Source organism: Channa argus, chromosome 9, assembly GCF_033026475.1.
Source record: "Channa argus isolate prfri chromosome 9, Channa argus male v1.0, whole genome shotgun sequence".
NCBI lineage: Eukaryota > Metazoa > Chordata > Actinopteri > Anabantiformes > Channidae > Channa > Channa argus.
In genome coordinates, this window is record NC_090205.1 from 2309149 (window position 1) to 2453327 (window position 144179).

Here is a 144179-nt window from a genome sequence, read left to right on the forward strand (position 1 = left end):
AGATTAGTGAGAGTGAAGTGAGGAGGAGGTTTAAGAGGATGAAGAGTGGAAAGGCAGTTGGTCCTAATGACTAATTTGTTACTAGTGTGCATTGGTTTAGTTTAACGGGCTTGTCGGTTTTAATGCTTTGGTTTTTCTATTGTGATTCTACTTTTTCTATTCATCTCTAGTTAAATTCCTAGTCTGAGTTTATTCCTTCTTACATAGTAGTCCCTTCGAGTTTGTGCCTGTTTTGTCCTCCGTTGTAGGAGCGAGGTTTTGTTAGTGGTTTTTCCCTGTTTTGTTTGATAATCTTAAATAAAGCTTATACCTTTCACCCAACCCATCTCGCCTTAATGCCCTTGGGTCCTCCTTAAAAAACTAATCCTGACAGAATGATCCGACCAAACTCGGACCCAGCAACAATCAAATGGAGGAGATAATAAGGTGTAGATCTTGGCTACTGGAACGGGAGGGTATACCCCAAGTACTGGCCTCCTTAGGGGCCTTTAGAGCAAAGAATGGACGGGCACAACCTCCCCTAGACCAGGACTACTCATCTGTTCACGTTGTGGACACCCCTGAGCCTGCCTTTGGTCCTGGGTGGAGATATAGCCCAGCTTTTACCACTTCTGTCTCTGAGCGGGCAAACGCAACCTCCGGTTCTGTTCCCGGCTCTCCTCCAGTTCCATCTCCTGCTCCTCCAGTTCCATCTCTTGCTCATCCAGCTCCAGCTCCTGCTCCTGTACCTGTTCGCCCAGTTCCTGCATCTGCTCACTCAGTTCCTGTCTTCGAGTCGGCCGATGCCTCGGGTTCTGCTTCTGATCCTTTTCCTGTCACAGAGCGGGTCGACGCTGCCTCCGCTGCATCCTGTTCCTGCCTATGGGCTGGGGGACGCCCCCACCAGTTCCGATCCTCCTGTTCCTAATTCCGGGCTGACCGGCACCACCAGTGGTTCAGTTCCTGTTCCTGTTCACGTCTCCAGTTTGGCCGAGGTCCGGCCTGGTTCTGATTCGGTTCCTGCCTCCGAGCCAGCTTACATGTCACCTGTTGCTGGCCCCATGCTGGTTGCTGCCCCTCTCCTGGAGGTGGTCATCACATCTCCTGGTTTCCAGCTGACCAGTACAGCGGCTGTTCCTGTTTGGGGGTCGGCAAAAGTTCCTTCGGGTCCAGCTCCTGGTCCTCCATTACTCGGTTCCAGCCGTCGTCGCCGGACTCCTGCCCAAACCAAAACCAAAAGGTTCTTTCAATGTCGTGAGATCCAAAGCTGTCAGGAAAAACAAGTGGTAGAACGTCCTTACAAACATAATTGGACTCAGTCTATGCAAGGACATGTTTTTAAATATAGTAAAATCTAATTAAAAGCTATGGATATGATCAGGAACAGTCTCAAATAGTTTCCTGATAACAGCAAAACAAAGACAAGAACAAGGAGTTGCCAATGTTTTCATAAAAAATAATTCATCATGTGTAATGTAATATATAAAAAAGCAGATACTAAATTGCGCATTTGTATGTTTTTGGAATATCAAAAGTTATTACGAATAACCAAATACAATGGAGGTTATTGCCCTAGACATTTTTAAACAAATTGGGCTCTATTTTCGTGATGAGGCTATCCCAACACTTGGTCAAATGAATTTTTCTTTTATACAATTTTCTTTGTAAATGTATAGCTCGCTTAGCTTACTTCAATTATTACCTCATCTAAAGCAACAACCTGTCTGCTAGACCCTATTCCAACTAGACTGTTCAAGGAAGCTTTACCCTCAATAGATACGTTCATATTAGATATCATCAATCTATCCTTAGAAACAGGCTATGTACCACAGGCCTATAAGGTAGCTGTAATTAAACCACTACTTAAAAAACCCTGTCTTGATCCAGGTGTTTTAGCCAATTACAGACCAATATTTAATCTCCCCTTTATTACTAAAATCCTTGACAAAGTCGTTGTGATCACCTGTACAGGAATAATTTGTATGAAGACTTTCAGTCAGGATTTAGAGTTCATCATAGTACAGAAACAGCACTGGTAAAAGTCACCAACGATCTTCTCATGGACTCAGATAATGGACTCATCTCTATACTTGTTCTGTTAGATCTTAGTGCTGCATTTGACACCATTGATCATAACATTTTATTACAGAGACTGGAACATGAAATTGGGATTAAAGCAACTGCACTAGGTTGGTTTAAATCTTATCTATCTGATAGATTTCAATTTGTTCATGTTAATGATGAATCTTCCATGCACACAAAGGTTAGCTATGGAGTTCCACAAGGCTCTGTGTTAGGACCAATACTTTTTACTCTCTCCACCTACAGAACATTTCGAAAATAGGAGCATCCTGTCTCAAAGTGATGCCGAAAAACTATTCCATGCATTTGTTACCTCTAGGTTGGACTACTGTAATTCCCTACTTTCAGGATGCCCCAGTAACTCCCTAAAGAGCCTGCAATTAATCCAAAATGCTGCAGCAAGAGTGCTGACTGGAACTAGCAAGAGAGATCATATTTTACCTTCACTAGATTCTTTTCAATGGACCCACCTCCCGATGCACTTAGCTCCTGTCCTCCTCTTGTCCCTCTCTCCTCTCACCCCACAATTGTCACCACTATATGTCATTAACTCAGTCTGTTTTCTCCTGTAGTTGTCTTTGTCCTTCTCTGTCCCCCTCTCTCTGTCCCTTTCTGCAGGTGTCCCCCGGCTTTGAAGCTGTGTGTCCTCCAGCGTGCAGCTACTGGTCCAACCAACCTGCCCAATGTTTTGTTCTTCTTTTCTTTTCTCTCTCCACTTTATACTCACTCCAAATGGTCAAGGCAGATGGCCGTCCACCCTGAGCCTGGTTCTGCTGGAGGTTTCTTCCGTTAACGGGAGTTTTTCCTCTCTACTGTTGCCTAGGGCTGGTTCAAAGGGGAATTGTTGGGTTCACTCTATACGTCTGTATAGTGCTCACTTTATTCTGTAAAGTGCCTTGAGATGATTTAGTTGTGCACTGGCAGTATGTAAGTAAAGTTGAATTGAATTGAATTATTCTATTGCATTTAAAGCTGTTTGGCAATTTCCAAATGCGTAAGTAAAGGCAGCTGTTGTCACTATGACCCTTCACGACTTTCCTGACATCATTATTAAAAACTAAAAATGAAAGACTAAAGACAAAACTTTATTGTAGTTACAGGAAATAAGATTCTAATTTTTATCCTCCTACCAACGTTTAACAATGTTTGCACTTAGAGAAAACATCCTTTAATTAAGTACTGAGCAGAATCCATGTCCAATTTGTAAACCTACGTATACCTGCTAAAGCTCAATCTGCTGATGGAAGAAGTAGGTCGATCATCCCTCAACATCTTAATAATGTCATGTAGGACAAGGGTCAAGCATAATCTCTCTGAGGTGTCTGCAGTTACACAGCCCCATACACAGCAACATGTGATGCACTGGCCTAAAAAAATGTCCCCTACAAGTAGAAAACCTCAAACATCAACAGGGACTAATTGGATACCGACAATCAATAAATCAATCCAGGATCAGACAAAGTACAGTAAAAAGATTTCTCTAACTACACTGTTGCCCAAACAGTTGGAACAATTTCCTTTTCAGACAAATAGGTGGTTAATTGTGATTTAATTTTCACAGTGACATGTTTGGAAGAGATTGATCAATAATGTTTTGAGAAGATATAGACTTTATCTATCAAGAATGAATCACATTGTCACAAATATTTCATGAGAAGAGGCAAAAAATGTCGACAGAACAACCTTTTAAGATGTTGTTTAAGATGTTTAAGATGTTTAAAAAAACATTTTAAACATTTTAACCCATGAATTTAACATTTTACATCAGAAACATTTTACAACAAAGAATAAATAATTTGAGCCGGTTTTACCTTTTTATCTGTGCATTTGTACATATTTATTTACTTATCTAACAAACCTTGTTTAAATAAATCACTTAATATATTAAAATGTTTTACTTTGTTACATTAAGTTGGCATGTTGACTGTCAAATACTTTGCACAGAAATGAAAAATCACATGATTCCTATTACAGATGAGATTATCCATTTGAATAACATTAGTTCATTTTCTGTCGACAGAACAACCTTTTAAGATGTTTAAAAATTTCTCTCATTTTTAATCCATATACAATTGGATTCAAAAGGGGATTATAAACAACTAATGGTAAAGTCATTATTAAACGTGCAGTTTTTGGGAAATCATATTCCAGTCGAACTACAATAACATCATATGTTAGCAATATAAAATGATTGATTAAAAGCAGCAGAGGAGGTAAACAGGTCTGTGCAGCTTTCTTTCGGACGTCTCCACTGCTGCGATAACAGATCTTGAGTATTCTGGTGTAAGTATAAATGATGAAGAACACGGGAAAACCCACATTATTTAACAATGTGATCACACCAAAAATAGTTATTGCTTTTGGAGTCACACAGAAAAGTTTTAAAAATGTGTTATTACAAAAAATGACTTTCAGAGTGAAGCTACAGAGTTTTTGATTAGCACACATGGTTGCTAATGCAACAAAGTGACAAAGAGGAAAAAGCCAAGACAAAACCAGAAATATACTGATGGTTTTTTTCCTCATAATAGTTGGATATTGCAGAGGTTTACATATAGACACATATCTGTCATAGGCCATGGCTGTCAAAAGTAAGAGTTCTGAATCAACTAAAACATAAAAGTTAAAATATTGAACAAGACAGGCCTGATATGATATGATCTGCTTTTCGGATAAAAAGTCGATTAAAAGCTTTGGGTAGATGTTGGTGCTGAAAAGAACAGAGTTCAGCAACAAAGCAGCAATGAAAATGTACATAGGCTCATGGAGGCTTTGGTGTTTCCAGATCAAGTACACAATAGTACAATTACTGCAGATTATGAGAAGATAAAGTATAAAAACTATCATAAAATAAAGGTATCTGTATTTGTTAATTTCTACATGCCCACCAAAAATTAAATATGTTACATTTACTTCTTCCTCCATTAAAAAATCAGTAATTGCTTATTGTACATGACAAAGAAAATAAAATAAAGTTCATAGATTTTTAAAAAGATGTTTTACTATGAAGGTTGCAACATTTCTCTGAACTTACAGTTAACAGATCTTGTAATTCACTTCTGTATGTGTTAATCTTCAATCCTGCAAAGAGATCAGTCTGAGCCTGTTGAATGGTTTTATAACTCTGTTTCTCCCTCAGTGGATCTCATTAAACTTTTCCTGACTACGTAAACGTAAATACCTGGAGGCCTGAAGGTGTTTTTATCTCGACATTCATAAAATGTTTTAATTGACTTATTGAAAATATGGGAAAAGTTTTTCGCAATATTTCTTCCACTGTGCAATGGTCAGTAAGGAACTTCAATCTGCTGCCAACTCCCTTCATTCGGTTGCTCTGGTCTGTAAATTTACCCTGAAGTTCCTGAGGCCAATGTTTCAGTTTGAAACTTGTGAGAACAGCAAGCAGCCAGCAGGAAGTAACCCACCACACTGATCAAGTTCTTATAAGAGATCAGAAAGCAGGATAAGCACTGGTTTGGAATATTTACAATGGAGATCTTCTTTGTAAGCACCTACTGTGAATCTAGAGGTGGATGTTTTGGTAACATTACAAAGAAAGCCCATTAAATGACCATGATATAAAAAAGAATCACCATGTTTCCGAACAAAATAATTTCTGATTCTTATTCCAACAAAGGGTTTGTGCCCTGGCTGGACGGGGCCCTGCATGTTCTTCCTGTGCTTGCATTGGTTTCCACCAACAATCCAAAAACATGCATGTTAGGTGAATCTTAAACTTCCTGTAGGTGTGAGTTACTGTCTGTCTTTGTATGTCTCTTTGTCCACAGGGTACCACTGTGGACCCTGTCCAGGATGTCCTCCAGCCCCTCCTGCAACCAAAATAGGAGAAGGGGTGACAGATAATGGAGGGATGATTCTGATTAAAACTCAAAAATCATCCTTTTCCCAGCTTGATTTAGTCAGTGCAGGTTACATTTTGCTTTGATTACAGCTTTGATGGTTACATCCATACCCTACCAACTTTGCGCACCAACACTTTATTGGGTACCCCTGTTCAACTCCTTGGTAAGACAGTTATCTAATCAGCCGGTCAGATGGCAGCAACGTCATAGATTTAGGCATGTGGGTTAGGGTTAGAAAAAAATAGCCAGTAAGTGGACGTCCTCTGGGCAAAAAGGTCTTGTTGGTGGCACAGGTCAGAGTAGAATGGCAAGACTGATTTGACCTAATAGGAAGCGAGCACTAACTCAAATGACCAAGTATGTAGAAAGCATCTTTGAATGTACAATATGTAGAACTTTGAAGCAGATGGTCTGCAGCAGCTGAAGACCACACTGGTTGCCACACCTGTCAGCTTAGACCTGGAAACTGAGCCTGCAATTAACAAGGGCTCACTAGAATTGGACAAAAAAAACCAAAAAAAAAACGTTGCCTGACCTGATCTAAAACTGGTTTCTTGAACATGAGTTCACTGTAATCAAATGGCATCATGTCTTCAGGTCTTTCTACAGATGTTAAAGTCTGGGCTTTAAATAAACCATACAAGGACATTCACCTTTTTCTTCAGACACTGTTTAGCTGTGAGATTTGGGTCATTGTCATGTTGAGAGGTGAACCTCCTTTACGTCTCACCTTTCTGTCAGAAAGCAGCAGTTCTTCTTCAGGAGTTTGGTGGAACTTTGCCCCATCCTTCCTTTTTATCCTACAATTACCCCAGTCCCTGCTTAAAGAAACATCCCTATAACAGGATGTTACCAGCTCCAAGCTTAAATGTAGATATGGTGTTTTTTTACATGATAACTTGTAATTTCTTTCTACCAAATGTGCCGTATTGAGGCCAAGTTCAATTTTGGTCACATCAGGTCAAAACCGCTTTTCCCATTTGGGCTCAGAAGCAACCTTGGCAAATATGAATAAAGACTTACAACCCCACCAATTCAAGATAGAATTGTTTACTTGTGATGTTATTTACACATGAATACAATGAGTCACAATACACTAAGTCCTATGTCTCCTCTGACAACTTCCTTCTTGCTTTGTCTTCCAGTTTGGAGGGACAGCCTGACTTTGGCAGAATTGTGGTAGTAGCAAAGACCCACTTCTTACTGTGCTCCTAAAAATGGACAAATCCTTTAGAACATGAACTGGATAAGCAGGAACAGGACAAGCAGGAACCGGACGAGCGGGATCTTATGTCGGTGTCGGGACAGGAACAGGGTGAACGTCAGCCAACCTCGGTACCGGGACTTTAGCTGGACGAGCTGGAGCTGGACGAGCTGGAGCTGGACGAGCGGTAGCCGACCTTGGCGCTAGGACAAGAGCAGGACAGACAGGAGCAGGATCTCCAGAGGCTGCTTCGACCTGTTCCGGACGCTGACCCGAAGTCACAGCATAGACCTGGGTGAACCCCCTAGGACCGCCAGCGGCACCAATTCGCTTGGAGACAGGAACAGAATCATACGGCTGAGAAATAAGAGATGAGATGATCAATACCCAGCTCATCCTCTTGCAGAAATACTGCACCAGCACCACTGGCACTTGCATCTACCTCCAGTTTAAAGGGGCAGGCAAAATTAGGAGGCTTGACTGACTGAAAAGCTTTTTGAAACGCAGAAGACCAGACAAAGGATTTGGTGACACTATAGAGACTGGTGAGGGTAACAACAACATCAGCAAGGTTTTTACAGAAATCTCTGTAGTAGCCAGCCTTGTCCAGAAACCGGTGAAGTTCATGTCTGGTTTTAGGTACAGGATATTCCAAGATGGCTTGGATTTTTGGAGTGAGTACACGTACTTTTACTTAGGAAAAGAGGTGCGCCAAGGACGTCACTGTGGCTCTAACCAAGTCACGTTTTACCAGATTCAAGGTGAGGGCAGCTTCCTTTAGCTTTGCAAAGATTGTTTTTAATGTGTTCATGTGCTCAGGCCACTATATCACCTAGATAGTTGTAAACAGCAGGAAAGAAAATGTGCATCAAGCGCTGATACATAGCAGGTGTGTTTCTGAGGCCAAATGGCATGAGGGGTGATGAAAGCAGAAAATTCAGAAGCATGTAGTGTTAAAGGAACTTGCCAATATCCTTTCAACAGGTCCAGCTTAGTAACAAACTTAGCAAGACCAACTCGATCCACACAATCCTCCATTCAGGGCAAAGGATATGAGTCTGCTTTGTTACTGCATTTTGTAGCTTTGTCCTGACTTATGACTTTTCACAACTTTGTCCTTGAGTTCTGCTGATAGTTCCTTGTTACCCACAGTAGAGTGTTAAATTTCAGTTGCACTACCAAACATTGGAATGCTTTAGGGATAGGTCCTTTATTTAAACTACTTGAAGTACTTACTACTGAAAATTCTAAAACAATTTCCTGTGCCCCACTGTCAGGCTATTTAACAGGCCTTGTATCATAGGAGGCACTTCTCCACAACAAGATATGTTGCTTAGCATATTTGTATGATGAGCCTCAAGGTCCATCAGATGTTCCAGGGCATTTTATTCAAAAAAAAATTCACTTCAAGTCAAAACATTTTAGACTTGGCATTGATTAGAATATTAAGGTCGGATATGACTCAACCCATTAATGGAGTGTACATAAAAATCAGTAAACAAATATAACAACCTAATAAATAAATACAAGCTCAGGGCTGCCGGCAAACAGTAAAGGACAAATCCCAAAATTGATATGACTCCTTTATTTGATCTTAACAGAACAACCTCTTAAGGTGTTCATAAATTTCTTTCATTTTTAGTCCGTATATAATTGGATTAAAAATAGGATTTTACAAAAATCACGATTATACAAAATAATGTAAATTCATTATTAAACGTGCAGTTTTTGGGAAATCATATTCCAGTCGAACTACAATAATATCATATGTTATCAAAATAAAATGATTGATTAAAAGTAGCAGGTGAGGTAAACAGGTCTTTGCAGCTTTTTTCTAACAGCTCTACTGCTCTGATAACATTCATGTAAAAACTATAAAGACCACAGGAAACCCGACAACATTTAACACAATGAATACACCATAAACAGTTATCGCTCTAGAAGCAACACAAAAAAGTGTATGAATTAAATTATTACAAAGAATCAGAGTGAAGCTACAGAGCTTTTGATAAGAACTCATTGTTGCTAATCCCACAATCTGACAAGCTGGTAGAAGCCAAGATAAAGCCCAAACAATTTTGACTGTTGTTTTCCTCATGATAGTTGGATATTGCAGAGCTTTACATAAAGACACATACATAGTTATATGTTATAGGACATAGGACATAGGACATGGCTGATAACAGAAAATATTCTGATGCACCCAAAGCATGAAACAGTAAATATTACCACATACGGTTGTACATCATTGCCTGCATTTTTATTTTATGCAATTTTCTTTGTAGAGGTCTATTTCATTAAATTCATATGTTTGGCAACATCATCAAATATTAGTTCATAATCTTTTATAAAAAAAAACCCATTTATATTAAATCCAGGAAACTTAATGTTGTGGCTGATTAATGTAAACAAATATATGTAAAGCTGACAGCTGATCTGTAACTGACTCTGTACAGTGTGAACAGTACATTTGCAGGTTCTGGCCAAGTAGAAAGGCTAATTTACTTAATACATCAGACACATTTTATAAAAGGCACAGAGTGTCTGCTCAGTTTTATGTTTATCCAATTATGGACAACACAAGTAGAGAGCAGAATCCTACACTGGTCCAGTTTGAAGACCTGTAACTGTGATAGACCAACAAAGATCAACAAGGACTAATCTGATACAGACAATCGATCCAGGACCAGACAGAGCTCATTATGTAGTGTCCCATTTCTTCTTAGCTAACCTCTTTCTCTGTATACACTGAACTTCCACCACTTCGTCCTCTGCTCTGCCTTTGTCCTCTTCATCTTCCTCACCACCAGCATCATTTTACACACCACCATCCTGTGTTGTCTGGCTACACTCTCCGCTACCAACACTTTACAGTCACTGATCTCTTTCAGATTACAACGTCTACACAAGATGTCGTCCACCTGAGTGTTTCTACCTCCGCTCTTGTACGTCACCCTGTGTTCCTGCCTCTTCTGGAAGAAAGTGTTCAGTACAGCCATTTCCATCCTGTTTGCAAAGTCTACCACCATCTGTCCTCCTGCGTTCCTGTCCTGAAGACCAAACCTGCCCATCACAGTCTTATCACCTCTGTTTCCTTCACCTACATGTCCATTGAAATCTGCACCAATCACCACTCTCTCACCTCTGTGGATGCTCTGCATCACTTCATCTAACTCACTCCAGGATTTCTCCCTCTCTTCTAACTCACATTCTACCTGTGGGGCATAACCACTAACGACATTGAACATCACGCCTTCAATTTCCAGCTTTAGATACAGATCCAGTATGAAAGTCAAATTCGGTGTGAAAGTGAAAATTCACCTTTTTAATTTGGCATGTGTTTTACGTCGGATGCCCTTCCTGACACAACCCTCTGCATTTATCAACACTTCGGACTGGCACAAGAAGACACTGGCTCGTGACCCCTTGCGGTTGGATTGCAGGTCTTCTCCTGATAAAACATTCATATTTCTAGCCGAAATTCTCAGTCCATCAGAAACATCTGTACACTTGCAGATTATCAAACTGACAATCTAAAAACTGTTACTACAGGTTACTAATACACAGATTCTTTTTTCCTTCACAATTAACTCCTTAACTTGTTAACATCCTCTCAATGTCCTTTGATCAGGTCCCCAGGACATGTCCCGCATCCACTTAATATCAAAATAAAATCCTGCGTTATCACCTCAAAAAGATGCCACATACAAAAAAACATTTTACAAATTTTAACTCATGAATTTAACATTTTACATCAGAAAGATTTTACAACAAAAAAAATATATAATTTGAGCTGGTTTTACCTTTTTATCTGTGCATTTGTAAATATTTATTTACTTTTGTAACAAACCTTGTTTAAATAAATCACTTAATATAGTTACATTTTTTACTGGGTTACATTAAGTTGGCATGTTGTCTGACAAATACGTTGCATAAAAAATGAAGAATCACATGATTCCTATTACAGGTGAGATTATCCATATGAATAACATTAGTTCATTTTCTGTCGACAGAACAACCCTTTAAGATGTTTAAAAATTTCTCTCATTTTCAATCCATATACAATTGGATTCAAAAGGGGATTATAAACAACTAATGGTAAAGTCATTATTAAACGTGCAGTTTTTGGAAAATCATATTCCAGTCGAACTACAATAACATCATATGTTATCAATATAAAATGATTGATTAAAAGCAGCAGATGAGGTAAACAGGTCTGTGCAGCTTTTTTTCTGATGTCTCCACTGCTGCGATAGCAGATCTTGAGTATTCTGGTGTAAGTATAAATGATGAAGAACACGGGAAAACCCACATTATTTAACAATGCAAACACACCAAAAATAGTTATTGCTTTTGGAGTCACACAGAAAAGTTTGAAAAACGTGTTATTACAAAAAATGACTTTCAGAGTGAAGCTACAGAGTTTTTGATTAGCACACATTGTTGCAAATGCCAAAAAGTGACAAAAAGGAAAAAGCCAAGATAAAACCAGTAAAATACTGATGGTACTTTTCTTCATGATAGTTGGATATTGCAGAGGTTTACATATAGACACATATCTGTCATAGGACATAGCTGCCAACAGTAAAAACTCTGAACTGACAAAAGTATAAAACATGAAATATTGAACAATACAGGCCTGATAAGATATGATCTGTTTTTCAGATAAGAAGTCGATCAAAAGCTTTGGGTAAATGTTAGTGCTGAAAAGAACAGAGTTCAGTAACAAAGCAGCAATGAAAATGTACATAGGCTCATGGAGGTTTTGGTGTTTCCAGATCAAGTACACAATAGTACAATTACTGCAGATTATGAGAAGATAAAGTATAAAAACTATCATAAAATAAAGGTATCTGTATTTGTTAAGTTCCACATGCCCACCAAAAATTAAATATGTTACATTTACTTCTTCCTCCATTAAGAAAATCAGTAATTGCTTATTGTAAACGGCAAATAAAATAAAAAAATGAAAGTTATTATATTTTTAAAAAGTTTTACTTTGAAGGTTGCAACATTTCCCTGAACTTACAGTTAACAGATCTTGTAATTCACTTCTGTATGTGTTACTCTTCAGTCCTGCAAAGAGATCAGTCTGAGCCTGTTGAATGGTTTTATAAGTCTGTTTCTCCCTCAGTGGATCTCATTAAACTTTTCCTGACTTACATGTCAACATCTTTATTAAGCTCTGAAGGCCTGAATCTACAGGTTAGTGACCTAAAGGTGTTTTTTTCACTAAAGTTATTAAAATGTCTTAATTAACAGATTGATGAAAGCAAAAAAAGTTCTTTTCATTTATGTTACTTGGTAAAGGCCAACAAGGCTACATCAAATCTCTTAGACTAAGACAGGGACACCGAAGGTCAGATGGTGGTTGACTTTGCAAAGAGGATGGAAATGGCTGTAGTGAACACTTACTTCCAGAAGAGAAAATAGGGGGATGTACAAGAGCAGAGGTAGAAACACTCAGGTGGACGACATCTTGTGTAGACTTTGTAATCTGAAAGAGATCAGTGACTGTAAAGTATTGGTAGGGGAGAGTGTAGCCAAAAATTATGCTGGTGGTGAGGAAGATGAAGAGGACTAAGGCAGAGCAGAGGACGAAGTGGTGGAAGTTGAAAAAGGAAGAATGTTGTGTAGTTTTCAGGGAGGAGCTGAAACAGACTCTGGTGCTTCCAGATGACTGGACAACTGTTGCTAATATGATCAGGGAGACAGGTAGGAGGGTACTTGGTGTGTTATCTGGAAAGAGAAAAGTGGACAAGGCGACTTGGTGGTGGAACGAGGAAGTTCAGGAGTGTATACAGAGAAAGAGGTTAGCTAAGAAGAAGTGGGACTCTGAGAGGACTGAAGAGAGTAGACAGGAGTACAGGGAGATGCAGCGTAAGGTGCAGGTAGAGGTGGCAAAGGCCAAACAAAGAGCATATGAGGACTTGTATGTTAGGATGGACACTAAAGAGGGAGAGGTGGATTTGTACATGTTGGCCAGACAAAGAGATAGAGATGGGAAGGATGTGCAGCAGGTTAGTGTGATTAAAGATAAGGATGGAAATGTATTGACAGGTGCCAAAGATTAGTAAGAGTGAAGTGAGGAGGACGTTGAAGCGGATGAAGAGTGGAAAGGCAGTTGGTCCTGATGACAAACCTGTGGAGGTATGGAAGTGTCTAGGAGAGATGGCAGTACAGTTTCTGACTAGTTTGTTTAACAAGATCTTGGAGATTGAGAGGATGCTGAGGACTGGAGGAGAAGTGTACTGCTGACATGATCTGACCTTCACATTCATTTCCTGTCCTGGATTTTTATTTTGTTTCCCCTTTCATCTACTTCTGTCCCCAGTTAATTTTTCTAGCTTTACCATTCATCATCACTGCTTTTAATTGTTTTCACCTGTTCCACTGCACTTTTAAACCCAGCTCTCCTCCTGTTTCTGGTTGGATCATTGTCTTTGTTTACCGCTACTTTCCATGTAACACGCCGTCTTGTAGTTTACCTCACTCATGATCCTTTCCTGTGTGTGGGTTTTGATTGCGGGTATAATTTGTTACTAGTGTGCATTGTTTTAGTTTCTTGGCGTTGTCGGTTTTAATGTTCGGGTCCCGATCCTGTTCCCCCCTCCGGGCTGGCTGATGTCCGGTCGGGTTCTGATCCTGTTCCTGCTTCCGGGCCGGCTGACATGTCACCTGTTGCTCGTCCTGAGCTGGTTGCCGCCCCTCTCCTGGAGGTGGTCATCGCGTCTCCTGGTTTCCAGCTGACCAGCCCAGAGCCTGTTCCTGTTCGTGGGTCGGCCAACATTCCTTCGGGTCCAGGGAGCAGAGGTGAAGTAGGTACAGGACTTTAAGTACTTAGGGTCAAAAGTTCAGAGCAACACAGAGTGTGGAAAAGAGGTGAAGACGTGAGTGCAAGCAGGTTGGAACGGGTGGAGAAAAGTGTCAGGTGTGTTGTGTGATAAAAGAATATCAGCGAGAATGAAAGGAAAGGTGTTCGACTGTGGCGACTGTGGCGTAGGAAGGTAGAGCGGTTGTCCACCAATATCATTGTTGGTTCAATCCCCATTTCCTCTGGTCACATGTCAAAGTTTTCCTTGAGCAAGACACTGAACTGCAACTTAGTTGCTCCTGGTGAGTGCTGCATAGCAGCTCCCCCATCGGTGTATCAGTGTGTGTGTGATTGTGAGTGTGAATGGGTGAATAAGAAGCAGTGTAAAGTGCTTTGAGTGCCAATAGGTAGAAAAGCGCTATATAAGTGCAGAACATTTACCATTTACCATTCAAGCTGGTGGTGAGTCCAGCGATGTTGTTCGGCTTAGAGACAGTGGCACCGAAGAAAAGACAGGAGGCAGAGCTGGAGGTAGCCACACTGGTTGGCCAGTTCCTAATTTCTGGAAGCAGCTACAGTGCTTCTTCAATTTAGCCAACTTCTATCAGCCTTTCATCAGAGGAAATAATGCTATTCCAACCCTCCTCCACTTTGAGTTCACTCAGGGGCAATATTGCGCTTGTGGCCCTCAGGATCAAACGTGGTACAATCCTGGTTCAAGGACCAGGCAAGAGATGAGGGTTTTTCTTGTCTTGCTCATCAGTGTTTTATATAACTGGAGTAGTAGGTCTGGTTGTTTACAGGCGGATTTTCTTATTGCTGTGTTGTTTGCACTCCTGGAGGTTTCTAAAGGTACTGCTGATCTTGTGGAGAAGATTTGAAGAGGCTGTTCTACTCCGTTCACAAATTCAACATGTCTCAAACAGGGCATTTATTCATAGCCCTTTCAACTTTGGTGGCTCAAATTGTACGTGTGTGTTACTTAGAGCAGTGGTCTTTACTCATTGTAAAATGTTCCCTTTCATTGGTAATAAATTATTTCAACAAAATCACAACTAATTGGAGAAAACTCTTACTTACATACAGTTTAACTAGCAACTTACTCCATCCCCTAGGCAAAAAAAAAAATTATATATATATATATATATATATATTAAAAAAAAACCAAAAGGTGCTTTTAATGTCGTGAGTTCCAAAGCTGTCTGCAAAAGCAAGTGGTAGAACGTCCTTATAAACACAATTAGACACAATTGGCTATGGATATCATCAGGAACAGTCTCGAATAGATAAGATAAGAACAAGGAGTTGCCAATGTTTTAATAAAAAATTATTCTGCATGTGTAATGTAATATTTAAAAAAGCAGATACTAAATTGCGCATTTATATGTTTTTGGAATGTCAAAAGTTATTAATAATAACCACATACAATGTAGGTTATTGCACTAGACATTTTTAAACAAACTGGGCTCTATTTTCCTGATGAGGCTATCCCAACACTTGGTCAACCTGTCTGCTAGACCCCTATTCGAACTACACTGCTCAAGGAAGCTTTACCCTTAATAGATACATTCATATTAGATATCATCAATCTATGTTTAGAAACAGGCTATGTACCGCAGGCCTATAAGGTAGCTGTAATTAAACCACTACTTAAAAAACCCTGTCTTGATCCAGGTGTTTTAGCCAATTACATACCAATATCTAATCTCCCCTTTATTTCTAAAATCCTTGACAAAGTAGTTGCAAAACAACTATGTGATCAAAAAGATTTATTAAAAATTAAATCATTAAAATTATTAAAAAGATTTATCTAACTACACTGTTGCCCAAACAGTTGGAACTATTACCTTTTCAGACACACAGGTGGTTAATTGTGGTTTAATTTTCACAGCGATATGTTTGGAAGACACTGATCAATAAACTTTTGAGAAGATGTAGAGTTTATCTATCAAGAATGAATCACATTGTCACAATAATGTCATGAGAAGAGGCAAAAAATATTTTATTCCAACTTTATGTTCAACGATGTTTGTCCAAATATAAGCTCAAAACTGCTGTGAGACAATGAAGGCAAAAGCTGAGCAAGCAGGACATATACAGACTGATGACACAGCATTGATCATCTCTCACATTATTGTAGCCCATCTACTTTGTTTTAGGTGTATGAGGGGCCCTGTGTTCTTTTACTGAGCTCTAAACACAATTTTCATTACTTGAATATTTTTTTGAAGTCTTGGGTTTCGCTGCGTATTTCATTTCATCTGTAAAAGCAGATTATCTTCTGAATATGTCTTAACTTCAAATAAACTAGTCTACTTGCCCTTTAACACTTCTTATTAGAACTCAAATATCTATCTTAAATTATTAAAGCAATAACATCACAAAACATTTATAGTTTAAACTTAAATCCCTATTTAATTGAAAAGTAATATTAAAAAAATATATAATAACTTAAATGTTTATATTCCTTAATCCCAAATAAAATATTCTCAAATATATCGCACAGTATCAAAACAAACACATATTCAAGCTTCAGGGCTGTTTAACCTGAGTCACAAAAGCTTTAACTGTTCTTTTATCAAAAACTCAATCAAATAAAACCAAGACTAGTTGCAGGCCTGATGCAGTGCTTGGGGGCCGCTTCACTTCAACAAGAGCAACAAACAAAATGAAATGTGACACCTTTTCTTACAGGTGAGCAATATGTCCAACCAATCCACCTACTCCCTCTGTCTCTGTCTCCAAGTCAGTAGTCTGTAGAGCTGTAGAGCCTGTCCAAAGGTCTCTATAATCTCCAGATCAGCAACAGTTCAACATGACGCGTTGAGCTGGGGCCCCAGCGAATCATTTGCCTCCATCTAACTCTATCCTCTGTATCCTCTTCTCTAACACCAACTAACTTCATGTCCTCCCTCACTACATCCATAAATCTCCTCTTTGGTCTTCCTCTAGACCTCCTGCCTGGCAGCTCCAACCTCAGCATCCTTCTACCGATATATTCACAGTTTCTCCTCTGAACATGTCCAAACCACCTCAATCTGGCCTCTGACTTTATGTCCAAAACATCTAACATGAGCTGTACCTTTAATGTCCTCATTCCTGATCCTGTCCATCCTCATCACTCCCAAAGAGAACCTCAACATCTTAAGCTCTGCTACTTCCAGCTCTGCCTCCTGTCTTTTCTTCAGTGCCACTGTCTCTAAGATGAACAACATCTCTGGTCTCAACACCGTCTTGAACACCTTTCCTTTCATTCTCGCTGATACTCTTTTATCACACAACACACATGACACTTTTCTCCACCCGTTCCAACCTCCCTGCACTCGTCTCTTCACCTCTTTCCCACACTCTCCTTTCTGTCTTACTGCGGCTTGGCAGACCTGAGACCTTCACCTCTCTAGATTTTCCTCCACCTGCTTCCTGCTCTCACTACAAATCACAATGTCATCTGCAAACATCATAGTCCATGGAGATTCCTGTCTACATCTGTCAGCCTGTCCATCACCAGAGCAAACAAGAAGGGGCTCAAAGCCGATCCTTGATGCAGACCCACCTCCACCTTGAACTCCTCTGTCACACCTACAGCACCTCACCACTGTCTTACAGCTCTCATACATGTCCTGCACCACTCTAACATACTTCTCTGCCGCTCCAGACGTCCTCATACAATACCACAGCTCCTCTCTCTGCACCCTGTCATACGCTTTCTCTAAATCTACGAAGACACAATGCAACTCCCCATGACCTTCTCTGTACTTCTCCATCAGCATCCTCAAAGCAAATACTGCATCTGTTGGACTCTTTCTAGGCATGAAACCATATTGCTGCTCACAGATGTTCACCTCTGCCATTAGCCGAGCTTCCACTACTCTTTCCTACAACTTCATTGTTTGACTCATCAACCTTATTCCTCTGTAGTTGCCACAGCTCTGCTCATCTCCCTTGTTCTTAAAAATCAGCACCCTCCTTAGTGTCCAACCTAACATACAAGTCCTCATATGCTCTTTGTTTGGCCTTTGCCACCTACCTGCACCTTACGCTGCATCTCCCTGTACTCATGTCTACTCTCTTCAGTCCTCTCAGTGTCCTACTTCTTCTTAGCTAACCTCTTTCTCTGTATACACTCCTGAACTTCCACCACTTCATCCTCTTCATCTTCCTCACCACCAGCGTCATTTTACACACCACCATCCTGTGTTGTCTGGCTACACTCTCCCCTACCAATGCTTTACAGTCACTGATCTCTTTCAAATTACAACACAAGATGTCGTCCACCTGAGTGTTTCTACCTCGGCTCTTGTACGTCACCCTATGTTCTGCCTCTTCTGGAAGAAAGTGTTCAGTACAGCCATTTCCATCCTGTTTGCAAAGTCTACCACCATCTGTCCTCCTGCGTTCCTGTCCTGAAGACCAAACCTGCCCATCACATTCTCATTACCTCTGTTACCTTCACCTAAAGTCCATTGAAATCTGCACCAATCACCACTCTCTCACCTCTGGAGATGCTCTGCATCACTTCATCTAATTCACTCCAGAATTTCTCCCTCTCTTCTAACTCACATTCTACCTGTGGGGAATAACCACTAACAACATTGAACATCACGCCTTCAATTTCCAGCTTTAGATACAGATCCAGTATGAAAGTCAAATTCGGTGTGAAAGTGACAATTCACATTTTTAATTTGGCATGTGTTTTACGTCGGATGCCCTTCCTGACACAACTCTCTCCATTTATCAACACTTCGGACTGGCGCAAGAAGACACTGGCTCTTGCTGTGGGATTGCAGGTCTTCTCCTGATAAAACATTCATATTTCTAGCTGAAATTCTCAGTCCATCAGAAACATCTGTACACTTGCAGATTATCAAACTGACAATCTAAAAACTGTTACTACAGGTAAGTAATATACAGATTCCAACATTTTTCCTTCATAATTAACTCCTTAGCTCGTTAACATCCTCTCATTGTCTCTTGATCACGTTCCCAGCACATGTCCTGCATCCACTTCCGTTATCAAAATAAAATCCTGTGTTATCACCTCAAAAAGATGCCACATTCAAAAAAAACATTTTAAACATTTTAACCCATGAATTTAACATTTTACATCAGAAAGATTTTACAACAAAAAATATATCATTTGAGCCAGTTTTTACCTTTTTATCTGTGCATTTGTAAATATTTATTTACTTTTGTTTCAAACCTTGTTTAAATACATCACTTAATATATTTACATTTTTTACTGGGTTACATTAAGTTGGCATGTTGTCTGACAAATACGTTGCATAGAAATGAAAAATCACATGATTCCCATTACAGGTGAGATTATCCATATGAATAACATTAGTTCATTTTCTGTCGACAGAACAACCCTTTAAGATGTTTGAAAATTTCTCTAATTTTCAGTCCATATACAATAGGATTGAAGAGGGGATTGTAAACAACAACTGGTAAAGTCATTATTAAACGTGCAGTTTTTGGGAAATCATATTCCAGTCGAACTACAATAACATCATATGTTATCAATATAAAATGATTCATTAAAAGCAGCAGATGAGGTAAACAGGTCTGTGCAGCTTTTTTTCGGACGTCTCCGCTGCTGCGATAACAGATCTTGAGTATTCTGGTGTAAGTATAAATGATGAAGAACACGGGAAAACCCACATTATTTAACAATGTGATCACACCAAAAATAGTTATTGCTTTTGGAGTCACACAGAAAAGTTTGAAAAATGTGTTATTACAAAAAATGACTTTCAGAGTGAAGCTACAGAGTTTTTGATTAGCACACATTGTTGCAAATGCCAAAAAGTGACAAAAAGGAAAAAGCCAAGATAAAACCAGAAATATACTAATGGTTCTTTTCCTCATGATAGTTGGATATTGCAGAGGTTTACATATAGACACATATCTGTCATAGGACATAGCTGCCAACAGTAAGAACTCTGAACAGCCTAAAGTATAAAACATGAAATATTGAACAATACAGGCCTGATAAGATATGATCTGTTTTTCAGACAGGAAGTCGATCAAAAGCTTTGGGTAGATGTTAGTGCTGAACAGAACAGAGTTCAGTAACAAAGCAGCAATGAAAATGTACATAGGCTCATGGAGGTTTTGGTGTTTCCAGATCAAGTACACAATAGTACAATTACTGCAGATTATGAGAAGATAAAGTATAAAAACTATCATAAAATAAAGGTATCTGTATTTGTTAAGTTCCACATGCCCACCAAAAATTAAATATGTTACATTTACTTCTTCCTCCATTAAGAAAATCAGTAATTGCTTATTTTAAACGACAAAGAAAATTAAAAAAAAGAAAGTTAATAGATTTTTAAAAAGATGTTTTACTATAAAGGTTGCAACATTTCCCTGAACCTACAGTTAATAGATCTTGTAATTCACTTCTGTATGTGTTAATCTTCAATCCTGCAAAGAGATCAGTCTGAGCCTGTTGATTGGTTTTATAAGTCTTATTCTCCCTCAGTGGATCTCATTAAACTTTTCCTGACTTACATGTCAACATCTTTCTGAAACTCTGAAGGCCTGAATCTACAGGTTAGTGACCTAAAGGTGTTTTTTTCACTAAAGTTATTAAAATGTTTTAATTGAAATATTGATAATAGCAAAAAAAGTTATTTTCGTTTATGTTACTTGGTAAAGGCCAAATAGGCCAAATCTCTTAGACTAACTTAAAATGAGATTTTACACATTTTCTGATAAATCTAGAATGAACTGGACCGGTCATGGTGTCATTAGCTGTACAAATCCAACACAGTCTGCTAGCACCAGCCCTTGTGTTTCATTCTATTGCTATGGTTTATAATTTAATCTTTAATGGTTCTTACTAGATTTTGTGAGGACGGAAACTTGTCAGAACAGCAACTGGCCTGCAGGAACAAACCCATAACACTGATGAAAGTGTCATAATAAGAGAACAGAAAGTAGAATAAACATTCACAGTGTGGATGTCCTTTGTAAGAACTAAAAGCTAATACTGATTATGTTAGTAATTTGGCAATAAAGCACATTGAGTGAATGAGCGTAGCAATGCAACCAATGGGGGGGTCTTCCTGTTCCAGTCCCAAGTCTGCAAAAATACAGAGGATTCTGTCAGGAATGGCACTTGTTCTAAAACACATGCAAATTAAACATGCAAATCTGACTTCTATACCGGATCAGTCTGAGCTCGGGTTAACAACGAACATCCCCAGTACTGTTGACCTACAGGGTACAAGTGGAATTTGGGCGACTGTTGGAGGAGTAGGAGTTATACTGAAAGAGGAGTTTGTGAGGAATGTTCTAAAGGTGAAAAGACTATCAGAAAGGTTGATAAGTCTGAAGCTGGAAATTGAAGGCGTGATGTTCAACGTTGTTAGTGGTTATGCTCCACAGGTAGAATGTGAGTTAGAAGAGAAGTAGAAATTCTGGAGTGAGTTAGATGAAGTGATGCAGAGCATCTCCAGAGGTGAGAGAGTGGTGATTGGAGCAGATTTCAATTGGCATGTAGGAGAAGGGAACAGAGGTGATGAGAATGTGATGGGCAGGTTTGGTCTTCAGGACATGAACACAGAAGGTCAGATGGTGGTTGACTTTGCAAAGAGGATGGAAATGGCTGTAGTGAACACTTTCTTTCAGAAGAGGCAGGAACATAGGGTGACGTACAAGAGCGGAGGTAGAAGAACTCAGGTGGACGACATCTTGTGTAGACGTTGTAATGTGAAAGAGATCAGTGACTGTAAAGTGTTGGTAGGGGAGAGTGTAGCCAGACAACACAGGATGGTGGTGTGTAAAATGATGCTGGAGGTGAGAAAGATGAAGAGGACAAAGGCAGAGCAGAGGACGAAGTGGTGGAAGTTGAAAAAGGAAGAATGTTGTGTAGTTTTCAGGGAGGAGCTGAGACAGACTCTGGGTGGTCAGGAGGTGCTTCCACATGACTGTACCACTACAGCTATATTTGATCAGGGAGACAGGTAGGAGGGTACTCGGTGTGTCATCTGGAAAGAGGAAAGTGGACAAGAAGACTTGGTGGTGGAATGAGGAAGTTCAGGAGTGTATACAGAGAAAGAGGTTAGCTAAGAAGAAGTGGGACACTGAGAGGACTGAAGAGAGTAGACAGGAGTACAGGGAGATACAGCATAAGGTGAAGGTAGAGGTGGCAAAGGCCAAACAAAGAGGATATGAGGACTTGTATGTTAGGTTGGACACTAAAGAGGGAGAGGTGGATTTGTACATGTTGGCCAGACAAAGAGATAGAGATGGAGGACATTGAAGAGGATGAAGAGTGGAAAGGCAGTTGGTCCTGATGACAAACCTGTGGAGAAATGGAAATGTCTAGGAGACATGGCAGTAGAGTTTCTGACTTGTTTGTTTAACAAGATCTTGGAGAGTGAGAGGATGCTGAGGACTGGAGGAGAAGTGTACTGCTGACATGATCTGACCTTCACATTCATTTCCTGTCCTGGATTTTTATTTTGTTTCCCCTTTCATGTACTTCCTGTCCCCAGTTCATTTCTCTAGCTTTACCATTCATCATCACCGCTCTCAATTGTTTTCACCTGTTCCACTGCACTTTTAAACCCAGCTCTCCTCCTGTTTCTGGTTGGATCAACGTCTTTGTTTACCACTACTTTCCATGTAACATTTCGTCTTGTAGTTTACCTCACTCATGATCTTTTCCTGTGTGTGGGTTTTGATTGCGGGTATAATTTGTTACTAGTGTGCATTGGTTTAGTTTATTGGGCTTGTCGGTTTTTTGTCGGGTCCTGATCTTGTTCCCCCCTCCGGGCTGGCTGACGTCCAGTCGGGTTCTGATCCTGTTCCTGCATCTGGGCTGGCTGACATGTCACCTGTTGCTCCTCCCGAGCTGATTGCCGCCCCTCTCCTGGAGGTGGTCATCGCGTCTCCTGGTTTCCAGCTGACCAGCGTAGCAGCTGTTCCTGTTTGTGGGTCGGCCAACATTCCTTCAGGTCCAGCTCCTGGTCCTCCATTGCTGGGTTCCAGCCATCATCGCGGCTCCTGCCAAACCTCATATGGACCAACTGCCACGGGCAGGGACAGAGGAATAAAGCTTAGCCGCATTAAGACAGAATACATGTGTGTGAATGAGAGGGACCCAGGTGTAACAGTGAGGTTACAGGGAAGTGAAGAAGGTGCAGGACTTTAAGTACTTAGGGTCAACGGTTCAGAGCAACTGAGAGTGTGGAAAACAGGTGAAGAGGTGAGTGCAAGCAGGTTGGAACGGGTGGAGAAAAGTGTCAGGTGTGTTGTGTGATAAAAGAATATCAGCGAGAATGAAAGGAAAGATGTTCGACTGTGGCGACTGTGGCGCAGGAAGGTAGAGCGGTCGTTGCCAACTTCTATCAGCCTTTCATCAGAGGATATAATGCTATTCCAACCCTCCTTCAATTTCAGTTCACTCAGGGGTAAAACTGCACTTGTGGCCCTCAGGATCAAAAGTGTTACAGTCCTGGTTCAAGGACTGGGCAAGAGATGAGGGTTTTTCTTGTCTTTCTTCTCAGTGTTTTAGATAACTGGAGTAGTAGGTCTGGTTGGTTGCAGGCTGATTTTCTTATTGCTGTGTTGTTCTGCACTCCTGGAGGTTTCTAAAGGTACTGCTGATCTCTAAAGGTATTGCATCTCAATAAAGCATAAAAACAGCATCAGACAGTAACAATGTCAGAAAGAGCCCACGAGAAGTTGAAGGGGCTGATAAGACACTTTAATGTGCTAAAACAAAACATTTAAATTGAGTATTTTATTCCGTCTGTTTGTGACATTTTAAACCAGTAGAGAAGTCCATGTCTGGGGACGAGCTTTCACATACAGCTGTGGGTCTAATAGTGGAAGAAGTTGAAAAATTAGTCTAAGACAAACCATGATTTCCATTTTAAATTGGACAGTAGAAAGGAACCCATTTGTAGTCATGTCCTTCTGAAAATATCTCATATGTATTTGGCTTAAACAACCTGATTTGATCAACAAGACCTTTAAATTTACTACTGGAGGAAACTCTTACTTACATACAGTTTAACTAGCAACTTACTCCATCCCCTAGGCACAAAAACAAAATATATATATATATATAAAAAACCAAAAGGTGTTTTTAATGTCGTGAGATCCAAACCTGTTAGCAAAAGCAAGTGGTAGAACGTCCTTATAAACATTACAAACACAACTGGACTCTATGCAAGGACAAGTTTTTAAATATAATATATTTAATATAAAAAGGCTTTAAGCTGCTGCTAAACAGTGCAGAGCAAAGTTGGGAATGCACGACACTTTCAGGGGGATTTTCAGGGTTAACATGTTTCAGTTATGACATTGTTGAAGGTTAAAAAGCTCTTGATGGCCAATTCCGACTTTAAAAACAAATAACATCACATCACTTTAATCTTCGTACAGACCAAATTATCAAAACGTTGAACATTAGATAATTCTATTTTTACAGAACAATCTCTTCAGGTGCCTAAAAATGTCTTTCATTTTAAGTCCATATATGATTGGATTAAATAAAGGATTATACAAAACTAACTGTAATGTCATTATTAAATGTACAATTTTTGGAAAATCAGATTCCAGTCGAACAATTATAAGATCATACGTTATTAAGAAAAAAGAATTGATTAAAACCAGCAGGTGAGGTAAACAGGTCTGTGCAGCTTTTTTCCTGACTTCTCCACTGCTCTGATAACATATCATAAGTATTTTGGTGTATGTAAAAATGATGAAGATCACAGGAAAACCAACATCATTTAGCAAAATGAACACACCAAAAACAGATATTACTTTGGAAGCCACACAAAAGAGTTTGTAAATTGTGTTATTACAAAAAATGACTTTCAGAGTGAAGCTACAGAGTTTTTGATTAGCACACATTGTTGCCAATGCCACAAACTGGCAAGCAGGCACAAGCCAGGCTAAAGCCAGTAAAATACTGATGGTTCTTTTCCTCATGATAGTTGGATATTGCAGAGGTTTACATATAGACACATATCTGTCATAGGCCATGGCTGCCAACAGAAAGAACTCTGTATCACCTAAAACATAAAACATGAAAAACTGAAGAATGCAGGCCTGATGAGATATGATCTGTTTTTCTGATAAGAAGTCAATCAAAAGCTTTGGGTAGATGTTGGTGCTGAAAAGAACAGAGTTCAGTAACAAAGCAGCAATGAAAATGTACATAGGCTCATGGAGGTTTTGGTGTTTCCAGATCAAGTACACAATAGTACAATTACTGCAAATTATTAGAAAATATATAATAAAAACTATAATAAAATAAAGGTATCTGTATTTGTGAACCTCCACGTGTCCATCGAAATTCAAATATGTTACATTCAATTCTTTCTCCATTAAGAAAATGAGATAATTCTAATTATTCTATAACAGGTTGATAATATAACAGGAATATGTCAATACAGTTTTAGAGAAAACTTTTCATTGTTGCAGAATCCACCCTTTCCCTGCATTGGACTGTCTCATTCTGCTAACTGACCTAAAAAAATCACTTTTGTATGTATTAATCTCCAAATCCTCTTAAGAGAACAGTTTGAAACTGTGGACTTGTTTTATAAGACACATTCACCCTCCATGGAGCTCATTAAACTTTCCCGCACAAGTGGAAACAACTTTATCAAACTCTGGGGGCCTCGTTCAATTTTGTGACCTTTAGTTCACATTATATTGCATCAAGTGTTTATTTCTAATAATACTGGAAAATGTATTACTAAATAATTAGATACCATAACCCCTTGGTTTCGGTAACTACAGAATGTTTTGCAAGAACAAAAACAAAATGTTCCAAATTTTCCTTTCCATTACATTCTCTGTTGTCAAAAACAGAATATGACAAATGATTTAAAAATTCCTACTGCTTTATGGTCATTTTCATATGAAGTTCACAAGCAAAGTCTCTCCACAATAAATAATTTACCTTCTTAACTAAAAAATCTGCTTTTTACCAACGTGTTTGCAAACACTTGTGCTCTGTCTACAAAGTTTCTAATGTGTATCTTGGATTATGATGCTCACAGTAAATTTGAGTCTCAGATATCAGGACAATATCACTGGGATTTCCTGCAGTACATATTCTACACTGACATCATTATTCTGTCTGAACTCCATTTCACTACTACAGTTCTGCATTAGTACAACTGATATACTGCATGATAAAATATTCAAAAAAAGGGATTCAAGGAGATAAATGTTTAACATGGGAGTAATGGTGAATAAGTGATCAGTCATGACATTTTTGACAAAACAAATATTGACATTTAATAGATATAATAAATTGCGTCACTGCATTTCATCTTACATATGAAAGTATACATTTTTCAACATTAGTTCATGTCAGAACAACCTCTTGAGATGTTTAGAAATTTCCTTCATCTTCAGTCCATATATGAGGGGATTAAAAAGAGGGTTATACAAAACTAGCTGTAGAGTCATGATTAAACGTGCAGTTTTTGGAAAATCAGATTCAAGTCGAACTGTAATAACATCATATGTTATCAAACAAAAATAGTTGACTAAAACAAACAGATGAGGTAAACAGGTCTGTGCAGCCTTTTTCCTGACTTCTCCACTACTCCGATAACATATTATAAGTATCCTGATATATGTAAAAATGACAAAGAACACAGGAATAAACACAACATTAAGCAAAATAAATGCACCAAAAATAGATATCGCTCGTGAAACCACACAGAAAAGTTTGTAAATTGTGTTATTACAAAAAATGACTTTCAGAGTGAAGCTACAGAGTTTCTGATTAGCACTAATTACGGCAAATCCCACAAGATGACAAGCAGGCAAGAGCCAAGCTAAAGCCAGAATGATGATGATGGTTTTTTTCCTCATGATAGTTGGATATTGCAGAGGTTTACATATAGATGCATATCTGTCATAGGCCATAGCTGCCAACAGTAAAAACTCTGAACAGCCTAAAGTATAAAACATGAAATATTGAATAATGCAAGCCTGATGAGATATGATCTGTTTTTCAGATAAGAAGTCGATCAAAAGCTTTGGGTAGATGATAGTGCTGAGAAGAACAGAGTTCAGTAACAAAGCAGCAATGAAAATGTACATAGGCTCATGGAGGTTTTGGTGTTTCCAGATCAAGTACACAATAGTACAATTACTGCAGATTATGAGAATGTAAACTATAAAAACAATCGTGAAATAAAAGTATCTGTATTTATTAAGTTCTACATGTCCATCGAGAATTAAATATGTTACATTCATTTCTTCCTCCATAAACAAAGTCAGATATTATTATTTTACCAAGCAGATACTATAACTGTAAAATGTAGATAAGAATTTAAACAAGTTGTTTTACTTTAATGTTTGCAGATTTCCCCTTTATTAGAAAGCTTTATTGTCTAATTTGTTCAGTTACCTGAGGTTAAAATTCCAACTTCTGCAAAGAGAACTGCTGAAACTGGTGAATTTGTTTTATACGGCTGTTTCAGTCTCTATGGATCTCATTAAACTTTCCAACATGAGTGACATGTAAACAACTTTACCAAACTCTGGAGGCCTGACTCAAGTTTACAACCTGCTAAATCATTCTGTGCCACAGTAAACTGCATCATTATATTTATGTCTATTGAAATCAGCTAAATATCTTTAAATACATAAATTGATTGTTTCATGCAATACATAGATAACTGTAAATTGTCATTATCCCCCGTTACTTTTTAGCACATCACTCCAAATGGGCACTTTCCATTGTTCCATTTAAATTGCCCTTGACATATTTTTAAATTCCATGCACTATTACATTTGGGTGTAAATGTTTGCATCCACTTATTTTGAAATTAATAATCTTAAAAAATCCACAAAGCTCACACCACAACCCCTGTAACCCAAAGTCTGTAGCAGCCTTTCTCAAAACGAGCAGTTTTGGTGCAAATGAGTTCATGCTAACCGCACCCTGATTGATACATATCAGCTAATACAAATCATAATCAGAAGTAATATGATTGATCCTTGAATGCTCAAGCAGTGTATTGAAAATAAACTTACAGTAAATTACTGAAAATGTTCAAAAGTTTGCAGAAGTTTGCATGAATCCTCTTGGTAATTAATTTGTAAAATCATGTATCTGATCTCAAAAAGAACTGTCAGCACTTAATGATTGATGATTGGCACCAGGTGTGTTAAATTGGACTCACACTTTAAATGTCCAAGTGGGGGGATCTCCAGGAACAGTCCCAAGTAGTTTGCTGAGAACAACAAAAACAGAAAGCCCTTGGTGACGTCTAGGTATTAGGCAGCAAGCTTAGAGTGTGAACAAATCAAATGAGTTTTGGAAGAATTTTTTCGGTCTGATAAGAACAAAGTTAAATTATTTGGTCATAATTCAAAGGAGTATGTGTGGCAAGAAAAGCAAAACTGCTTATGAGGGGAAAAGCATAATTCCCCACAGTCAAACCTGTTAGCAGCTCGATGAATGAAGCCAATAATTAGCATATAGCAATATAGCAAAGCCTCCTACTATCTCTCAAAAAGCTAAAAATTAACAGGCAGTGGATCCTTCAACATGACAATGATCCAAAGCACAAAACAAAGTCAGGAATGTTTTCAAAAGAATGAGGTAAATGATTTTCCACTGTCTTTCAATTCTCCGGACTTAAGTATCAATAAAGACCTGTTCGTAGATTTGAAGAAGGCTGTTCGTGGCAGACAACCAAGCAAATTACACCAAACTTTTGAGCTCGTACGATGATATATTACCAAGAAAAAAGAAATGGTTAGAAACCAGCATGTGAGGTAAACTGGTCTGTGTAGCCTTTCACCTGATTTCTCCACTAATTTAATACTACATAATACATATACATACATATTTGGTGTATGTGAAAATGATGAACACAAGTAAACCAACATTATTTAGCAAAATAAACTCACCATTTCTCCACAGTGTGAAAAAGCACAGTTTGATTGTCTACTGTGGGGGTCTAACGTTATGGCCCTTGGGGTGTGTTTTGGCTCATTATGGTCTTCAGAGAGTAGATGAATACAAAAACGTGTGCCATGACCTCAACTGTTAGTTGTAGTTATTCTAAACGTCATCAATACACCCACAAGTCTTAAATGGAGTAAAGTGTACTGTAGATATGTAATGATGCAAAACTTAGATGTTTAGATTTTCCATTATCAGTCAAGGGGGTGTCTGATTGGTCCCAAAATTATCCTGTAGCATAACAATAAGCAGCCAGGGCATCATTATAAGTTATTAATAATAATCACATACAGCGTATTTTGTCCTAGACATGTTTAAACAAACTGGGCTGAGAGTTAAAACAAGTTAATACACCTTGATACAAGGTGGCTAACCAATAATGATACATCATCAATTATTAGTTCATAATCTTTTATTAAAAACATTTATATTAAATCCAGAAAACTTAATGTTGTGGCTGATTAATGTAAACAAATATATGTAAAGCTGACAGCTGATCTGTAACTGACTCTGTACAGTGTGAACAGTACATTTGCAGGTTCTGGCCAAGTAGAAAGGCTAATTTACTTAATACGTCAGACACATTTTATAAAAGGTTGTGTTTATCCAATAATGGACAAAACGAGTAGAGAGCAGAATCCTACACTGGTCCAGTTTGAAGACCTGTCCCTGTGATAGACCAGCAAAGATCAACTAGGACTAATCTGATACAGACAATCGACCCAGGACCAGATAGAGCTCATTAAAAAGATTTATGTTGCCCAAACAGTTGGAACTATTACCTTTTCAGACACACAGGTGGTTAATTGTGGTTTAGACTTTATCTATCAAGAATGAATCACATTGTCACAATAATTTCATGAGAAGACACAGAAAATATTTTATTCCAACTTTATGGGCAAAGGTGTTTGTCCAAATATAAGCTCAGAGCTGCTGTGAGAAAATGAAGGCAAAAGCTGAGCAAGCAGGACATATACAGACTGATGACACAACATTGATCATCTCTCACATTAAGTTGGCATTTTGTCAGACAAATACTTTGCATAGAAATGAAGAATCACATGGTTTCCATTACAGATGAGATTATGCATTACATTAGTTCATTTTCTGTCGACAGAACAACCCTTTAAGATGTTTAAAAATTTCTTTCATTTTCAATCCATATACAATCGGATTGAAAAGGGGATTATAAACTACCGGTAAAGTCATTATTAAACGAGCAGTTTTTGGGAAATCATATTCCAGTCGAACTACAATAATATCATATGTTATCAATATAAAATGATTCATTAAAAGCAGCAGATGAGGTAAACAGGTCTGTGCAGCTTTTTTTCTGACGTCTCCACTGCTGCGATAGCAGATCTTGAGTATTCTGGTGTAAGTATAAATGATGAAGAACACGGGAAAACCCACATTATTTAACAATGCAAACACACCAAAAATAGTTATTGCTTTTGGAGTCACACAGAAAAGTTTGAAAAACGTGTTATTACAAAAAATGACTTTCAGAGTGAAGCTACAGAGTTTTTGATTAGCACACATTGTTGCCAGTGTCAGAAAGTGACAAACAGGAAAAAGCCAAGATAAAAACAGAAATATAATGATGGTTCTTTTCCTCATAATAGTTGGATATTGCAGAGGTTTACATATAGACACATATCTGTCATAGGACATAGCTGCCAACAGTAAAAACTCTGAACAGCCTAAAGCATAAAACATACAATATTGAGCAATGCAGGCTTGATATGATATGATCTGTTTTTCAGATAACAAGTCAATCAGAAGCTTTGGGTAGATGATAGTGCTGAAAATAACAGAGTTCAGTAACAAAGCTGCAATGAAAATGTACATAGGCTCATGGAGGTTTTGGTGTTTCCAGATCAAGTACACAATAGTACAATTACTGCAGATTATGAGAATATAAACTATAAAAACTAACATAAAATAAAGGTATCTGTATTTGTTAAGTTCCACATGCCCACCAAAAATTAAATATGTTACATTTAATTCTTTATCCATGAAGAGACTGAATAATATTTAATACCTGCACTGGCAAATAATAAAACAGGAATAGATAAATAACAAAATTAACAATTTCTGTTACCTGACCTTGAAAATTCACTAGTATGTGCTCATCTCCAAATCTTTCAAGTAGAACTGTTGGAGTGTGTGAAATGCATTTATCAGCGTGCTGGACCCTCCATGGATCTCATTAAACTTTCCACCACGAATGACTAACATGTAAACAACACCATCTAACTCTGGAGATTGGGCTGTATTAGTGCCTAATAAATGGCACATTTTTTTTCTCCTAGAAACTGAAACTGCTAAAATGTTTCACTAGAATTACGTCCATGACCACCCAGATGCACTTATTTATATTATTTAAAAAGCAGCCATATGTGAAATGGGATTATGAAACAGTTTGTGCTGCAAAACAGCTGACTAAAGTCTTTGATCATAGCAGTGGGACATGGTTTAGCACATCTTGCTGGCTGCCCAGCCCCCCAATTCACAAAAATGTATTTCTAAAACAAAGTCTCTTGATATAGTTTTTAAAATCAATGCACATCCTTCTCATGTAGCTACTGACCTTGTGATGTGCTTGTTAAAGCCAAATATGGAACCTAAACATACAGGATTTCTTCCTGAGCAACACACCAAAAGGATTTGTGCTAGTGTTTTGCCCATCACAGACCTTCAAACCACAGTTGTGTTAGAGGAACCAAAAGGTCTAATTAATATAGAAAATATTTCTGTCTGCATTGTTGCTGTGCTGCTCAGCACCATGGATTGTGTTCTCAGCATCATAATAGCATAATAGAGACGGTCATTCTGGTGATAAGTGGATACATTCATTAAACATCTCTACACAAAGTTTTGCAAAGTCAGGATGTGTTGTAACCATTGAATTTTGACATCAAATTAAATGTGGAACTTTGTATAGATTTAACAGTGTTTCCTCTAGAAACTTTTCAGACAATAGGTTTTCCTATGCCCCTTTGATTGGTAGAATTCATGTAGGGTCAAGTAAAATAAAGTGAATGTTAGGATGTTTTTATTGCACACAATTAATAACTCCTGTATGTTTTACTGTGGACCTCAGTTGAAGGCCTCCAACAGGCTGTTTATGCTAATGACATATACAACAGAATATATATATATATATATATATATATATATATATATATATATATATATATATATATATATTCCTGCCAATTATGAAAGAAAGTTTAACTGTTCTAGTTTTATAAATATTTTTAAAAAAAATCTGAATTACAATAAAAGTTCAACATTCTTTTATTTAAAACATTGTTTTAAGTTTATGAGGCGAACAAACTGGAACTTGCCAGATTGAAAAGGGGTAGTCTAATATATCAGGTTCAACTTTAAACATCCCATCAATATAATTTCTTTTTGCTTATGTGTGGACTTGGTTTACCGGCACAAAATCATGTTGTCGGACCTAATGTCCCTGCTCTGCATATTAAACATTACATACAGCCAGTTACAGGCCATGGAGAAGCAACAAGAGCAATGTGCACTTCAGTTGTGTTCTTCCTGCAGCAACGTGCAGATGTGAGCCCATGTGGGTTGCTGTTTTAGAATGTGACAGTGTTTAACAATCAGACAAGACTGTTTGTCAAGGTTTTGTGGATGGACCGAAAAAAATGCGAAATACAAATTAATTTTATCTCTTTTAAAACGGAACAAGGGAGGAATAATAAATAAGCCAGGCTGACAGGCAGTGAATATAGAACAAACTCTGTACATAAATAAAGGAACGAAACAAACTAATAACAGAACACGGGATATCAAAAGAGGTAAAGGAAAAATCACTTCAACAAGGACGACAAAACGGGCGACGGCCGAAAAAATAACTGGGCGACTAACTAACTATAAAGGGAACTGGGACAACTAAGGAAATGTAAGGGAGGCAGAACACAAATATGTGTGAACAAAAACCCAAATTTAAAGGTGGCACTGAGTGGATAAAGTACAACCAAAACATCTAAAAGGCGTCACAGGAGCAACTAGAGGGTGAAACAAACAAAGCAAGTGGGGAACTGGTATGACGAAAACGAATCAGGTAACATACACTAAGCAAATTACATTGTGCAAAAGGCCTAAAATAAAGACAACAGAGTAACCAAACCTCAGACTAATATACAGGTAACAGACTCCACATAACCAGGGTCAGAATACAAACACCATGGGACAAGCAAACCAGAAAGCAAGCTATTGAATGGATAACAAAGAGGGAGGAACTGGATTTAAAAAGGCAGGGGAACAGGTGTAACCAATTGTTTATGGTGATAAGTGGTTAAGCTGGAGAAGTGAACTGGGAACAGGAAGTGGGGAAAAGGGGTACAAAATAAAAGCCAAAGAAGGGAAGTGAATATGACTGACCATTTGATTTCTCTGTTTACGTATCTTTTCGCGCTAACGCCCTTCCCACTCTTCATGCACTCATGTCCCTCTAGCGCTACTGTAGCTCTCACTGAGCAGGGGGAGGAGGGGACAAATGAATGGTGCATTTAAAGACTGAAACGGACAAATCATACAGCCGTAAGTCAACTTCGAAAGCCTCTTTGCAAAAGCTGCTTCTCATTCTTCGGGCAGTGAAATTTTGGCAAAACATTAACGAGAACGACTCTCGGATCCCTTATTATTATTATCCATTATTGGAAAGGTTACATCACTAGATATAAGAATATTTTTTTTGCCTGTTGTGCAGGCATGGCGGGGGGCCTCTTTGGCATGGCGGCAGCCATGCTTGTACCAATTGTACATTAATGCTGGTTGTGTGTTACATGTGTAACAATTGACTTCTTGCCTGAACCCTCTCAGAAGATACTAGCTCTGCTACCCATAACTTCTAACATTTCCTACTGTACATGTGAAACGACAGTTATGGTCAATGTTGAATGCGTTTTTATGTGAACGGGGCCTAACAATTTGAGTCGGCCCCCATCTCTCTTCAGCCCTTAGTCTCAGCAAAAGCTCACTACAGGAATGGTTGTTGAGCACCTGTTCTACAATTATTACACCCTTGATCGAACCCCCAACAGCTGGACTTGATGAACAGTAAGAACTGAAAATGGAAAGTGTGTACATCTTTAACATTTTGACAGGCCCAAAGCAGGTTTAACAACACAAATGGATTCAGGCCTCTAGAGTTTGAGAAAGTTGTTTACGTGCTAGTCTGCAATGGTGGAAAGTTTAATGAGATCCATGGAGGGTCGAGCGGTAGAATAAAAGCATTTGACAGGCCAATGAAGTTCTCTTTGCAAGACTTGGATATGGGAACATACTAAATGTATTTTATAGGCAGGTAATCTGTGAAATAAAACAATAACAGCTGATATGATTAATTGAGCGAAGAAATCCATGGAAGGTAAAGCACTCAAAGCAAGTCACAGACATCAGCAGTATATGCTGAATAAGTGAATGTCAAAGTCCAGTATTTGTCAATGAATTAGAGAATCTAATACAGGAAACATGTTACTGAAAGATTCACACTGAAGCCTCAAAGTCATGTAGTGCTGTTATATCATCTGCTTGTTAAGTAACAATATTTGACTTAATGGAGGAAAATTTAAATGTAACATATTTAATTCTTGGTGGGCACATGGAAGTCAAAAAATACAGACACATTTATTTTATCATGTTTTTAATAGTTTATCTTCTCATAATCTGCAGTAATTGTACTATTGTGTACTTGATCTGGAAACACCAAAACCTCCATGAGCCTATGTACATTTTCATTGCAGCTTTGTTACTGAATTCTGTTCTTTTCACCACCAACATCTACCCAAAGCTTTTGATCGACTTCTTATCTGAAAAACAGATCATATCTTATGATGCCTGTCTTGTTCAATTTGCACTGTTTTATTCTTTGGGCTTTGCTGAGTTCTTACTCTTAGCAGCCATGGCCTATGACAGATATGTGTCTATATGTAAACCTCTGCAATATCCAACTATTATGAGAAAAAGAACCATCAGTATCTTTTTGGCTTTAGCCTGGCTTCTGCCTGCATGTCAGGTTGCGTCAATAGCTAAAATGTGTGCTAATGAGAAACTCTGTAGCTTCACTCTGACTGTCATTTTTTGTAAGAACACAATTTACAAACTTTTCTGTGTGACTTCAAAAGCAATAACAACTTTTGGTCTGGTGAATTTGGTATGTTTTGCTGTTTTTCCAGTCGTGTTCATCATTTTTACATATATCAGGATACTACAAATCTGTTACCACAGCTGTGGAGAAGTTAGGAAAAAAGCTGCACAGACCTGTTTACCTCACCTGCTGGTTTTAATCAACTATTTTTGTTTGTTTATGTATGATGTCATTACAATTCGACTGGAATATGATTTTCCCAAAATTCCACGTTTTATTATGACTTTACAGTTAATTGTGTATAATCATCTTTTTAATCCACTTATATATGGACTTAAAATGAAAGAAATTTATAAACATCTTAAGAGTTTGATCTGTCAAGATAAAATGCATTAATATGATCAATATTAAGATTTCATTTTAAATGCTGAGATGTGATTTTTCTGATCTATGGGAAACGTTTAATGTCATAATTTATACAGGTTCCAAGAAAATAGAATGAGAATTCTTTACACACTAGTTTTACTCTTCTTGTATGAGCCTTTACTTTTGCATCAAGAACTTTTCAAACACTGTCATTCTCTGACTCTATTGACAATTTGTTTTTCCGAAAATGAGAAATTAAGAGAAATCCACAGCATAAAGTGAATATACATATTAAATATATTCAATGTGAGATAGTTTCTCTAATTATATTTGGGTGTAATTATTATTATCAATAGAGGAAGATTCATTAACTTCCAACAATTTAAGCAAACAGGTTGAATTATATACCACTTATTTTTACATGTAGATGTGTCAGGAAGAATAACTTTGAATGTATGGAATTAAATTATACCCCATTTACTTATTCACCTTGTTCATATGGCCGATGAAAGCAAATAAATTAAACACTTAATTTTCCATGTTTTCTGTATTATACAAGAGCATAATTTGAAAAGATATTTAAAGATATTTTCCCTTGTTTATCTTAAGCTGGGGGTTACATCAAGGCACCAACACAAGTTTCCATGAAAAGGCTAGACTCATACATTATACACAGACCCAGGCCCGAGAAATTGACAGACTTAAGGTTATTTTTTTCTCAAGTTGTCAGTTGTGATAAATTCAATGAAAACAAAATTTCATTTCGTTAAGGATTGAGCTGATTTATTGTAAATACAGACACGGCAGAATACAGGGGTTCAAAACATGACGTCGCAAAGAAAATTATTCCTCTGATATGAATTTTTTTAACATGTGTTAGAGGAAAGATTGTGTAACATTAGCTTTAAAACCATGTTATTGGGCAGTTTCGCAAATTATGTTTCCAACAGTAATTCATTAGAATCAGATTAAAAGGTGCAGTGAATAATCCACATGACGAGTGAGCCAAAGTGTATTCAGTTATTTATTAAAATTCTAAGATTTTTTTCATCTTTTTGAGTTTTTATCATTTGAATTTCAGTTATGGAAACATGTCTTTAACATTACACAAACGAAAGCAAAATCCAGCCGTAATCTTTATTAAATACAGCCATTAAACAGAAACAGTCATGTTGGGGCAGCTGTAGTTCAGTTGGTAAGGCAGCTTTCCAGGCTCCACAGGGTCAGTGGTTCGACTCCGGGTCGCTCCTGGCTACACGTCCATGTGTCCTCGGGTAGGACACTGAAACCCAAGTTGCTCCCGGTGGGTCATGTGAGCACCTTGCATGGTGTGTATGTGAGTGACTCTGTAAAGTGCTTTGGATAAAAGCGTTACACAAACACACGGTGAATTTACCATTTATGTTTTACTTAATGCCAACTGGAGTCAGGTGTTAGCAAACCTAGAGTCCAATCAACGCAACAAGAATGGACGTGTGGTTTAAACAGGGCCACTGTGATATTCAGAAGCAGCATCAGCTGATGTGAGCCATGCCCTGTAAAAAAAAGAAAAAGAAAGAGGTCTCAGAAGACATAAGATCAAGACTTTTTGATTTTCATGTAGCTGGAAATAATCGCGTGATCTAAAAGACGTTAGATGTTCATTAGGCCGCCAATAAATGATGATTTGGTGCTGTGGCTACTAGTGATGGGCGGATCGATACCAAAATATCAATATTTCGATCTTGACGGCCAATTTTTAAATATCGATTCTCAAGTTAAAATATCGATATTTTCTGTTTATTTATTCATATTTTCTCTGCAGTCATATCCAAATGTTTTCTGCTCCTTCTACATAAATTTGTATATTATTTGTGATGCACCGCATAGGAACTACTTTTCCTTCCGCCGATCCGCCCCACGATCCACAATCTTCAACTAAACTTCTTCGACACGTGCTCGGCCGGCTGGCGGCTCCGCCTCCAAACACAGGCAGCATTTCGGAGCGAAATGTATCATTTTTATTCACGGACTATTTCGCTACGAACGTTCTGTTTCAAGAGAATTGTAGAAATAGGCAAAGTGTGTCTAATCCATAATTGGTTTTAAACAAAGGGAAGGAAATACAGATGGGTATATAAGACATACATGTAGATGAGGGCGAGTCATGGATATCAAGTGACATAAACTGTTCACCTGATAAAGAAAGTGTCATGCTGTTGTCATGGAGATAAGTCAGAACGTTAATACGTTTTATTTAAAATAATGAAAATGTTAAAAATGCCAATAGGTTGAACAATGATGTTGCTGTCGTTTTAATGTTTTTAATTATTCCCTGTAAGGGCTCACGTGATTGTGTTTCATCATGATCAGATGACAGAATTAAAATAACACTCCGGATATCGGATCGGATCGATATCGCGATACTAGCCAAGGTATTACTTGGTATCGGATCGAATCTGAAATCACTGGTATCGCCCATCACTAGTGGCTACTCCCCATAGACATGCCCAGCCAAGATCACTTCAAGGGCACCATGCAGAAGACTCAGTGAAGCAAAAAGACAAACCCTAGAGTAACAGCTAGAGCTTTGAAGGAGTCATTGACTTCTTTAAAAAACTTCTTGGATGAGTAACAAAACACTTCTAACCAAGAAGAGAGAAGTCCAGTTGACATGATTCAAGCTTCGGAGACACAATTGTCTTATACTTCTCTGCGTCTCGTTAACTGACATGCTATTGTAGTCAGATCACCAAATCTAAATCCAACATTCTCACAGTTTCTGATGTTGATACCTTGCTGGATGAGGATTTAAACCATCTCTATACCCACGTTCTGGTGGAAACACCAGAGGCAGCCATGTCACACTCACAGGCTTTCAGTACCCACATCCTCACAGTGTAGAAACATAACCTGTCACACACTGAAGGTGGTGGACCCAAAAAAGCTGCTGGACCTAAAAGAATTTCTTCACAGATACTAAAGACCGTGCAGACCAAGAGACAGGTTCTTTAACCTGTCCCTACCTCGGTCTACTATTCCACCCTGCCTGAAGTCCTCTGCAATTGTCCCACTGCAAAAGAAGGACACTGTCAGAGGTCTTAACAACTAGCAGCTAGTAGCACTCACCCCAATAATCATGATCTGTTTTGAGAAAATGGTCGAAGGTGACATAATTTCCAGCTTCCCATCCACACTGGACTCACAAAACTTTGCATTCAGAGCGAACACATCTGCAGAGGATGCCACTGATATATCTCTCCATACAACTCTGGCTTAAGCTCCCCCTTGATCACTGTTTTCCTTTCTGACTGGTCAACAAACTGTTCACCTTAAGGCTTTTATGGTAATTGACTTCTTGCCTGAACCCTCTCAGAAGATACTAGCTCTGCTACCCATAACTTCTAACATTTCTTACTGTACATGTGAAACGACAGTTATGGTCAATGTTGAAGGCGTTTTTATGTGAACGGGGCCTAACAGTTTGAGTCGGCCCCCATCTCTCTTTAGCCCTTAGTCTCAGCAAAAGCTCACTATAGAAATGGTTGTTGAGCCCCTATTCTACAATATTACACCCTTGATCGAACCCCCAATAGCTGGACTTGATGAACAGCAAGAACTGAAAATGGAAAGTGTGTTTAAAACATCTTTAACATTTTGACAGGCCCAAAGCAGGTTTAACAACACAAATGGATTCAGGCCTCTAGAGTTTGAGAAAGTTGTCTACGTGCTAGTCTGCAATGGTGGAAAGTTTAATGAGATCCATGGAGGGTCGAGCGGTAGAATAAAAGCATTTGACAGGCCAATAAAGTTCTCTTTGCAAGACTTGGATATGGGAACATACTAAATGTATTTTACAGGCAGGTAATCTGTGAAATAAAACAATAACAGCTCATATGATTCATTGTGCGAAGAAATCCATGGAAGGTAAAGCACTCAAAGCAAGTCACAGACATCAGCAGTATATGCTGAATAAGTGAATGTCAAAGTCAAGTAGTGCTGTTATATCATCTGCTTGTTAAGTAACAATATTTGACTTAATGGAGGAAAATTTAAATGTAACATATTTAATTCTTGGTGGGCACATGGAAGTCGAAAAATACAGACACATTTATTTTATCATGTTTTTAATAGTTTATCTTCTCATAATCTGCAGTAATTGTACTATTGTGTACTTGATCTGGAAACACCAAAACCTCCATGAGCCTATGTACATTTTCATTGCTGCTTTGTTACTGAACTCTGTTCTTCTCAGCACTAGCATCTACCCAAAGCTTTTGATCGACTTCTTATCTGAAAAACAGATCATATCTTATGATGCCTGTCTTGTTCAATTTGCACTCTTTTATTCTTTCGGCTTTTCAGAGTTTTTACTGTTAGCAGCCATGGCATATGACAGATATGTGTCTATATGTAAACCTCTGCATTATCCAACTATCATGAGGAAAAGAACCGTCAGTATCTTTTTGGCTTTAGCCTGGCTTCTGCCTGCATGTCAGGTTGTGACATTAGCAACAATGTGTGCTAATCAGAAACTCTGTAGCTTCAATCTGACTGTCATTTTTTGTAAGAATACAATTTACAAACTTTTCTGTGTGACTTCAAGAGCAATAACATCTTTTGGTCTGTTCAATTTGATATGTTTTGCAGTTTTTCCTGTAGTGTTCATCATTTTTACATATATCAGGATACTACAAATCTGTTACCACAGCTGTGGAGAAGTTAGGAGAAAAGCTGCACAGACCTGTTTACCTCACCTGCTGGTTTTAATCAACTATTTTTGTTTGTTTATGTATGATGTCATTACAGTTCGACTGGAATATGATTTTCCAAAAATTGCACGTTTTATTATGGCTTTACAGTTAGTTTTGTATAATCCTCTTTTTAATCCACTTATATATGGACTTAAAATGAAAGAAATTTATAAACATCTTAAGAGTTTGATCTGTCAAGATAAAATGCATTAATATGATCAATATTAAAATTTCATTTTAAATGCTGAGATGTGATTTTTCTGATCTATGGGAAACGTTTAATGTCATAATTTATACAGGTTCCAAGAAAATAGAAAGAAAATTTTTTACACACTAGTTTTACTCTTCTTGTATTTGTATGAGCCTGTATTTTACTTTTGTATTGAGAACTTTTCAAGCAGTCATTACCGAACTGTTTTGAATTCCACTTTGTGACTCTAATAACAATTTGTTTTTCTGAAAATGACAAATTAAGAGAAATCCCCAGCAGAAAGTGAATATGCATATTAAAGTTATTCAGTGTGAGAGTTTGTGTTCATATATTTGGGTGTACTATATTTGTTCCTGTACTGTTACACTCAATGGGAATCGTGCCCTATATTGAGATTCACAGTCAGCTAAGCTCTCACTTGCATCATTTCCTCCAAAGAACAGGCGCATGTGTATTTTACAGAATTTATTGCAAAAGAGTGTGAAACTGAAATGAAACACAAATACAGGAAAGACATTCAGTTACTAATGCATAAAATAATTTCCATTAAAACCAAAGGATATGTACTGTGGTTCATAAGCACATCAAGGAGTTAACTTAACTTGACATCAATAATCTCAAACTCAGACTCGCTATTCGCTTATATGTCTCAAATAAAAGAGCTCCACACTACTTATGGATGTAGACTTTGAAAAGAACACACCCATACTTACTCATATTGCCACTCAGAAGGTTAAAACAAGCAGATGACATTGGATAAGAACCTCTGGCTTCTCATTTACACAAATATGGAAAAAAGAGGAAGTTACTGATACATTACTTCCTTTTCTTTTTGCCATCTGGCCCTAAAAGTATCAGCAATAACTTGAATCCTCTGCCAATGGTTTATACATGTCTGACTTGGTGAAGTCTCCAGGTAAAGGTAGGGGTATATCAAGTTCCGAGTGAGGAGAGTCGAAGGTTTTAGAATCAATGGGACTTCTGGGTTAGAGGAGATGGCCACCAGAGGTCTCGCATTGTTGATAGCTGTGACCTCCGCCCTCAACGTCGTCCAGATCTCATGATTCAGCTTCGAATTTCCTGACTGTAAAAGCATAGAGTCTAGGATGCATCGTGCAATGCCTATCATGCGCTCACACACACCACCCATATGAGATGAGTGAGGAGGATTGAACGCCCAGGAACACCTCTGTTTGCATAGGTAAACGTCCACACTGGTTGCCAGACTTCAGGGGATCCAGATTCAGCTCAGCCCTCAGCTGTTTAGTAGGGCAGATGATCTCAAAGAATTGGAGAAGAGCATTTATGAAGCTGGAAGATCTCTCGTGGACATGCATGTAAACAAGATTCTCCATCTCTTACTGTTAGATTTATCTTACTGTTGGCTTGTAGCAATTTCCCAAGGACCAAATACATCTAGGCCAACATATGAAAATGGGGGATCAATCTGTAGGTGTTCAGCGGGTAGGTTTGCCATAACTTGCTGCTCTGTTCTACCCCAGAGCTTCTTACAAGTCACACACCTGTGATAAAGCCACTAATAGAGCTCTTTGCTCTGAGCAGCTATAAGCCACCTGCTCTTACAGCTCCCTCAGTGAAAAATCTGCCTTGGTACCTAATGGCTTCATGGTAATGTCGGATGACCAGTGTAGCAATGCGATGCTTTCCAGGGATCAAAAGAGGTTTGGCTCAAACGCTCAACAGCTTTGACTCTGTAAGACATCCTCCTCCTTCTAGTAGACCTTTATCCTCAATAATCATTTTAAGTTTGTAAAGAGAACTGTTAAGTGCCATTTCAGTTTTACGATGATGCACTTGATTTCCTTTGCATATACTTCGTGCCCAAAGCTTCATCTGTAAGGCTCAGTTCGCAAAAGTGCCAGCCTGTGGCAGCTTTTTCCATCGATGGGCTCGCTGAAACTATGAGAAATGTGACAAAGGTGGGTCACTGCTTTAAAAAGTGAGGTCCACTTTGAATGCTGTTTGAAACGTGATAAACCTAAGACACTTAGAGCAACTGGGGTAGTGAGAACCGTTGACAATGCGGGTATCTAGTTGCAAGAACCAGTGTCAATTCTTGTTCAATGTGAAGAGGTCTCAACATAGCTGATGGCTTGGGCTGTTCTTCCGGATGTGGAAGAATATCTTGTTGAATAAACATGTCTGTGTCTCTTTGTGTCAGACCAGCATTTTCAGGTTTATTTATGTACTCAATCACTTTCTGTTCTGAGGTTGCTTGTGGGTGCAAAAATGACAGCTTTTTACTGTCTTGTTCTGCAGAGTGGAACTGGGTTGCGTATGCTTCTTTCTGGAGAAGGACTATACCGAGAGTCGCCTCTAACCAGGCTTTTTCCATCTTAATGCTCTTTTCTTTCTTGGCATAAGATAGTTGGGCCTTTGCTGCTCGAACCTCTGCTTGTGCGTGTGCCGCTGCCATACTGGCTCACGTTGATGCTGACAGCCCTCTTGAAGATCTTGTAGTCGACCTTACAGTCAGTTTCTCTACAGAATTTGATGACCCTAAGGAGTAGGGGGAGAGTGGCCTGCTTGCTTCATTGGCTTGACTTCAAGCTTCTGCTTTCTCTATCGCAATGTTGAAGTAAGGTTGTCAATGCCTGTTGTTTTAATCACAGTCAGGTAGGTCGCTTGCATCAGATCCTCCAGGAACAGGCGCATGTTGTATTTGGACAGGATTTATTGCAAAAGAGTGGGAAAATGAAATGATACACAAATACAGGAAATAAATTCAGTTACTAAAGCATAAAACTATTTTGTTTTAAAACTGTGGTTCATAAGAATGAACCACAATATGGATATGCTTCACTGTCCGCTCATACATCTCAAATAAAGGCACTCAGACTATTCAGAGCATCACACTACTTATGGATGTAAACTTTAAAAGGAATATAAAATACATGAACTTACTCTAGTGTCACTCAGAAGGTTAAAACAAGTTGATGACATTGGATAAAGAACCAAACCTCTGACTTCTCATTAAAACAAATACAAAAAAAGAAAAAGGAGGAAGTTCCTAATACATCACAACTGTGAGTAAGGATTGCGGAATACAGGGAACTGGTGCCCTCTAGAGGCCTGAATAATTAACTAAATCTAATCAGTCCCAATGCAATTCCAGTTATTTTTTTATGCAGATGTGTCAGGAAGAATAACTTTGCCTGTATGAAATTAAATTATACCCCATTCACTTATTCACCTTGTTCATATGGCTGATAAAAGCAAATAAATTAAACACTTAATTTTCCATGTTTTCTGTATTATACAAGAGCATAATTAGAAAAGATATTTAAAGATATTTTACCTTGTTTATCTTAAGCTGGGGGTTACATCAAGGAACCAACAGAAGGTTCCATGACTCCTATATTATACACAGACCCAGGCCCGAGAGATTGACAGACTTAAGGTTACTTTTTCTCAAGTTGTCAGTTAATTAGATTAATTAGATAAAAACTAAATTTCATTTCTGTTAAGTATTGAGCTGATTTATTGGAAATACAGACACGGCAGAATACAGTGGTTCAAAACATGATGTTGCAAAAGAAAATTATTTCTCTGATAGGAATTTTTTTAATAAATGATGATTTGGTGCTGTGGCTACTCCCCATAGACATGCCCAGCCAAGATCACTCCAAGGGCACAATGCAGAACACTCAGTGAGGTAAAAAGACAAACCCTAGAGTAACAGTTAGGCTTTGAAGGAGTCACTGACTTCTTTAAAAAACTGCTTGGATGATTTACAAAACATTTCTAACCAAGAAGAGAGAAGTCCAGTTGACATGATTCAATCTTCAGAGGCAACATTTTCTTATAAATGTTCTGCACTTATATAGCGCTTTCCTACCTATTGGCACTCAAAGCACTTTACACTGCTTCTTATTCAGCCATTCACACTCACAATCACACACACACTGATGGGGGAGCTGCTATGCAGCTGGCCAACACTCACTGGGAGGAACTAAGTAGGGGTTCAGTGTCTTGCTCATGGACACTTTGACATGTGATTGGAGGAGGTGGGGACTGAACCAACAACTGTGAGATTGGTGAACAACTGCTCTACCTTCCTGCCCCACAGTCGCCCCTAATTATACTTCTCTGCGTCTCGTTAACTGACATGCTATTGTAGTCAGATCACCAAATCTAAATGCAACATTCTACGAGTTTCTGATGTTGATACCTTGCTGGCTGAGGATTTAAACCATCACACTCACCAAGCCACACAAGCCATGTCACACTCACAGGCCTTCAGTACCCACATCCTCACAGTGTAGAAACATAACCTGTCACACACTGAAGCTGCTGGACCTAAAAGAATTTCTTCACGGATCCTGAAGGACCGTGCAGACCAAGAGACAGGTTCTTTAACCTGTCCCTACCTCGGTCTACTATTCCACCCTGCCTGAAGTCCTCTGCAATTGTCCCACTGCAAAAGAAGGACACTGTCAGAGGTCTTAACAACTAGCAGCTAGTAGCACTCACCCCAATAATCATAACTTCTAACATTTCTTACTGTACATGTGAAACGACAGTTATGGTCAATGTTGAAGGCGTTTTTATGTGTACGGGGCCTAACAGTTTGAGTTGGGTTTAACAACACAAATGGATTCAGGCCTCTAGAGTTTGAGAAAGTTGTTTACGTGCTAGTCTGCAATGGTGGAACGTTTAATGAGATCCATGGAGGGTCGAGCGGTAGAATAAAAGCATTTGACAGGCCAATAAAGTTCTCTTTGCAAGACTTGGATATGGGAACATACTAAATGTATTTTATAGGCAGGTAATCTGTGAAATAAAACAATAACAGCTCATATGATTCATTGAGCGAAGAAATCCATGGAAGGTAAAGCACTCAAAGCAAGTCACAGACATCAGCAGTATATGCTGAATAAGTGAATGTCAAAGTCAAGTAGTGCTGTTATATCATCTGCTTGTTAAGTAACAATATTTGACTTAATGGAGGAAAATTTAAATGTAACATATTTAATTCTTGGTGGGCACATGGAAGTCGAAAAATACAGACACATTTATTTTATCATGTTTTTATTAGTTTATCTTCTCATAATCTACAGTAATTGTACTATTGTATACTTGATCTGGAAACACCAAAACCTCCATGAGCCTATGTACATTTTCATTGCTGCTTTGTTACTGAACTCTGTTCTTCTCAGCACTAGCATCTACCCAAAGCTTTTGATCGACTTCTTATCTGAAAAACAGATCATATCTTATGATGCCTGTCTTGTTCAATTTGCACTGTTTTATTCTTTGGGCTTTGCTGAGTTCTTACTCTTAGCAGCCATGGCATATGACAGATATGTGTCTATATGTAAACCTCTGCAATATCCAACTATCATGAGGAAAAGAACCGTCAGTATCTTTTTGGCTTTAGCCTGGCTTCTGCCTGCATGTCAGGTTGTGACATTAGCAACAATGTGTGCTAATCAGAAACTCTGTAGCTTCACTCTGACTGTCATTTTTTGTAAGAACACAATTTACAAACTTTTCTGTGTGACTTCAAGAGCAATAACATCTTTTGGTCTGTTCATTTTGATAAGTGTTGCAGTTTTTCCAGTCGTGTTCATCATTTTTACATATATCAGGATACTAAAAATCTGTTACCACAGCTGTGGAGAAGTTAGGAGAAAAGCTGCACAGACCTGTTTACCTCACCTGCTGGTTTTAATCAATTATTTTTGTTTGTTTATGTATGATGTCATTACAGTTCGACTGTATTATGATTTTCCAAAAATTGCACGTTTTATTATGGCTTTACAGTTAGTTTTGTATAATCCTCTTTTTAATCCACTTATATATGGACTTAAAATGAAAGAAATTTATAAACATCTTAAGAGTTTGATCTGTCAAGATAAAATGCATTAATATGACCAATATTAAGATTTCATTTTAAATGCTGAGATGTGATTTTTCTGATCTATGGGAAACGTTTAATGTCATAATTTATACAGGTTCCAAGAAAATAGAATGAGAATTCTTTACACACTAGTTTTACTCTTCTTGTATGAGCCTTTACTTTTGCATCAAGAACTTTTCAAACACTCATTCTCATCATCAAACAGTCATTCTCTGACTCTATTGACAATTTGTTTTTCCGAAAATGAGAAATTAAGAGAAATCCACAGCATAAAGTGAATATACATATTAAATATATTCAATGTGAGATAGTTTCTCTAATTATATTTGGGTGTAATTATTATTATCAATAGAGGAAGATTCATTAACTTCCAACAATTTAAGCAAACAGGTTGAATTATATACCACTTATTTTTACATGTAGATGTGTCAGGAAGAATAACTTTGAATGTATGGAATTAAATTATACCCCATTTACTTATTCACCTTGTTCATATGGCCGATGAAAGCAAATAAATTAAACACTTAATTTTCCATGTTTTCTGTATTATACAAGAGCATAATTTGAAAAGATATTTAAAGATATTTTCCCTTGTTTATCTTAAGCTGGGGGTTACATCAAGGCACCAACACAAGTTTCCATGAAAAGGCTAGACTCATACATTATACACAGACCCAGGCCCGAGAAATTGACAGACTTAAGGTTATTTTTTTTCTCAAGTTGTCAGTTGTGATAAATTCAATGAAAACAAAATTTCATTTCAGTTAAGGACTGAGCTGATTTATTGGAAATACAGACACGGCAGAATACAGGGGTTCAAAACATGACATCGCAAAGAAAATTATTCCTCTGATATGAATCTTTTTAACATGTGTTAGAGAAAAGATTGCGTAACATTAGCTTTAAAACCATGTTAGTGGGCAGTTTCGCAAATTATGTTTCCAACAGTAATTCATTAGAATCAGATTAAAAGGTGCAGTGAATAATCCACATGACCGGTGAGCCAAAGTGTATTCAGTTATTAATTAAAATTCTAAGATCTTTTTCATCTTTTGCTCCTGGCTACACGTCCATGTGTCCTCGGGTAGGACACTAAACCCCAAGTTGCTCCCGGTGGGTCATGTGAGCACCTTGCATGGTGTGTATGTGAGTGACTCTGTAAAGTGCTTTGGATAAAAGCGTTACGGGTGAGCGTTACGCTGCTGAAACAAAGAGACGCTGCCTTCAGAACAGGGGACAAGACGGCCTTGAGAACAGCAAGGGCCAAACTGTCCCGTGCTATTAGAGAGGCAAAGCGCGCACACACAAAGAAAATCCACGACCACTTCGAAGACAGCGGAGACACCCGGCGCATGTGGCAGGGCATCCAGGCGATCACGAACTACAAGACAGCTTCACCTGATTGTGACCGCGACGCCTCCCTCCCAGATGCGCTGAACCACTTCTACACCCGGTTTGAGGCACAGAACAACGTGAAGGCGAGGAAGTCCACTCCTCCTCCCAGTGACCAGGTGCTCTGTCTAACCACAGCTGAAGTGAGGAAAACTCTATGCAGAGTTAACTCACGGAAGTCTGCTGGACCAGACAACATTCCTGGCAGAGTGCTCAGGGAGTGCGCAGAACAGCTAGCGGATATCTTCACAGACATCTTCAACATCTCCCTGAGCAGCAACGTTGTTCCTACGTGCCTCAAGGCAACGACCATCGTGCCTGTGCCTAAGAAGTCTACTGTCTCCTGCCCCAATGACTACCGTCACGTCGCGCTCACACCCATCGTGATGAAGTGCTTCGAGAGGCTCGTCATGAGGCACATTAAGACCCAACTCCCAACCTCCCTGGACCCCATGCAGTTTGCATATCGTCCAAATCGTTCCACGGACGATGCCATCTCCACGACCCTCCATCTGGCCCTCACCCACCTGGACAGTAAGGACTCATACGTACGAATGCTGTTCATTGACTTCAGCTCAGCATTCAACACAATCATCCCTCAGCACCTGACCGAGAAATTGAGCATACTGGGCCTGAACACCTCCCTCTGCAACTGGATTCTGGACTTCCTGACTGGGAGACCCCAGTCAGTCCGGATCGGGAACAACATCTCCAGCACCACCACACTGAGCACTGGAGCCCCTCAGGGCTGTGTGCTCAGCCCTCTGCTGTTCACTCTGCTGACGCACGACTGTGTAGCAATGCACAGCTCAAACCACATAGTCAAGTTTGCTGATGACATGACCGTGGTGGGTCTAATCAGCAAGAATGACGAGTCAGCCTACAGAGAGGAGGTGCAACGATTAACAGCCTGGTGTGGAGCAAACAACCTGTCTCTGAACGTTGACAAAACTAAAGAGATGGTTGTGGACTTCAGAAGAGCACAGAGCGACCATTCTCCATTGATCATCGATGGATCCTCAGTGGAGATAGTCAAGAACACCAAATTCCTTGGTGTTCATCTGGCGGACAACCTCACCTGGTCAGTCAACACCAGCTCCATCACCAAGAAAGCTGAGGAAAGCCCATCTCCCCCATCCTGACCATGTTCTACAGAGGGACCATTGAGAGCATCCTGAGCAGCTGCATCACTGCCTGGTTTGGGAACTGCACCGTCGCGGATCGCAAGACCCTACAGAGGATAGTGAGGACAGCTGAGAAGATCATCGGAGTCTCTCTGCCCTCTATCATGCACATTTACACCACACGCTGCATCCGCAAAGCCAACAGCATTGTGGACGACCCCACACACCCGTCACACACACTCTTCACACTCCTGCCATCAGGAAAGAGGTTCCGAAGCATTCGGGCCACCACATCCAGACTATGCAACAGTTTTTTCCCACAAGCCATCAGGCTCCTCAACACACAGAACTAAAATAGAACTTAAACACACTGCAAACCGAAGTCAGCACATTCTCATCACTCACTACTCATCTAATACCACCACCACTTATTTATTATTTATTTACTGTTATCATTCTACATTTACCGCACTACACTGTTTACCTGCTGTTTTTTGCACGTTCCAATGCAATTGCACTGTTTACATGCTGGACATTTAAATGCACTATATGCTCTTTTTTTTTTTTACACCCCTAGCACACTTAACTGTACTGTACTGTACTGTAAAATAGTATACAGTAGGTTTATTGGTCGGCACTGTCTTGGGTCTTGTGTCCTGTCCTGTGTTACTTGTGTTGTCTGTCTACACTGTCTGTCTGTCCTGTTTTTTCGTCTGCACTGTTTGCACTTGGTTGCACTCGATGCACTTTACTATAGCTTGTGTTGTTTGTAGCACCTTGGTTCTTGGAGGAACATTATCTCGTTTCTACTGCGTACTGTGAACCACTGTGTATAGTAGAAATGACAATAAAAGCCACTTGACTTGACTTGACTTGACACAAACAGACAGTGAATTTACCATTTATCTTTTACTTAATGCCAACTGGAGTCAGGTGTTAGCAAACCTAGAGTCCAATCAACGCAACAAGAATGGACGTGTGGTTTAAACAGGGCCACTGTGATATTCAGAAGCAGCATCAGCTGATGTGAGCCATGCCCTGTAAAAAAAAGAAAAAGAAAGAGGTCTCAGAAGACATAAGATCAAGACTTTTTGATTTTCATGTAGCTGGAAATAATCGCGTGATCTAAAAGACGTTAGATGTTCATTAGGCCGCCAATAAATGATGATTTGGTGCTGTGGCTACTCCCCATAGACATGCCCAGCCAAGATCACTTCAATGATCCATGCAGAAAACTCAGTGAAGCAAAAAGACAAACCCTAGAGTAACAGCTAGAGCTTTGAAGGAGTCATTGACTTCTTTAAAAAACTTCTTGGATGAGTAACAAAACACTTCTAACCAAGAAGAGAGAAGTCCAGTTGACATGATTCAAGCTTCTGAGACACAATTGTCTTATACTTCTCTGCGTCTCGTTAACTGACATGCTATTGTAGTCAGATCACCAAATCTAAATCCAACATTCTCACAGTTTCTGATGTTGATACCTTGCTGGCTGAGGATTTAAACCATCTCTATACCCACGTTCTGGTGGAAACACCAGAGGCAGCCATGTCACACTCACAGGCTTTCAGTACCCACATCCTCACAGTGTAGAAACATAACCTGTCACACACTGAAGGTGGTGGACCCAAAAAAGCTGCTGGACCTAAAAGAATTTCTTCACAGATACTAAAGACCGTGCAGACCAAGAGACAGGTTCTTTAACCTGTCCCTACCTCGGTCTACTATTCCACCCTGCCTGAAGTCCTCTGCAATTGTCCCACTGCAAAAGAAGGACACTGTCAGAGGTCTTAACAACTAGCAGCTAGTAGCACTCACCCCAATAATCATGATCTGTTTTGAGAAAATGGTCGAAGGTGACATAATTTCCAGCTTCCCATCCACACTGGACTCACAAAACTTTGCATTCAGAGCGAACACATCTGCAGAGGATGCCACTGATATATCTCTCCATACAACTCTGGCTTAAGCTCCCCCTTGATCACTGTTTTCCTTTCTGACTGGTCAACAAACTGTTCACCTTAAGGCTTTTATGGTAATTGACTTCTTGCCTGAACCCTCTCAGAAGATACTAGCTCTGCTACCCATAACTTCTAACATTTCTTACTGTACATGTGAAACGACAGTTATGGTCAATGTTGAAGGCGTTTTTATGTGAACGGGGCCTAACAGTTTGAGTCGGCCCCCATCTCTCTTTAGCCCTTAGTCTCAGCAAAAGCTCACTATAGAAATGGTTGTTGAGCCCCTATTCTACAATATTACACCCTTGATCGAACCCCCAATAGCTGGACTTGATGAACAGCAAGAACTGAAAATGGAAAGTGTGTACATCTTTAACATTTTGACAGGCCCAAAGCTGGTTTAACAACACAAATGGATTCAGGCCTCTAGAGTTTCAGAAAGTTGTTTACGTGCTAGTCTGCAATGGTGGAAAGTTTAATGAGATCCATGGAGGGTCGAGCGGTAGAATAAAAGCATTTGACAGGCCAATGAAGTTCTCTTTGCAAGACTTGGATATGGGAACATACTAAATGTATTTTATAGGCAGGTAATCTGTGAAATAAAACAATAACAGCTGATATGATTCATTGAGCGAAGAAATCCATGGAAGGTAAAGCACTCAAAGCAAGTCACAGACATCAGCAGTATATGCTGAATAAGTGAATGTCAAAGTCAAGTATTTGTCAATGAATTAGAGAATCTAATACAGGAAACATGTTACTGAAAGATTCACACTGAAGCCTCAAAGTCAAGTAGTGCTGTTATATCATCTGCTTGTTAAATAACAATATTTGACTTAATGGAGGAAAATTTAAATGTAACATATTTAATTCTTGGTGGGCACATGGAAGTCGAAAAATACAGACACATTTATTTTATCATGTTTTTAATAGTTTATCTTCTCATAATCTGCAGTAATTGTACTATTGTGTACTTGATCTGGAAACACCAAAACCTCCATGAGCCTATGTACATTTTCATTGCAGCTTTGTTACTGAATTCTGTTCTTTTCACCACCAACATCTACCCAAAGCTTTTGATCGACTTCTTATCTGAAAAACAGATCATATCTTATGATGCCTGTCTTGTTCAATTTGCACTGTTTTATTCTTTGGGCTTTGCTGAGTTCTTACTCTTAGCAGCCATGGCCTATGACAGATATGTGTCTATATGTAAACCTCTGCAATATCCAACTATTATGAGAAAAAGAACCATCAGTATCTTTTTGGCTTTAGCCTGGCTTCTGCCTGCATGTCAGGTTGCGTCAATAGCTAAAATGTGTGCTAATGAGAAACTCTGTAGCTTCACTCTGACTGTCATTTTTTGTAAGAACACAATTTACAAACTTTTCTGTGTAACTTCAAGAGCAATAACATCTTTTGGTCTGTTCATTTTGATAAGTGTTGCAGTTTTTTTGGTGCATTTATTTTGGTAAATGCTGTTGTTTTTCCTGTGATCTTCATCATTTTTACATACACCAAGATACTTATGATATGTTATCGGAGCAGTGGAGACTTCAGGAAAAAAGCTGCACAGAACTGTTTACCTCACCTGCTGGTTCTAATCAATTATTTTTTCTTGTTTGCGTATGACGTCATCACAGTTCGGCTAGAATATGATTTTCCAAAAATTGCACGTTTTATTATGGCTTTACAGTTAGTTTTGTATAATCCGCTTTTAAATCCACTTGTATATGGACTTAAAATGAAAGACATTTATAAACATCTTAAGAGTTTGATCTGTTAACATAAAATTATCTAATATCAATATTGATATTTTTTTAAATGCTAAGATATATTTATTCTGACCAACATAGAATGTTTAATGTTAATATTTATACAGGCTTTAGGAAAATGGAGTGAGAATTGCTAATACGTGTTTTGGTCTCACTGTTCTTGTAAGAGCTTGTTTTATATTTGTATTGATTTTAAACACTCTCTCATTACTTAATTGTTTTAAATTCCACCTGTCTTTTCCTTTGTGACAATTTGATTTTCTGTAAATGGAAAATAGGCATTCCAAAGGTATTCAATGTGAAACAGTTAATTTGATTATATTTGAGTGTGCTGTTTTTGAAAATTCCACATTAATATTAAAGAATGACCACTAATGTCCTTACACATTAATCTCTAATACTTTAAGTGCAGTCTAAAACAAACACTAAATTTACTTGCTTAATTTAATAACATGGCTCATAAAGGCAAATGAATAAAATACTTGTTAAGGTTTCTTTATGTTATGAGTATAAACACTTACACAAGTTCTTTTCTCTTGAGCCATTTCTCTTCCCTTCCAAAAATCAGCTTTGATGATGCAGCATTTTCTTTATCAATTAAGGCCAGTTAATACAGTTGCAAGAAAAAGTAATAACACTTTTTGCAATTTTTTTCAAATGTATTACCGGTCGTCCTGATACAATTGTTGTCCTTAAATATTTATACTCTTGCCCCATTTCCACATCCTGACCATCCACATCCTGACTAAGAGGAGAATTAGGTGAATGTTTCATTCGAAGGTCAATGGTCATTACATTTTTGTTACATTTATGTAAAAAAAAAAATATTTGCACAATTCAAATTCAAATAATCCACCAGTGGTCCAAAATCACTGTCAATTTAACTGAGAAGTGACACTACCATTCAATCAACGGCAAACTTAATTATGTCCTCACAGTGAGAGTGTGCTATATACCAATCAGTGTCAAACAAAGCCAGTGAACCAACAGATTAGAGTAGGGGCAATGTTAAAACTGCTACTGAGTCGATCTGCCAAATATGAGGTTGAATAGAATTAAAAGCTGAGTAAAAGTGGGTAAAAAGCCAACAAACCAAACTGTTTACACCATCTAGGTTATTCTGAACCTATTGAAGTAAAGTGCCTCATACATCGTCAAGACCTCTCACCACTGTGTACGTAGATTGGAATGGGTCTGATTTTACTGAACACTTCATGCTTTATAATCTTTTCAAATGCCTTCATGACCAGAGAAGGAAGTGCTACAGGCCAAAAGTCATGAGGAGATTTTGTTACCTTAATCTTGAGCACAGGTGCAATAACAGAATCATTCCAGACACACGAAACTTTGTTTAGCTGAAGAGACTTCTTAAAAATAGAGGAAAAAATTGGAGCCAATAGGTCCACAGATGTCTTAAGACGTTGACCAGTTATATTACCTGGGTCAGGGCTTTTCCTTTCTTTTGTTCCCTTAAAGGGTTTCCAAATGAGATCACTGTCAATGTAAATGTACGTCTCCCTCTGCTGGCTGAAAACAGTTGACTAATTTCTAAAAAAAAAAGTGTTGACCGAATTGATAAAATACGAATTAACAGCTTTTTTAAATTCAACTTTATTTATATAGCATCTATTCATAACAAAGTCATCTCATGGCACTTTACAGAATAAAGTCAAGACTATAAAGATGTATAGAGAGAACCCAACAATTCCCCATTGAGCAAGTCCTAGGCAACAGTGGAGAGGAAAAACTCGCTTTCATGGAAGAAACCTCCAGCAGAACAAGGACCAGGGTGGGCGGCCATGCTTTGACCGGTTGGGGTGAGTGGAAAGCAAAGAGAGAAAAGAAAAGAGCAACAAAAAGCAACAAAACATCGGGCTGGGTGGTAGGACCAGTTCCAAGGTTCCTTGCAGTAGTACTGGAGGCCAGACTTATTTAATCTAGTGTAACAATATGGTTGGACATCATATTTCTGAGATTTTTGGGCCCAAATACTATGTGGGAAAAAATTGTGGGACATCCAGACTTTTATGTCTTGTATTATTTTATGGAGTGTTTTCTAATAATGTTGCCTACAGGAGGCATATATAAAGTAAAAAGTATTGGTCCTAACACAGAGCCTTTTGGAACTCCATAAATCCCTTCGGTGTGTGTCAAAGATTCATCATTAACATCTGTCTGATAGAATAAAATAAAATCACAAATATCAAAGTTATTGTAAAATACATTTAAATCATTTTCCAAACCCATGTCTGACTTGCCAGAAAAACTCTAGGGTGCAAGTCACCCCACAAGCTCCCCCTCCAGATACACTGGATACCCTCAGGATAAGTGAAGAGGAGGTGACCTGACTCTTCCACAGACAGAAACCAGTAGAGTCAACTGTCAAGCTCCTAAAGTTTGCAGATGACCCAACAGTAATGAGCCTCATCTGAGGTAATGATGAGACAGCATACCAATGAGAAGTTCATCAGCTGCCGCAGTAAAAACGGCCTGGAGCTGAAGATGCTCAAGAAAGTGGAGATGACAGTGGATTTCAGGCTAATATGGATGTCTATAGATGTTGTTTGTGAACTGTTGGAGTTCACTCCCCTGATGGGGGAGCTGCTACGTAACTGACCAACACTCACCGGGAGCAACTAAGTTGGGGTTCAGTGTCTTGCTCAAGGACACTTCAACACGTGACTGGAGGAGCTGGGGATTGAACTGTGAGATTGGTGGACAACTGCTCCACCTTCCTGCACCACAGTCACCCTGCTGCTCACAAAGAGGCAAAATCATGAGTCTGTTATCTTAGCTACTTGTTAGCTAATTGGTGATATTTAAAATTTTTGGCAGAAGTGTGTAATGTTAATGCCACTAAAAAACTCAATTAAGTTAGAAGCTGCTGCTGTTGTAGTAATATCAAACAGGCTACTTAATGAATAGGTTGAGGCAGCTTCTTAAAAGACGTTTTATGGGGTAACAAGTGATTCATAAAGCTGACTGAGAATGTTAATCTACCATTAATAGCAATAAATACATTTAATGGAGCACTGAAAACAGGTCTGGCAACACATACGGATTCAGGACTGTACAGTTTGATAAAGTTGTTTAGCTGTTCGTTACTCATGGGGTAAATTATAATTAGATCCATGGAGGGTCAGGCAGTCGTATAAAAAATGTTTCATAGCCTGAAAGTGTTTTCTTTGTAGGACACAGAATGAGGACGATGGTGATTGTCAAGGCCAGGTAGTCTTCACAGTGAAACCTCTTTACTACATTTATTTAGCTGTTTAATTATCTGCCTGTTTAAAGAATCTTTATCTTTGAGAAGCTTAATGGAGGAAGAATTAAATGTAACACATTTAATATTTGGTGGGCATGTAGAAATTTACAAGTACAGATACCTATATTTTACAATATTTGTTATACTATACATTCTGATACTTTGCAGTAATTGTACTATTGTGTACTTGATCTGGAAACACCAAAGCCTCCATGAGCCTATGTACATTTTCATTGCTGCTTTGTTACTAAACTGTGTTCTACTCAGCACTAACATCTACCCAAAACTTTTGATAGATTTTCTATCTGAACAACAGATCATATCTCATCAAGCCTGCATTGTTCAATATTCACTGTTTTATGCTTTGGGCGGATCAGAGTTTTTACTGTTGACAGCCATGTCCTATGACAGATATGTGTCTATATGTAAACCTCTGCAATATCCAACTATCATGAGGAAAAGAACTGTCAGTATCTTTCTGGCTTTAGCCTGGCTTCTGCCTGCATGTCAGCAAGTGGGATTATCAACTATCAGTGCTAATCAGAAACTCTGTAGCTTCACTCTGAAAGTGATTTTTTGTAATAACTCATTCTACAAACTTTTCTGTACGACTTCAAGAGCAATAACTCTTTATGGTTTGTTCATTTTGTTAAATGTGGTTGTATGTCCTGTGATTTTTATCATTTTTACTTACACCAGGATACTTATAATCTGTTACCACAGCTGTGGAGAAGTCAGGAGAAAAGCTGCACAGACCTGTTTACCTCACCTGCTGGTTTTAATCAGCTATTTTTGTTTGTTTTTATGTGAGGTTATTACAGTTCGACTTGAATATGATTTTCCAAAAACTGCACAATTAATTATGAGTTTACAGTTAGTTTTGTATAATCCTCTTTTTAATCCACTTATATATGGACTCAAAATGAAAGAAATCTTTAAACACTTAAAGAGGTTGTTCTGTCAAGAAAAACTGAACCAGGGTAAATAACTTAATTTCTAACAATGCAAATCTTTGTCTAATTTGTCTGATTTTTGTCTTTATTCTTTATTTTGTCAGTTAGTCTTTATTGTCAGTAATAACATAGGTTTAATGTATATAGTTATATCTGTAACATGCAATAAAAAACATTGTCACTTTCAACAATGGAGCAACTGATCATTTATCCCTTAAGCTCATTTTGCTTTTACTAATTTTTCTACTACTCAAATACAGAACCCTGGTAAATTTGATACCAGCTGTTACAGGACTGCTTGTTCTTCTCGTCTCTAAACACTTATGATTTTATCAGTCTTTTTAGCTGTTTTTCAGTCTCTACTCAACTTATTTTACTGAAACTAATTTAGCTGTAACTACACAAATACAAAACCCTAGTAAATTTCTTATTAAAAAGTCTTAAAAAGTGCTAGAAGTACTTTAATTTAAGAGGTATTCATACTCTAGTACATCCATTTTCTTATCCTGCATACATACACTCCATTACTTTAGTAACTAGTTACTTTACAGAATCTGGTGATGAAACAAAATACAGTGTGATAACGTAATTGTGTTGATCATCAATGTGAAATTCAACAACTTCTAAGCTGATCATCAAAACTTTCAATAAGGTTGGTAAAATCATCTCTATCATTACTAACTACAGCATTAAAGTGATAAACATGCATCAACAATTCAAATCTAATAATGTCACATTCACAGATGTAAAATCAAACATTCTGCTAAAAGAATACTTTTACTTATGGTACTTCAAGTATTTTAGAAGTAATACATTTGTATTTTTACTGAAGTAACATTTTGAATGCATTTGAATGAATATTTATTTGTGACAGAATATTGAATGCTGCTAATGATCGGACTGTTATGAAACTGCAACATCAGCAGTTTTATTACTATAATACAATAATAAAAGAATCCATTTAACAGTGGATTATTGTTGACTTGTTTAACAAATAAAACAGGTTCTGTTATTTATTTGTTTTCAAATGCAGTATCTTGTTATAATTGTGGATCTGTATTAATTGTTGACAAAAGACGCATTAACAGCTTTTTTCAGTTCAATTCAGTTCAACTTTATTTACATAGCATCTATCTCAAGGCTCTTACTTTACAGGTCCCAGAGAAACACGTTTGGAGGCAGCTATGATTTTCACTACACCAGATGGGAGACAAACAAACCAAGTGCAGACTGGCAAAATCAAACACTTGGTCCTTGCTATTGAAATCTTTGTAATAGTAAGGACATTGAAAACAATGTTTCAAGTTTGTTCGATTAAGCATAAACTGTTGATCAGATCAGGGCCAGATTTATCAAATCAATTTCTCAAAAAATAATGTCTTCAATTAAGATTCAGCAGAGGTCATGTGAAAATAATTTATCTGTCCTATGACAGATACTGTATGTGTCTATATGTTAACCTCTGCAATATCCAACTATCATGAGGAAAAGAACCATCAGTATATTTCTGGTTTTATCTTGGATTCTTACTGAGTCACAGCTTGTGGGATTAGCAACACTGAGCTCTAATCAGAAGTCATTTATTGTAGTAACTCCATTTACAAACCTTTTTGTGCGAGATCTTGGGCAATATCTGTTTTAGGTATGTGGGCTTTGTGTCATAATGCTGTTTTCCCTGTGATCTTCATCATTTTTACATATGCCAGGATACTTTTGATATGTTATTGTAGCAGTGGAGAGGTCAGGAAAAAAGCAGCACTGACGTGTTTACCTCACCTGTTGGTATTAATCAACTATTATTGTTTGTTTATGTATGACATTATTACAGTTCAGTGGAATATGAGTTTCCAAAAAATTTGTTTCCAACAATTTGTTTGTACAATCCTCTTTTTAATCTACTTATATATGGACTTAAAATGAAAGCAATTTCTGAACACCTTAAGAGGTTGTTCTGCCAAGAAAGAAGAAAGACTATTTTTTATTTTATTATCAGTCTAAGCAATTTCTTAAGTTACAATCCAGAGATGTGATTTATTTCATCTTTAAAGTGTGAAACGTCAGTAAAGACACATGTTCTGAAAAAATCTTTTGCAGTAGATTGCAAACATGCGTCTACGTCTGTCTATACGTTCGTATTAGATATCATCAATCTATGTTTAGAAACAGGCTATGTACCACAGGCCTATAAGGTAGCTGTAATTAAACCACTACTTAAAAAACCCTGTCTTGACCCAGGTGTTTTAGCCAATTACAGAGCAATATCTAATCTCCCTTTTATTTCTAAAATAATTGAAAAAGTAGTTGCAAAACAATTATATGATCACCTGTACAGGAATAATTTGTATGAAGACTTTCAGTCAGGATTTAGAGTTCATCATAGTACAGAAACAGCACTGGTAAAAGTCACCAACGATCTTCTCATGGCCTCAGATAATGGACTCATCTCTATACTTCTGTTAGATCTTAGTGCTGCATTTGATACCATTGATTTATTACACAGACTGGAACATGAATTTTAAGTGGGATTAAAGGAACTGCACTAGGTTGGTTTAAATCTTATCTATCTGATAGATTTCAATTTGTTCATGTTAATGATGAATCCTCCATGCACACAAAGGTTAGCTATGGAGTTCCACAAGGCTCTGTGTTAGGACCAATACTTTTTACTTTATATATGTCTCCTTTAGGCAACATTATTAGAAAACACTCCATAAATTTCCAATGTTATGCTGATGATACCCAGCTATATTTATCTATGGAACCAGGTGAAAAAATAAGTTAATCAAAATTCAAGCTTACAAGACACAAAGGTCTGGATGTCCCACATTTTCCTACTTCTAAATTCAGACAAAACTCCATCATATATCGAAGACCCCATAGTTCCATATCATCCCAATAGACCACTTTCGATTAAGCTCCTCTCCTGTGGAACCAGCTCCCAGTTCAGATTCAGGAAGCGGACACCCTCTCTACTTTTAAGTCTAGGCTTAAAACCTTCATCTTTAATAAAGCTTATAGTTAGTTATAGTTGTGCTGCTATAGGCTTAGACTGCTGGGGGACCCACCCCCCGATGCACTGAGCTCCTTTCCTCCTCTTGACCCTCTCTCCTCTCCTCTCACCCCGCAATTGTCACCACTGTATGTCATTAACTCTGTGTGTTTTCTCCCGTAGTTGTCTTTGTCCTTCTCTGTCTCCTCTCTCTGTCCCTTTCTGCAGGTGTCCCCCGGCTTTGGAGCAGTGCGTTTTCCTGTGTGCAGCTCCTTACCAACCTGCCCGATGTTTCTTTTGCTTTTTGTTGCTCTTTTCTTTTCTCTCTCCACTTTCCACTCACCCCAACTGGTCAAGGCTGGTGGCCGTCCACCCTGATCCTGGTTCTGCTGGAGGTTTCTTCCATTAAAGGGAGTTTTTTCTCTCCACTGTTGCCTATGGCTTGTTCAAGTGAGGATTGTTGGGTTCTCTCTAGACATCTTTATAGTCTTGACTTTATTCTTTAAAGTACCTTGAGATGACTTTGTTGTGAATTGCATTATATAAATAAAGTTGAATTGAATTGAATTAATGGGCTTTCTTTTTAATGGTACTATCACATTCACCTCTAGGTTCACAGTAGGTGCTTAAAAAGAAGATCTCCATTGCAAACATTCTAAACCAGTGCTTATCCTGCTTTCTGATCTCTTATGTTAGAACTTGATCAGTGTGGTGGGTTACTTCCTGCTGGCTGCTTCCTGTTCTGACAAACTTCCAACTGAAACATTGGCCTCAGGACCTTCAGGGTATATTTACAGACCAGAGTAACAGAATGAAGGGAGTTGGCAGCATATTGAAGTGTGTTTCACATTTTAAAGTTAATTACACCATGAGCTATTTTAAGTAGAGTGATCAGAATATGTAAAACCTAAGTTAATGTTAGTTTAGGAGCTTTAGTGAGGCCTTATTGGCCTTTTTATATTGACAAAAAAATGTTGCTTTTGCATGTTGAATTTTTATTTTCTTCTTAAGACATTTTAGGGATTTTAAGAAGAAACTCCTTCAGGCCTCCAGAGTTTAATAAAGGTGTTTACATGTTAGTCACCAAGTTTAATAAGATCCATTGAGAGAAAAACAGTCTTATAAAACATTTTACAGGCTCACACTGTTCTCTTTGCTGGATTTGGAGATCAACACAAACAGAAGTAAAGTTCCAGGTCAGGTAACTGTAATGGAGTAAATGAATCCAGTATTGGGGAATTGTTGCAATCTTCGAAGTAAAGCAATTGTTTTTAAACTTTTATTACCTGCCTTTTAAAATAAGCAATTATTGATTATTGATTCTTAATGGACAAAGAAGTAAATGTGACACATTTAATTCTCGATGGACATGTGGAAATTAACAAATACAGATACCTTTATTTTATGTTAGTTTTTATAGTTTACATTCTCATAATCTGCAGTAATTGTACTATTGTGTACTTGATCTGGAAACACCAAAACCTCCATGAGCCTATGTACATTTTCATTGCTGCTTTGTTACTGAACTCTGTTCTTCACAGCACTAACATTTACCCAAAGCTTTTGCTTGACTTGTTATCTGAAAAACAGATCATATCTTATCAGGCCTGCATTGTTCAATATTTTATGTTTTACATTTTAGTTGATTCAGAGTTTTTACTGTTGGCAGCTATGTCCTATGACAGATATGTGTCTATATGTAAACCTCTGAAATATCCAACTATCATGAGGAAAAAAACCATCAGTATATTTCTGGTTTTATCTTGGCTTTTTCCTTTTTGTCACTTTGTGGCATTAGCAACAATGTGTGCTAATCAAAAACTCTGTAGCTTCACTCTGAAAGTGATTTTTTGTAATAACACACTTTTCAAACTTTTCTGTGTGACTCCAAAAGCAATAACTATTTTTGGTGTGATCACATTGTTAAATAATGTGGGTTTTCCCGTGTTTTTCATCATTTATACTTACACCAGAATACTCAAGATTTGTTATCGCAGCAGTGGAGACGTCCGAAAGAAAGCTGCACAGACCTGTTTACCTCATCTGCTGCTTTTAATCAATCATTTTGTATTGATAACATATGATCTTATTATTGTTCGACTGGAATATGATTTCCCAAAAACTGCACGTTTAATAATGACTTTACCATTAGTTGTTTATAATCCCCTTTTGAATCCAATTGTATATGGATTGAAAATGAAAGAAATTTTTAAACATCTTAAAAGGTTGTTCTGTCGACAGAAAATGAACTAATGTTATTCATATGGATAGTCTCACCTGTAATAGGAATCATGTGATTTTTTATTTCTATGCAACGTATTTGTCAGGATTTGCAGCACATGCAGTAAAAATCTGTTTCAATTTATACAGGACAGATGAATGTATTTATAGCTCTATTTTTGGGATTAGGAATATTGCAAAACGGATACAAATGCAATGAAGTAAACCTCTCCAAGGAAAATTGCATAAAAGTACAGTGACTTTGTACAAGTGCTGGGACCACTCTTGCAGTAAAATAGACCCAGATCCTTTAGTTTAGCTTTTTTAAAAAGTAATTTATTTTGTGCTATGCTAATCACGTACTATATGTATTATTTTGAAGCAACTTTGGGTATGTTTAGTTTTCTTTTAGCAATACAGAAGCTGATAGCAGTGTGTTCTAGTGCACTCAATTGTGTCAAAATGAAACAACTTTAAGTACCTTTAGCGTAATTGAAATACATTACTTTAAATTTCAATTGAGTTGAAAATTTTTTTTTTATTATTTTACAACAACCTTTTAAACTTCTATAAATAGGATATAAGGGGAAGAAAACATATCCTTACCATTAACACAATATAAATGCTAACAAGTTATTTTTTTGGACTAGCTGAGCTAGCATTAAATAATATGTTGATGAAAACAATTCCTAGTTTTATTTCTTATGTCATTAGCCACTCTTAGTACAATGCAAAGCTCTTTTTTAAACTCACAAAAAATGATTTTTGTATAGCAGGCTAGTTCTTCCCCTGTTTTAGGTTTATGTGGTTATAGCTTTACATAAAGCAATATCAGAGACTTATCACTCTTCTCACCTAAGTCTCTTTGTATTTCTCAATATTTGTCAAACATTTCTACATCTGTAAGGAGAACATGGTATTTTTTCAACTTAAAGAGGTAAATTTTTGTTTTCATTCTTATGATGATATATTTGGGAATGTATTATTACAGTGTCACTAGTGTAAATTCCATTTCAGGGTTTATCTAAAACAAAATGTGAAAGGAAGTACATCAAAAAAAGTCTAAAAAAAAGTCTAACAAATTACATTTGTTATGCTAAGAATTTCTTACACGCACATAATTTCTGTTAATACATTAATTATCTGACAAAAACATTTGCTAATCTTTGTCAGACTGAATCTTTGATTTACAGAGGCAGAAAACAGTAATGATGCGCACTGTAGGAACATCACACGCAGTGTCAAAAATTTTGTATTTTGGTTTTAGGACCCAAGTAAAGAGACGGCAAGCGGAGGTTCAACGTAAAGTGGTATTTATATATTTAAAAAAAGAGTGAAGGTGAAACACAACTAAAAATCAAACCAACAACATAAACCCAAACACAAACTAATACACAACAGTGTAACAAAAGAGTAACCAAACCTGGTGTTGCAAACCAACGGGGAAAATAACAGACGTACGAACATAGAAAGCTGGGTACAGAGAGACAAGAGAACATAAGAAAGACAAACTGGCAACCAACTGAGGAGGAAGACGGGTTTAAAATGACAAGGGAACAGGTGAAACAAATCAGGACAAACAAAGTAGGTACAAACACCAAACAGAGAAACAGGATGTGACACAGGAGGAGCAATAAAATAAAAGCTAAGGACAGGAACTAAAGCTGGGACAAACTGAACACAAGGACAGAGTTGTGACATGCAGTATTTCTGAGTACGCTGGCCTTCCAGGCTTAACTTTGACTATAGGTTTGGCCATTGAGACTTTTCCAAATATCTGCAAGGCTTTAGCCAAGAAAGAGAAACCTGTGATTTTCCAGCATGTTCTCATCCCACAGCGTCAGCTATTGACGCCTCCTAAGGTAGCATCAATACCTGTAACACCCTTTGCCGTTGTTATTAGAAGCTCCAGGTGCACCACTATTTGACACCATGGGAAAAACAGTGTTTGATATTGACAACGCAAAGGGACTGGAAAAAAAGGCTTTTGACACCTCAGGAATGACAATGAGCTGGATTTGCTGAGTCCAAAAACAACTCCTCAAAGAAGTGGAACTTTAGTTTGTGGAAGGGTTCAAGTGTCCCTATGACCCTGGGAGCTGTGTTGTCTGGGGCAATAGCCCTTGGTAGGCTCTCCCAAGGCAAATTGGTCCCAGGGGAGGGGCCAGACTAAGTGCTTTTATGAAGGTGGTACGTTAACCAGACCAGGTAGACCAGAGACACCCTTTCAAAGCCAGACTTGGGAGAAGAGCTTGTTGGTGAGCATTGAGTGGCTCAACCTTCATGCTTACGGCCCAGTCGGGAACAGCTTGAAGAATAACATGGAACCTACAAGAACAGAAACCAGGGTTGGGTGTGATGCAAACTGGTTGGTGGGCAAGGCTAGGGACGTGGGTGGCTGTAGCTCAGTTGGTAGAGCAGTTGTCCACTAACCACAGGGACAGTGGTTTGACTCCCAGTCCTCCTGGCTATGTGTTAACCCCAGATACTGAACCCCCAGTTTTTTCCTACTGCTTTCCCAGCTGCTTAGTTGTAAGTTGCTTTGGATAATACCAACTGCTAAATGACTAATTGTAATTGCAATGTGCTGATCCCAGGCTTTGTAAGCTGGTTCTAGGAACGTACATCTACGTACTGGCTCTGGAACCAAACTTCTAGAAAGGGTAGTACATTTTTCTGTAGTTTCTCAGAGTAATCTGGTGGGTGTGTGGTACTCACAAGGCTCTGACTGAGGGCTGCTGTATTGGACTTCACCCTGGGAAATGAGAGGCTCACCTCTAAAAGTCGCTGAGAGGAAGGCTCTAACTGTTGTTTGCGCTTTCTGAACCCAACCAACATACTTTAGAGCTTTAATACTCGGGAGAAGCTTCAGCTATAATTCTGGTGGAGGTCTTTTAGGTAGTTAAAGAGCTCCTTAAGGGCAAGGTCCCCATAGTGGATAAGATTCAACCTGAGATGCTGAGGGCTCTGGACATTATCAGGCTATCATAGCTTAGACACCTGTTTAGTGTTGCCTGGAAGACTGTTCCTTTGGATGTGCTTCAATTATTGGAGTATCACACTGCTCAGTCTCCTATGTCAGAGTAAGAACCCCAGATCCAGATGGAACAATGCAGATTCTGGACCAACTCTGGACCAACTCTTTACCATAGCAAGACTGCTGATGGGGTCGTGGAAGTATGCTGTCAGTCTATGTGTTTTTTGTGGACTTGTTATCAATCCTGTTTTCATGGACGGGATTTCAAGCCACAGCTGGGGAAAATTAGCTTTTTGTTTGGGGACCTCAGGGGCTTTTCACTGTAGATATAGATGGTGTGGTTTTCTTAGATTTACTAGAATTTTCTAAGGCAAACCATGCTGAAACAGATTTGACCAGGCCAAACAAAGGAGTTACTTTATACAGTTAGATGAGTAAAATAAGTGGAATCCTCCACTGCGAAAGGTTTCTATTTAATCACATAACTTTGAATCCACTGAATTTATGCTATTTCCATGAGTCTGCATCATCTCAAAATTTAGGACCATTCATGGTTTTAAATAGGACTTTTATAAAACTCTGAGTTTCAGCATCACAAAGGTGTAGACAGTAACCAGATAGCAAGAAGGAGAAAGAGCATAACAGGCTACATTTTTGCAGGATCCATGATGGTAAGGATACAGCAAAGCATGTGCTATAAGTGTTGGTCAGTCTTAAATTGTCTGTAGAAAAGCTGAAGTTGAAGAATCAAGAATCAACTAACTCTGCTTAGACCGAAAATACTGGAGAGAGGTATTCTTGCCTGGAGACTAGTAAGTAAAAGCTGATATTTAGACCAAAATATAATGTATGTTATTGTTAAGTGAAATTGAGCAATTGCATTTTGAATCTGATAATCAGCATCCCTGTATAGCTGGAATGGAATAATCATTTCTTCATAGTCACATTTTGCAATAATTTAACTGTGAGAAATGGCTCCTTAAATCAAACTTGGGGTCCACAATATGAGGCACAAGAGAACTAACAGGTCACAAAGTTCAATCAGGCCTCCGGAGTTTAGTAAAGATGTTTACATCTTAGTGACCTGTGGTGGAAAGTTTAATGAGCTCCATGGAGGGTGAAACAGTCCAATAAAACCACTAAACTGGTCCAACAGTTCTCTTTGCAGGATTTGAAGACTAAATCAGACAAAAGTGAAATTCAACATCTAGAATCAAACCCAGAGACGATGTTGCAGGCTTCAAAGTTGAAGGTTTCTCTTTATTCACATGTTCCTGTTACATTACTTTCCTGATCTAATCAGCAACATTTGAGTTTCTTAATGGAGGAAGATCAGAATCTAACTTATTTAATTTTTGATGGGTATGTTGAACTTCACAAATACAGATACCTTTATTTTATGATATTTTTCATTATATATTTTCTGATAATTTGCAGTAATTGTACTATTGTGTACTTGATCTGGAAACACCAAAACCTCCATGAGCCTATGTACATTTTCATTGCTGCTTTGTTACTGAACTCTGTTCTTTTCAGCACCAACATCTACCCAAAGCTTTTGGTCGACTCCTTATCTGAAAAACAGATCATATCTTATCAAGCCTGCATTGTTCAGTATTTTATTTTTTATGTTTTAGTCGATTCAGAGTTCTTACTGTTGACAGCCATGTCCTATGACAGATATGTGTCTATATGTAAACCTCTGCAATATCCAAATATCATGAGGAAAAAAACCATCAGTATTTTTCTGGTTTTAGCCTGGGTTGTCCCTGCATGTCAGTTTATAGGATTAGCGACACTGAGTTCTTATCAAAAACTCTGTAGTTTCACTCTGAATGTAGTTTTTTGTAATAACTCTTTTTTTAAACTTTTCTGTGTAACGTCTCGAGCGATATCTGTTATTGGTGTGTTTACTTTGTTAAATGATGTTGTTTTCCCTGTGATCTTTATCATTTATACATACACCAGGATACTTATAATATGTTATCGGAGCAGTGGAGATGTCAGGAAAAAAGCTGCACAGACCTGTTTACCTCACCTGCTGCTTTTAATCAATTATTTTATTTTGATCACATATGATCTTATCATAGTTCGACTGGAGTCTGAGTTTACGGACACTGCACGTTTAATCATGAATTTACAGTTAGTTTTGTATAATCCTCTATTCAATCCAATCATATATGGACTAAAAATGAAAGAAATTTCTAAACACCTCAAGAGGTTGTTCTGTCAGCAGAAAATGAACTAAGGCTTTGCAGTGATGGCAGTAAAGAGCTTTGTCAGCTTCAACTGTGATGACTGATCACTGTTCTTCCATCACTCTGACAGCAGCAGCTTTTTTAGCTTTGGCCTTCACTGTCCAGCAGCAGCTCTGACTTTATATTTATATACAGTATATATGTGAACACTTTTCATTGGTGGTCTGGACTGGTGTACAGAAATTTGTACAGTAGGTAACAGATGAGTTCATGTGGACCTTATGTGGTCTGCCACAGGTTCAAAATTGCAGATTGGATGTGTAAAAATTCAGCCCTGCACTTTTTGTAAACATTGGTGGGGTTCTCAAGAAGCAAATAGAAAATGTTACTCGACCTTAAATCTTAAGATTTATTAGGATTTTAGTTTTGAATAAAATTATTGTGAAAAATCTGCTGGAGTACAGGACTTATTTTGGACAAATCTGTATAATCCTAATGGCTTTACTGTTAAATTTACAGTCCGTGTAAAAGCTTTCCCCTCTATTGGTTAGAGACACTGAAATAATTACTGTTAGATTCTGATCAACTCAGCGAGTGTAATTAATGCAGTAACATGGCTACACATGCTAAGTGAGACTCAATTCCATTTTTTGGCCCACAGACTCTTTCTGGGCTTGGCCTTGTCTGAGCCTCTTCCACTCCACACACACACACACACACACACACACACACACACACACACACACAGAAAAAGCATAAATGTTGGCGCAGATGTTACTGATAAATTAAGACAAGACAGGTGTAGATATAAAGTCAGACTTTAGTCAAAAAAGACACTGACTTATTATCACACTGAAAATTCAGAAGGTCAATGTCACATAACTTTATTTTACTTTATTTTGCTTTTACAAAAAGCAAATGTTGATATCCAGAACTTAATGCAACATCTTTTGCCTTTATTTCATTTGTGCATGCTTTTAAATACGATCTTATGTCGTGTGTTAGCAGGTAAATACTGTAAGTAGCCTAGAAAATTAGCATAAGACAACTTAACATTTTTTTTCAAGTTTTTTGGCTAGAATCCAAACTATTCTCAGTGACAATTCAAGGGAAAAACATTAATGTTATGACATAAGCTGGCAGCCAGGTACATATCCATGATCTTCCAATTTGAAAAGGGATGTGCCACTCCCAAGCCCCAAGTATGCATTGCAATGCAACTTCATTTGAAAACCTGAAGTTCAGATTAAAATGCAAAAAGGCAATGAAATACAGAGAACAAATGTGGATGGGAGTCATTTTTTTACAGGAAGGTTGGGCTGGAGGTCTGGCAGGAGGCCAGGATTAGAACCAGCAGCATTGACCCACTCAGAGACAGAAACAGAACCTGTACAGGCAGCAGGAATCAGGAACAGAACAGGAGCAGGGGACAGAGCAGGGACTGGAACAGGAGGGGAGGCAGGTGCCCTAGGAACAGGTTGCGCTGGCTGGTGACTGTTTGAGCTAGAGTTCGGTACAGGAAAGGTGACTGGGCAGGGAACATATTTCACCCTATAGAAGGCCACCTCTCGAGCAAAGTCTGGGTCCCGCTTCCAGAAGACAGCCAGCCTGTCAAGGAACTCTAGGTCTGTAAAAAATACCTCCTTGGAGACATTAAAGTCCTTCCAGGAGAAGGGAAGAGATTTCGAAGCCTCCACCAGGCCAGGAAAAGAAACAGGCGGCCTCATGGTGTCTCCCCCCTACACATCTCAGAGTGTGATATATGGCCAGACCCTTGTGTCAAGTTTAGTATAAGGACAGACCCAAGTGAAGAGACGGCGAGAGAGAGAGTTAACTGATAACAGGTTTATTTAAGGCAAAAACTCAAGAATCAACTAAAGGAGTAACAAAAGATCGATCCTAAGAGGAGGACTTGAAAAAAACTCACAGGTAACAAAAACACTGGGCTATGCTGAACAAGATAAAACCTAGGGTACAAAACCAAAATAAACACCAGGATAAATGACTATGGTAACCAAAACAGAATCAGAAACAGAACAAACCAAACCTCAGATCGGGAACGGAGAACAGAGTTTAGGACAATGAGATGTGCGGGCATTGTCCTTACATCTCTACTGAAACTAGTGTACGAGGGCGTGATAGCCGATGCTAAGCTCAGGCCAACGCAGCTGGAGAAGTGGTGGAGGTATGGGAAGAAAACCATCACAGGCTGCAAGAAGAACTACTGCAGCTGAGTGGAGGGGGCTGTGGAAAGAGCAGACCAGTTTTACCAGTTCTTTAACAAGCTAAACTGCTCTGCTGCTTTTACCCCTTCATCTCCCCCCTGAAGCCCCAGATGGGATCCTGGAAAGACTGAACAGGGACAATGCTAACCAGCTTGCAGTATATACAGACATATTTAATCTGTCACTGCTATAATCATACCAGTCCCCAAACAGAGTAATGTCAGCTGCCAGACCAGTGGTACTGACACCAAACTGCTTTGAGATTCTGAAGAACATTAAATCCATCTTCCTTCCAGTTTGGACCAGCACCAATATGTGTACAAGGCCAACCGGTCTACAAAGGTTACCAGTGTCATACACCCCACAAGCAGCAATGACACACCTGGAACACAAAAGTGCCATATGTCAGAATGCTGTTGGTAGATTACAGCTCTGCAAACTGCTTGAACTAGGACTCAACAGCAATGTGTGTATGTGGATTAGAGATGAGAGTCAAAGAACACAAAGCACTTCCTTTCTTCTCAGTTTCTCCAGTTTAAAGTTTAGGCCTATGGGATGTCATTTTATTATTATTTAGTTTTTTTATGTAAACAGGTCATGCAGGGATTCAGGCCTCCAGAGTTTAGTAAAGATGTTTACATCTTAGTGACCTGTGGTGGAAAGTTTAATGAGCTCCATGGAGGGTGAAACAGTCCAATAAAACCACTAAACTGGTCCAACAGTTCTCTTTGCAGGATTTGAAGACTAAATCAGACAAAAGTGAAATTCAACATCTAGAATCAAACCCAGAGACGATGTTGCAGGCTTCAAAGTTGAAGGTTTCTCTTTATTCACATGTTCCTGTTACATTACTTTCCTGATCTAATCAGCAACATTTGAGTTTCTTAATGGAGGAAGATCAGAATCTAACTTATTTAATTTTTGATGGGTATGTTGAACTTCACAAATACAGATACCTTTATTTTATGATATTTTTCATTATATATTTTCTGATAATTTGCAGTAATTGTACTATTGTGTACTTGATCTGGAAACACCAAAACCTCCATGAGCCTATGTACATTTTCATTGCTGCTTTGTTACTGAACTCTGTTCTTTTCAGCACCAACATCTACCCAAAGCTTTTGATCGACTCCTTATCTGAAAAACAGATCATATCTTATCCAGCCTGTCTTGTTCAATATTTTATGTTTTATTCTTTAGGTGATTCAGAGTTCTTACTGTTGACAGCCATGGCTTATGACAGATATGTGTCTATATGTAAACCTCTGCAATATTCAACAATCATGAGGAAAAAAACTGTTGGTATCATTCTTGTTTTAGCTTGGTTTTTTCCTGCTTGTCAAATTTTAGGATTAGCAACAATGAGTTCCTATCAGAAACTCTGTAGTTCCACTCTGAAAGTAATTTTTTGTAATAACTCATTTTTCAAACTTTTCTGTGCAACTTCAAGAGCAATAACTGTTTTTGGTGTGTTTACTGTGATAAATGATGTTGTTTTCCCTGTGATCTTCATCATTTATACATACACCAGGATACTTATAATATGTTATAAGAGCAGTGGGGATGTCAGGCAAAAAGCTGCACAGACCTGTTTACCTCACCTGCTGCTTTTAATCAATTATTTTATTTTGATCACATATGATCTTATCATAGTTCGACTGGAGTCTGAGTTTACAGACACTGAACGTTTAATCATGACTTTACAGTTAGTTTTGTATAATCCTCTATTCAATCCAATCATATATGGACTAAAAATGAAAGAAATTTCTAAACACCTCAAGAGGTTGTTCTGTCAGCAGAAAATGAACTAACGATTTGCAGTGATGGCAGTAAAAAGCTTTGTCAGCTTCAACTGTGATGACTGATCACTGTTCTTCCATCACTCTGACAGCAGCATTTTCACCTTTGGCCTTTAATGTCCAGCAACTCTGAGATTTTATATATATATACTGTGTGTATATATATATATATATATATATATATATATATATAGGGACACACTTTTCATTGGTGGTCGGTTCTGATTGTAAAGAAAAATGTACTGTAGGTAACAGATGGGTTCATGTGGAGCTTTTCTGATCTGCCACATGTAAAGGTTTGTAAATTGGATGTGTACAAATTCTGCTCTACACAAAACATTGATAGATTGTACAGAATTGGGAGGTGTCATGTTTTTAATCCATATGAGCTTATGCTGTGGTTGAAGGAAATTAATTTGTTGACAAAATAGCTAATTAGTCTTTTAACGGATAGACCACGCTTATGCCAAAGAGCTATTGTAGGTCTGATGAAGACCGACTGCTTCCACAGAGCAGGCAGCACTCTGTGTTCTGTGCTTGTGTCTGAAAAACAGAAAGCAAAGATCTGTCACTGTGGATATAAAACTGTAGACAAAGCAGCATTAGCTTAGAATTTTTAGGTGACTCTGGACGAATACAGACAACTGGCAATGTTAATACTGTGGTTCTCTCAAGCATTTAGCCATTCCAAGTTGCCTCTTTCATTGACAACCTGATGCCTGTGGACGCTGATTTGCCACGTTGAACTGGGCAAAAAGCCACCGGCAGCGGTTTGATGAGAAGCAAAATTGCAGGGTGCACTGCAAACACCAGACCAATAGAGGTCCCACTGATGTCTGATGGTTGGGTTCGTTTGTCCCAGCCCTTTAAGCAAACCAATGATTTTAGTTTCTGTTGGGAGAAGTGTGTTTAAGCATCAGTAAGGAAATAAGTGGGACAAAGAGCAGAGGGGTAGACACTGTTCTGTAGTACAATCAACTACCAGAAAGAAAATATAATGTGTGAGAACTGACTGAAGGGTCAAAGTGGTTTTAAATAGTCCAACACTTGGCCACTGTGAACTGTGTAGCTGTTTAAAAGTCAATGGTAAATCTGTTTGACATACGTAGCACAGAAAAGTCATAGCAGGTCACAAAGTTCAATCAGGCCTCCAGAGTTTAGTAAAGATGTTTACATCTTAGTGACCTGTGGTGGAAAGTTTAATGAGCTCCATGGAGGGTGAAACAGTCCAATAAAACCACTAAACTGGTCCAACAGTTCTCTTTGCAGGATTTGAAGATTAAATCAGACAAAAGTGAAATTCAATATCTAGAATCAAACCCAGAGACGATGTTGCAGGCTTCAAAGTTGAAGGTTTCTCTTTATTCACATGTTCCTGTTACATTACTTTCCTGATCTAATCAGCAACATTTGAGTTTCTTAATGGAGGAAGATCAGAATCTAACTTATTTAATTTTTGATGGGTATGTTGAACTTCACAAATACAGATACCTTTATTTTATGATATTTTTCATTATATATTTTCTGATAATTTGCAGTAATTGTACTATTGTGTACTTGATCTGGAAACACCAAAACCTCCATGAGCCTATGTACATTTTCATTGCTGCTTTGTTACTGAACTCTGTTCTTTTCAGCACCAACATCTACCCAAAGCTTTTGGTCGACTCCTTATCTGAAAAACAGATCATATCTTATCAAGCCTGCATTGTTCAGTATTTTATTTTTTATGTTTTAGTCGATTCAGAGTTCTTACTGTTGACAGCCATGTCCTATGACAGATATGTGTCTATATGTAAACCTCTGCAATATCCAAATATCATGAGGAAAAAAACCATCAGTATTTTTCTGGTTTTAGCCTGGGTTGTCCCTGCATGTCAGTTTATAGGATTAGCGACACTGAGTTCTTATCAAAAACTCTGTAGTTTCACTCTGAATGTAGTTTTTTGTAATAACTCTTTTTTTAAACTTTTCTGTGTAACGTCTCGAGCGATATCTGTTATTGGTGTGTTAACTTTGTTAAATGATGTTGTTTTCCCTGTGATCTTCATCATCTATACATACACCAGGATACTTATAATATGTTATCGGAGCAGTGGAGATGTCAGGAAAAAAGCTGCACAGACCTGTTTACCTCACCTGCTGCTTTTAATCAATAATTTTTTATTGTTTACATATGATCTTGTTATTGCTCGATTAGAATCTGAGTTTACGGACACTGCACGTTTAATCATGAATTTACAGTTAGTTTTGTATAATCCTCTATTCAATCCAATCATATATGGACTACAAATGAAAGAAATTTCTAAACATCTCAAGAGGTTGTTGTGTCAGCAGAAAATGAACTAAGGATTTGACATCACTCTGACAGCAGCATTTCCAGTAACTCAGCATAACCAGCAGCTCTGAGCTTTTATATACATATGTACGTTTATATGTGTATATATAAATATATAGGGAAACACTTTAATGTGTATATATAAATATATAGGGAAACACTTTAATTACCGTTTTGATGTGACCTTTAGTTTGAAATAAAAATATCCTTAATGATCTGTTGGACCTCAAGATCTGCATCACTTCTGATTTTTTTACTATTAAATTTAGATTCTGACTAAAAACCTTCCAGTCTAATGTGTATAGAAACAAATTATTTACTGTTAGATTCAATCTCGTTACTGTGTCCAGAGATTCCAGTAAATAATGCATTGACTCTGCATTACCACAATTAAACACAGCCAACTTCAGATATGATAAATACAAGTACTTATTGAGCTGCAGAGAAATCATACAACACTCTACATGTTTTAAACAAAAGCATTGGCAGTTTGACTGATTTGGTTTAGGAGGAAAGTTTGGGTCAAAGGATTTCCCTCATAAGGTTTTTAATTTAAGTATCAGAATAATTTAATGTAGTGTGATGAGTTTCATACAATTGATTTATGTAAAAAGGACATTAATCACAAAGAGATGAGCTTAGCTTTGTAATGTGGCACGTTATCCTGTTATAAGTACCCATGGCCAGCACGGTGGCAGAGTGGTTAGCACTCTTGCCTCACAGCAAGAAGTTCAATCCCTGAAGTTCAATCCTTGGACTGAACAGGGCCTTTCTGTGTGCAGTCTTCTCCCTGTGTTTGTGAAGGTTGTGTGTTAGGGACCAGGTCAGGTTGCTCCATAGTGGTTGTGCGCTCAGACGCTGCGGCTCAGGACTAAGCCTCCATCTGACCTTCTGATGGAATTTCGTTGTAGACCTTGCATGTAAAATGACAAATAGCACATCAGAAGATATGTAATGAATGAATGAAAATGGTCACCAACAATAGCCAGGTAGGCTGTGTTTTTTTAACGATGGGCATCCCCCACACCATTGGATCAACACCACCACCCTAAACTGGTGAACTACATGATGGATCCATGCTTTCATGTTATTTTCAGCAAATTCTCAGCAAATTCTCACTCTCCCATAAGAATTTACCAGAAATTATTAGAACCTAGATTCAGAATCACGATTCTGTCGGATATTTTAAATTAAAATGCCAATAACTGATTCAGTTAAACCTGATTCATGATAGAGAATGCTGATCCAGATGAAAAAAGTAAAGTAAAGTAAGACTGAGACTGTTCCTTGGTAAGACAAGTTAGAGAAAAAACATCTAAAATAACTTTTTTATCACAGGAAACAGTGTTAAACTATGTACTGTGAGGTGACCACTGTGCTGCAAACCACAGGCACTAAACTAGACAGAGGAAACCGTGGTTTTTACTGCTGTGAGTCTCATTTCATCCAGTGACAGAATGAGACAAACATCTCCTGAGTGTATGCTCAGTAAGTTCAGTCTGTTCTCTTTGCATTTCAGTAATTAGATAAGATGTACATATGATGTGTTAAACGTAGAAGAGGAAACTTCAGAAAAAAAAATTGCACAACTGTAAGTCTGGAGTAGGATGAAGGTGACAGTACTGATAAATGTGTTGATCAATTAGGCAGAAAATCACTTGACTCTAATACAATTCATGCTGGTGTCCAGCTGCAGTGATTTAAGTAAATGGTAAATGTTCTGCACTTATATAGCACTTTGCTTCTTATTCACCCATTCACACTCACAATCGCACACACACTCACCGACCAAAATTGACCGGGAGGAACTAAGTTCAGTGTCTTGCTCAAGCACACTCAAGGACGGCCACTATACCTTCCACAGTCACCCCACAAGTCCAGCTGACAAACATAATATTGTCTAGAACAGCACAGTGACTTAATTTATGAAATTTATTTATGTATTGAGCCAAGTAAACAGTGTTGCTGTACGCAAAGCAAATTAAATCTCAACTGTCATTTGTCTTCAGTTGTGAATTCACTGCTGAGCTGCACAACAAACCAAGGGTCAGTAAAATTCAGCTGTGGTTGGCTGAAACCAAAAAACTGTTCATTTCCTTTCAAACAATTCTGCATAAGAACAACCACTCCACACAAAGAGCAGATGTGTGTTTGAGCTTTAGCTGCTTGGATTCAAGTAGCTGCTTGGATTCAAGTGTGTAGTGTTTCAGTAACAGTATCAAGAAACAGATACTTTCACAGTCAGTCAGATTTAACCACTGTCTTCAGTTAAAGAACAATTACAGATCCGCTGAACATCCTGTGTGACAGACTGTCTGTAAGAGACATGAGGCTCAAGAGTTTCCCCCTAATATTGGAATAAAAATCTTGTGTTCAACAAACACGGTTTTGAACCTCAGTGCTTCAATGTTAAATATATTTATCTGGTTATTAATCTAAACATTTCTCCACAGCTCATCTGACTGTGAGTCACAGCAGGTCTCAGTTTTAAAGTCATATTTAAGTTATATTGCCTCTTTGAGCTGTGAGGAGGACGACAGCTCTACTGGAAAACACAGACTGAGGAAAAACACGGTCAGACTGTGGAGTTAAGGTTGACTGTACAGTTGAATTGTTTACTGCAACTTTGCTTTTACATGAGCAGATTTCATTCCTTCTGATATGCTTTAACAGAGTTACAATCATCATACATGATACAATCATACAGTCAAATAATACATCCCATGTTCAGTCGACAGGAAAAAAAGGGCTCTACAACAGCATCCAGGTATCGTGCTGCAGCTAACAAATACCTGGTGCATCCATTTGTACCTGGAAGTCACAATTTCTGAGTTCCCACTGGAAAACTGAACGTGACTATTTGCAACGTTAAGGAAATGCACCAAAAGAAAGTCCGTTCAGACATTTCAATCTAAAAACTGAAAACTTATAACTCACTAAAAGTAGAATTGCTGGCAGAGCTGCTGTATTGTGTTTTATTAAATTCCACAGGTGATCATAATGTTATACCTGATTGTATAATAAATCATTTTTCCTCTGAGGCTAAACTAAACACATCTTGTACTATCTTCACGCAGATATTCATTCCAACAGGAGAAACTTCCAGAGTTTAGGAGTCACAGCTTTAAAGTCTCAGTCTCCATTAGTTTTGGATGAGGAACAACAACCAATTGATCGAAGGATTATATAAACTTGCAGTGGTGATGATCATTATTATCATATTGGTAAAGGCATCTATCGTTTGTTTAGTTTTTGTAATCCTCTCCGATCACATTGAACGCACCAACTGGTCAATAAAGGCGTATGACGTCAGACGCTGAAAGCAGCACGCGCCTGTATCTGCGGTGGGCGCGGTAAACGGCGGCACCGAATTTAAAAAGTCTACGTTTTTTAATCCAAACGCTGAACTTTAAGCTGAAAAAATTAAAAGAGAAAAGAGTCTGAACTGGAGGTGATGTCGATATCTGCTGCAAAGAGGTGAGTGACGGTCTGTACAGGAAGTTTGGTCTCAGATAAAATTGTGATTATTGTTGCGTGTGTTTGCTCGTGTTACATCCGAGTGGTGATGTTTAGCTAACTGTACATTAGCGCTGTGTGCGCTGCAAATACCAGTTCACCAAATGCACCACGGCAGAGTGAGCCGGGCTGTGGCAGCTCAGAGGCAAAAGTGGAAATTATTTTACATACCTGGTAAACTTTGGAGAGAGCCTACACGCGGCTAAACCAGGTAACAGGTGTTTGGTGCGCGGCCTGTGGAGGCCTCTGCAGACCGCACCTGCTTAAAGAGCGGGAGAAGCCAAAAATGGACTTTGTTTTTTTAGTGAGATACGTTATTAATCCCCGGAGGTAAATGTTTGTGTACAGTAGGCACATATAACTACAGTACAGATACAAAGTAATACATCAATGAAGTAAAAAAACAAACAAACCAAACAAACTACTACAAATACTCTAGTTTGTGCACTTTAGTGAGGTGAACGGTCATAAAATGCCAGAGATGCCCACTGAAATGCTTCAGGTTGTTCTCATGTGCATATGCAGAAGCAGTGGCTGTATTTGAGTTATTGTAGTTATGTTGGGATGAAACATTGAAGAGACCGCAGACGGTCATTGCACAGAGGACTTGAAGAAGCCTCTTACTGAAGCTGCTCCGCTGTTTGACCAGCAGCTCGTGGAGAGGAATTGAGCTGTTTTCCATGATGTTTAACAGCTTGTGCAGCATCCTCCTCCCCATTACCAGCTCCAGACTTTCCACAGTGGTCTGCAGGACAGAGCCAGGTTTCCTAATCTATTTATTCAGTTTATTAGTGTCACTGGTAAACATCTGGTTCCACAAGGACCTGAGCTTCCTCAGGAAGGAAATGGTCTGGTGAGACTTTCTGTGGACAGCCACTGTGTTGCATGTCCATCTCCTCACCCAAATTGAGATGGTGTTGACTCTGCTTCTGTTCCTCCTGAAGGCCGAAACCACCTCTTTGGTTTTAGCCACATTCAAGATGAGGTGATTGTTTTCACACCAGACCACTAAGCTGTCCTGTAAGACTCGGTACCCTGCCTCCTCACCACCTGTGATACATCCCACCACTGCAGTTGTCAGAACCTCTGATTTCCAGTACAACCTGAACTCCTGTCAACTGCAGAGTAATATTTACAGAGAGATAATTTACAGAGAAAGTAATATTTCTTTACCTCTATGTAACTATGACCCTTAAACTGATTACTTTCTGTGTATACTTGAGTGCTGACGGTTGTTAGCGCTTCACAGGGAGAGCAGAGGTCATGAGTGATGAGCTGTGGTCTTACACTAGCTGGAAATCATAAGAGTAACTGAGCTTCTAAATTGATAAAGTGAATGTAGAAGTAATGTGGGTCTGTAATCTTTCTTCAGGATTCTCTCAAATGGATAAGCACATCAGTAGGACAACGAACAGAGAATTCTTCGAAACCTGAAAACCTCAGGTTGGCTCATGACTTTTTCTTTACAGGTGAGTACAAAAGATTGATGAAATCATTAAACATGCTTAGTTAAAACTTGGTTTACTGGCACAAATCATGAGGCTTTAGCTTTATTTTAAGCAGTATCCCCTTATTACTGCATATTCGCTCAATGCACTGATTTAAAATGGCTGAAGTGGCAGCAAAGGGACTTTACACCAGAAACTGTTGTAAACTGTTGACCTACCTGTTGGTCTCCTTAAGGCTGACCACTGTTGGATCTGTGTGTGCAATGAAAACAGTGCCCAAAATCCTAAAATTTCTTTTTTTTTTTTTTTCTTTTACAGGTAGATCTACGAACTGTAAGTCTCAATTTTCTTTAATTTTGTTGGGCTGCCGTGCCATAACTACTTTGTCTTGGTCGCTGTGCCATCTCTATTAAGTTAAATTAATTGCAGTCTTGCTGTTTCTCTCTCTCAAGCATGGCTGCCATGCTGTTCATTTGTTTATTTGAATACATTGATGCCATTTTTGACCTGACATTCTAGTGTTTATTTGTTTTTGGCCGCCGTGCCCTTTGAGGTGTTTGGGCCGCCGTGCCCTTATATTTATTGCCGTCAGCCCGCGTGCCTGGCCAGCCGTCCGTCCGTCAGCCCGCGTGCCTGGCCAGCCGTCCGTCCGTCAGCCCGCGTGCCTGGCCAGCCGTCCGTCCGTCAGCCCGCGTGCCTGGCCAGCCGTCCGTCCGTCCGTCCGTCAGCCCGCGTGCCTGGCCAGCCGTCCGTCCGTCCGTCCGTCAGCCCGCGTGCCTGGCCAGCCGTCCGTCCGTCCGTCCGTCAGCCCGCGTGCCTGGCCAGCCGTCCGTCCGTCAGCCCGCGTGCCTGGCCAGCCGTCCGTCCGTCAGCCCGCGTGCCTGGCCAGCCGTCCGTCCGTCAGCCCGCGTGCCTGGCCAGCCGTCCGTCCGTCAGCCCGCGTGCCTGGCCAGCCGTCCGTCCGTCAGCCCGCGTGCCTGGCCAGCCGTCCGTCCGTCAGCCCGCGTGCCTGGCCAGCCGTCCGTCCGTCAGCCCGCGTGCCTGGCCAGCCGTCCGTCCGTCAGCCCGCGTGCCTGGCCAGCCGTCCGTCCGTCAGCCCGCGTGCCTGGCCAGCCGTCCGTCCGTCAGCCCGCGTGCCTGGCCAGCCGTCCGTCCGTCAGCCCGCGTCCAATTATATTATTATTATTATTAACATGGCCATCTGTCAAATAGTTTTACCATGTAGCCCAAGCCACAAGTTTGTCTCTGTGGGCCCTGTCTAATGCAAAGTGTGAAATTTTTAAGATGTTTTGTCTTGGCTGCAGTATTCCTGTTCATTGTGTTAGCTGGGAGACAAGGTAACAAAACTATCTTACTGTGTGTAACATTAGTTTGTTGTAGCGTCTTTGAGTTAATTTTCCTCCTGCTTTACTTGGATAAACTACCTGGTTAACTATTTCAGCTTGGTACCTCTTTGGTTGTATGTTTTGGATTTATTTCCTTCTTTGATAAACTTGGTAGTTATCAGTCTGAGTGCCTAGATGGCTGTTAGCTTGTGATATCTGGTTTTAGTCTCTATACAACAACTTTAAGAAAACTGGTTAAAGTGGTTTGAACTTTAAGTCTACCTAATTTTAGGCTTCAGCTTGATGGAATACTTCTCTCACGCTCATTTCTCACTCTGCTTCTATCTAAAATGGCTGCCATGCCACACCAAATGTTCAGTATTTTAACTTTTTATTCCCCAGGATCATCATCATCAATTGGTGAGTGCCATTTTTATTTTTCAGTTTCAGTCTTTTCTATCCTCTTAATAAAGAACAAAAAAAACTGTCTGTCTTAAATGCTTTATGTTGCTTGGCTGCCGTGCCAAGACTGTGCCTTCCTAATGCTAGTTTGACACCCCCGCACTCTACTTTCGGTCGGTCTGCTGCTATTTTTGTCCGTGACCACCTGCCCGTCCTTGTGCGTCATCTGCTGGTATCGTTTTAAATTTTCATTTGGAGCAACTATGTAGACAAGGTCTACCAACACAGTAAGTGTCGTAGGGTGTATTTTGGTGTCTGCACATTACAACTTACTTTTCTCCAGCCGTTCGTTCATCCATCCAACATGGCTTCTTGCTCAGTCTGTCGGTCAAACATCGTCATAAATCTAACAGGCAGTCCATTCGTGTAAGCTTTGATTCATTTTGGCTCAGCAACGTAGACAAGGAAGGTCTACAAACAGTAAGTCTCATCTGGGGGGGGTTGTGATTTTGGTTGGCCGCCGTGCCACAATGTACTTGAATTTCTCGTTGGTCAAACTACAATGGCTGCCTGTACATCGGTCCGTCGTACGCAAACATGGCAGCCTATCCATCTAACTAAAACTGAAGTAATATTTGTATCAATCACCAGGAAGGTTTATAAACACGGTAAGTCTCTGGGTTAACATGGCCGCCGTGCCATCACAATTATATTTTTGTCCCATGTGGCTGCCAGTTTGTCCGTTTCGCCATCACGTTAATTTATTCGAGGACATCTACTGACCGCAAGGGTTTCGATTTGATTTCTGTTTTTGCTTGGCTGCCAAGCCACTCTCTTGCTGTTATGCCTAAAACATGGCTGTTGTGCTTTGACTAATCACATGCTAGATTTCTATTGCTGCAATAATTTATTTCTAGGTAGAGCTCCAAACGGTAAGTGCTGTTTTATATTTTTGTTTGGCTGCTGTGCCCTGCTGTCTATAGCTGACTACCCCATTATTGGATTATTTTAAAATGTAAAAGTTTGTGGCCTCTAGTGAAATATTGGGTTGCATTTTATTGGGTTGTGTTGATGGAAGTCCTGCTGTCATGTTGGTTCATCAATAAGCAAAAGTGAACACAAAAGTTGTGTGTAGCTTTATGTTTTTGCAGGCAGGTCTGCGTCTGTGATCTCTAAAAGAGGTCTCTTTTGAAATTTAGAGCTCTACTGAGTTTGTGTGTAAACTGCTGATGGTGTTGGTCTGACTATGCTTGTGTGCACGGAGTGTGCTTTGTCTATACGCCAATCAGTTCCTCATGTCTGTATTGTGGCGTAAACTCTACATTCAGAGTGTAGATAGTGGTTACTTGTTGTGTAGGGCTCCCAATGGATTCATGTGAGGCTGATGGAGGTAACTGGTTAGTGAAGGTTGTTTTAGGCTCTCGGTTGGTTACTTCTGATTGTGTCAGGCTAAGTGTTATGGCCTATTAGTTGCAAAGCTTCAGAGTAAAGAGGGTGGTAGCACCATTTTAAGGTGCAGTATGAGGGTAAAGGTGACAACATACTGAGGCACACTGCTAGAGTGTCAAGTTTAACAAACAACTTACTGAAGCACACTCTGCACACACTTTTTAACTGAAAAGCAACGACAAAGTAATTGCCATATATTTACAAAATTGACCTAAAAAATTTGCACTTCAAAAATAATTTGTTGTGTGGATTTCACATTAGCAAATCTGGAAATCTCAATGACAAGAATAAAACATTTACAAGAATCTTCAGCTGACTACTTCTCAAATTTTACATTATTTAAAGAGAATTACTTTAGATGGATGGAGAGCAGATTGGCCAGCGACTGCAGGCTCCATGGGTCTATCCTTTTTTTTCCTAGTCCACATGTAGGTGTCCTTTTGGGCAAAATACTAAACCCAAAGTTGCTCCATGTGTCTTGGGTTGTAAGTGATGACTACTTCAGATTTGGAGTCAAGCCATTACTGATAACTTTTATCAGTCTATTAATATCAATAACTCCTTTAGCCTAAATTTATCCTTCTTCCATGGACCCTTTTTAAAAAAAAAAAAAAAAAAGGCTGGATTAATGTATAGAAGGTTGAAATCATGGTGAGAAAAATTGGAAAATTACACACATTTCTACCTTCTTCCACAGAAAAATTGTTTGCCATACAAACTAATGTAATAGTTACTTCAATTTAAAGTCTTGCTCTAACTTGGTGTAACCTCATTCTCTGGCCATGTCCATGTTAAGCCAGTTAAATTTAAACACCCTTTTCTGCTCTGCCTCTTTGCAGACTAAAACTTTCTTTCCTTTGAGATTTTCACACACATTCATGTTTACTGTGGATGGAGACGTGAGCAGATACCATCTGGTGTGGAGCATGTGGTCTTTCCAATCTTTTTAGAATTTAACTGGCTTGATGCAGACAGAGCATGTTTTGTGTTTCTATGTTTGTCAGTCATTGTCAGTCTCTCTTAAACCACTTTCTGTTGTGCACTGAAGATCACTTAGTTTTTCTTGACACAATGGGTCCTGAATTTGTATTTCAGACTTTCATTCTCTTAAACTGTAAATTCACCCAGGCTTCTTTTTTTTTTTTTTTTTTTTTTTTTTTTTTTTTTTTTTTTTCCATCTGAGATTTTTATTCAGGCTTTCGATCTGTCATTTTTATTTTTTTTGTGTCAATGTCTAATCTTGAAACAACTTTCTCTGCTGACCTACCAATAGTAAGTTTGTTTATTTATTTATAAATAATTCTGTTTTTTCCTGGCCATTGATCATCTAGTTTTTGTGCATGTAATGTTTCTCATTTGGTAAGGTTTATTGTCTGCATTTGTCTGTCAATTTATTTGCTTTGTCTCCATGACCATTGATCTCAGTTCATGTAATCAGCTTGGATCAGTTCAGGTAAAAATCCAAATGGTAAGTGGTGTGGGTTGTTTTTATATTTTGTTTTTCTACTCTCTCCCCAATTAGTGACTTTTGAGCTCCAAATGGTTTTGTATTTGCACTTGGCTGCTACTGTTTACTTTGAGAAATAGTCTTAATTTTTTTTTTTTTTTTAAATCAGCCAGTTCCTAGACCAAAGTTTGTTTGTACCTGGCTACTTTAATCAAATATGAAATGACAGGACAGCTTTTTTGTAAATCCTACAATGCAATTTGTGCTTTGTCTTCCCGAGTTTAGTTGTACTGCTGTTGCTCACCACCACCCAACTAGAAGGAAAATATTTAGAATTCTCAAATTGAAATTCGAGGTTAAATGCTGGCTCAACTCTCTGCCAAGTTTCATTTAAAGCAGAAACTCAAGTGAGACGTTGCCTTCTAATAGGACTGATAGTTTTCGTTTTGCGTTATTCTATTCGTAGTCTGATACGTTGGGAGGCCTCCCAGCAGGGGAACGCACCCCACCCCTGCGAAGCATTACATTATTGGGGTTACGGTATCAAATGATGATGGGCTATTGTGTGCCGTTTCATGCGTACATTAGCCTCGGAGCTGTTACTTGACAGTGCGTTATATTCTTCGGAGGGAGCAAACCTGGCAGAGGGATGACTCGGGCAACTCGTAAAGTATCTATTTGGGTGTACTATTCAATCTGTAAGACTGGCAATGGCAACAACAGCATGACTAAACCTCCTTGTGTAAAGTGTAGCAGGTTGACACCATATAAAATAGAACTACATACTACATATTGTTTTATTATTTTGATTCAAAGAAAATAAAATTGTAACTTCATGGGCAGTATTGCAGAATAAGGTTTAAAGGTTCAAGTTATGCAAAGACTTTGTCAGGGACAAGTGCCAGTTTGTTGAAGAGTTTAGTGATTGATGGTAGTTTATTGCTCAGTAACTATAGTATTTGACACACTTGGCTGTTTATCTTTTGTTTTTAGCTATTGCTTTTGTGTTCTGCTTTTGCCCATTGGAACAGTGTCTTTTTTTTTATTTTTAGACGGAGCTAAAAACTTATTTTCCCCAAATTTGTCTCACATGTCTATCTCCTATTGTGCTTTGTAGTTGACTTGTGGCACGGAGTCTTATTCTTTTGGGTTGCTTTTTTTTTTTTTTTTTTTTTAAAACTCCATTCCTCTCTCCTGATCCCTCAAACTTGTATCTAACTTGTAAACACCTTCACTCACATCCCCTTGAACTCTTCTCAATCTCTGAATTTTTCACAATTTTTAAACGTTACTTCCTGCACACCATCCCACAATTTGTATCTCTCAAACTTTTATGAACTCTTACTCCGTGCCACAAAGTCCCTTTCCTCCCTCTCATTAACCTGCTCATACGAGGGATTAAAGGTTGAACTACAGAAAGTGGACAACATTTGAGGTTCTTCGTTTCCAGAATAAACTCGTCACACAGTGGAGTGGTGTCTGGCCGACTAACCAAATGTGAGTAGAGACTATTCAGTATTTGCTTAAATGTTTGGTTACTGTGAACAGTGATTTATTTAGAAAATAAATCACTCTAAAATTGTAACTGCTCATTACTGTCAGGGATTTTTTGTTGATTAAAGTCCAATTTAGGTCAGGTTTAAGGTAAAAAATGCAAAGGTATTTTTTTTTTTTGGTATTGGTCTATGGTCTAAAATCAAATTCCAAACCTAGTACTTGTTAAATGTTACCATTAGGTCTTTATGTGTGTGGTTTTATTTGGGTTGCAGAAACTACAAACTACATAGAGATGAAGGCTGCAGAAGATTCGACAGGTTTCCATGCCTACATAGAACTTGGGAGGCTGTGATCTGGAAAAGTTGTCCTGGATGGCTGAAGACAAAGGTCAAGCTACACCAAACCCTCTACAACAAGGCTGTTGCACCTTGTTTTTTGGTGTTTTCACATTCATATTTTTCATTGCTAGTTTTGTACTAGATAATTATGTGCTGGACATCCATAAATACTTCAGACTGACAGGTGTCACTATGCACTGCCACACCACATTGACCTATAATATAAAATTATGTAAATGTAAGATTATCTTGCTTAACTGCTTGTTGCAAAGGCTTTAAGATTTCAAATGTTGTCATTATACTTGATTATAATTGGTTGTAACTTTTTTGTGAATGACATCCTCCTCTGGTAATATACCCCGTGTGAGTACATTTAAAATTATTAGCACCCAATATACTTAATTGAGGTTTAAATACTGGCTCATCTCTCTGCCAAGTTTCTTTCTAAGTGCGAACTTGATTTGCATATCGAGTTGAAAGGGATTTAAGTGTCTACGTTTCGTCTATGCTCCATTTTCGTTCCGATACATTGGGAGGCCTCCCAGCAGGGGTACATACCCCACCCCTGCAAAACGCGATTCATTAGGTTTACGTGACAATGTTGCTCTTTTTTATGGCTTCATATGTACACAAACGTGTATTTGGCAGCGTTGCGTTTTTCCGAGGAAGCAAACCTGGCAGAGGGATGACTCAGATGACTAAATTCAAGCAGATTGGGTGTATTATGCAGTCTAGTAGTGTTGAGGAAAATGTGACTGAACCATTATGTTTCAAGAGCACTGTGCTATATTGATAAAATTGAAAACATGGGTTGTATTCCCGGTAAGGTTGGAAGGTTAAAGTGTGAAGTAAAATGTCATGTCAGTGGTTAAAGGAGGAAAATTTTATTTATTTTTTTAATTATCCCTTGTTGCATGTTAATGTTGGCAACAGAAGCAAAATTGTGTGTGTTATTTGAAAGATGTCCTGCTCTTGTCAAATGTCTTTTAAATTAACCAATTTGCTTTAAAAAAGAAATGCTTTGATCTTCACCTGAGTGAACCTGATACCTGGATTAGTACAAGGTTCTACACTCTTAGACTATTTCACAGACATGGCAGTTTTGACCAGATACGGTCAGGGCAGATGACCGTCCACCTTGAGCCTGGTTCTGCTGGAGGTTTCTTCCTTTTTATTTTTGAAAGGGAGTTTTTCCTCTCCACTGTCGCCTAGTGCTTGCTCAAGGGGAATGTTTGTTTGCATGTGTTTAAATGTAAACTTTGACATCCATTTTGTCTATATACTGAAAAGCATAAATTATTATTATTTTTTTTTCATTACAAATGATTTAAATTAAGCTTCATACTATTGAACTATTGAGTCATTGGTTTAAAGTCTAATTTCACCCTGGGACTGTGTAATGTTCTCAAAGTACATGTGAATAAACTCTTCAAGATTACATTTAAAATTGCATTAAGGCTTGTACTCATTGATATTGCTTTCCTTTATACTCAGGCTTTACAGAACTCAAATCTGTATGTTCAGTGATAGTGACCTGCAAGGGACTGCAAATGAAAATTTAAAATGAAGTGTTTAGTTGGGCTGCTTCCTTTCCAGTTGTGTGTAACAATATGGCTGAAGCAGGGCAATCTAAAGATTTAGTTTTAGATTTATTAACTTTGTTTTCCTCAAATGGCCCCGGAAAACAAAATGATTATACTGAACTGCAGGCTCGCGCTACCTGATCCTGGTGGGGTTGCAGTAATGTTTTAATGAGGGCCAACTACAGGTCTCACCCATATCAAATTTGGAGGAAAAGGCTGAATTGTTTGCTTTTCCACGCAGAGACTGACATTGTGTTCATCAGGCTTTGTAAATCTGAACAGCTTCAACACGCAACCACTGGTCATTTTAAGGCATTTTCCTTAGAAACCTAAATACAAGCCCATATGGACATGACTTTCAGCACTGGTGTTTGTAACATTATTTAATGAGGTGTGTGTGTGTGTGTGCGTGGAACTGCAATGTGTGTGTGTGGAACTGCAACAGGCTGCAGCTGGGCCCACACCTACGCATATTTTTCTGTCCAAAGCAAAAGCTGACAATTTTCTCGTTTCACTGATTTACTATGTTGAAGAAATGTAGCAATTAGGACAAAGAAAAATTTGCTTGTAAAAACTGCTAACTGTTAATGTGTCTGCTAGTGGTTAAATATCTAGTCATAGACTAGCACATAAAGATGTTAAGTGCAGCACAGCACCATAGCCTATAGCTTGGTTAAAGTCCAGCAACTGTAGTGTCAGTGGATTTCCCATCCCTAGAAGCAAGCTCATCTTTTAGAACTATCAGAGCCATAACATTTGGGTCTTGTGGTGGTTTAGTTGTGGACTAGTCATGGAAGTATTGAAAATCCATTAGCTGTAACTAAAGGGAAGACAAAACATTAAGTGTTACAACAGAACAAGATAGCAGGACTTGAAGGGGTAGGGCAGCTACAGCCAATACAGGTTGAGATGTGCTACTTCACAGGAATGAGATCAAGTTCTCAGTTGAAGCTGTGCAGGAAGTTGTGTTATGGTGCGATACATTGAAAGAGGCCTGGCTGAAGTTTTAGATTGATTACTCCATTTCAAATAACTGTATAGTTTATTACTTTAATTTACTTTAGGTAATTATCATTAATTCATGATTTTAACACACTAAGCACTGAAAAGATGGCAGGTAGCAAAACCCAGGCCAGTGTAATGCCTATGGATACAGGTCTCTAGAGTTTGAGTAACTGACATGTAAACAACTTTATCAAAGTGGGAAGTTTAAAAACCTCATGAGATTCATGGAGGCAGAAAGTCTTATAAAACCTTTTCGTAGGCTCAAACTGTTCTCTTTGCAGGACTTCAACACTAAATCCCACAAGCTAAAATTTACAAAATGCAGGAGCCATCTTCAAGGTCTAGTGTCTTGTTGTCTATTCCTGTAATATTAACTGCCTATTACAATAATCAGTAATATATGATCTTTTAATGGAGGGAGAATTTAATTTAACATATCTAATTTTTGATGGACATGTAGAAGTTGATAAATACAGATACTTTTATTTTATGATTGTTTTTGTAGTTTACGTTCTCATAATCTGCAGTAATTGTACTATCGTGTACTTGATCTGGAAACACCAGGACCTCCATGAGCCTATGTACATTTTCATTGCAGCCTTGCTAACAAACTCTATAATTCTCTGCACTAATATCTACCCTAAGCTCTTGACTGACTTCTTATCTGAAAAACAAATCACATCTTATCCAGCCTGTATTGTTCAGTTCTACATGTTGTACACTTTAGTCGATTCAGAGTTTTTGCTGTTGGCAGCCATGGCCTATGACAGATATGTGTCTATATGTAAACCTCTGCAATATCTGACTATTATGAAAAAAACAACAATTGTTGTTTTACTGGCCTTAGCTTGGCTTCTACCAGCTTGTCAGATTGTAGGATTAGCAGCAATGAGTTCTTATCAAAAGCTCTGTAGCTTCACTCTGAAAGTCATCTTTTGTAATAACAGAATTTACAAACTCTTTTGTGTGCCTTCAAAAGAAATAACTTTTTTAGGTGCATTTATTTTAGGTAATACAGTTGGTTTACCTGTGATCTTCATCATTTATACATACACCAGGATACTTATGATATGTTATCGGAGTAGTGAAGAAGTCAGGAAAAAAGCTGCACAGACCTGTTTACCTCATCTGCTGGTTTTAATTAATTATTTTTTTCTTATCACATATGATCTTATAACAGTTCGAATGGAATCTGATTTTCCAAAAACTGCCCATTTAGTAATGACTCTACAGTTAGTTCTTTATAATCCTCTCTTTAATCCCGTTATGTATGGACTAAAAATGAAAGAAATTTTTAAACACGTTAAAAGGTTGTTCTGTCAAGAGACAATAAATTAACATTGATACTGATATTGTCTGTAATAGAAATAAGGTGATGTGATTGGTCTGATCCATAAAAAGTATGTCCGGACTTGCAGTGCATGATTAAATACTTTTGTCAGCTTCAACAATGTAATGACTTATCAATATTCAGGGATAACGCACCCCTGACTTAAATTTTTCCATCTTGAGCCTTCAATGTCCACTCACTACTCTGACCTTATTATATTTATACTTGGTTTGTAAATCTTAATTCCTCTCATTGCCACTAATGTTTTTGATGCAGGATATGGTACAATTACTCCTTGCTTCACCAGTAATTCATAACATGTCTTTGCACTTGTGAAATCATAGTATAATATAAATCATGATGCAGATTCTTTGATTTTTCTGCTGTTTTTGGCTCGGCTAAGCTGCTTTCGTCTTGAATTAAAGAGGTCGGGCGGCTTCTTCACACAATGACATGACATTCAGGTTGTCTGTCTCTTACCAGGGCTGGACTGAGATTTAATATCAACCCTGGACTTTTTGGCCAGACAGGCCCGTCGTAGTCAAACATACTGTACATAAACCATTTTTGCACCCTCTTCAATAAATGTATCTACCACCAAGGGTACAATATAACAATGTGCTTTCACTCCAGTAGGCTACTGTACTTGAATTTAAGTTTCAGGTATTTTATGTATTTACTTTAAGTATCCAAATAATGAGGTGGAACTTGAGGATGTGCTTTATTATAAATAAAACTTTCCAACAATTAAGTAGAGTTTAAATTACAACCCCAATTCAAACATTAGCTTTTACACATTGTCACAACTAAATAAAAGCAGATGATTGGCAAATCTCATCAAACCGTATTGTATTCACAACAGAACATAAATAACAGATGTTGAAACTGAAACTTTTTACCATTTCATGGAAAATATTAGCTCATTTTTAATGAAACCACGGACACTGTGTCCTGCAGACTAAACCATGGACGTCCTGTTCTGTGGACTAAAGAGAGGGACCATCCAGCTTGTTATCAGCACACAGTTTGAAAGTCTGCATCTCTGATGCAATGGAGATGCATTAGTGCTCCCATCCAGACAACGTCTCTTTCAGGGAAGACCCTGCATATTTCAGCAAGACAATGCTAAACCACAAACTGCATCCATCACAATGGCATGGCTTGACAAATGAAGAGTCTGGAACTGCTGAACTGGCCTGTCTGAGGGGAAGTTAAATAATAGTTAACATCACCCTCTTCCAACTTTTTTTAAGGTGTCGCTGCCATCAAATTGAAAATGAGCTAATATTTTCTGTGAAATGTCAGTTTCACCTGATGTTCTTGGTCTATTTTTAATGAAAAGTGTTGATTTGCAAATAATCTGTATTCTGTTTTCATTTAGGTTTTACACATCTTTCCAACTTGTTTCAATTGGGGTTGTATTAAAGTAGTAGTGGCATTTCATTCTTTTGACAATTTTTAATTATGAAAACAAACCAAACACAATGGTGTCACTTTTATTTGACTGTTGAAATTTAGCTTTAATTCAACAGGCCATGATACAATATTATGTAGTATAAATCCCACAGTGGAAATTTCTAGTACTTTTGATACTTCTCAAATGCTGGACCTGGGCTATCTACCACTGAAACTCTTAGCCCAGTTACAATTTTATATATGTGTGTGTGTGTGTGTGTATATGTATGTGTGTATGTGTATATGTGTGTGTGTGTGTGTGTGTGTGTGAGCCATTCATAATTGTTGTATTTTCTAAGCAAATGGTGTCACCTGCTACTTATTGACTAAACAAAGTGTGACGAGAGGGGGCCAGTTGGATGGCTTTTGCTCAATGTTGTAAAAACTGGGCCCAAGCACAGTAGACCTGGACCAGCTCATTAACTCACATGCACTCAAACAAAGCTGAACTTACACCATTATATCCTTTAAAAAAAATAAATAAATAAAAATCTACATTCAATTGCTACGCAAAAAGTTTAGCCTAAATTACCTACATGCTTAATTTACTCTTTCAGGCTTTAAACATTTACTTGTACAATACACACAATTCCACTTTTATTGCTGCTTTTTGTTGTTGGTTACTGACAATTGTAATGTCTTTTTCTTGGCCAAATTTATGTTGTCTGTGTATATATTTTATATATTGACTTAGTGACATTTCATATAAATGTTAATTATGGGGGTATTTCATAGATTTTTGTCCAAGGGTAACAACTACAGAGAGAGGCTAATGCTACTACACTTAAGTAAAAGGTATGTATGGCACCACATCCTCAACCAAACCACACAATTTCATTGAGATATTTAGCTTTGTTTTAACTTCAGTTTTATTTGGGATTAGCACTATATAAAGTCATATTAAGGCACTTTACAGAATAAAGTCAATTCCCCCCTTGAACAAGCCCTGGGCAACAGTGGAGAGAAACTCCCATTTCAGGGTGGGCGGCCATCTACCTTGACCAGATGGGGTGAGTGGAAAATGGAGAGAGAAAAAAGGGCAACAAAACATCGGGCAGGTTGGTAGGACCAGCAGCTGCTCACTGGAAGACAAACGGGTCCGAAGCTGAGGACAACTGCAGAAGGAGACTGAGAGAAAGACAACCATGGGAGAAAAGACAAAAAGGAGTGAATAAATATGGGATGAGAGGGAGACCGAGAAGGAAAGGAGCTCAGTTATAGCTGGTATAGGCTTAGACTGCCGGGGGACCCACCCCCCGATGCACTGATAATAAGCTCCATCAAAGAGGAAGGTTTTAAGCCTAGACTTACTGTTAAAGTGTTCTATAAACTCTGTTAATGAAACCTTAATAATAATGTTATAGCAGTGAGATATTTACTCAAACATTACATTGTGACTTTTGTCTGATTTAGTAAAAGTGACCAATGGGAGAGCTTGATAGCCCGACAGTGGGACTATGCAGTTTTCAAAAATCTGTGTGTGCTCAGTATAATTTTCTGCTCCTAGAACACCCTATAGTCCTCATATTCTATGATTATTCCATATTCTATTCCTTGAGTCACAGATGGTAAAGGAAATTAGGGCCGGGACACACTAAGTTTACGGTCAACTGTCAAAGCATTGGGCTTTCAGAGCACGTCAGCTAGCCTTGTTTTTTCTGTGTTGGGGAGGCAGGGAGAGAGCTAACACTGCTCAGCATCTGACCGTCAGTGAGTTAGACCACCCTTAATGGCTGTTCAGAATCAGTGCATGAGAAAAGACCACGGTATTAGCAACATAACTTGTGCTGCTGTTGTAATTTCTTATCAGAAACACTGATTAAAGAAGCTATAAACAGCCTGGGGTGAGTCTGAAAATAGTGAGCTAACACTGCTTTTTTTTTTTGTTTTTCAGATTTGTAAGTCTGGGGTCCCAGGACTTTGGGTTTCCCTTGTAGAACATGTAGGGCTACATTGGCTCTCTCCTATACTGTGGCGAGTACCACTTGCCCAGATGAAGCCGACCTGACACAGCAGTGGGTCTTTGCTTTAAGTTTCCTGTGTCTTTGCCCTTAGACGTCAACCAGAGCGATAGAAGTTAATCCTCGTTCAAAAACTTTTAAAGTGAACAGTATAGTTAGAAATATAATTTAAAATATACACAATATAAATTTTGCCAAGAAAAAAATAAATGTTTGGGTTTCATCGGGCACTAAATATTAGAGTAGAAATCAAGTCCCAGGTGGATCGACTGCTATGTATTCAAGCCTCCAGAGTTTGATAATGGGGTTGTTCATGTATGTTCAGAACTGTGACGCATGGTCATTTTAATGAGATCCATGGAGAGTGAAAAGGTGTTTAAAACCATTTTATAGACTCTAGCAGTTCTCTTTGCAGGATTTGAAGATTAACACTCTCAAAAGTGGACTTTGAGATCCGGTAAATGTGAATAAGACAGTTGAATGCATAAGAAATGTTTAAATCTATAACATTAAATACTTTTAAAATTACTTGTTTTTAAATATTTCCGTTATTATCTAATTACAAAATTTTACTGTCTTAATGGAGGAAGAATTGAATGCAACATATTTAATTCTTGATGGACATGTGGAAGTCGAAAAGTACAGATACCTTTATTTTGTTTTCATTTTTATAGTTTATCTTCTCATAATCTGCAGTAATTGTACTATTGTGTACTTGATCTGGAAACATAAAGACCTCCATGAGCCTATGTACATTTTCATTGCAGCTTTACTACTAAACTCTGTTCTTCACAGCACTAACATCTACCCAAAGCTTTTGATTGACTTTTTATCTGAAAAACAGATCATATCTTTAAAAGCCTGCATTGTTCAGTATTTTATGTTTTATAGTTTAGCTGGTTCAGAGTTCTTAGTGTTGACAGCCATGGCTTATGACAGATATGTGTCTATATGTAAACCTCTGCAATATCCCATTATAATGAGAAAAACAACCATAAGTATTTTTTTGGCTTTAGCCTGGCTTCTTCCTGCATGCCATCTTGCAGGATTAGCTGCAATAAGTTCTTATCAAAAGCTCTGTAGCTTCACTCTGAAAGTACTTTTTTGCAATAACACAATTTATAAACTTTTTTGTGCGACTTCAAGAGCGATATTTATTATTGGTGTGTTTTTTCTTCTAAATGTTGCAGTTTTACCTGTGTTTTTCATCATTTATACGTACAGCAGGATATTAATGATATGTTATCGTAGTAGTGGAGAGGTCCGGAGAAAAGCTGCACAGACCTGTTTACCTCACTTGCTGGTTTTAATCAACTTTCTCTTTTTGTTAACATATGATGTTGTTATAGTTCGACTGGAATCAGATTTCCCAAAAATGGCCTGTGTAATTATGACTTTACAATTGGTTTTATATACTCCTCTTTTTAATCCCCTTATTTATGGACTTAAAATGAAAAAAATCTCTAAACACCTCGAGAGGCTGTTCTGTCAAGAAAAAACTAATCAATGTCGTTTTTAATAGTTACCCCTTCTGTAATAAGTGATCACTCCTAGTCCATGAAAAGTATTTGTGGGAATGTTATTTTTTAAATTGCTTTATTTAAATGAGCCTTTGTCCCATTTGATCAAAGCTTTTTCTACTAAAACTGAAAAAACTCCTATGATATAATCAAGTATCTTAAGAACTTTTTATTTATAATTTTAGCTTTAGTTTTGTCTGCTTTTCATATTGCTGTACTTGTTCAGTGTTAATACTAAACACTGATTTTAGTTATAAGCAGTCACATTCTTTGTACATTGTGATTTTGTTGAATTTTGTCAGCTTCCTTGTGCTTTTTATACTTTTACATGCACAAAGATATTTATAATAACCTACGACAGTAGTAGAAGTAGTAGTGGAAATTTGTGCCTCACACTAATTTGTTTCAGTTAATTTTCCTTATTTGGTTACATTTGGCATGACTATACTTAAATACATTGTCTGGAACTGATGGAATGAATGCCAAAAAGATGGATAACTTCCTCTCTAATATATGTGATTTGTTTGATGCCTTTATTAAATATGTATTTATTTTATAGCTATCCCATAGTGAAAAGGTTCATCTTAAAAAATGTGATTGCTGATTAACTTCTTGCCTTGAGCTACAGCTATCATAGCTGATGTGATTAGATTACTGCTTTGCTGCTTTGTATAGATTTGCATAATGATGAAGAAATGCAGAATTCTGTCTTGTTAATTTGCTAAATCTATTAACTTAATGGTCACTTTATAATTAATTTTATAAACGAATGTTAAAAGGCATCATGATGTGACAGGTTTTTTTTTTTTCCCTTGGTAGCCGAGATAATGAATCAAAACATGAATCGAATCATATTATGAAAACTTAAAGTTATTCCCCCAATATTTGTAATGACCAGTCAAACCTTGCTTTCAAATACTAAAACTAAATAAATTATCTTCTATCAAAAGTGGTAAACTGAGTCCAAAATATACTGGATGTCAATTGCGCTCCTCCTGCTTCATGCTGGTAATTAAGGGTGGGTGTACTCAGGAGGTAAATCAGTTCTCCACCAAATAGCAGGGTTGTTGGTTTCATTCCCAGCTCCTCCTGTCACATGTCAGTGTCCTTGAGCAAGGCACTGAACCCCAACTTAGTTGCTCTCAGTGAATGCAGGCCAGCTACATAGCAGCTCCCCCAATGGTGTGTGCATGGCCCAGCTCCAGCGAACCCAACAGCTGTATGTGCAACTCGTGCTGTCACAATGTTTTTACAGTTGTGCATCCTCCGTACACCATGCAGATCTCACTCGGGTCTGTTTAAATCGCAGGATCAATTAATAAAATATTTAAAACTCAAATGTTGCACCCAAACACATGCTCATGGGTGTAAATCCTGTGTAGTAGAGAGAGCAATGTATGTGGTGAAGTGCTTATCAGAGATGGATATCGAGAGCTATAAAAAAATTGGGTATAATTTTTTACAATTTTACATTTGGTCACTGTGACAATAAAGAGAAAGGTAAAGTAAGAGGAATACAGTAAAAACCATTAAATAATAATAAAAAAAATCTATTAATCATATTGTTCAAAATAACCACAGACGCAAAAATCTACACTAAATCTCTACTTATGTTTGGTTACTTGTCAGCCAGCAGCCTGAATTAGCTTGTGTATCTCATAGGCCTCCATTGTCATCCAGAACTATTAAAATCACATTAGCCAGACACTCCACTCTCTGGATGACATATACTACCTGGCCAAAAGTGAAGTCACCACCTGGATTTAACTAAGCAAATAAGAACCTTAAACTAGTTAATTATTGCAGTGATTAATGTGGCAGCTGGCAACCAGTTAAGTGATGCAACGAGTACCTAAAAACCAGAATATACTGAATGACCAGGTTTTCCATCAATGGATAACAATACTATGGATTGGTCACTACAAGCACATGACCCTGTGACATCATTGTGGATTTGTGGCGAATAATTTTTTTTTTTTTACAGCATTGCTTTAGTTCAGTTTGGGTTGAGGTCTGGACTTGGTTGAGGTCTGGACTTGTACAAGGCCTTTCCAAAAACTTGATTGCTTTATTTTTTTAGTCATTATGGTGTGCTTTGGATCATTGTTCTGTTGCTTGATCCGATTTCGAGCTTTTCAAGCTTTAGCTGGTGGACAGATGGCCTCACATTTGCCTCTGTAATCTTCTCTATATGAGAGGAGTTTATGGTTCAATCATTGACTTTTATCAAACATGGCACTTTAAGGCCAAAAAACTGCACTTTGGTCTCATCTGTCCATGGGACAACCAGAAGGCTGGTTTGTTCAGATGCACTTTTGTCAACCTCAGTCATGCTTTGATGTTGTTTTTAAGACGAGGAGTTTTGTCCCGACAACCCTGTATTTGTTCATTCTTCTTTTCGTTGAGCTGTCATGCACATAAATATTTAACATGCTTAGAGAAGCCTGTTGACTCTTGGGTTTTTGTGTAGTTTTCTGGGAATTGCTCGATCTGATCTTTGTGTGCTGGGACGACAATTCCTAGGAAGATTGGAAACTGCCTAAAATGCTTTCTACTTCTTTCTCACTGTAGGACGTTGAAGGTCAGATATTTTTGGAAATGGTTTTATAACTCTTTCCATATTGATGTGCACAATTACTTATTTAAGACCATTGCTTCTTTCTTTTCCTCTTGGCATTGTGTTAACACACTTGAATGCTTCATGCCGGATAACTGCCAAAACTAGCTGCTTCTATAGATACTTAAATATAAGCAACCTGTTGCAATCTTCATTATTTTTATTTACACATCACTTTTACATCTGTCTTTTAGTCAATATTTATATTTGACATGTGTTATTGGAGGAAGAATTAAACGGTACTTTGTAGGTGGGTATGTGGAAATTCAGAAACACAAATAGCTTTATTTTATGACATTAATTTTAAACATTTTCATTATCTGCACTAATTCTACTATCGTGTACTTGACTTTGGTTATGGAAAAAACAAAACATACACGAGCCTGCGTAAATGTTCAGTGCAACTTCTGAAATCTATACTGAAATCTATTCTTTTGAGCACCAACATCTACCCAAAGCTTCTGATTGACTTATCTGGAAAAACAGATCATATTTCATCAAGCCTGCATTTTTCAGTTTTTTTTATGTTTTATACCTTAGGCTGTTCAGAATTATTAGTCATGTTGGCAGTCATGGCTTATGAGTGTTGTGTGTCTATATTTAAACCTCTGCATTATCTATCACGAGGAAGAGAACAGTTACTATCTTTCTAGCTATAACTGGGCTTATACCTGCATGCAATCATGTTGTACTAGCAACAATAAGTCCTAACCAAAAGCTGTGTAGCTTCACTCTAAAGGCTTTTTTTCTATCAACACAATTTAAAAGTTTTTGAGAGCTCAAGAGTGTACCATGCTGCTTGTATTTAGTCTATGTTCTCCCTCTGTGGATAAACTTATATTTTGGATCGTGTCTAATTATCCTCAGGACTGTTTGGGTTGAGTCAGTAGGATGGTGACACAAATGAATATAAGATCAGAATTGGTAAGGATTTTTTATTGTATTTTTTGTAGTTCGGAAGTAATTTATTACATTGTCATTTGTGGCATTTTTGATGACAAGGATGCAACTGATGTGTTCTAGCAGTGAGAATGGCTGGCTGATAATAATTACACATCATTAGACAGGTTTAAGGAAATACAAACTATAGCAGGACAAATAACGAACTGGGAAATTAAAGTAAATGTGGTCCATCAAATGCAGAACTCTGTGGTTGCAGATTTAATATTTTTTTTTGTATTTGTTAATACCCCTAATTGAAAATAAAATTAATTTAGTCCTTTGCCATATTCTATATCTTGTGAACTTTTGTTATTTAAAACTTTTGCTTTTACTATTTATTTAATAATATAATGTCCATAAAAATAAAGACAATCTTCTTTTCCTTTCGGCTGCTCCCTTTCAGGGGTCGCCACAGCGAATCATGTGCCTCCATCTAACTCTATCCTCTGCATCCTCTTCACTCACACCAACTAACTTCATGTCCTCCCTCACTACATCCATAAATCTCCTCTTTGGTCTTCCTCTAGACCTCCTGCCTGGCAGCTCCAACCTCAGCATCCTTCTACTGATATATTCACAGTTTCTCCTCTGAACATGTCCAAACCACCTCAATCTGGCCTCTCTGACTTTATCTCCAACACATCTAACATGAACTGTCCCTCTGATGTACTCATTCCTGATCCTGTCCATCCTCGTCACTCCCAAAGAGAACCTCAACATCTTAAGCTCTGCTACCTCCAGCTCTGCCTCCTGTCTTTTCTTCAGTGCCACTGTCTCTAAGCCGAACAACATCTCTGGTCTCACCACCGTCTTGAACATCTTTCCTTTCATTCTCGCTGATACTCTATCACACAACACACCTGACACTTTTCTCCACCCGTTCCAAACTGCCTGCACTCGCTTCTTCACCTCTTTTCCACACTCACCGTTGCTCTGAACCGTTGACCCTAAGTACTTAAAATCCTGCACCTTCTTCACCTCTGCTCCCTGTAACCTCACCGTTCCACCTGGGTCCCTCTCATTGACACACATGTATTCTGTCTTGCTGCGGCTAAGCTTCATTCCTCTGTTTTCCAGAGCAGACCTCCACCTCTCTAGATTTTCCTCCACCTGCTCCCTGCTCTCACTACAAATAACAATGTCATCTGCAAACATCATAGTCCAGGGAGATTCTTGTCTAACCTCATCTGTCAGTCTGTCCATCACCAGAGCAAACAAGAAGGGGCTCAAAGCCGATCCTTGATGCAGACCCACCTCCACCTTGAACTCCTCTGTCACACCTACAGCACCTCACCACTGTCTTACAGCTCTCATACATGTCCTGCACCACTCTAACATACTTCTCTGCCGCTCCAGACGTCCTCATACAATACCACAGCTCCTCTCTCGGCACCCTGTCATACGCTTTTTCTAAATCTACGAAGACACAATGCAACTCCCTATCACCCTCTCTGTACTTCTCCATTAGCGTCCTCAAAGCAAATACTGCATCTGTTGGACTCTTTCTAGGCATGAAACCATATTGCTGCTCACAAATGTTCACCTCTGCCCTTAGCCGAGCTTCCACTACTCTTTCCCACAACTTCATTGTGTGACTCATCAGCTTTATTCCTCTGTAATGCCACAGCTCTGCACATCTCCCTTGTTCTTAAAAATTGGTACCAGTACTCTTTTCCTCCAGTCCTCAGCATCCTCTCACTGTCCAAGATCTTGTTAAACAAACTAGTCAAAAACTCTACTGCCACCTCTCCTAGACACTTCCATACCTCCACAGGTTTGTCATCAGGACCAACTGCCTTTCCGCTCTTCATCCTCTTCAATGTCCTCCTCACTTCACTCTTACTAATCTTTGCTACTTCCTGCTCCACACCAGTCACCTCTTCTACTCTTCGTTCCCTTTCATTTTCCTCGTTCATCAACTCTTCAAAGTTCTCCTTCCATCTTCCCATCACACTCCTAACACCTGTCAATACATTTCCATCCTTATCTTTAATCACCCTAACCTGCTGCAAATCCTTTCCATCTCTATCTCTTTGTCTGGCCAACCTGTACAAATCCACCTCTCCCTCTTTAGTGTCCAACCTAACATACAAGTCCTCATATGCTCTTTGTTTGCCTTTTGCCACCTCTACCTTCACTTTATGCTGTATCTCCCTGTACTCCTGTCTACTCTCTTCAGTCCTCTGTGTCCCACTTCTTCTTAGCTAACGTCTTTCTCTGTATACACTCCTGAACTTCCTCGTTCCACCACCAAGTCTCCTTGTCCGCTTTCCACTTTCCAGATGACACACCGAGTACCCTCCTACCTGTCTCCCTGATCAAATTAGCTGTAGTAGTCCAGTCATCTGGAAGCACCTCCAAACCACCCAGAGTCTGTCTCAGCTCCTCCCTGAAAACTAAACGACATTCTTCCTTTTTTCAACTTCCACCACTTCGTCCTCTGCTCTGCCTTAGTCCTCTTCATCTTCCCCACCACCAGCATCATTTTACACACCACCATCCTGTGTTGTCTGGCTACACTCTCCCCTACCAATGCTTTACAGTCACTGATCTCTTTCAGATTACAACGTCTACACAAGATGTAGTCTACCTGAGTGCTTCTCCCTCCGCTCTTGTACGTCACCCTATGTTCCTGCCTCTTCTGAAAGAAAGTGTTTACTACAGCCATTTCCATCCTCTTTGCAAAGTCAACCACCATCTGACCTTCTGCGTTCCTGTCCTGAACACCAAACCTGCCCATCACAGTCTCATCACCTCTGTTCCCTTCTCCTACATGTCAATTGAAATCTGCACCAATCACCACTCTCTCACCTCTGGGAATGCTCTGCATCACTTCATCTAACTCACTCCAGAATTTCTCCTTCTCTTCTAACTCACATCCTACCTGGGGGGCATAACCCATAACAACATTGAACATCACCCCTTCAACTTCCAGCTTCAGACTCATCAACCTGTCTGATACTGTTTTCACCTCTAGAACATTCCTCACAAAATCCTCTTTCAATACAACTCCTACTCTATTTCTCTTCCTATCTGACCCATGGTAGAACAACTTGAACCCTGCTCCTAAGCTTCTAGCCTTGCTACCTTTCCACCTGGTCTCCTGGACACACAGTATGTCCACCTTCCTTCTCTGCATCATGTCGATCAACTCCCTAGCCTTCCCTGTCATAGTACCAACATTCAAAGTCCCCACTGTCAGTCCTACATTCTTAGCTTTCCTCTTCTCTCTCTGCCTACGAACACACCTTCCTCCTCTTCTTCTTCGTCTTCGACCAGCAGTAGTCCAATTTCCACCGGTACCCTGTAGGTCAACAGCACCGGTGGCGGTCGTTGTTAACCCGGGCCCCGACCGATCCGGTATGGAAGTCTTTGTCACGATTCGCATGTTTAATTTGGCATGTGTTTTATGTCGGATGCCCTTCCTGCCACAACCCTCTGCATTTATCCAGACCTGGGACTGGCACAAGAAGACACTGGCTTGTCCCCCCTTGCGGTTGCATTCATAAAAATAAAGACAATGGTGCCATTAAATGAAGTAGAAAATCATAGCAGATCAAAAAGTACAATTAAAATAGTGGAACATTTAATAGGATCCATTGAGGGAGAGAGCGAGAGAGAGAGAGAGAGAGAGAGAGCGCCATATAAAACCATTTAACCAGCTTCAAAAGTTCTCTTTGCAGCATTTGCAAGCGAACATGAGCGAACTGATTGAATAAAAGAATCAACTACAGGAGTAATATTGCAGTCTTTAAAGTGAATTGGCTCCTTAATTTCACATACGACTTTAAATATCTGACTGTTTAGTTTTACATATTTTATATTTGATTGCTTTAATGGAGGAGGAAGTAAATGTAACATATTTAATTCTTGGTGGACATGTAGAAATTCACCAATACAGATACCTTTATTTTGTGGTATTTTTTTTAGTATATATCCTTATATTCTGCAGTAATTTTACTATAATGTACTTGATTTGGAAAAACCCAGACCTTCATGAGCCTATGTACATTTTTATTGCAGCGTTGTTGATGAACTCTGTTTTTCTCAGCACTAACATCTACCCAAAGCTTTTGATCGATATTTTATCTGAAAAACAGATCATATCTCATCGAGCTTGCATTGTTCAGTTTTTCATGTTTTATACCTTAGGCTGTTCAGAGTTTTTACTGTTGGCAGCCATGGCCTATGACAGATATGTGTCTATATGTAAACCTCTGCAATATCCAACAATTATGACAAAGAAAACGGTTAGTGTCTTTCTGTCTTTAGCCTGGCTTGTGCCTGCATGTCATCATGTTGGAATAGCAACAATAACTTCTTATCAAAAGCTCTGTAGCTTCACTCTTAAGGCAATTTTTTGTAATAACACAATTTTTAAACTGTTTTGTGTGACTTCAAGAACACTGACTATTTTTGGTGTTTTCTATTTACTAAATGTTGCAATTTTTCCTGTGATCTTTATAATTTTTACATACACCAGAATACTAGTAATATGTTATCGTAGTAGCAGAGAAGTCAGGAAAAAAGCTGCACAGACCTGTTTACCTCACTTGGTTGTTTTAACTAATTATTTCTTTTTAATAACGTATGATGTTATTACAGTTCGGCTTGAATCTGATTTCCCAAAAATCGCACGGTTAGTAATGACTTTACAGTTAGTTTTGTATAATCCTCTTTTTAATCCACTTATTTATGGACTTAAAATGAAAGAAATTTATAAACACCTCAAGAGGTTGTTCTGTCAAGAGAAAACAAGGTAATGTTAAATTAAAACTGGTAACAGTGTGTATTGTCTGGATTGTTTTTATCCCAAACATGTAGAAAGCTTTGTTATTATATACAATGAACCTACATACTTTTTGACTGCACCCTTTATGTTAAACCTTTTTTTTTTTTTATAGCACATTGATTAACCCAAAGCTTTTAATTACATTTTTGTCTGAAAATCATGTTTTATTTTATGAAGACTGCGTCTTTCAGTGTTAACTATTATTGAATCTTTAAATGGAAAATTATTTCTTAGAATTTGCATGTACGGCCTATGACAGATGTGTGTGTATGCAAACCCCTGCAATATTCAGCAATCATAAAAAAATAAGGTAGTCAGTATTTCTTTAGGTTTAGCTTGGGTTGCCCTATCGTATCAGATTGTGGTTGTAGTTTTTCCCGGTGCTAATAAGAAACCATTTAACTTCAATTTGAATGTGTTGGAGTTGCAACAAACACAAACATATTTACAGTAACCAAAGTTCTGAAGAAGTAATGAAAAAACTTGCACAGACCAGTTGACTTGCTTGCTGCTTTTATTGAACTTGTTTGGTTACACATGATGTCATTATAGATAAAAGGTGCGTTTATCAAACTAAAATGACCGAATTTGATTAATATCGGTTAATCCATTTTTTTTAAATTTTTTTTATTTATTTTTTTTTTAAAGATGCAATTAGTCTGGTTCTGGAAAGTATTGTACAGTGAAAGTGTAAATTGCCTTCTTTAACAAAACCTGGTGACTGTATAATTTTCTGCCATTGCTTCAAAATACATTTCTATGCTTTCTTTTGTCTTGCTTTAATTGAACAAATGTAGACTCCAAATATATTTCCATAGCAAGCAAAAATGTTATGTTAGTAAAAAGAGTCAGTGTTCTGGTTTTGTGAGACCTAAAGGACTTTTTTCCTTATTTCTTTCTTTCTTTTTAACTTAATGTTGGGTTTATTATCTTATGCATACATTTACAAATTTTCTCAGCAGTTTTAAATTTTAATGTCCGATTAAAAAAATTAGGGATTTGGAGTGGTAACGTCTGGTAATAGTCTTTTTTTGGATGTCTATTTGAAAGTGTATATAGGTTCCACTGCCAAATGAGTCCAAGAGCATACATGGATGTGTCTCCAAACTGTCTTGAGTTTGCAACTCTTTAAAGGACTTTCTGGTGGTAGGTTGCTGCCTTATCACCTTGGAGTAGTTGTGTTTTATTGGTGCGCAGCCCCGTATTTCAGTCTTATCCCTTTTAGCTCTATCAAAATAAAGAGAAAATTGGTTTGTACAGCATCTTCCCATTTCTTTCCTTCATCTAGCACAAGCGTATTATTGTCAAGAATACAACGTGAAGACCAAAAGACCAGCGATACACACACCAACACTGAATAGCCAGCTACATCTCCAGGAACGATCTACACTGCTTTGGTAGCTCAGGGCCAATGGACCCACCTCCGTTGTCCCTATGCTTTCACTTCATCTCAGTCTGAACTTGTATCTGCCTCCCGGTTCCCACCACACACTCTTCTAACAGTATTGCCCAGCCCAGGAGAGCTCCCCACAAAGGGGCAAGTTCTACAGGTAATTTCCTTACTAGCGATAGGTCAACTTATAATAGCAGTTGCTGAACATTTTTCCCTCTTAGCTTAACAGGTTGGTCTCCCCATTCCCCTTGCACTGCCAATAGACCCAGGGCACACTGCCGTGGGCTGGCCCCACAGTTTAGCCATCATGGTTTATCTCCTGGCTGTCTACAGATTTGGATACTGAAAGTGTTGGCCCCTGTTCCTTGAATTTGTCACTTTTTTACTCAAATTTTTTTTTTTGTGGGATGGCATGTGATAACAGCCTACTCTCATTGACTCTTCCCCAGTGCTTGTGGAAATCTTAGTCCCTTCTCTGATGTGTTGTACCAGTAGTATTGTATTTTTACACCAACAAGAGACTCGAGTAGAGGGGAAAAAAAAGTTGTGCTTAGGTCCTTGAGTGGTGCATCACAGGCAGCCAGAGCCATGCAGAACCACAGTCTCATTGGTTTTAATGTTTCGTGAATGATAACTTACCCTTTTTCAGACTTTGTGGATGTTGTTTACATGATAACTGAGAGAGGAGTTAATTAGCCCCATAGAGGATAAACATCTCTCATAAAATCCTTGGTCTGACTCAAACATTTCAGTTGCTACTGAAGTGCAGCTAAAAGTCAGCAATCTGCATGGTAACACTTGTTTTCCGAAGTTCATTAATGAAATATACTTGTTACACATTCTGCCTGTTTATTATGAGTTTATATGTTTGACTAATTTCACATCTCTGTGGATGTTAAAATGAACATAACATATTTAACTTTTGGTGGCCATTTAGAACTGCACAGCTACAGATATGTTTATTTTGTGATCATGTCTACAGCGTATGTTCTTATAATCTGCTCTAATTTCACTATAGTTTCTCTTATAGTGATTCACAAAAACCTCCATGAGCCTATGTACATTTTGATTGCTGCATTGTTAATGAACTCTGTTTTTTTCAGCACTAACATTTACCCAAAGCTGTTATCTGACTTTCTATCTGAGAAACAGATCATATCATATTCAGCCTGTCTCTTTCAGGTTTTTGTATTTTACTCTTTAGGTGGTTCAGAGTTTTTACTGTTGGCAGCTATGTCCTATGACAGATATGTGTCTATATGTAAACCTCTGCAATATCCAACTATTATGAAGAAAACAAGGCTTCAGTTTTTGCTGGTTTTTGCCTGGTTTCTGCCTGCTTGTCAGACTGCTGTGCCAATTGCACTAAATACTAATAACAAACTCTGTAGATATATTTTGGAAGGTATTTTTTGTAACAATTCCGCTAACCATCTTTACTGTGAAACTTCAAGAGCACTGTCTACATATGGTGTAGTTGTTTTACTTAATCTTGCACTTTTTCCAGTGCTCTTCATACTTTTCACATACACAAAAATACTTATAATATCATATCAACGTTGTGGAGAAATCCGGAAAAAAGCTGCACAGACCTGTTTACCTCACTTGCTGGTTCTGATCAACTATTCTTGTTTGATTACTTATGATATCATCATAGTACGACTGGAATCGGATCTTCCAAAAGCTGCACGTTTTATAATGACTTTACAAATAATAATGTATAATCCTCTGTTTAATCCAATCATATATGGACTAAAAATGAAGGAAATTTCTAAACACCTCAAAAGGTTGTTCTGTGAACACAAAGTGAAGTAATGTATAATCACTGATGTTTAAAGTACTTCCTACAGTCATCAAAAATTAAACAAGGTGATGATTCCTGATTTTAAAAAAAGGATACATTTATTAGTTTCCTGTATCTATATCTAGGAAACTCTTTTCATTTTAAAACGACTGAACAAACCAACAGGGTTTTAATGACACGTGAGTAGCATTGTCCTTGAAAGTTCAGATTAAGTTTATCTGTCATGAGAAAGATGTATTTCTTTCTTTCTTTACAAATAGCACTGTCTACATGTTGCTAAGGGAGCGTTGTTATTAGTAGTAAACAGGTACTTATGAAGAATTATCATTTGATTTCTATTAAACAATTTCAGACTAGTATGTTCTTGAGTTATTAGTTTCCAAACCCACAGTAAGAAGTATTACCTTTAACAAAGTGATTACATCTAAATTTGCTCTATAGGTATAGCTCTATCTATCTATATCTAGGAAACGCTTTTCATTTTAAAACGACTGAACAAACCAGCAGGGTTTTAATGACACGTGAGTAGCATTGTCTTTGAAAGCTTAGATTAAATTTATCTCTCATTAGAAAGATGTATTTATTTCTTTCTGTACAAATAGCGCTGTCTACATGTTCCTAACGGAGCGTTGTTATTAGTAGTAAACAGGTACTTATGAAGAATTATCATTTGAGTATGTTCTTGTTGTATGTTTCTAGTATGTTCTTGTGTCTTTTCTACAGAAAAAGCAAGCCCCACAATAGACATTTGACTTGTCAAGGGGAGACTTAACTTTTGTTTTCTTATAGAAATTGTCTGATTTTTATGTTACTACTATAGCAAACAGTAATTGTGGACTTTTTCAGAATTTTTACTAGCACTAGCATAGTTAATGTTTTGTGTCATAATAAAACAGTGTATATATATCGATAATAATTAAAGACATCCTCTGCAATTTTACAAAAACAAAAGTGTTTTTTTTAAACAATAGTTCAATAATGAATATCTGTGGCTGTTGTTGAATAAACATATTCGTGTTTTAATTTTAGAGACTGAAAGAGTTTGTATATTCCTGACTGGGCAGGTTACATGAAATCATAGTTCAGTCTCCTGATAGTTATTAATGTTAGTGTAAATGAAAAACAAACCATATTGCTTCTTTTGTTGCCAAATTGTGATATTATTAGTTGGCGCAGCTGTGGCTTAGGAGTTAGAACACCAATCGTAGAGTCAGCAGTTGGTTTCCCATCTCCTCCTCATTGCAATATGTTTAGGTGTAGTTTATATCTACACATTTTCTCGATGAATAATGAATCATAAAGATTTATGTTGCACTTTTATAAAAAGTTTTTACTTGTAATTGTTGACCCTATGATCTCATTCATATAGTGCTAAAGCAAACATTATAAATCCAAAGGACACCATGGTGTGGTAGAGTAACATTTCTCAGCAATCTTCTAACAATGAAGAAAATATTTTAATGTCTGATTTAAAAAAATCTGGGTTTGGAACTGGTAACATCTGGTAATAGTTTACTGTTTTTGGATGTTTATTCGAAAGTGCATACGGGGACCACTGCCACATTATTCCAAGAGCACACAGAGATGTGACTCCAAAATGTCTCAAGTTTGCAAATCTTTAAAGTGTTTTCTGGTGGTAGTTTGCTGGCTCATGGAGCCAACTCCATTGTCCCTAAGAGGCATGGGAACAGCAAACATTTCCTAAAAATAACGTTTCAAGGTCACTAAATGTGTTGTAGTTAATCTGACTTCGTCAAGCAATCCCACAGATAATTACTATTCAGACCTGATGGCTGCTTTCAGTGTGAAGCTCTTTTATATGGGAGACTACAGTTACACTCAGGCCTGATTTGTTTTTTTGTTTTATATTGTTTGATTTCTTCAAACAATACCCCAAAATAACAACGTGAAAGAAGTTTTTTTTTTTAATCTTTTTAAATTTTTTGAAAGGCAAATTTGTTAAAAAATAAAAGATGTAAATCATAAGTATTCATGGCCTTTGCCATGATTCCCAACATTGAGCTCTGGTGCATCCTGTTTCCACTGATCATCCTTTAGATGTTTTTACAACTGATTGGAGTTCATCTGTGGCAAATTCAGTTGAATGGACATGAACTGGAAAAGCATACACAAGGTCCCACAGGTGGCCATTCCACATCCACCAGTCAGCCCACCTCACTGCACCATGGGCAGTGCAGTCAGGGCATGCTAGCAGGGCCTCACCATACCAGACATGCCACCACCACCGTGCCTTCATAGAGGAATCCACATGCTGCTCCTCGGTGCACCTCTCCCCTACAGCGTGCAAGTCTTCCTGGTCCCACCATTCTGATTATTGCCGACTCCATTGTTAGAGAGGTCCGCTTAAAGTCAGCTAAAATGTTTTGCTTTCCTGCAGCCACGGTCATTGACATAGTGGACAAAATTCCATATTGTGTGGAAAATCACCCCTACTCACTATGCAGTGCCGTTTTGTAATGGTCTTCAAATGCTGTGTGTAAATCTGTCCAATATATAGTGGAGCCCTGCTATGTCATCAGAGTTAGGAGGAGCCAGATAGACACTGTGGTTCTGCAAATGCAGTGTTGATCTGTTAAAATTTGCTCCCTCACTGACTTCTGGTTAAACAGCACAGTGTGCAGTGCTTTGAGATGTGTTCCAAGGTGTAATGACTTCCCAGTCATGAGGACACAGTAGTGTTTTATAGGCAATAATATGGCAACAATCTACTGAACTTACAAGCATGTAGATGGTTGCTTACTGAACAATTAATATGGGCAAGCAAGAACTTAAACTTGGTTTCCCGGTACAGACGACACCTATATGGCCTCCCGACATCACAGGTGATAATGTAAGAGCAAGCAGTATTTATGTAACAACAGGTACAGTGAAGCAGTCTGCAAAATCATCTCAGCCATAGTTGCAGAACGTACTAACTGTACCTTACTGTCTTTTTTTGCTGTTCCAGTGATGTAGATTCTATTTTTCTCAGCATCTAGAAGAAGACTACAGCAAGAAGAAGACTATCCCTGTGGCAAGCATAACTACAGTGTGTTGACCTCAAGTCAACCTTTACAGATGAATTCAGTGTCTATGCCACAGATGCCTGAACATGCATTATCTGGTACAGAATTCAGCATTCAACAAGAAAATTCTCCCATATTTGACACCTGACAGATTTCACTTTTCTCAGTACTGTGAATGTTGTGCTTAGGTCCTTGAGTGGTGCATCAGGGGCAGCCAGAGCCATGCAGAACACCAGTCTCATTGGTTTTAATGTTTTGTGAATGATAACTTACCCTTTTTCAGACCAAAGATACAGGAAGTGGTGACTGGTGGATTGGCTGCTCGTGCGGTAAGCGTATCGTGTCACTTCCTGTTTCTGCACACTCTTGGGTTTCTACCGAAGGATTGTTTACTGATTAATTGTAGCTGTTATTTTTACTTCAATAAGTGGTTTCTTCGCACAAGAATTAATACTTAGTCGTAACAGACGCTTGTATTACACAAGCACCTGCTTTTGCAAAACATAACCAGCTAAAGTTTACAAATTCCACATTTATCTTATATTAGCTTCGTTAGCTTAGCGGTTATCCATTAGCAATGGCTTCTCTGTCTCCCTCTGTTTCTCCTTCTCTCACTTGCTCGGTGTGTCTTATGTTCAGTTTTTCCTCTGCCTCCTTTAGTGATAATGGTATATGTAATAAGTGTAAGGTTTTTGCAGCTTTGGAGGCGAGGCTCACGGAATTGGAAGCACGGCTCCTCACCATGGAAAACAACTCAGCTAGTCAGGCCCCGGTAGCTGGTGCGGGCCGACCTAGCGTAGCCCCTGCAGCCGGGAAGCCAGTCCGGCTGGGTGACGGTTCGTAAGAGATCTAATGCTAAACAGACGCCCGAGGTTCACCACCAGTCGGTTCACGTTTCTAACCGATTTTCCCCACTCAGCGAAACACCCGCTGAGAAACCAACTCTGGTAATTGGCAGCTCCATAGTCAGAAACGTGAAGTTAGAGACTCCAGCGGCCGTAGTCAAATGTCTTCCTGGGGCCAGAGCGGGCGACGTTGAATCATATTTGAAACTCCTGGCTAAAGATAAACGTAAATACAGTAATATTATTATTCACGTGGGAGTTAATGACGCCCGATTACGTAAATCGGAGGTCACTAAAATGAATGTTGAATCGGTGTGTAACTTTGCAAAAACAATGTCGGACTCCGTAATTTTCTCTGGTCCCCTGCCAAATCTGACCAGTGACGACATGTACACCCGCATGTCGTCATTCAACCGCTGGCTGTCTAGGTGGTGTCCAGCAAACGATGTGGGCTACATAGACAATTGGAAACGTTTTTGGGGAAAACCTAGGCTGATTAGGAGAGATGGCATCCATCCTACTTTAGATGGTGCAGCTTTCTTATCCAGAAATATGGCTGGTTTTATTAAACAACCAAAAGAGTGACAATCCAGAGTTGAGCCTAGGATGCAGAGACCCAGTCCTACACGTCTCTCTGCAGTATCCTTACAACCGTCACCCCCCCAAAACTCCCACATACCTGTAGAGACTGCGTCTGTTCCCCGACCTAAATTACATAAAGTAAATATGACAACAAGAGGAGTTAATCATAATCACCTAATAAAAGTTAAGACTACTCCTCTTACAGAACAAAACCCCAAAACTATTAAATGTGGGTTATTAAATATCAGATCTCTCTTCTAAATCTCTGTTAGTAAATGACTTAATAAGTGATCATCAATTCCATTTATTTTGTCTCACTGAAACTTGGTTGCAGCAGGAAGAATATGTCAGTTTAAATGAGTCAACCCCCCCAAGTCATATTAATTATCATGTTCCTAGAAGCACAGGCCGAGGTGGAGGAGTAGCAGCAATCTTCCATTCTAGCTTATCAATAATTCCTAGACCTAAACATAGTTATAACTCATTTGAGAGCCTTACTCTTAGCCTTTCACACCCAAACTGAAAAACTCAAAAACCACTATTATTTGTTATCGTGTACCGTCCTCCAGTCCCTTATTCAGAGTTTTTGATTGAATTTTCTGATTTTCTATCTGATTTAGTGCTTAGTACAGATAAAGTCATTATAGTGGGTGACTTTAACATCCATGTAGATGCTGACAGTAACTGCCTGAGCACTGCGTTTAATTCATTATTAGATTCAATTGGTTTTTCCCAAAATGTATATAAACCCACTCACTGTTTTAGTCACACGTTAGACCTTGTCCTTACGTATGGAATTGAAGCGGATAATTTAACCATATTTCCTCACGACTCTCTTCTGTCTGACCATTTTTTAATAAAATTTGAATTTACAATAACAGACTATATAGCAGGTAGGGAAAAATTCCACTATAGCAGATGCTTAAGTGAAAAAGCTGTCAACAAATTTAAAGAAATTATTTCTTCATCATTTGCTTCACCATATGTTAATACAATGGAAAGTAGTCTCCTTAATGTTACTCCTGCACAAGTAGATTATCTTGTTGACAATTCTGCCGCCTCACTACGTACAATACTCGATAGTGTTGCCCCTCTAAAAAAGAAGGCAGTAAACCAGCAGAGGCGATCTCCATGGTATAGTTCACAAACACGCAACTTAAAACAGGAAACACGAAAGTTAGAAAGGAAGTGGCGTTCCAGAAAGTTAGAACAATCTCATTTAGCCTGGAAAAATAGTTTAAAAATGTACAAAAAAGCTCTCAGTGATGCCAGAACAGCATATTATTCATCATTAATAGAAGAAAACAAGAACAACCCCAGTTTCTGTTCAGCACTGTAGCCAGGCTGACTAAGAGCCATAGTTCTGTTGAGCCTACTATTCCCTTAACTTTGAGCAGCAATGACTTCATGACCTTCTTTATGAATAAAATTGTAGCTATTAGAGAACGAATTCACCAGATCCTCCCCCCAAAAATTACAGATAGATCTTCATGTTCAACAGTGCTAGAGTCATCGATAAGGCCCCACTCCCTGTTAGACTGCTTTTTACCCATAGATCTCACTGAGCTAACTTCAATTATTACCTCATCTAAACCAACAACCTGTCTGCTAGACACTATTCCAACTAAGCTGCTCAAGGAAGCTTTCCCCTTAATAGATACGTTCATATTAAATATCATCAATCTATCTTTAGAAACAAGCTATGTACCACAGGCCTATAAGGTAGCTGTAATTAAACCATTACTTAAAAAACCCTGTCTTGACCCAGGTGTTTTAGCCAATTACAGACCAATATCTAATCTCCCCTTTATTTCTAAAATAATTGAAAAAGTAGTCGCAAAACAATTAGCTGATCACCTTCATAGGAATAATTTGTATGAAGACTTTCAGTCAGGATTTAGAGTTCATCATAGTACAGAAACAGCACTGGTAAAAGTCACCAACGATCTTCTCATGGCCTCAGATAATGGACTCATCTCTATACTTGTTCTGTTAGATCTTAGTGCTGCATTTGATACCATTGATCATAACATTTTATTACAGAGACTGGAACATGAAATTGGAATTACAGGAACTGCACTAGGTTGGTTTAAATCTTATCTATCTGATAGATTTCAATTTGTTCATGTTAATGATGAATCCTCCATGCACACAAAGGTTAGCTATGGAGTTCCACAAGGCTCTGTGTTAGGACCAATACTTTTTACTTTATATATGTCTCCTTTAGGCAACATTATTAGAAAACACTCCATAAATTTCCACTGTTATGCTGATGGTACCCAGCTATATTTATCTATGGAACCAGATGAAAATAATCAGTTAATAAAGCTTCAAGCCTACAAGAAATAAAGGCCTGGATGTCCCACAATTTTTTACTTTTAAACTCAGACAAAACTGAAGTCATAGTATTTGGGCCCAAAAATCTCAGAGATATGATGTCCAACCATATTGTCACACTAGATGGCATAAGTCTGGCCTCCAGTACTACTGCAAGGAACCTTGGAGTTATTTTTGATCAGGATCTGTCCTTTAACTCACATATAAAACAAATCTCTAGAACAGCCTTCTTCCACCTACGGAACATTGCCAAAATTAGGAGCATCCTGTCTCAAAGTGATGTCGAAAAACTGGTCCATGCATTGTTACCTCTAGGTTGGACTACTGTAATTCCCTACTTTCAGGATGCCCCAGTAACTAAAGAGCCGGCAATTAATCCAAAATGCTACGGCAAGAGTGCTGACTGGAACTAGCAAGAGAGATCATATTTCACCTTCACTAGCTTCTCTCCATTGGCTTCCCATTAAATGTAGAATACAATTTAAAACCCTGCTTCTTACATATAAAGCTCTGAATGGTCAGGCTCCATCATATTTAGAAGACCTCATAGCACCATATCATCCCAGTAGACCACTTCGCTCTCAGAATGCAGGCCTACTTGTGGTTCCCAGAATTTCCAAAAGTAGAATGGGAGGTAGAGCCTTTAGCTATCAAGCTCCTCTCCTGTGGAACCAGCTCCCAGTTCAGATTCGGGAAGCAGACACTCTCTCTACTTTTAAGTCTAGGCTGAAAACCTTCCTTTTTAATAAAGCATATAGTTAGTTATAGTTATGCTGCCATAGGCTTAGACTGCTGGGGGACCCACCCCCCAATGCACTGAGCTCCTTTCCTCCTCTTGACCATCTCTCCTCTCACCCCGCAATTGTCACCACTGTATGTCATTAACTCTGTATGTTCTCTCCCGTAGTTGTCTTTGTCCTCCTCTGTCCCCCTCTCTCTGTCCCTTTCTGCAGGTGTCCCCCGGCTTTGAAGCTGTGTGTCTTCCAGCGTGAAGCTACTGATCCTACCAATCTGCCAGATGTTTTGTTGTTGCTTTTGTTGCTCTGTTCTTTTCTCTCTCCCCTTTCCACTCACCCCAACCGGTCGAGGCAGATGGCCGTCCACCCTGAGCCTGGTTCTGCTGGAGGTTTCTTCCGTTAAAGGGAGTTTTTCCTCTCCACTGTTGCCTATGGCTTGCTCCAGGGGGAATTGTTGGGTTCTCTTTATATATCTTTATAATCTTGACTTTATTCTGTAAAGTGCCCTGAGATGACTTTGTTGTGAATTGGCGCTATATAAATAAAGTTGAATTGAATTGAATTGAACTTTGTGGATGGTTGTTATCATGATAACTGAGAGAGGAGTTAATTAGCCCCATAGAGGATAAACATCTCTCATAAAATCCTTGGTCTGACTCAAACATTTCAGTTGCTACTGAAGTGCAGCTAAAAGTCAGCAATCTGCATGGTAACACTTGTTTTCCTAAGTTCATTAATGAAACATACTTGTTACACATTCTGCCTGTTTATTATGAGTTTATATGTTTGACTAATTTCACATCTCTGTGGATGTTAAAATGAACATAACATATTTAACTTTTGGTGGCCATTTAGAACTGCACAGCTACAGATATCTTTATTTTGTGATCATGTCTACAGCGTATGTTCTTATAATCTGCTCTAATTTCACTATAGTTTCTCTTATAGTGATTCACAAAAACCTCCATGAGCCTATGTACATTTTGATTGCTGCATTGTTAATGAACTCTGTTTTTTTCAGCACTAACATTTACCCAAAGCTGTTATCTGACTTTCTATCTGAGAAACAGATCATATCATATTCAGCCTGTCTCTTTCAGGTTTTTGTATTTTACTCTTTAAGTTGTTCAGAGTTTTTACTGTTGGCAGCTATGTCCTATGACAGATATGTGTCTATATGTAAACCTCTGCAATATCCAACTATTATGAAGAAAACAAGGCTTCAGTTTTTGCTGGTTTTTGCCTGGTTTCTGCCTGCTTGTCAGACTGCTGTGCCAATTGCACTAAATGCTAATAACAAACTCTGTAGATATATTTTGGAAGGTATTTTTTGTAACAATTCTGCTATTCATCTTTACTGTGAAACTTCAAGAGCACTGTCTATATATGGTTTAGTTGTTTTACTTAATCTTGTACTTTTTTCTATGCTCTTCATATTTTTCACATATACAAAAATACTTATAATATCATATCAACGTTGTGGAGAAATCCGGAAAAAAGCTGCACAGACCTGTTTACCTCACCTGCTGGTTCTGATCAACTATTCTTGTTTGATTATTTATGATATCATCATAGTACGACTGGAATCGGATCTTCCAAAAACTGCACGTTTTATAATGACTTTACAAATAATAATGTATAATCCTCTGTTTAATCCAATCATATATGGACTAAAAATGAAGGAAATTTCTAAACACCTCAAAAGGTTGTTCTGTGAACACAAAGTGAAGTAATGTATAATCACTGATGTTTAAAGTACTTCCTACAGTCATCATAAATTAAACAAGGTGATGATTCCTGATTTTAAAAAAAGGATACATTTATTAGTTTCCTGTATCTATATCTAGGAAACTCTTTTCATTTTAAAACGACTGAACAAACCAACAGGGTTTTAATGACACGTGAGTAGCATTGTCCTTGAAAGTTCAGATTAAGTTTATCTGTCATGAGAAAGATGTATTTCTTTCTTTCTTTACAAATAGCACTGTCTACATGTTGCTAAGGGAGCGTTGTTATTAGTAGTAAACAGGTACTTATGAAGAATTATCATTTGATTTCTATTAAACAATTTCAGACTAGTATGTTCTTGTCTTTTCTACAGAAAAAGCAAGCCCAACAATAGACATTTGACTTGTCAAGGGGAGGCTTAACTTTTGTTTTCTTATAGAAATTGTCAGATTTTTATGTTATTACTGTAGCAAACAATAATTGTGGACTTTTTCAGAATTTTTACTAGAAACTATAAATATCTAATATCTTTATACTCCATTACATATAAAACACCAATATATAAGCTTTTACTTTCTCATAAAAAAAGCCAATGTAAATAAAAAATGAATGTTCAAGTACTGTAAAGTTTGAAAATGTTGCTTTATGTCAGTATAGAGACATGAAATGTTCTGTACTCTAAACTTCTGTTGGTCATTTGTAGCAGTGGTTTACAACAACCAAAAGAGACATATTGCAGGTTGGGTCACGTCTTGATTCTGTACTACATTTGCCATCATGTTCACGTAGTATTCGAAACCTTGCTCATTTGTAGAAAAAGCCTGTGTGGGCCAACACACAACAGGACTTTCCCAAAGGAGCCTGGGAGTTGGAGTCCAGTAAAAAACAGCTTTCTCTTTTTTTCAATAGGGAAACATTAGGAAGCAGTGCTTTTAAACCGAACCACAATATTCCAACTACACTTACACAGCAATTTTAAAAACCCTAAAAAATGCTTTACATAGACAATTTATCAATACAGATTTGACATCAGAAATACACACAGACATTCACCACATTTACATTTATTCACAATGAACTTCCTTAAAAGCAGGCACCTGATATAAAACAAGTTACAACAAGATAAACCAAACAATGTTTATTCATAAAAAAATCAATTAACGCCAAGCATTAGTTAAAAGCAGCTTTAAATATGTGAGGTTCTTATGTAAAGCTGTGGCAAAATCTTAAATTCTTGTGGGGAGAGAGGTCCAGAGGGGGGGGAAGTGTGGATAAATTTAACTTTGGGTAAAAAGAATACAAGAAAAGCATTACACTGATCAGGTGTGGACTTTCAGACTATCTTTAAGAATGTTTAAGACTTGCCATGCACAAGGCGAGGTCACACTAAATTCTTTAAACACTAACACATACGAGGTGTTTTTTGTAAGATTGTTGTAATTTAACACCATCTACACATTTCCCATAGTTTCTAGTGGTAATCTTGTAAAGAAATTGTAAAAATGTATATGGTCACTTAGCACAGCAAATCTAATCGAGGCCTAAGACTTCCACTGTAATTACATTGTGCCTAATCCCAAGCAAACTGCTATGTTCACACCATTCACGCACCACTGGATTTAAAAAGCATTACTCTAATTTGTCCAGGATGTGGACTGCCCTATGTTAAACTGATAAGACTATCCCTACCTATCGAACACGTATAATGCTGTTGTTTCATCACTCCTAAGGCAGTTTGCCCACAGTCACACCTGTTTTGATATAATTTCATCAGAGGTGCAGTAAATGGTGCCTTTGTACTGGCTATGCTCTGTTTCTGTACTGACCACACTTTCTGAAAGTGTTAGTCTGCACCTTCTTGAAGTGTATTTTAGGGACAGTAGAACTTGTGGTAAATGATGCTGTAGAAACAGGCACTTGGGACAAAAGATGGTATTGTGTTGGAATGGGATTAACAGAAATTGCTTGAGGAAAGCCCAAAGGTACAGGAGGAGTGAGGGCTGATATTAAACGTTCAGTTAAGATGCTTGTTAAAGAATGAACTACAGTATCCAACACTATACAAAGTCAACACAACCTTAAGCTGCAGCAATATTGTCAGTTTTATGTTAATGTTGCAATAATAATGCCTCAAAGTTTTATGCTGTGGTGTTGCTGTTTACTCAACAAATAAACTGTTTAACTCCGCTAATTACCTTTTGGCTCAAGTCAATTTTCAGAATTAACTCAAATGTGAATGTGATTGTGGCCTTGATATGATCCAGCCAACTGAAAATGTAGGTGCCATAAACAGATAACACCCAGCGACTGGTGTTCATGTAGCTCCAGGCAAGCTACTGGGAACAAGGTGGGACAGTCCACCAAACTTCTCCTGATAATGGGAGAACTGCTTCAACCATTTCTCCTCGTGATTCTTCTTTAGCTACTTCATTATTCGTGCAGGGCTGTTCCCAAGTGTCTGGTCCAGCAGTGAGCGGATGACTCTGATATCACAAGCATGTCTTTGTAGAGTCAAAGTATGATAATGACTTCGTTGTATTTGCCTAGGGACATTTTATGTCCCTATATGTAATACCAACTACAACTGAAAGTATTTATAAGTTTGTGGCGACTGTGGCGCAGGATGATATCCACCAATCCCCCCAGTTGTTGGTTCGATCCCCTGCTTCTCTGGTCACTTGGAGTTGGGGGTTTAGTGTCCTTGAGCAAGACACTGAACCTATGAGTTCTTCCATATTTGACACCTGACAGATTTCACTTTTCTCAATACAGTGAAAGTTGTGCTTAGGTCCTTGAGTGGTGCATCACAGGCAGCCAGAGCCATGCAGAACACCAGTCTCATTGGTTTTAATGTTTTGTGAATGATAACTTACCCTTTTTCAAACTTTGTGGATGTTGTTTACATGATAACATGATAACTGAGAGAGGAGTTAATTAGCTCCACAGAGGATAAACATCTCTCATAAAATCCTTGGTCTGACTCAAACATTTCAGTTGCTACTGAAGTGCAGCTAAAAGTCAGCAATCTGCATGGTAACACTTGTTTCCTAAGTTCATTAATGAAATATACTTGTTACACATTCTGCCTGTTTATTATGAGTTTATATGTTTGACTAATTTCACATCTCTGTGGATGTTAAAATGAACATAACATATTTAACTTTTGGTGGCCATTTAGAACTGCACAGCTACAGATATGTTTATTTTGTGATCCTGTCTACAGCGTATGTTCTTATAATCTGCTCTAATTTCACTATAGTTTCTCTTATAGTGATTCACAAAAACCTCCATGAGCCTATGTACATTTTGATTGCTGCATTGTTAATTAACTCTGTTTTTTTCAGCACTAACATTTACCCAAAGCTGTTATCTGACTTTCTATCTGAGAAACAGATCATATCATATTCAGCCTGTCTCTTTCAGGTTTTTGTATTTTACTCTTTAAGTTGTTCAGAGTTTTTACTGTTGGCAGCTATGTCCTATGACAGATATGTGTCTATATGTAAACCTCTGCAATATCCAACTATTATGAAGAAAACAAGGCTTCAGTTTTTGCTGGTTTTTGCCTGGATTCTGCCTGCTTGTCAGACTGCTGTGCCAATTGCACTAAATGCTAATAACAAACTCTGTAGATATATTTTGGAAGGTATTTTTTGTAACAATTCCGCTAACCATCTTTACTGTGAAACTTCAAGAGCACTGTCTACATATGGTGTAGTTGTTTTACTTAATCTTGTACTTTTTCCTATGCTTTTCATACTTTTCACATACACAAAAATACTTATAATATCATATCAACGTTGTGGAGAAATCCGGAAAAAAGCTGCACAGACCTGTTTACCTCACCTGCTGGTTCTGATCAACTATTCTTGTTTGATTACTTATGATATCATCATAGTACGACTGGAATCGGATCTTCCAAAAACTGCACGTTTTATAATGACTTTACAAATAATAATGTATAATCCTCTGTTTAATCCAATCATATATGGACTAAAAATGAAGGAAATTTCTAAACACCTCAAAAGGTTATTCTGTGAACACAAAGTGAAGTAATGTATAATCACTGATGTTTAAAGTACTTCCTACAGTCATCATAAATTAAACAAGGTGATGATTCCTGATTTAAAAAAAAGATACATTTATTAGTTTCCTGTATCTATATCTAGGAAACTCTTTTCATTTTAAAACGACTGAACAAACCAACAGGGTTTTAATGACACGTGAGTAGCATTGTCCTTGAAAGTTTAGATTAAGTTTATCTGTCATGAGAAAGATGTATTTTTTTCTTTCTTTACAAATAGCACTGTCTACATGTTGCTAAGAGAGCGTTGTTATTAGTAGTAAACAGGTACTTATGAAAAATTATCATTTGATTTCTATTAAACAATTTCAGACTAGTATGTTCTTGTCTTTTCTACAGAAAAAGCAAGCCCAACAATAGACATTTGACTTGTCAAGGGGAGGCTTAACTTTTGTTTTCTTATAGAACTTGTCAGATTTTTATTTTATTACTGTAGCAAACAGTAATTGTGGACTGTTTCAGAATTTTTACTGGAAATTATAAATATCTAATATCTAAACACTCCATAACATATAAAACACCAATATATAAGCTTTTACTTTCTCATCAAATAAGTCAATGTAAATTAAAAATGAATGTTCAAGTACTGTAAAGTTTGAAAATGTTGCTTTATGTCAGTATACAGACATGAAATGTTCTGTACTCTAAACTTCTGTTGGTCATTTGTAGCAGTGGTATACAACAACCAAAAGAGACATATTGCAGGTTGGGTCACGTCTAGATTCTGTACTACATTTGCCATCATGTTCACGTAGTATTCGAAACCTTGCTCATTTGTAGAAAAAGCCTGTGTGGACCAACACACAACAGGACTTTCCCAAAATGCTTTACATAGACAATTTATCAATACAGATTTGACATCAGAAATACACACAGACATTCGCCACATTTACATTTATTCACAATGAACTTCCTCAAAAGCAGGCACCTGATATAAAACAATGTTTATTCATGAAAAAAAATCAATTAACACCAAGCATTAGTTAAAAGCAGCTTTAAATATATGAGGGTCTTCTGTAAAGCTGTGGCAAAATCTTAAAGTTTTGCTTGAGGAAATTCAATTCAATTCGACTTTACTTATATTGTGCCAATTCACAAGCCCAAGTCATCTCAGGGCACTTTACAGAATAAAGTCAAGATTATAAAGAGAACCCAACAATTCCCCTTGGAGCAAGCCATAGGCAACAGTGGAGAGGAAAAACTCCCTTTAAAGGAAGAAACCTCCAGAGGAACCAGGCTCAGGGTGGGAGGCCATCTGCCTTGACCGGTTGGGGTGAGTGGAAAGGGGAGAGAGAAAAAAACAGAGCAACAAAAACCAACAACAAAACATGGGGCAGGTTGGTAGGACCAGTAGCTGCACGCTGGAAGACACACAGCTTCAAAGCCATGGACACCTGCAGAAAGGGACAGAGAGAGGGGGACAGAGAAGGACAAAGACAACTACGGGAGAGAACATACAGAGTTAATGACATACAGTGGTGACAATTGCGGGGTGAGAGGAGAGATGGTCAAGAGGAGGAAAAGAGCTCAGTGCATTGGGGGGTGGGTCCCCCAGCAGTCTAAGCCTATAGCAGCATAACTATAACTAACTATATGCTTTATTAAAGAGGAAGGTTTTAAGACTAGACTTAAAAGTAGAGAGGGTGTCTGCTTCCCGAATCTGAACTGGGAGCTGGTTCCACAGGAGAGGAGCTTGATAGCTAAAGGCTCTACCTCCCATTCTACTTTTGGAAATTCTGGGAACCACAAGTAGACCTGCATTCTGAGAGCGAAGTGGTCTACTGGGATGATATGGTGCTATGAGATATTCTATTTATGATGGAGCCTGACCATTCAGAGCTTTATATGTAAGAAACAGGGTTCTAAATTTAATGGGAAGCCAATGGAGAGAAGCTAGTGAAGGTGAAATATGATCTCTCTTGCTAGTTCCAGTCAGCACTCTTGCTGCAACATTTTGGATTAATTGCAGGCTCTTTAGTTACTGGGGCATCCTGAAAGTAGGGAATTACAATAGTCCAACCTAGAGGTAACAAATGCATGGACAGTTTTTCGGCATCACTTTGAGACAGGATGCTCCTAATTTTGGCAATGTTCCGTAGGTGGAAGAAGGCTGTTCTAGAGATTTGTTTTATATGTGAGTTAAAGGACAAATCCTGATCAAAAATAACTCCAAGGTTCCTTGCAGTAGTACTGGAGGCCAGACCTATGCAATCTAGAGTAACAATAGTACAGGAGGAGTAAGGGTTGATATTAAACGTTCAGTTAAGATGCTTGTTAAAGAATAAACTACAGTATCCAACACTATAACAAATTAACTGTTTAACTCCGCTAATTACCTTTTGGCTTAAGGCAATTTTCAGAATTGACTCAAATGTGAATGTGATTGTGGCCTTGATATGATCCAGCCAACTGAAAATGTAGGTGCCATAAACAGATAACACCCAGCGACTGGTGTTCATGTAGCTCCAGGCAAGCTACTGGGAACAAGGTGGGACAGTCCACCAAACTTCTACCGATAATGGGAGAACTGCTTCAACCATTTCTCCTCGTGATTCTCCTTTAGCTGCTTCACTATTCGTGCAGGGCTGTTCCCAAGTGTCTGGTCCTGCAGCGATCCGATGACTCTGATATCACAAGCATGTCTTTGTAGAGTCAAAGTATGATTATGACTTGGTGCTTTTGCCTAGTAACATTTTATGTCCCTATATGCAATACCAACTACAACTGAAACCAATCCACCCCTCCACCAATCCCCCAGTTGTTGGTCCGAACCCCTGATTCTCCGGTCACTTGGAATTTGGGGTTTTGTGTCCTTGAGCAAGACACTGAACCTCACCCGGTAAGCTTTGGCAAGCAGCATAGCTGCTCCCCCATGTGTGTGTGAGTGTGAATGGGTGAATAAGAAGCAGTGTAAAGTGCTTTGAGTACCAATAGGTAGAAAAGCGCTAAATAAGTGCAGACAATTTATGTTCATTGCACTTATTTCCGTGTCAGAATTAAGCAAAACATCTTCTGATGGGGCAAGTCAAGGCGATCACAAACAGTCTGACTGGTGGACAGATACAGTATATCAACCAACAAGCATTGGATCTCTCCCCAGAAGATAAAAGCTGCCAATGTCCAGCACCTTATGCACCTTTTTGTGCTCTCTATAACCAGTAAGCTGCTTCCCATAGGTTGAGCAAAGCCCCCTCACCTTGCACTGGGGATATGGCATACATACTAAGCTGGTGATGGAATATGTTGGAGCCTGATGGTAAATCAGTCATGTGGCTGGGGGTTCATACCAGAGCTGCATGTTGGGTTGTAGCTTTTCACCATGGTACAGTGCATGCAATCCACCTCTGATCCTGCACAGGAATCTTTCATCTCAATTGACAACCAGATTTAAACAGGAGAGGTAGCAGGACCAGGTTAATCAACATCCTAAGCAAATCTCTAAAAATGATCACAACTTAAGTTTAAAGTAGAATTATTATTTTTGAGGAGGTAAAACAGAAGCATTTCACTGTAAAACTAAACTGAATGAAGAGGTGGTTTCTAGAGACATGGGTGGACTAAAAGGTGCCTGGAGTGTTGCTTCTCACTGCAGAGGCAGTGGGAGGGATGGGATTAGCTTCAGTAGCAGTTTTACAGAAGACATAGGGCTAGCAGGGATGGCAGTAAAGGTGGTAATACTAGTGCCACCACTAGTTGCTGAAGGCGGACAAATGCTGCAAATTGCCAAATTGCCTAAAATGCACAGACATTTAGACATAACCGCTGTTGAAAGAAATCATGCTACATTAGTTTAACAGTAACTTAACATTACCTTAGTGGAAAACTGAGGCCTAGTTGACTTGAGGTAATGTAATTTGTTACTAAATTTAACTTGTAACTAACACTTGATGAGCTTATTGAATTGAACAAATACATATATGTGTATTTTGATGATAAATAGTGGCTTATATAGCGCTTTTATCCAAAGCACTTTACAATGTGGCTGCCATGCAAGGTGCTCACCTGACCCACCGGGAGCAACTTGGGGTTCAGTGTCTTGCCTGAGGACACTTCAACATGTAGCCAGGAGCGGGGATTGACCACTGACCCTGTGGTCCATGGTCAACTGCCTTACTCTAATCGTGGTAATGTTCCGCTATGTGCCTCATCAAAAACTTCCACTGTTGGCAGAAATATCCAACTATCATGAGAAACACAAGCACTGGTTTTAGCCTTTCTTTCTTTTGCGGTTGCTGTCTGAGATGACTGTTGTGAATTGGCACAATATAAATAAAGTAAACCCTATTTTCTATTATATATGATATAATATCAATATAAACTCTTCAAATTTCTTCCAAAATTTTACCTGAAAATCAAATATCCCCAACTTTAATTTAAAATTAAAAATCTCCACATAGGTCTAGGGATTATTATAACAATATACAATGACAAGATCAACAGATTTTGGCTCATCCCATTCAGGGATCACCATGCTGGATGCCTTTTCTGCTGCAACTGCCCCCCCCCATTCAGGCTCTGGAACAGCACTAAGGTGCCCCCAACCCACCCAATACTCTACCACTGGGGCGGCTGTAGCTTAGTTGGTAAGGCAGTTGACCATGGACCACAGGGTCAGTGGTCAATCCCCGCTCCTGGCTACATGTTGAAGTGTCCTCAGGCAAGACACTGAATCCCAAGTTGCTCCCGGTGGGTCAGGTGAGCACCTTGCATGGCAGCCACATTGTAAAGTGCTTTGGATAAAAGCGCTATATAAGCGACTATTTATCATTTGCCACCAGGCCTCAGAGCCTTTAGGTGTGACATGACACAATACTACCACTCGACCTCCTCATTTCACAGTAGCTCCCCAGGCAGTTACCTGTGGCACTTTTACCACAAACAGGCCATTAGAGTTTGATCTTGATGAGATGACAGTACCTTGGTGATGGGGTCATGGAGGGGGAAGCAATATTATAAAAATCAATCCACAAAGCCACACAGTTCACTTTGAACTGTTTACAGTTGACATACCATCCAAGACCAGGTAATAATCAATGACTTATTGTGTGTATCTGCTATTGTGATCCTCTAGTATAGTTTTAATAACCATTTTCTTTAGATGACCTTAATGGATGATAAGTCAAATGTGACATATATAGAACTTGATGGTTATGTAGAAGTGAATAAATACAGATATCTTTATTTTGTGGTCATGTTTGCAGCTTATATTCTTATAATCTGCTGTAATTCTACTATTGTTTGCCTCATAGTGATTCATAAAAACCTCCATGACCCCATGTACACTTTCATTGCAGCTTTGTTAACCAACTCAGTTCTTTTCAGCACTGCTCTTTACCCAAAGCTTTTGACTGATGTGTTATCAGAGAAACAGATCATATCATACTCAGCCTGTCTCTTTCAGTGGTTTATTTATTACTCTTTAGGTGGTTCAGAGTTCTTACTGTTGGCAGCTATGTCCTATGACAGATATGTGTCTATATGTAAACCTCTGCAATATCCAACTATCATGAGAAACACAAACATCAGTATCATGTTGGTTTTAGCTTGGTTTCTGCCCATTTGCCAAGTTACAGTACCTATTGCAATGAATGCTACTGAAAAACTTTGTAACTTTACTGTCAAAGGGATATTGTGTAACAGCATAGTTTTCAAACTGTACTGTGTGAGTTCAGGAGTGTTACACATATATGGTTTACTGGTTTTTGTAAATCTTTTACTTCTACCTGTATTTTTCATTCTTTTTACCTACACACAAATACTTATTATATCACATCAAAGCAGTAGAGAAGTCCGGAAAAAAGCTGCACAGACCTGTTTACCATGTTCTTTTAGCTAGACTGGAAACTGATTTTCCAAAAATTATTCATTTAATAATGACTTTACAAGTTGTTTTGTATCATCCTCTTTTTAATCCAATCATATATGGACTAAAGATGAAAGAAATTTATAAACTCCCCAAGGGGTTGTTCTGTCCAGTCAAAATGGTTTAGGGCACTAGCATAGTTAATGTTTTGTGTCATAATAAAACAGACAGTATATATATCGGTAATAATTAAAGACATTCTCTGCAATTTTACAAAAACAAAATATTATTTTTTTTTTAACACTAGTTCAATTATGAAATTTTGTGGTTTCTTATAAAGCAGTAATTAATATCTGGTGGTTGTTAAATAAACATATTTGTGTTTTAATTTTAATGCCTGAACGCAAGAGTTTGTATGTATTCCTGACTGAGCAGGTTAAATGATCTCATAGTTCTCTCCTGATAGATAGTTATTAATGTTAGTGTAAATGAAAAACAAATTAACCATATTGCTTCTTCGTCAGGCTTAGGGTGTGTGTGTGTGTGTGTGTGTGTGCCACAGCCATGACAAATAAGAGGAAGATGCAAGATGAAGGCCAAAATAAAGAATATATTAAAGACTAAAGAAAAACACAACATGTACAGAAAATACCATATGGTGTGTATATCAGTGCACTCATGAGTGGATGGATGAGTGAAGTAATAAAATCGATCAAAAGTTGCAAGAGGGACTTACAGGTACAGACACAAGTTCTTCACTGCACTAGCACCCTAGAAATTAACCTTATCCAAAGTACCACTACATGTATTTTATTGGCATTTTATCTGACAGACCAACACAAAGTGGCCCATAATAGTGAAGTGAAAGGAAAATGATAAATGGTTTTAAAAGTTTTTTACAAATAAATATCTAAAAAGTGTTTCTCTGAGTCAATAGTTTGTAAAGCCACCTTTTGCTGCAATTACAGCAACAAGCCTTATGGGGTTTGTCTCTAACAGCTTTGCATATCTAGAGAATCAAACTTTGCAAAATAGCTCAAGCTCAGACAGATTGGTTGGAGAGAGTCTGTAAACAGCAAACTGCATAATTGAATTTAGGTCTGGACTGGGTCATTCTAACAAAATATATGCTTTGATCTAAACCATCCCATTGTAGGTCTGGCTATGTTTAGAGCTGTTGTCCTGCTGGAAGGTGAACCTCCTCCCCAGTCTCGAGTCTTTTGCAGACTCTAACGGGTATTGTTCTAAGATTGTCCTGTATTTGGCTCCATCCATCTTTCCATCAAATCTGACCAGCTTCCCTGTCCCTGCTGAAGAAAAGCATCCTCACAACATGATGCTTCCACCACCGTGTTTCATGGTGAGGATGGTATGTTGAGCGTGATGTGCAGTGTTAGGTTTTAGCCACACAGCGTTTTGCATTTAGACCAAAAAGTAGTTGTCCTGTGCACAGATTCTCCCACCTCAGCTGTGGATCTCTGCAGCTCCTCCAGAGATACCATGGGCCTCTTGGCTGCTTCTCTGATTAACGTTCTGTTTGCCCAGCTGTCAGTTTATGTGGACAGTGCTCAGTGAGATGTTCAAAGCTCAGGATTTGTTTTTTATGACCTAACCCTGCTTTAAAGTACTCCACAGCTTTATCCCTGTTCTAAAAGCCAGTAAAGTTGCTGGTCTGTGGAGATTCTCAGTCATCCAGGTCATGGTTATCCCCAGGTGCTGTTCAGTGGAAACTAAAACTGGACTTCTGCTTGTAGGTCTCCAAGATGTTTCACTTTTCCTCTGAAAGGCTTTTTCAAGCACAAGTGCATTTGCCACTGAACATCACTTTTAGGAGTAAAGTTAGCAACGGTGTTTGTTCGCTGTTAGCTACACTAGCTGTAGCTGTTCACCTACCTGTTAAGGCTAACGGTATCTGCTGTAGCTAACATGTAGCTCTGTTGTCAGGAACAGAAATACTATAAACACTGGGGCTGAGCAGGAGAAGGTCAAGTACAAAACACAACAGCCAACTCAAAGACAGGTAAAGGTGAAACTCACCTGAGTGACTGTAGCAGTAGCTCTGCATTCCTTCGCTAAGCGCTGTGTTTGCTGACTCAGCGTAAGCCTTCTTCACGGTTGCATGAGCTTGGACTGTTAGGCACACTGTGAACTAACTGTATGTAACCTGTAAGCCTGAGCTGAGGGCACTGACAAATCGCTGTACACACACACACAAATCTCCCGTAACACAGTAACACAATCCCACGTGTAAAAAGACCGACATTTTTGAGGCTTTCCACTATTTTGCAGGTTGTTTTAAACTCTGCTCACACATAAAATGTTCAAATGCCAATTATATATATTTGAACTTGACAGAAACATAATGGAGGAGCCGTGAGGAATCCATGGTGTAGGATATGGATATGTGAGTGTAAAGGTGTGTCAGAATGTGGCACAGATATGAGTGCTGATCACACTCATTTTGCTTGGGTCAAAAGTTTTTCACATGGATGAATTATGAGAAAATGGGCCCTGGTATCAGACCAGGTAAGGGCCCCCACACCCCTTTCTGGTTACTTTGATTCTGTACTAATTTTACACTTGTCTTTGGAAGTTTTCTTTTAAGATTGTACTCATCTGATGTTTATTTTAGGTCATTGTGTGTTTTTGCAGGGTTTCAGGTCATTGTTAAACATTGTGATTTTCCACCTTTTTGTGGTAATATTTTATCTTTTAATTGAGCGCTTTCAAGGGGCCTGCCTGTCTTTACAATGATCATTTCAACGTGGTATTCCCATTGCAATTAATGTTAATTATTATCAATTAATTACAAAACACATTCCCAGCTTTCTTTAATTATTTCAGTATTTACTTCTTAGAAACAAATTGTAGCGTACAGGCTGTCAGATGATGATTATGACTTTATTATTATTGTGTTATTAAGAAATTTCTTACCCTGTTCTTGGTCTTACTCGTCCTGTCATATTAATATACATTTAGCTACATTTTTTATGTTACTGATTTTTATTATTATTGCCAAACTTGGTAAAGTGTAATGTAAACGGAGGCTGATTGTTTTCTTAACTCATAGACACACCGTGATCCAAATCATAGTCATTATACAATTGGTGCCGATGGAATGGGAATAAATCCTGGTCTTGTAGTTAGTGCTGTCATTTCATATTTTATCAAAATTATGATTTATTGATTCATCTATCATCCCAGTAAAGTTCATCACTACTAAAAAACAGTTTCACTCATTGGCCCTAATAAATCAAAAACATGCACTTGTCCTCAAGTCTCTTACTTTATAACAGTTAATAAGTTAATTTCATGGCCATTAAAAAACTTAAAAAACAATACACCGATACAATTATCATGTAGTTAATGTTAACTGGCAACTATTTTGTGCTAAACCGAAAATAAAAATTAACGATTAGAATAAAAGTAAATGTAATCAGTGGTCATTACACAGTCAAGGCTGTAAATGGTCTTTGATGGACATTTAAAATCAAACCTTTACAGTCAACAACGTTAGTGTCTGTACAACTGTGTTGATACATTTTTGTCTGAATGAAACAATCTCTTGAGGTGTTTAGAGATTTCTCTCATCTTTAGTCCATATATGATTGGATTAAAAATGGGATGATACAAAATAATTTGCATTGTTATTAATAAACGCACAGTTTTCAGAAGATCAGTGTCCAGTCGAACTAGAAGAATATCATATGCACTTAAACATGTAAAGTTGATGAAAACCACCAAGTGAGGTAAACAAGTCTGTGCAGCTTTTCTTCTGACTGCTCTACAACTTCGATATGAAATTATAAGTATCTTTGTGTAGGTATAAAGTATGAAAAGTACAGGGAGAAGTAAAATATTTACAAAACAAACTAAACCATATATATTCAGTGCTCTTGAACCCACACAGTGAAGTTGGACAACTGTGCCGTTACAAATTATTCCACTGAATATGAAGTTGCATAGTTTAATGTTGGCATTCAGCACCATTGATGGAGCAAACTCACTAACAGGCAGAAGCCAATTCAAAACCAGGATGATACCAATGTTCCTTTTCCTCATGATAGTTGGATATTGCAGAGGTTTACATATAGACACATATCTGTCATAGGACATGGCTGCCAACAGTAAAAACTCTGAACCACCTAAAGAGTAATAAATAAACCACTGAAAGAGACAGGCTGAGTATGATATGATTTGTTTCTCCGATAAAACATCTATGAAAAGCTTTGGATAGATGGCCGTGCTGAAAAGGACAGAGTTGATTAACAAAGCTGCAATAAAAATGTACATAGGCTCATGTAGATTTTTGTTGATTACTATGAGACACACAATAGTAGAATTACAGCAGATTATTATTAAATATGCCGTAAACATGATGAGAAAATAAATATATCTATATTTCTGTAACTCTACGTATCCATCAAGGGTTATATATGTGTTGTTTAAGATATCATCCATTAAAGCAGTATAAAAAACCTAGTTCTCACTTTGAGCACATTAGTGACACAAAACCGGTATCGAATTGTCTCAATCTTTTCCACAGTGGTCACAGGTACCTGATCTACAGGTGGCAGCTTGTGCACTCTTTTTATTGAGGTTTTGGATCCTCTGTGGATCTCATTACACCAAGAGCTACTAACCTGTTAACATCAAACTCTGGAGGCCTAAACTTTTACTGGTTTTGTCCACATACATTTTTACAGTTACACATTGATAGAATACCAGAGTCAAAAGGAACCTCCTAGAAATGAATGAACAATGAACAATGAATAAATCCCAGCTGACAGACTGGGGGAGTAAACAGTGCAGTGACAAAAGAAGCAGGAAAAGAAACAGTGGATTCAATAACTGCGTCAATTGTGCATTTTTAAAACGTTCCCTCTACAGGCCACTGTTTGTTCAGTTTTTATTCAAATGTGGTCAGACGTTGATGTAAAAACGAGCAGAAATCACTCCATGGTGATTATGTCTCTTTTGTGCCTCTCTGCCTTCTTCCAAAAAGCCAGTTGTTTTTTTTTTTTTTTTACAGAAATCACACTTCTTTTTATCCTAAAAGACCCAAACCCGTAGACTAAGACCTCCCCTGGCAGCGCAGATCTCACAGTGCTGGAAACGTGGGCCGACACGTGAACCGTGATCGCTTTGGGAGAAAAGAGAGATGTTGGCGAGACGTGAGGTTAATTCTAACATTAAACCATGAGGAAAACAACTGCACAAATATGTTGACTGAACGTGTATGAAAAGGTCATGTCATCTTATCACGACCCACGTTACAGAGACACAATTTATAGGACATCTTATGTCCATCACATCATCTGACAGAGTCAACATAAAGACAGGGTTGTGACAGCAGCTTTGTGATGGATCAGATTTAAAACTGGTTTTCACCAAGAAGTTTTTAATGCATCCGCAGACAGTAGGATTCAGTACTGTGGATCCATGACCAGGACGAGACTTTGTGACACCTGGTGGCTGAAAGGAGGAACTGCAGGTTGGATTTAATGAGCCTTTTTCTGAATTAAACACACTGCGTTCCTGACACTAGCTACCAGTTGGGCACCGTGGACATACTGCACACAGATACCACGACACTTTCAATGGCTACATCTGTATGAAAAAGGTAATGTACCCTCATCACGAACGAGAAAGACAGAGACACATTGTGTTGAAAATTCTATTTCTATTGCATCATCTCACAATGTCAACAGAAACAGAAACAGTAATATGACAGTAGCTTTGTAAAAAGAAGTTTTATCGAATCAGAATCGCTCAAGCCTCTGGAGTCGTATAGTCTTTACTTGTTAGTAGTTCTTTGCGTAATGAGATCCACGGAGAATCCGGAAGCTCAATAAAACTGTAGAAAAGCCCTCGTCCTGACAGTAAAGTCTTTGGAAGTTCTTCTGTCGATCAGGTACCTGTGAGTGAGTGAATGACACATTTTGCTACAGTTTGTGGTTTACTACAGTGATCAGTGAGACTTCTTGTCTTTCTTGTAGTTTTTACAGCCTTAATGGATGATGAATTAAATGTAACATATATAACTCTTGATGGGTTTATAGAATTACACACATACAGATTTCTTTATTTTGTGATGATGTTTACAGCATATGTTATAATAATCTGCTGTAATTTCACCATTGTGTGTTTGATCTGGATTCACCAAAACCTCCATGAGCCTATGTACATTTTCATTACGGTTTTGCTGATCAATTCTGTTCTTTATGTAGCACACTTGACAAAACACGCAGACAGGATCTTGTGGTTTCTCTCTCTTTACTGCAAAATTACAGACAAACAGTACACTGTTGTTAACATCGTTCTGTCTCGTGTCTCGTCTCAGCGCACAGTGTGTCGGCGACATACACTTGATCTTGATCTTGAATGCAGTGAGAGGGCGGCTTGACTCTTCCAGGAAGCCTTGGTGGTAAGCCTTCCCTTGGTCGAGGACAGAAAACCAAGAGCTTCCCTTCAGACTGGTGAGCAGATCTTGTATTCGGGGTATTGGGTGGCGATCTGGAATGGATTTCCTATTTAGCTCCCTATAGTCACAGCACAGACGTAAGCTTCCATCCCTTTTCCTCACACATACAATGGGACTGGAGTAAGACGATTTTGATTTCTTGATCCAGCCTCTGTTCAACAGATCTTCCAGATATTCTTTTACCTCCTTATGAAGTGGCTTGGGGATGGATACATATGTCTTCTTCACCGGTGTGGGGTCACTCAGGCGTATTTTGAGCTGCAGTGATGGAATGGTCCCCACGTCATATTCATCCCGAGAAAAAGCTCCACACTCCTCCCTCAAGACCTGTTTGACCTGCTGTTGTTGTGCTAAAGAGAGATGACTGAGGGGGACTGGGGGTTCCCAGCTATTTTTATCACCATTCACTGTCATGTCTCCTTGCACTGTCTCCTTAGTCTCTATTTCCTGTTTTTCTTGTGGCTTTTGGTTCACCGTTCGTATTTCATTCTTTCCAACCGGTTCTGCCGGCGCAGGGTAGATGGATTTAACTACATGGGTCTGCCCCAGTATGGTTCTTGGAGGGAGATAGATATCATGAGCAGTGTTATTAGTTACTGGGATAGTAAAGCGGGACCAGGTGCCTCTCTGTAACCGCACCACACTCTGTTCAATATGCAGCCCCTCCGGGAGCTGTGGGTGTGAGCGGGGTTCAAAAAGGACATCTTGTTGCTCTGGGAGGGGGCCTACACGTACACTGCATTTAAGTCCTTTTGTCTGACCTGGAGGAATAGTCGTAATCTCTTTACCTCCTTTGACCATGCCTTCTCCTAGCCTGTCATCTCCACTCCTCATTAATTTCAGAAAGACTTCGGTCCTTTTGCAGTCAAAAGAGAATGCTGCACTGACAGCCTCGGAAACCCCACGGGGTGGGTCTATGCCCTTCTCTAACAGATGTTCAATTACATTATATCCAATAATTGGTTCTTCAGCCACACCATCTTCATTAGCTACCAGCATTGGGACTAAGAGTTCCAATTGTGTGGTGTGGTCTGATGGCAGTTTAAATTTAACTTCCACCCACCCAGAGAAGGGGATCGGTGTCTGGTTCACGGCTCTTCCATCTAGTGTTTCTGATCCAAGGATCTCTGCAATACTCTTCACCATGGTATTTGGGATGTGCCGTTGTCTCCAGTTCTCATTTATCAGGCAGACTTGTGACCCAGTGTCCCACAGTGCTCTTGTCTCAACCCCGTTCAACAGGCAGGTGATCATCAATTTCTTCCCAATCAGGCTGAGCAACCGTGCTCTGCGTCTTGGAGAGAGAAGACTGACACTGATCATGTCATTTCTCTGTGATCCAATGTCTTGTGCTCTAACATCCCTTTTGTTCTCTATACCTTGGATACTGTCATCAATCAGCTTGTAAACATCTCCAGATGGCTTACTTTTCTTGTCTGCTGATAGTGTTGGTGTTGCAGTGCTTGCTGACAATTCTACCTGTCCTGGTTTTTTTTCCGTGCTCCTCCTCATCCTACACCCACGGGATAAGTGACCGCTTTGCCCACATTTGAAGCAATGGTAACACTGTTCTCCCTTTTTGTTGTCCTGACATTTTCTGCAGCTACGTTCGCTGCTTACTCGTTGCTGTACTGGAAGCTTAGGAGATCCATGGATAACTTTTTTTATTTCTTCCATCTCTTCTTTCAGTTTTTTGATTGTGTCCAGCAGTTCAGCTTCCATTTGAGTGGTTGCTGGTGGTGTTTTTTGCATTTTAATTTTAGTGGGCATGGAGGAGAACTGTTCTTCACCACCAACTGCTCTCACTGTTGTCTCAGGGACTGGTGATCTTTCTGCTTTTATTTCTCTCACCTTGAGTTCTTTACTGTTCTTTCTGAATTTCTGCTGCCGTTCCCACTCTAGGCTGGTTGCTTCATTTGTTTTTGCAATCAACATGTCATCAGGTACGGCTGGGTCATCCAGATAATTTTTTAGCTGATATTTCACACTGTCACTAATTAGCCCCGTCCGCACCGCTCTCAGAAACTTCCTCTGAACCAGCTCAGGGCTGTACTGCTCATCTGTACCAGGCTCTCTGGAAGAAGCTAACAGTCTCTCTTTTAGCTCTATTGCCCTAAAGAGGAAGTTTTGTGGGGACTCGTGATTATCCTGGGTGATGTTTATCAGCCGATGGTACAGATCAACAGAGCTATCCTCCTTGTAATGTCCCTTTAAAATAGTGCGCAGCTGGGAAAGAGTGAGGTCTGTTTTAATCTCCAGCATATCGCGGAGGTTCAACCCTGGGCTTACAGCTCGGACCACTGCCTCAATAATTTCCGCCTCACTATGGTTTTTCTTTAGTCCCATGTCAATCTGGTGGATGAGGTTAGAATAAGACAGCTTGTCCCTCTGCCCTCTTTCTCCAATTTGTCCATTAATTTTGAACTCCCTCCGAAGAGTTACTTCAGGTGACTGTGTAACTGTGGACAAGGCTGGTTGGTGAGGGGAAGCATGACTTTGTTGCTGACTAGTTATTCTGTTAGTTAGCTTCAACATTTCCTCCTCAAGTTTCTTGGTAGAGGTCTGAAAACTCAGTTGTAGTTCTGCATATTGTTCTTGTAAGCTGGCCAACATAGCAGCATCTTTGCTTGCCCTACCCCCTGTCCCCTGTGCTTGGTCACCTCTTTCCTTCACCTCTTTAGCATTTGTTAATAAGTGGACTAAAAACTCATGAGCCACTTCCTCTTCCTCATTTTCAACAGCTATTTCTGCTGCTTCGGTTATTAACCTGATCAGCGTGTGCTTTTTGGACTGTTTGTCAGTGGAGATTTTTGCTTGCAAACACACCTCATGTAGCTGCTCCAACCTAAGAGATACCAGGGTCTCACTCAACTGGTCTTGCAGGTGCTCCAGCGCCATTTCGTTTGTGTTGCCTCTGCAACCTCACACTGTTTTCTCAGTAGCACAGCTGATCCCCGTACGGGCCACCAAATTTTGTAGCACACTTGACAAAACACGCAGATAGGATCTTGTGGTTTCTCTCTCTTTACTGCAAAATTACAGACAAACAGTACACTGTTGTTAACATCGTTCTGTCTCGTGTCTCGTCTCAGCGCACAGTGTGTCGGCGCTGCCTGTACACACCCGACCTGAGCATATTTAACACATACTCGTAACAATTATAATAAATGTTTGGCACCAATAACGAAACAGTACTACTACAACTTCAGTCCTTATACCTGACATCTTTACAATTACATGTAATGCAATTTAGATGTTTCTCATTCAAATGTACCGTACAGGGTCCTAATCCTAATGGCCGAGTTAGCTTAACTGCTACCTTGTCATTGCTAACATCTAACTCGTGCCAACGCACACTGAGTGGGAGCAAACGGCCAACTTTCCCACTTTACTCATCAACCTCTGCTTTATATGAAACTTTAATCCTCTATTCAATATCTCGTCAGCTTACCTGCAAAATTACAGACAAACAGTACACTGTTGTTAACATCGTTCTGTCTCGTGTCTCGTCTCAGCGCACAGTGTGTCGGCGCTGCCTGTACACTCTCGACAGAAACGCTCGCTAAAGGGCGTCTCCCTCTTGTGGCGAATATCGGTAACAACACTTATAAAAGCTCAATGTTGTCTGTGTGCAGCAGACTGAAGTGCAGATGTCTCAAAATAAGGTAAACTAGCAAATCAAATGTGCCAAAAGAACAGTGTAGAATATGAACTAAGATAAAATGGGGTTAAATAACAATATATGTGTTGGGGCTCTAACCTGTTTGAATTCACTGCCCTCACATTTACAGCACTAATATCTACCCAAAGCTGTTGGTTGACTTTTTGTCTGAAAAACAGATTATATCATACTCAGCCTGTGTGTTTTAAGCATTTATGTATTACACTCTGGCTTGTTCAGAGTTTTTACTGTTAGCAGCTATGTCCTATGACAGATATGTGTCTATATGTAAACCTCTGCAATATTCAACTATCATGAGGAAAACAATTGTCAGTATGTTTCTGGTTTTATCTTGGATCGTGCCTGGCTGTGAGATTGCACTGTCAGTTATATTTAATGCTAATATAAAACTGCGCAACTTTACTTTGAGAGTAATCTTTTGTAACAACTCAATATACAAATGTCAATGTTTGAGTTCAGTAGTTCTATCTGTATATGGAGTCTTTGTATTGTTGAATATTTCATTTTTTCCTATGCTCTTTGTACTTTTTACATACACCAGGATCCTAATTATTTCCTACAGAAGTTGTAAATCAGTCAGGAGAAAAGCTGCACAGACCTGTTTACCGCACCTGCTGGTTTTAATCAGCTTTTCCTGCTTTTTGATTTATGATATTGTTATAGTCAAACTGGAATCAGATTTTCCAAAGACAGCCCGTTTAATAATGACTTTACAAATCATTTTGTATCATCCTCTCTTTAATCCACTCATATATGGACTAAAAATGAAAGAAATCTCTAAACACCTCAAAGGGCTGTTGAGTAAGTTCAAATCATATTAATATATCCACATAGTTAACTCAGGCACTTTTTAAAAATGTTTTAGTAATAATGCAAAATTGTGCTTTTCAGGCATTTGTAAATGACTGATATACAGAATAAATGATCTTTCTCTTCTTCATATTAGTATCATGTATTAATGAAGCTCATATCAATGAATTCTGAATTTGGAATAGCAATGTAAATGGAAAAAATGGATAATAAAAATATGCTCCCACACTTGTGCGGTGGAAGCCTCTGGTGACAGAGACATTGTACAGCACTGGTCATAGTAATACTGAGACTGTAAACAGTTTTAGAAAGTCTTGTGTCTCTACAGCAGAAAATGATGTGGTAGCAAACTTAAGTGCTGGCTGCATTACAGTACTGTCACACCAAAGATGGGGCTTCACTTCCAGTCAGGACAACTAAATACATATAATGTGTCTCAAGTCGAATTGTGACAATGACTTCCATACCGGATCGGTCGGGGCCCAGGTTAACGACTGCCACCGGTGCTGTTGACCTACAGGGTATCGGTGGAAATTGGACTACTGTTGGTCGAAGACGAGGTTGAAGGTGTGTTCGTAGGCAAAGAGAGAAGAGGAAAGCTAAGAATGTAGGACTGACAGTAGAGACTTTGAATGTTGGGACTATGACAGGGAAGGCTAGGGAGTTGATCGACATGATGCAGAGAAGGAAAGTGGACATACTGTGTGTCCAGGAGACCAGGTGGAAAGGTAGCAAGGCTAGAAGCTTAGGAGCAGGGTTCAAGTTGTTCTACCATGGGTCAGATAGGAAGAGAAATGGAGTAGAAGTTGTATTGAAAGAGGATTTTGTGAGGAATGTTCTAAAGGTGAAAAGAGTATGAGACAGGTTTTTGAGTTATGCCCCACAGGTAGAATGTGAGTAGAGTTAGAAAAGAAGGAGAAATTCTGGAGTGAATTAGATGAAGTGATGCAGAGCATTTCCAGAGGTGAGAGAGTGGTGATTGGTGCAGATTTCAATGGACATGTAGGCGAAGGGAACAGAGGTGATAAGACTGTGATGGGCAGGTTTGGTCTTCAGGACAGGAACACAGAAGGACAGATGGTGGTTGACTTTGCAAAAAGGATGGAAATGGCTGTAGTGAACACTTTCTTCCAGAAGAGGCAGGAACATAGGGTGACGTATAAGAGCGGAGGTAGAAGCACTCAGGTGGACGACATCTTGTGTAGACGTTGTAATCTGAAAGAGATTAGTGACTGTAAAGTGTTGGCAGGGGAGAGTGTAGCCAGACAACACAGGATGGTGGTGTGTAAAATGATGCTGGTGGTGAGGAAGATGAAGAGGGCGAAGTGGTGGAAGTTGAAAAAGGAAGGATGTTGTGTAGTTTTCAGGGAGGAGCTGAGACAGACTCTGGGTGGTTTGGAAGTGCTTCTAGGTGACTGGACCACTACAGCTAATTTGATCAGGGAGACAGGTAGGAGGGTACTCGGTGTGTCATCTGGAAAGAGGAAAGTGGACAAGGAGACTTGGTGGTGGAATGAGGAAGTTCAGGAGTGTATACAGAGAAAGAGGTTAGTTAGGAAGAAGTGGGACACTGAGAGGACTGAAGAGAGTAGACAGGAGTACAGGGAGATACAGCATAAGGTGCAGGTAGAGGTGGCAAAGGCCAAACAAAGAGCATATGAGGACTTGTATGTTAGGTTGGACACTAAAGAGGGAGAGGTGGATTTGTACAGGTTGGCCAGACAAAGAGATAGAGATGGAGGACGTTGAAGAGGATGAAGAGTGGAAAGGCAGTTGGTCCTGATGACAAACCTGTGGAGAAATGGAAATGTCTAGGAGACATGGCAGTAGAGTTTCTGACTAGTTTAACAAGATCTTGGACAGTGAGAGGATGCTGAGGACTGGAGGAGAAGTGTACTGGTGCTTATTTTTAAGAACAGGGGAGATGTGCAGAGCTGTGGCAACTACAGAGGAATAAAGCTGATGAGCCAAACAATGAAGTTGTGTGAAAGAGTAGTGGAAGCTCGGCTAAGGGCAGAGGTGAACATTTGTGAGCAGCAATATGGTTTCATGCCTAGAAAGAGTCCAACAGATGCAGTATTTGCTTTGAGGATGCTGATGGAGAAGTACAGAGAAGGTCAGAGGGAGTTGCATTGTGTCTTCGTAGATTTAGAGAAAGCGTATGACAGGGTGCCGAGAGAGGAGCTGTGGTATTGTATGAGGACGTCTGGAGCGGCAGAGAAGTATGTTAGAGTGGTGCAGGACATGTATGAGAGCTGTAAGACTGTGATGAGGTGCTGTAGGTGTGACAGAGGAGTTCAAGGTGGAGGTGGGTCTGCATCAAGGATCAGCTCTGAGCCCCTTCTTGTTTGCTCTGGTGATGGACAGGCTGACAGATGTAGACAGGAATCTCCATGGACTATGATGTTTGCAGATGACATTGTGATTTGTAGTGAGAGCAGGGAGCAGGTGGAGGAAAATCTAGAGGATGCAGAGGATATGGTTAGATGGAGGCACATGATTCGCTGTGGCGTCTCCTGAAAGGGAACAGATGAAAGGAAAAGAAGATGATCACATTTACATCTACATTTAGTCACAGTCATGATCTTATGCACTAATCAGGCAGAACATTATAAAACCTTTGCAATTTCATGCATCCAATACAGTGGCTCTGCCATGAACTCTACAGTTTTCAGGTTGAAATTGTTATATAGGTGATAATTCTACCATGTGTTTATTATTGAGGTCAAAGAAGGTAGTGAAGTTGTACTGGAGTGGATTTTACTGGTTCTAATGTTTTTGCCACCGTATTAAAAATGAATGAGGTGGCACTCACACACTTCTATTCTTCAATACTTCAAATGCAATTAATGCACTTAGTGGAAATGATTTTCATTTTTCCAGAATTGAAACTTCTTTTGACAAATTTTTCTTTCTGTCCAAAACTTTATCAGGTCGTTCCTTCAAGTTAGACTTTAACACACAGATCTGAAACTTGCCTCTGTTCTTGCTATTGTGGGTCTGCTGAGATCCACAGCAATATTCCACAACTATATAATGTTAAGAAAAGGTTTCTGTCAGACTTTTGAGGGACAACCAGTGCAAATCATAAGTTAATGCTGTGCTAAATAGAAAGTCGGGTCATAGGGATCAGAACATCTTTGTCACAGAGATCAGGTTAGAGATATGTGTCTCATCCAAGTTTGAATGTCAGAGTAAGAGGGAAAAATGCATGTTTAGACAGTGGAGACATCTGATGTAATGGACAGGAGTAGATGATAGAACCCAGAGATGGTGCACATTTGGACAAGAGAAGAGGACCTTGCAGAACAACTGTGGAGAGACAGTAAGTGCTGCATACTTGCCCCTGCAAAGACACATTGTAGGTTCACCCATATAGGTAAATACTGAGTCTGCTGAGAGCTGTACCAGGGAGGCTTATTTCTACAATGGAGACAAGGGGGGTCTGGTGGATTACAGCAAAACGACGTTAAAGAAATAGCAGCAACAAAGACTGAATGCTGCGTCACAGAACTACCTTCATTTACCCGAGACAGTATACTTCTACTTCTAATGGAGAATATGTCCGATAAGTTAGAAATTGTACTGGCATTGTTTTTGCTGTTGCCTCTTCTTGTGCACTAAGCTGAACAGCCGACCTTCTCCCTCAGAGAGAACACTGACAGCCCTTCAACGTGCTAGATCATGTCAAAAGCTTTCGTCGGGGGTCCGAGTAATGCCAAACGTGTGCGACATCCCACAAATAACTAGCACAACACAATGTTTACCAATGGCCAATGTTAGTCACTGCTTTTGAAAATTAAAAGAATTAAAAGAAGACAGTTTTCTGGTGATTAAGACGATGTTAAGACGTAAGATGTTCTGTTACTGTCACAAACCCTCTCTGCTTCCTGACCACAGCCGAGTCATCAACTGTGAAATTTAGATAAGATAGTGAACCAGCACCAACTGGATGTTCTGTACTTGAAGAATGAGCTTCCACCAGCCTCGATTGAAACTTAGATTAAACTTATGCATGTCTTATATTTTCAACTCTGAACATAGAAGCCTTACTGATTCCATTGTCTCAGCCATGACCTTCCTCACGTTTTGTTTCTCAGTATAAAACAGCACACGCAGTTACCTTTGGCTGACGTACTAGTTGACCACAACAGGGGGCCTCATGTTTATTTTCCTTTGACATCACGTGTCCTGTGACTTTTTGCGAGATCCTAGTTCCCAGTAATCAGCCCTTTGAAGTCCCATAGTATAAAAGCCAAGTATGTTGTATTTGCTTCTAACTGATTCCTGTAGTATGATTTTCCTTAAGATTAAAATTTCAAAAATCTGGTACGTCTGTCTTTACATCTTTGGTTTTTAGGTTTTTAAAATTGGTTGAAAATGTAAAACGCCCTAATGTGTATGAGGTCTTAGTAGTGGATTACTGTGTGCTCTGCAGCTCCTCCTTCAGGGTTTGCTCCTGGTGGTTTTTCCAGTCATCACTGGCTGATCCCAGCGTACCTGCAGCCAATCATGGTTCACCAGGGTGTATATGAAGACTGGGGAGCTGCACCTCTGAGCCTCTTAGCCACTTCTTCTCCTTTACTACCTGAGCACATGTATTTTGAGTGTTAACGTTCTATTTAGAGTGTGTTTGTTGCCCCTCAAGGTCATAGCTTGTTGTTGGTTGTTAGTTTTTTGGTTAACTTACTCCTTGCCAGTAAAGTCTGAAGGAAACAGCTGCCATTTTGTTGTTCAGGATTGTACTTTCTGTTTTTTCCTCATTTACTAAGCAGCTAGTTATATTTTGAGATTAAAGCTGTGTGGTTTTTGAAGGTTGACTTAAGGTAGAGCCGCCTCCAAAGCAACAAATCAGAGCTAAAACTCCACAGAGCTAAACACTTCACTTTCTCTAAGTCAGGTATCTGTGAATGAATGAGACACCTCAATACAGGTAATATGTTACTGCAAAGCTCAAACTAACACTGCTTCTCTCAGCTATGTATTTATAACCTCATTCAAATCGACCTTCTCTTCACACTTTGGTTTTGAAAACCTTGATGGATGATACAATAAATGTAACATATTTAACTCTAACTGGGTTCACAGAACTGCACAAATACAGATATCTTTGTTTTATAATCATGTTTAAACTGTATGTTCTAATAATCTGCTTTAATGTCACTATTGTTGTTCTTATCGGAATTCACAAAAACCTCCATGAGCCTATGTACATTTTTATTGCAGCTTTGTTAATTAACTCACTTCTTTACAGCACTAACATTTACCCAAAGATGTTAACTGACATCTTATCTGCAAAACAGATCATAACTTATCCACTCTGTCTGTTACAGTCTTTTATATATTACACTATGATGGGTTCAGAGTTCTTACTGTTAGCAGCTATGTCCTATGACAGATATGTCTCTATATGTAAACCTCTGCAATATCCAACGATCATGAGAAAATCAACTGTCAGTGTCATTCTGGTTTTATCTTGGATTCTGCCTGCTTGTGAGCTTGCAGTATTAGTTGTATTGTATGCTAATAACAAAGTCTGCAGTTATACTTTGACAGGAATCTTTTGTAACAACTCAATTTACAGTATTCAGTGTGTGCGCTCAGTAGCAATATCTGTATATGGTGTATTCATGTTTGTAAATATCATTCTGTTCCCTCTGATTTTCATTCTTTATACTTACACCAGGATCCTGATTATTTCCTACCGAAGCTGTAAAACTGTCCGAAAAAAGGCTGCACAGACCTGTTTACCTCACCTGCTGGTTTTAATCAACTTTTCCTGCTTTGCTACTTATGATATAATTATAGTTCGACTGGAATTAGATTTAGCCAAACTTTTGCGGTTGATAATGACTTTGCAAATCATTGTGTATCATCCTCTCTTTAATCCAATTATATATGGACTAAAAATGAAAGAAATCTCAAAACATTTGAAGAGGATGTGGAACCAGCTAAAATCACATTAGTACATGAACTCTCTTAACTAATTTACACCCTTTGTATTTGTAGTGATAAAACAGAGATTCAGCATTAACGGACCTGTTTTTATGATCATATTAAAGCAGAATTGTAAATTTTTATATTCATGTAACATGGATGTATTTGTTTTAGCTGTTAGCTTCCTAGTTGTATTAATGAACTTCAGTGTCACCTCTGGACCCTGCAAACAGTGGCTGAAAATGTTGGGATCCCTATTAATACTGCTCCATCTCTACATACAGCAAACGTGAAAATGGAAATTACCAGGAAAATATGCTGAAAGGCAATTTGCTCTCCTTTCTTGATAGATTAGTTTTTCATTAGTTCATATTTCATACTCATTAGCTCATTAGTTAATATTGAAACATGTAATAACTTCAGCATAATAGATTTAACTCTAAGCTGTTGACTGTCTTGAATTAAGCCTTGGGTTTTACCTGTGAAGACTGTATAAGTTGCCCTTTTGAATCTGAGATAAGAACCATCACAAGTGAAGAACAAACACTGGGGGCAGTAGCCTGTGGGTGGAGAATGTTCTGCTCAGCAACAGAAGGTTCTAAAATGTTTGACTTATGAAGCCTGTAGAACTGCTTGAAACTCTGTGGATGTACTTCACTCTAACAAGAAAATAAAACCCTTAAAGACATCCTGGATGTTGAAGCTTCTTTACTGATTACAATCGAGGTGTCTACGACAAGATGCTGTTGATTTTGTCACAACAGTGTAACCAGTGGTAAAAAGAAACCACTGGTGTACTAAACAACACCTACAGGTCAGCAATTGAAAACAGCCTGCATCACACTTTGCACAGTTATGTAGTGTGATGCTTGTTCTAAATATTTATGTAGCGATGTCGGATTCTGTGATAAAAACATTGTGGTTTGTAAAGAAAAACTCTGTCAAACACATTTTATTACAATACACAACTACACCAACAAAGCAACCACAGTCACAGAAATGGCTGTGAAGCCAAGTCATTACTACGTAGCAGAAGTCAATAGTAATGATAGTAATAATGAATACAGTATTATTTACTACTGTTTAGTTTGCGTTGTTTTTTGGAACCTGTATTTCTAATGGATCAAAAGATCCAATATGAATAAATCTTATGCAGCAAATCTGATTTATGATAAAACACACATATTTCATTGTTCAGACCATGTACCATTTATTCATTAAATCCATCAGTAATAATAGTAATGACCTCACGTGCACTAAAGTGTTGACAAAAAACTTTATTCACCAAAATTTATTTACCAAGACGTGTGTTCACTGAAATACTCCAGCACATACAAACCAAAATGTCTTACAAAATGTTTTGTAAGATTATTTCAGTTATCAGCAAGTGTACTACTGCTGTATGATACAGCAATTGAACAAGAATCAGGCATTTATTGGTGTGTGCATTGAATGAAATGAGCTGGAACATGACTGTCATCGTGCTGTGAAATCACAGTTGCAACATTGGACTAGATTATTTTTTTAAGACATTTATTCAATGCATTTGAAATTTTTAGAACTTGGACAGCAAAGCTCTGTAACAGCATGTAAACGGAGGCTGATTGTCTTCTTAACTCATAGACACACCGTGATCCAAATCATAGTCATTATACAATTGGTGCCGATGGAATGGGAATAAATCCTGGTCTTGTAGTTAGTGCTGTCATTTCATATTTAATCAAAATTATGATTTATTGATTCATCTATCATCCCAGTAAAGTTCATCACTACTACAAAACAGTTTCACTCATTGGCCCTAATAAATCAAAAACATGCACTTGTCCTCAAGTCTCTTACTTTATAACAGTTAATAAGTTAATTTCATGGTCATTAAAAAACTTAAACAAGACACACCGATACAATTATCATGTAGTTAATGTTAACTGGCAACTATTTCATGCTAAACCGAAAATAAAAATTAATGATTAGAATAAAAGTAAATGTAATCAGTGGTCATTACACAGTCAAGGCTGTTAATGGTCTTTGATGGACATTTAAAATCAAACCTTTACAGTCAACAACGTTAGTGTCTGTACAACTGTGTTGATACATTTTTGTCTGAATGAAACAATCTCTTGAGGTGTTTAGAGATTTCTCTCATCTTTAGTCCATATATGATTGGATTAAAAATGGGATGATACAAAATAATTTGCATTGTTATTAATAAACGCACAGTTTTCAGAAGATCAGTGTCCAGTCGAACTAGAAGAATATCATATGCAATCAAACATGTAAAGTTGATGAAAACCACCAAGTGAGGTAAACAAGTCTGTGCAGCTTTTCTTCTGACTGCTCTACAACTTCGATATGATATTATAAGTATCTTTGTGTAGGTATAAAGTATGAAAAGTACAGGGAGAAGTAAAATATTTACAAAACAAACTAAACCATATATATTCAGTGCTCTTGAACCCACACAGTGAAGTTGGACAACTGTGCTGTTACAAATTATTCCACTGAATATGAAGTTGCATAGTTTAATGTTGGCATTCAGCACAATTGATGGAGCAAACTCACTAACAGGCAGAAGCCAATTCAAAACCAGGATGATACCAATGTTCCTTTTCCTCATGATAGTTGGATATTGCAGAGGTTTACATATAGACACATATCTGTCATAGGACATGGCTGCCAACAGTAAAAACTCTGAACCACCTAAAGAGTAATAAATAAACCACTGAAAGAGACAGGCTGAGTATGATATGATCTGTTTCTCCGATAAAACATCTATGAAAAGCTTTGGATAGGTGGCCGTGCTGAAAAGGACAGAGTTGATTAACAAAGCTGCAATAAAAATGTACATAGGCTCATGTA

At 38.5% G+C, this 144179-nt stretch overlaps 19 protein-coding genes, 1 long non-coding RNA gene and 2 pseudogenes across 20 annotated transcripts in view; 16 read left to right on the plus strand and 6 right to left on the minus strand.

The window, feature by feature from the left end:
* Positions 1-4059: 4059 nt before the first annotated feature.
* LOC137132876 (olfactory receptor 6N2-like) lies at positions 4060-4986 on the minus strand. The gene has a single exon (XM_067515892.1). It carries the CDS (start codon positions 4984-4986, stop codon positions 4060-4062), a length of 927 nt encoding a protein of 308 aa, XP_067371993.1.
* Positions 4987-19282: 14296 nt separating this feature from the next.
* Positions 19283-20209, minus strand: LOC137132877 (olfactory receptor 4N2-like). The gene has a single exon (XM_067515893.1). The coding sequence runs from the start codon at positions 20207-20209 to the stop codon at positions 19283-19285; it is 927 nt and encodes a 308-aa protein (XP_067371994.1).
* Positions 20210-24370: 4161 nt separating this feature from the next.
* LOC137132879 (olfactory receptor 5AC2-like) lies at positions 24371-25297 on the minus strand. Its single transcript, XM_067515894.1, has one exon. It carries the CDS (start codon positions 25295-25297, stop codon positions 24371-24373), a length of 927 nt encoding a protein of 308 aa, XP_067371995.1.
* A 996-nt stretch (positions 25298-26293) lies between these two features.
* LOC137133219 (olfactory receptor 6N2-like) lies at positions 26294-27202 on the minus strand. Its single transcript, XM_067516588.1, has one exon. The coding sequence runs from the start codon at positions 27200-27202 to the stop codon at positions 26294-26296; it is 909 nt and encodes a 302-aa protein (XP_067372689.1).
* Positions 27203-34500: 7298 nt separating this feature from the next.
* Positions 34501-35427, plus strand: LOC137132880 (olfactory receptor 11A1-like). The gene has a single exon (XM_067515895.1). It carries the CDS (start codon positions 34501-34503, stop codon positions 35425-35427), a length of 927 nt encoding a protein of 308 aa, XP_067371996.1.
* A 3989-nt stretch (positions 35428-39416) lies between these two features.
* LOC137132881 (olfactory receptor 11A1-like) lies at positions 39417-40343 on the plus strand. Its single transcript, XM_067515896.1, has one exon. The coding sequence runs from the start codon at positions 39417-39419 to the stop codon at positions 40341-40343; it is 927 nt and encodes a 308-aa protein (XP_067371997.1).
* Positions 40344-45306: 4963 nt separating this feature from the next.
* Positions 45307-46233, plus strand: LOC137132883 (olfactory receptor 11A1-like). Its single transcript, XM_067515898.1, has one exon. It carries the CDS (start codon positions 45307-45309, stop codon positions 46231-46233), a length of 927 nt encoding a protein of 308 aa, XP_067371999.1.
* Positions 46234-51541: 5308 nt separating this feature from the next.
* On the plus strand, positions 51542-52488 carry LOC137132884 (olfactory receptor 11A1-like). Its single transcript, XM_067515899.1, has 2 exons — positions 51542-52108; positions 52144-52488. Exons 1-2 carry the CDS (start codon positions 51542-51544, stop codon positions 52486-52488), a joined length of 912 nt encoding a protein of 303 aa, XP_067372000.1.
* A 3306-nt stretch (positions 52489-55794) lies between these two features.
* On the plus strand, positions 55795-56730 carry LOC137132885 (olfactory receptor 6N2-like). Its single transcript, XM_067515900.1, has one exon. It carries the CDS (start codon positions 55795-55797, stop codon positions 56728-56730), a length of 936 nt encoding a protein of 311 aa, XP_067372001.1.
* A 9472-nt stretch (positions 56731-66202) lies between these two features.
* LOC137132886 (olfactory receptor 2T27-like) lies at positions 66203-67129 on the plus strand. Its single transcript, XM_067515901.1, has one exon. The coding sequence runs from the start codon at positions 66203-66205 to the stop codon at positions 67127-67129; it is 927 nt and encodes a 308-aa protein (XP_067372002.1).
* A 3062-nt stretch (positions 67130-70191) lies between these two features.
* On the plus strand, positions 70192-71118 carry LOC137132887 (olfactory receptor 6K3-like). Its single transcript, XM_067515902.1, has one exon. The coding sequence runs from the start codon at positions 70192-70194 to the stop codon at positions 71116-71118; it is 927 nt and encodes a 308-aa protein (XP_067372003.1).
* A 5671-nt stretch (positions 71119-76789) lies between these two features.
* Positions 76790-79002, plus strand: LOC137132442 (uncharacterized). Its single transcript, XR_010915120.1, has 3 exons — positions 76790-76921; positions 78333-78429; positions 78727-79002. It is a non-coding gene; the product is annotated as an uncharacterized lncRNA (long non-coding RNA).
* Positions 79003-92780: 13778 nt separating this feature from the next.
* On the plus strand, positions 92781-93719 carry LOC137132888 (olfactory receptor 6N2-like). The gene has a single exon (XM_067515903.1). It carries the CDS (start codon positions 92781-92783, stop codon positions 93717-93719), a length of 939 nt encoding a protein of 312 aa, XP_067372004.1.
* A 7396-nt stretch (positions 93720-101115) lies between these two features.
* Positions 101116-102042, plus strand: LOC137133284 (olfactory receptor 5AC2-like). The gene has a single exon (XM_067516755.1). It carries the CDS (start codon positions 101116-101118, stop codon positions 102040-102042), a length of 927 nt encoding a protein of 308 aa, XP_067372856.1.
* Positions 102043-104352: 2310 nt separating this feature from the next.
* On the plus strand, positions 104353-105279 carry LOC137133200 (olfactory receptor 6N2-like). The gene has a single exon (XM_067516554.1). It carries the CDS (start codon positions 104365-104367, stop codon positions 105277-105279), a length of 915 nt encoding a protein of 304 aa, XP_067372655.1. The 5' UTR covers positions 104353-104364.
* An 8322-nt stretch (positions 105280-113601) lies between these two features.
* Positions 113602-114528, plus strand: LOC137133204 (olfactory receptor 6N2-like). Its single transcript, XM_067516561.1, has one exon. It carries the CDS (start codon positions 113614-113616, stop codon positions 114526-114528), a length of 915 nt encoding a protein of 304 aa, XP_067372662.1. The 5' UTR covers positions 113602-113613.
* A 3124-nt stretch (positions 114529-117652) lies between these two features.
* Positions 117653-118579, plus strand: LOC137133205 (olfactory receptor 6N2-like). The gene has a single exon (XM_067516562.1). It carries the CDS (start codon positions 117665-117667, stop codon positions 118577-118579), a length of 915 nt encoding a protein of 304 aa, XP_067372663.1. The 5' UTR covers positions 117653-117664.
* Positions 118580-123714: 5135 nt separating this feature from the next.
* On the plus strand, positions 123715-124597 carry LOC137132889 (olfactory receptor 6N2-like; annotated as a pseudogene).
* Positions 124598-127923: 3326 nt separating this feature from the next.
* LOC137132893 (olfactory receptor 11A1-like) lies at positions 127924-128871 on the minus strand. Its single transcript, XM_067515911.1, has one exon. It carries the CDS (start codon positions 128869-128871, stop codon positions 127924-127926), a length of 948 nt encoding a protein of 315 aa, XP_067372012.1.
* Positions 128872-130408: 1537 nt separating this feature from the next.
* On the plus strand, positions 130409-135397 carry LOC137133142 (olfactory receptor 2A5-like; annotated as a pseudogene).
* Positions 135398-140425: 5028 nt separating this feature from the next.
* LOC137132495 (olfactory receptor 6N2-like) lies at positions 140426-141352 on the plus strand. The gene has a single exon (XM_067515019.1). It carries the CDS (start codon positions 140426-140428, stop codon positions 141350-141352), a length of 927 nt encoding a protein of 308 aa, XP_067371120.1.
* A 2036-nt stretch (positions 141353-143388) lies between these two features.
* LOC137132894 (olfactory receptor 11A1-like) overlaps positions 143389-144179 on the minus strand; it is a 948-nt gene continuing 157 nt past the window's right edge. Inside the window, exon 1 of the mRNA XM_067515913.1 lies at positions 143389-144179. This exon is cut by the window's right edge and continues 157 nt beyond it. Within this exon, the coding sequence (XP_067372014.1) occupies positions 143389-144179 (791 nt within the window).

Bases quoted from the DNA above. Each gene is read 5' to 3' on its own strand.
- LOC137132881 (XM_067515896.1), top strand. From the start codon at position 39,417: ATGGAGGAAAATTTAAATGTAACATATTTAATTCTTGGTGGGCACATG.
- LOC137132877 (XM_067515893.1), bottom strand. From the start codon at position 20,209: ATGGAGGAAGAAGTAAATGTAACATATTTAATTTTTGGTGGGCATGTG.
- LOC137133200 (XM_067516554.1), top strand. From the start codon at position 104,365: ATGAACATAACATATTTAACTTTTGGTGGCCATTTAGAACTGCACAGC.
- LOC137132879 (XM_067515894.1), bottom strand. From the start codon at position 25,297: ATGGAGAAAGAATTGAATGTAACATATTTGAATTTCGATGGACACGTG.
- LOC137132884 (XM_067515899.1), top strand. From the start codon at position 51,542: ATGGAGGAAAATTTAAATGTAACATATTTAATTCTTGGTGGGCACATG. The intron at 52,109-52,143 runs GCAATAACATCT...CATTTTGATAAG, and splicing joins TTTTCTGTGTAACTTCAAGA to TGTTGCAGTTTTTTTGGTGC.
- LOC137133284 (XM_067516755.1), top strand. From the start codon at position 101,116: ATGGAGGAGGAAGTAAATGTAACATATTTAATTCTTGGTGGACATGTA.
- LOC137132876 (XM_067515892.1), bottom strand. From the start codon at position 4,986: ATGGAGGAAGAAGTAAATGTAACATATTTAATTTTTGGTGGGCATGTA.
- LOC137133205 (XM_067516562.1), top strand. From the start codon at position 117,665: ATGAACATAACATATTTAACTTTTGGTGGCCATTTAGAACTGCACAGC.
- LOC137133219 (XM_067516588.1), bottom strand. From the start codon at position 27,202: ATGGAGGAAGAAATGAATGTAACATATTTAATTCTCGATGGACATGTA.
- LOC137132886 (XM_067515901.1), top strand. From the start codon at position 66,203: ATGGAGGAAGATCAGAATCTAACTTATTTAATTTTTGATGGGTATGTT.
- LOC137132883 (XM_067515898.1), top strand. From the start codon at position 45,307: ATGGAGGAAAATTTAAATGTAACATATTTAATTCTTGGTGGGCACATG.
- LOC137132887 (XM_067515902.1), top strand. From the start codon at position 70,192: ATGGAGGAAGATCAGAATCTAACTTATTTAATTTTTGATGGGTATGTT.
- LOC137133204 (XM_067516561.1), top strand. From the start codon at position 113,614: ATGAACATAACATATTTAACTTTTGGTGGCCATTTAGAACTGCACAGC.
- LOC137132885 (XM_067515900.1), top strand. From the start codon at position 55,795: ATGGAGGAAGAATTAAATGTAACACATTTAATATTTGGTGGGCATGTA.
- LOC137132888 (XM_067515903.1), top strand. From the start codon at position 92,781: ATGGAGGAAGAATTGAATGCAACATATTTAATTCTTGATGGACATGTG.
- LOC137132880 (XM_067515895.1), top strand. From the start codon at position 34,501: ATGGAGGAAAATTTAAATGTAACATATTTAATTCTTGGTGGGCACATG.
- LOC137132495 (XM_067515019.1), top strand. From the start codon at position 140,426: ATGGATGATACAATAAATGTAACATATTTAACTCTAACTGGGTTCACA.
- LOC137132893 (XM_067515911.1), bottom strand. From the start codon at position 128,871: ATGGATGATATCTTAAACAACACATATATAACCCTTGATGGATACGTA.